This window comes from Hyperolius riggenbachi, chromosome 1 (assembly GCF_040937935.1).
Source record: "Hyperolius riggenbachi isolate aHypRig1 chromosome 1, aHypRig1.pri, whole genome shotgun sequence".
Taxonomy (NCBI): Eukaryota; Metazoa; Chordata; class Amphibia; order Anura; family Hyperoliidae; genus Hyperolius; species Hyperolius riggenbachi.
This window is the reverse complement of record NC_090646.1, coordinates 556800047-556944225: the sequence shown is the minus strand read 5'-3', so window position 1 is coordinate 556944225 and position 144179 is coordinate 556800047. Positions and strand designations below refer to the sequence as shown.

At 44.1% G+C, this 144179-nt stretch overlaps 1 long non-coding RNA gene across 1 annotated transcript; it reads left to right on the top strand.

Annotated features, from left to right (window-relative positions):
- Positions 1 to 65082: 65082 nt before the first annotated feature.
- On the top strand, positions 65083 to 139975 carry LOC137557373 (uncharacterized). The gene is made up of 2 exons (XR_011029560.1): positions 65083 to 65123; positions 139675 to 139975. It is a non-coding gene; the product is annotated as an uncharacterized lncRNA (long non-coding RNA).
- The last annotated feature ends 4204 nt before the right edge of the window (positions 139976 to 144179 follow it).

Here is a 144179-nt window from a genome sequence, read left to right as displayed (position 1 = left end):
AGCCCTGCTCGGTAAGTCTCAATTAACAGCTGTGGAGCAGGTCAGCGGTGAGGCAGGAAGCTGTGTGCATGAGTCAGGATTTCCTGTCCAGTGCATCCCTTTAAATGTACTGTAGCCACCAGGGGGAGCTCTTTTGTATAAGAGTATTTAGATATACACATCTATACACATCTAAAAAGATGCAGAAATGCCTTATAAAATGTCTCCTTCCTCTGCTCTGCCAGAGTGAAGTCCCATCAGCCAGGGTTTCGGACCAAAGTAGGAGAGAAGCAGGGCTGTATGGCTCTCACTATTGGCTGCCTGGCTCTCCCTATTGGCTGTCTACTACATCTGTCAATGTTACCACATGGAGAGTAGAGTTATCGGCTGGTCCGAGCCAGAGGTAAATACTGAACACTTTTGCTTGATTTACCGAATGTTTTAATCTTTGTGAATTGCAATTTACTGACATTTTTTTAGGTATTTACTGCAAAAGTCAGTAATTTTAAGTGCAGTAATAGGCTTAGTGAATTGACCTTTGGCAAGGTGATCGATAAAATCAGCTGTTTTCTGCATTACTAAATGTGGTATTGAGGCCATTGTTTTCTACAAACTGGCCCATATGCAATTAACCTTTTCACCTAGGAGATAATTTTTGTTTTCTTTTTAAACTAAATTTTCAACATTTTACAATTGAAAAAGTACACAAATGTTGGTGAAAAAATACTATTACATTTATTTTAAGTATTTTCTTGCTTGCTGGTGGCTTAAAAGGCATTTTAGGACACATAGTGAAAATATTACCTAAGAGAAAACCCAGGAGAAAAACTGAATTGCATATAGACCACTGTCTTTTAATAGCAAGCATGTATATTTCAGTGAATGTCTGCTTTCAAAACCTTGTGACCGAATTTATAGACAAGTTAAAAATAAAAGGGAAGAAATTGAGAGCCCAATATAGTGTAGTATATCAGATATGGTTGAAGATATGCAAAAGTGAGATGGGTATACTCACAACCATAGGTTACCACTCAGGCAACCACTGTATAGGCAGGTGAGGAGTATGAACCTGTCCCCACTCAGGATTAAAAAGTCACTCTCTGTAGATCGAAGCAAAAGGGGGTAAGTCACCCCTCCACCTAGGGTGGACTCAGTGTTGCAATAATAGAACAGAGGCGCCAGCAGGATAAAATTAAATAAAAGTATTAAAATGAATTGCTCTGAGGAAGTGGAGGACTTACTTCCATAAACCAGACACTAAGGACTGTAAATTTGTACACAAAACACATTTATTGATATTACCCCAATAGTGCAACGCGTTTCGTAGGCACAGGCCCACTTCTTCAGGCAATAAGATGGGGAAAAAAGACACTGTAGGTAAAAGACAAAGGCATTGCTATAAATATTGATAAAAAAGGCTTAAAAAATAAGACATAATACAACCTTTAAATCCAAGTAGTTAAAGAGCTGGAATGGGTATTATAAAGTAAAAGTAACGTGAAAAAATAGGGACTATCAATGATGCTACATATATAGATAAGTACTGTAGTAGTATGAAATGGTGAGATGCTAAAAATGAATGGAATGGGGCAGTAAATAAGGCAGTGGGGATGAGGGAAGTGCTGTGTGTGTGAATGGTTAGGGAGAAGATCCTATGTTATGAGTATAGTATGCCAAAACCATAAGTGCAGGAACAGTATGAGGGGTAAAGGCAATAACATATAAAAAAATGTGGTACAAGTAAAAAGAACTTACCAGCAATTCAAGTATAGCAAGTGAAGCGCCTCTGTGCCAGTGTGAGGTCGCTTGTTGCTTTAAATAGGCTGGTAGAAATAAGCCTGGCCAATGTGAGTGCTGGCTCGGTTTGGGTGGGCGGGGCCGGTTGTTAGAGCAACCACGTGGGTGGCCGATCTGCCACCGCCAGCTGTCCTGCTATAGTTGGTGCGGCGAAAAAGGCGCACTAATGAGAGGGACAGATGGTGCATGCACCAAATTCAGACTAATAGGTGGTTGGTGGGCATGGACGGCTATGGTGCACAAAACAAGGCGCACTACGTGAGATACAAACGGCGTGTGCGCTGCATTAGGACCAATGGAATTGTGGGTGGGTGTGGACAGAAAAAGCTGTTGAAAGCGGCGCACCGTCATGCAACGTCATGTAGAAGGGGTATGACTTCTAGACCACCATCTACAAACCCATGTTCAATCCCTCCCCTCTTTTCTAAAAGACTCCCAACGGCTCATACTCCTTCTACGTGACGTCGCATGGCGACTATGTCTGGCTGACATGCGACGTAACTGCCCTGTATACTAACATCCCCCACTCATTTGGTCTCTGTGCATTGCAACACTTTCTAGCTTCCAGTCCCTCCATGTCACCCATACAACAAGCCTTCCTGCTACAATGTGCAGAGTTTATTTTACATAACAATATCTTCACGATAGAGTCTATCAACAGATCAGCGGGACAGCAATGGGGAGTGTATTTGCCCCATCCTATGCAAATCTGACAATGGGCTATCTCAAACTAACAAAATGATCCACGGACCACTGTTTTTCTGACAACATAATATTCTACAAGCGATATATTGATGACCTCATTTTTATTTGGAAGGGCAATATTTCCATCATTCCACAATTTGTCAATTATTTGAACTCCAACCCAGCAGGACTATAATTCCCATATCACCATCATATCTCCACCATAACATTTCTCAATCTCACACTGTACATTGAATCCAATCAGATCAAAACCCAAACTTACTTTAAACCAGTAGATGCCAACAACTACATACATTTTAATAGTTTTCATCATCACCCCTGGACACACCATACAGCCAGTTTAGAAGGAGCCATAGAAATGTTACCGACTCATCCCAATTTGACATTCAATCCAACATCCTCACAAAAATTTTTTCCGACCGCCAATACCCCAAAAAAGTGATCAAAAATGCCAGATTTAGAGCAAAACATCCCACCCCTCCCACTACCGACATTAAACCATCAAAATCTACACGTCTACCCAGATTCATCACTCGATACAACGCTCAACATTCACTCATCCGTAATATCCTAAGAAACAGGTGGGAGATTTTAATGCAGGACCCCTTTCTATGACCTATACTACCCAAAGTACCCTCCATCACATACAGAAGAGCACCTAATCTCCGAAACATTCTTGCGCCCAGCAAATTGCGTCCAATCAAACATGACCAACCTACCACCACACAACCACAGGAGCCTGGCTGCTTTCTGTGTAAAAGCACCCGCTGTACAGCATGTCAGTTCATCAATACCTATTCATCATTCATCTCAACCATCACCAATTGCAATTTCCCTATAAAAAAGCGCCTCACCTGCGAATCTAAATATGTCATCTACCTCATCTCATGTCCATGCCGGCTGCAGTACGTGGGGAGGACCACTCAATTAGCCAGTAGCAGGATTGGACAACACAAGAGAAACATCATAAAGAAATTTCCCCTCCACAGCGTATCAAGACACCCACCACAATAATAATCCACAACTATTTAAGATCCCACTGATTGACTCAGTGGATGAAAAAGTGCCAAATGCATTTGAACATCTCAAAAAATACGACATGTTTTGGATCCAAACCTTAAAAACCCTCGCTCCAGAGGGTTTAAATGAAATACAAAAAAAATCCACTAACTTCCTTTTTTACAGTTTTTCTTTTATCTTGATCGCTCTCTTTTAACCTTTATGTATGATGTCCAAGTATAATTTATACCTATATGTATGATTCACCAATTATGTGTTATTTTTATAATTTTTATAATTGTTATACTTCCATGTTTCAGTCTTATTCACCATTTTAACAATATTAGATTCTGTATACAACCTTTGCCCATTATTGTCTGTTATGTATAAGTAATGCCTATGGATTGTGTTTTAATAATGACAATGTTGTGACCTCTTTAGCCACTAGAGGGCAGCAAAACACTCCTATGTACACTATAATGAACAATAGATATTTATTTGATCTACTATATATACACAACAGATGAATTTTTGCTCTTTTTTGTTTTCACTATTTTTATTACTATCCTTAGGTCAGAAACTCGGCTACATACTGTATCATATACACTTGGATCACCCTTTGGATCTATTAACTTTTCACCTTTTTATACCCATTGTCCTACTGCGCAAGCAGCAGGCGCTGCATGTAAAGTAGAGATGTCGTGAACGGTTCGCCTGCGAACGGTTCCAGGCGAACTTTGGGGTTTTCGTTCACCTGCATCAGGCGAACTTTTGCGGAAGTTCGATTCGCCCCATAATGCTCTATTGAGCAAAACTTTGACCATCCATATCACTGTCAGCAGACACATTATTGCCAAACACACTGGTCTCACTGCTGTAAGCCCGCCCACCCTCCCTCCTCCAAGCAAGGTCCTTATACCATTTGACTCAGTTGTCTGCCTACACTAATTAGTTATGGGACAGCTGCTACAGAGATTTTAATTAGCCTCCTGTGGGTCTCCTCCCACCTCCCTTCTACCCTTCTACCCATTCCCTCCTCCTTCCTACCGGAGGGAGGAGGGTCTCATCTGCCAGGGAATTATCCTATTTCAAAAACCAGTATACATCATACCATGGCTGGGAATCGAACCCAGATCTCACTGTGTGGTGGGCAAGCACACTAACCACTGTACCACTACAGTAGTAACTGAAGCTGGCCTAAAATTTCGAATCTCAGCTCTGTCTGTTCAGTAAGCCAGCACCTATTCAGTGGGAGACCTTAGGCAAGTCTTCCTAACACTGCTACTGCCTATAGAGCATGCCCTAGTGGCTGCAGCTCTGGTGCTTTGAGTCCGTGAGGAGAAAAGTGTGATATAAATGTTATTTGTCTTGTCTACTTTTTCTCTTGTATTGAGCATAAATGGTAAATTTTAGGCCAGCTTCAGTTACTACTGTAGTGGTACAGTGGTTAGTGTGCTTGCCCACCACACAGTGAGACCCAGGTTCAAATCCCAGCCAATGTGAGTTGGCTTTTATGCTACAAATCCTTAAAGGGAACCTAAATGGAGAAGGATATGGATTTTTCCTTTTAAAATAATACCAGTTGCCTGAATCGCCTGCTGATCCTGTGTCTCTAATACTTTTAGCCACAACCCCTGAACAAGCATGCAGAGCAGGTGCTCTGACTGAAGTCAGACTGGTTTAGCTGCATGCTTGTTTCAGGGTGTGATTCAGCCACTATTGCAGTCACAAAGATCAGCTGGACTGTCAGGCAACTGGTATTGTTTACAGGAAACATCCATATCACTCTCAGTTAAGGTTCCCTTTAAGCAACCTAATGTTTCTATTGCATTGAGCATAAATGGTAAATTTTAGGCCAGCTTCAGTTACTACTGTAGTGGTACCGTGGTTAGTGTGCTTGCCAACCACACAGTGAGATCTGGGTTCGATTCCCAGCCATGGTATGAGCTATACTGGTTTTTGAAATAGGATAATTCCCTGGCAGATGAGACCCTCCTCCCTCCGGGAGAAGGGTAGAAGGGAGGAGGGAGGTGGGAGGAGGGAGGTGACCCACAAGAGGCTAATTAAAATCTCCCTAGCACAGTGCGTAGCAGCTGTCCCATAACTAATTAGTGTAGGCAGACAACTGAGTCAAATGGTATAAGGACCTTGCTTGGAGGAGGGAGGGTCCTCCAGCAGTGATGTGTATTTCACTCAATCAGGTGTGCCTCCAGGTATTAGAGCTCTTGAAACATGTTTTCTATCATTTTTAAAATTTTCAAAGTTCGCCTCCTCATTGAAGTCTATTGCGGTTCGTGAACTTTTTCGCGAACCGAACCTTTTTGCGGAGGTTCGCAAACAGGGTTCGCGAACCTAAAATCGGAGGTTCGCGACATCTCTAATGGAAAGCTCCATGCTAGATTACGTCACCAGGCATGCGCACACCGTCTTATCTTGGCGGTGCGCCGGTTTCAGCGCCGCTTTCAATGGCTTTTGCTGTCCACGCCCACCCACAATTCGATTGGTCCTAATGCGGCACACGCGCCATCTGTATCTCACCTAGTGCGCCTTGTTCAGCGCACCATAGCCGTCCACGCCCACCAAACACCTCTTTGTCTGAATTTGGCGCATGTGCCGTCTGTCCCTCTCATTAGTGTGCCTTTTTCGGCGTACCAACTATAGCAGGACAGCTGGCGGCGGCTGATTGGCCACTCGCGTGGTTGTCCTAACAACCGGCCCCGCCCACCCAAACTGAGCCAGTGCTCACATTGGCCAGGCTTATTTCTACCAGCCTATTTAAAGCAACATGTGACCTCACACTGGCACAGAGGCGCTTCACTTGCTATACTTGAATTGCTGGTAAGTTCTTTTTACTTGTACCACTTTTTTTATATGTTATTGCCTTTACCCCTCATACTGTTCCTGCACTAATGGTTTTGGTGTACTATACTCATAACATAGGATCTTCTCCCTAACCATTCACACACACAGCACTTCCCTCATCCCCACTGCCTTATTTACTGCCCCATTCCATTCATTTTTAGCATCTCACCATTTCATACTACTACAGTACTTATCTATATATGTAGCATCATTGATAGTCCCTATTTTTTCACGTTACTTTTACTATATAATGCCCATTCCACCTTATACTGTACTAAGCTCTTTCACTACTTGGGTTTAAAGGTTGTATTATGTCTTATTTGTGCAGCCTTTTTTATCAATATTTATAGCAATGCCTTTGTCTTTTACCTACAGTGTATGTTTTCCCCATCTTATTACCTGAAGAAGTGGGCCTGTGCCTACGAAACGCGTTGCACTATTGGGGTAATATCAATAAATGTGTTTTGTTTACACATTACAGTCCTTAGTGTCTGGTTTATGGAAGTAAGTCCACCACTTCCTCCGAGCAACTTATTTTAATACTTTTATTTAATTTTATCCTGCTTGCGCCTCTGTTCTATTATTTATAGACAAATTATTTCACTTTCCCATGCACAGTTCCATACCTTGTTTTATTACAAGTTTCTCTAAGTGTGTTTACTCACACACTAAGGACAGTGATATTCATGTATGTGCATGAGTACTTGAGAGAGTCAAAGGATTAGTTTGACCAGGTAATACTTTTCTAAAGCTCTAATTTGTTGGTCTCGATCATGTGCCAAAGCAGGAGGCATTATCCCCATTTTAGGGTCATTAGGATTCTCTTCACTGTTTCTTTAACCTTCATATCAGTATGATTATTTCTGGATTTTAGGGTCCAAAAGCGGTGCAATTATTTCATGAGCTTTTAGACCCTAAAGCAGGAAAAATCATACTGCAGTGAGATCTGCAGCAGCCCAGCACATTACTCACCTCTCTGGGATCAAGCGCTGCAATTCTGCCTCCATCCTTTGTGTGGTGCTGTAGCCCAATAATGAATTTGCCACGACAACAAACGGCAATATCACCAGAGGGGTCGAGGGCATTTGAGGACTGAAAGGAGATGGCTGCCAGCATCTAGATCCGGGGTAGTGATGGGCGAACACCTGGATGTTCGGGTTCGGGAAAGTTCGCCGAACATGGCCGAGATGTTCGGCATGTTCGGGCCGAACCCCGAACTTTCCGAACATCCAGCTTTTGGGGGCCCTATGGGGTCGCAGGCATAAGGGGGGAGCATGCCCCGATCGCGGGGGGGGTCGGAAATTCCCCCCACCCCCTCCGCTAGCGCTCCCCCCTCTGCCCGCTTCCCCATAACAAAGTTTCAAGAAGTACCTGCTGTGTCCGGTGGTAGTGTGGGTGGCTGGCAGTGGGCGGCACTATGCAGTGACTGAATGAGGAGGAGGAGTCCGGAGAGTGACGCGTTGAGGGAGGCCGGGCAGCGGGCGGTTCCGCCCGCTGCCCGGCCTCCCTCAACGCGTCACTCTCCGGACTCCTCCTCCTCATTCAGTCACTGCATAGTGCCGCCCACTGCCAGCCACCCACACTACCACCGGACACAGCAGGTACTTCTTGAAACTTTGTTATGGGGAAGCGGGCAGAGGGGGGAGCGCTAGCGGAGGGGGTGGGGGGAATTTCCGACCCCCCCCGCGATCGGGGCATGCTCCCCCCTTATGCCTGCGACCCCATAGGGGGGCCGTATTCGGCCGAACAGGGCCCTGTTCGGCCGAACAGGGGCCCTGTTCGGCCCTGTTCGGCGGCCATTAGAAGTTCGGGGCGAACCCGAACTTAAAAGGCCGAACACCATCAGGTGTTCGGCCGAACGCGAACATCACCCGAACAGGGTGATGTTCTGCAGAACCCGAACAGTGGCGAACACTGTTCGCCCAACACTAATCCGGGGGAGGGGAGTTAGAAACACTGACATGCTGTGCTGTCTCCCCATATCTCCCAGCAGCTACTCCAAGTCAGGCTCGGGATTAACTCTCATGGCTTTTTTTTTCCACCCCGAGCCTGACTTACCGCCAAGGAGGTTAATTTAGTTAACACGTCATTCTGCTTTTTCACATCTCTAGTTTTAAAGAAAACATTCAATACAGTACAGATCTCAGTGACCTAATTTTACAAACACCTTTTCATTTTCTAGCACATACACTTGTCGTTTTATTTTCTACCACATACACTTGTAGTTTTATGGATTTTTAAAATGGGGGAAAATATGTTATACCATGGATATAATGAAGAAATCTTTTTTCTGGATGCCGATCTACGAAGATAATTGCTGCGAACAGGATAATCACAAACCTCAAAGGAAGTCATTGTCTTGGCACTTATGCTACAAAAGCTACTTTTTAATTTTTGTCCTCACCACTTATTTTACATAATGCTCATGCACAACAGTTCACCAATGAAACTGTCTCCTGCAGAAGAAGTATTTGTAAACTCAGCTGACACATTAATGCTCTAGATTTAAAGCCTACTTAAAGATAGTACAAAAGCTCAGACACAGATCATTTGCAAGACAGTCAAGGGATATGCTTTAATATGTGCTTAACATAATGCCTTTTTTCAATAATGCAAAATAAGCAAGTGAAAGCCATATTAATGCTAGTGTTGGGCGAACAGTGTTCGCCACTGTTCGGGTTCTGCAGAACATCACCCTGTTCGGGTGATGTTCGAGTTCGGCCGAACACCTGACGGTGCTCGGCCAAACCGTTCGGCCATATGGCCGAACTAAGAGCGCATGGCCGAACGTTCCCCGAACGTTCGGCTAGCGCTGTGATTGGCCGAACGGGTCACGTGGTTCGGACCCGAACGCGCTCTGATTGGCCGAACTGTCACGTGGTTCGGGTAAATAAATACCCGAACCACGTCATATCTCCGCCATTTGTCTGTGGGTTTAGCTTTGGGTAGGCAGGCAGGGTAGTTCGCGCTCCAGCCACGCTAGCCAGGGTCCCCCCCAGTCATTGTGTGTCGCTGCTGGGAATAGTAGTACACCGCTCGCTCAGCATTCTGTTTACTGCCACTCTGTGTACCTCGCTCAGCCACACTATATAGCATTCTGTTTACTGCCACTCTGTGTCTGCTGGGAATAGTAGTACACCGCTTGCACAGCCACACTATATAGCATTCTGTTTACTGCCACTCTGTGTACCTCGCTCAGCCACACTATATAGCATTCTGTTTACTGCCACTCTGTGTCTGCTGGGAATAGTGGTACACCGCTCGCTCAGCCACACTATATAGCATTCTGTTCACTGTTCTGTGTCTGCTTGGAATAGTGGTACACCGCTCGTTCAGCCACACTATATAGCATTCTGTGTACTGTTCTGTGTCTGCTGGGAACAGTAGTACACCGCTCGTTCAGCCACACTATATAGCATTCTGTGTACTGTTCTGTGTCTGCTGGGAACAGTAGTACACCGCTCGCTCAGCCACACTATATAGCATTCTGTTCACTGTTCTGTGTCTGCTGGGAATAGTGGTACACCGCTCGCTCAGCCACACTATATAGCATTCTGTTCACTGTTCTGTGTCTGCTGGGAATAGTGGTACACCGCTCGCTCAGCCACACTATATAGCATTCTGTTCACTGTTCTGTGTCTGCTGGGAATAGTGGTACACCGCTCGCTCAGCCACACTATATAGCATTCTGTTCACTGTTCTGTGTCTGCTGGGAATAGTGGTACACCGCTCGCTCAGCCACACTATATAGCATTCTGTTTACTGTTCTGTGTCTGCTGGGAATAGTGGTACACCGCTCGCTCAGCCACACTATATAGCATTCTGTTCACTGTTCTGTGTCTGCTGGGAATAGTGGTACACCGCTCGCTCAGCCACACTATATAGCATTCTGTTCACTGTTCTGTGTCTGCTGGGAACAGTAGTACACCGCTCGTTCAGCCACACTATATAGCATTCTGTGTACTGTTCTGTGTCTGCTGGGAACAGTAGTACACCGCTCGTTCAGCCACACTATATAGCATTCTGTGTACTGTTCTGTGTCTGCTGGGAACAGTAGTACACCGCTCGTTCAGCCACACTATATAGCATTCTGTTCACTGTTCTGTGTCTGCTGGGAATAGTGGTACACCGCTCGCTCAGCCACACTATATAGCATTCTGTTCACTGTTCTGTGTCTGCTGGGAATAGTGGTACACCGCTCACCCGTCACTGTATAGCATTGTGCTCTGTGTCGCTGCTGGGAATAGTGGTACTGTATAGCATTTCTGTACTGCCACTGTACTGCTGCCAGTCAGCGTGTACTGTAAGGATAAGTGAAATGAGGAAGAAATCCGGTGAAAGAGGGAGGGGCAAGGGAAGAGGTGTTTCCCCTGACGGTTCACGTACAGGCCACAGGGGAGCACCCAAGAAAACCCACTCAATACCACCCATGTTGTCCAGGACAACAACCCTCACAAATCCAAAAGAACAGGACCAGATAATTACTTGGATGACCTCTCAAGCGTCCAGCAGTGGGTTAAGCAGCACCAGCACATCACGCACGAGGTCCGAGTCCTCAGCCAGTTACAAGGAGCCAGTGGGCACAAAGCTGACACAACCGGCAGCGACACCACGCACACAACTGCCAGATAACCAGTCCGATGAATTACCTCAGGACACAATGGGGTATTCGCAGGAGCTATTCCCAGCCCAACAAACTTCCACCTTTCAAAGGTCAATGGAGGAACAGCCAGAAATGTTGTGCCTGGATTCACAACCGTTAACTGTGGGAAATGTACCGCGCACTGAAATACGAGGCGAGTCCGAAGAGGACTCGGAAACCCAAATCCCAGAGCAATTTGGGCAGGAGGGGTTGCAATTGCAGGAGGTCGGCCGACAAGATCTGGAAGACGACGTTGGAGTGTGCTGCGCAGAGGTTGTTGTGGGGAGCTCTACTCCACGGCGGTGGCCCACAATGACATATGACGAGTTTGAGGAGATGGAAGAGGAGGGTATGGACAATGTGGACAGAGACCCAGATTTTGTTTGTGAACGAGAACATCGCCGTCGTAGCAGCAGCACAGATGAGTCTGTTGAAGAACACACTGCTGCACGAGTTCGCCTTGTGCCACAAGGTAGGCGGCGCGCAATTTCAGGCACCACAAGCGTGGAAGTTCAAGTGAGAGGCAAAAGAGGAGCAAACAGAAATCGCCAGCAAGGAGGCAGGTGCTCCAAAGTCTGGGCTTTCTTTGAAGACTGCACTGAGGATGTTACCATGGCGATTTGCAAGGTGTGCAAGACCCGCCTGAGCAGGGGGAAAAATATTAACAACCTCTCCACCACCAGCATGAGCCGTCACATGCTATCCAAACATCCCACTCTTTGGGCAAACGCGTCAGGACAGGGTACCAGAAACAACACTGCCTCCCTTGGGTTCACCAGACCCGCCTCAGCAGCAGCAGTAGCCCAGCCATTGCGTGGTTCACAACATTCACAAACATCAGACGACGCTGACACTGTCACTTTCCGGAGTAGTGCTCTTGAGGTCTCCCAGTGTTCATCAAACACAACAACCAACAGCCCTTCCGTGTGCAGCGCTACGGTTCAGTTGTCTGTGTCGGAGATGTTTGAGCGCAAGAGGAAATTGCCAGCAAATGACCCCCGGGCCGTGGCAGTAACAGCCAGCATAGCCAAGCTTCTGGCCTGCGAAATGCTGCCATATCGATTGGTGGAGACAAACAGCTTCAAGGGCATGATGTCAGTGGCCATCCCACGTTACGTGGTTCCCAGCCGCTACCACTTTGCACGCTCTGCAGTGCCTGAGTTGCATGAGCACGTGGTCAGCAAAATAACCCGAAGCTTGAAGAATGCCGTTGCCTGCAAGGTTCACCTCACCACTGACACCTGGACGAGTGCGTTCGGCCAGGGTCGATACATCTCCCTTACCGCGCACTGGGTGAACCTTGTGGAGCCTGGCAGCGATTCCTCACCTGCTACGGCACGGGTGTTGCCCACGCCACAAACAGCTGCACCGCCGTCCCTCCCACTGGATAACAGCAGCACCTACCTCTCTGACTCCTTCTCCTCCAACGCATCTCAAAGCTGTACCTCATCCGGAAACGCTAACCCAGCAGCAGTAGGATCGTGGAAGCAGTGCAGCACAGCTGTTGGCATGCGTCAGCAAGCGTTGCTGAAGCTAATCTGCCTTGGGGATAAGCAGCACACAGGGGAGGAAATTTGGAGGGGAATAAAGGAACAGACGGATTTGTGGCTGGCACCGCTGGACCTGAAACCGGGCATGGTTGTGTGTGATAATGGGAGTAATCTCATTCGCGCTTTAAGGTTGGCTAAGCTGACACACATCCCTTGCCTGGCGCACGTGATGAACCTAGTAGTTCAGCGGTTCCTGAGGACATACCCAGGCGTGCCCGATCTGCTGTTGAAGGTGCGTCGAGTGTCCAAACATTGTAGAAATTCCAGTACTGCTTCGGGGGCACTCGCCAAGATGCAGGAGCGCTTCAATCTCCCCCACCATCGCTTGCTGTGTGATGTCCCTACGCGCTGGAATTCTACGCTGCACATGCTAGCCCGCTTTTGCGAGCAGAAGAGTGCAGTGGTCCAGTACATGACGGCGCAGTACCGAGGCGCATCCGGCCAGCTGCCAAGCTTCTGTGGATCCGATTGGGCCAACATGTTGGACCTCTGCCAAGTCCTCCAAAATTTTGAGCAATCCACGTTGCTTGTGAGCAGTGACAACTCTTCAGTCAGCATTACCATACCACTGCTGTGTTTACTGAAGAGGTCGATGTTAAAAATCAAGGAAACAGCTGTCATGATGCAACTGGGGGAATCTGAAGGAGAAAACGATCAGCGTGATGGTACCAACATCAGGCCATCCGCCTCAGGGAACGCTGGCCCCAGCAGCTATGACGAAGAAGAGGAGGAGGAACAGCTGGAGTTGGAGCAGGAATTTCATGCCACCACTGACGAGGGCCAGAGCGGTGCACGTTGGACTTCCACAATTCAACGCGAATGGTCAGCAGAAGCAGACCAGGAGGAAGGTGACGACTATGATGCATCACAACAACTATCACAACGCTCACAAGAGGATGATGAGGATTCTGGTAGGACTCTGGCACACATGGCTCAATTCATGCTAGACTGCATTGAACGTGACCCACGCATTGTGCGCATTCTGGACAACACCAATTACTGGGTTTATACCCTTCTGGATCCACGGTACAAACACAATGTTCCAAAACTGCTTGAAGAAAGAGTCAGACAGGTCAAAATGGAAGAATACCAGCAGGCCCTTGTGGAGACTTTAGAGAGGAGATTGACATCCTCCCCCTCCTCTAGCCAGTTGTACGCAGACAGACTGACTTCCGCAAACCCAGGACGACCAGGAGGGCAGCAAACAACGCAAGCCGCAGCTAGTACCCAAAAGGGAATGGTATCGGCAGTGTCCTTGGAGTGGGAAAATTTTCTGACACCCATGCAGCCGCAGCCCACTGAACAGCAAGCGTGCAGATCCACCTCCAACACCGATCGCCTGGAGAAGATGGTCAAGGACTACATGTCAGATGGCGTAGCTGTGTCGAACCATCCATCTGCACCCTTCAACTATTGGGTATCGAAGCTAGACACCTGGCACGAACTGGCAATGTACGCAATAGAGGTGCTGGCTTGCCCGGCAGCCAGCGTTATGTCGGAACGCTGTTTCAGTGCTGCCGGAGGCATCGTCACAGATCGGCGTATCCGCCTCTCTACAGACAATGCAGACCGTCTGACTCAAATTAAAATGAATCAATCCTGGATTGGAAATGACTACGCAACACTCCAGGACCCCAACCAAGTAACATGACCAATGAACATCTGGGATGGTGTTGCGTTTCCGGGCCCTGTTTATTGAACCTCTCATCTGTATTACATTTATGACTGCATGGCGGCAAAAAGCATTGCTGCTATATCCGCACGCTTTTTGTCCACATGCAAGGCCTGGGTTGTTGTGTCTCACAAAGCGTGGCCTTCTCCTCCTGCGCCTGCTCCTGTTCCATCACGTCTGCTGCTGCTGGGTTAGCGTTGCCGCGTGGTCCCTGTTTATTGAACCACTTATCTTTATTACATTTATGACTGCATGGCGGTACAAAGCATGCTATCCGCACGCTTCTTGCCCTCATGCAAGGCCTGGGTTGTTGTGTCTCACAAAGCGTGGCCTTCTCCTCCTGCGCCTCCTCCTGTTCCATCACGTCTGCTGCTGCTGGGTTAGCGTTGCCGCGTGGTCCCTGTTTATTGAACCACTTATCTTTATTACATTTATGACTGCATGGCCGTACAAAGCCTGCTATCCGCACGCTTCTTGCCCTCATGCAAGGCCTGGGTTGTTGTGTCTCACAAAGCGTGGCCTTCTCCTCCTGCGCCTGCTCCTGTTCCATCACGTCTGCTGCTGCTGGGTTAGCGTTGCCGCGTGGTCCCTGTTTATTGAACCACTTATCTTTATTACATTTATGACTGCATGGCGGTACAAAGCCTGCTATCCGCACGCTTCTTGCCCTCATGCAAGGCCTGGGTTGTTGTGTCTCACAAAGCGTGGCCTTCTCCTCCTGCGCCTGCTCCTGTTCCATCACGTCTGCTGCTGCTGGGTTAGCGTTGCCGCGTGGTCCCTGTTTATTGAACCACTTATCTTTATTACATTTATGACTGCATGGCGGTACAAAGCCTGCTATCCGCACGCTTCTTGCCCTCATGCAAGGCCGGGGTTGTTGTGTCTCACAAAGCGTGGCCTTCTTCTCCTCCTGCGCCACCCTCCTCCTGTTCCATCACGTGTGCTGCTGCTGGGTTAGCGTTACCGGTCCCTTTTCCTGGAACCTCTTATATGTATTACATTTATGACTGCATGCCGACAAAAAACATGTTACCTGTGCAAAGAAAACAGACATTTCCCGCATTTAAAAGACAGTTTTCCCTTTGAAACTTTAAAATCGATTTTCTCAAAAACTATAAGCTCTTTTTGCTAATTTTTTTTTCCTCTTGTACCCACTCCCAAGGTGCACATACCCTGCAAATTTGGGGTATGTAGCATGTAAGGAGGCTTTACAAACCACAAAAGTTCGGGTCCCCATTGACTTCCATTATGTTCGGAGTTCGGGTCGAACACCCGAACATCGCGGCCATGTTCGGCCTGTTCGGCCCGAACCCGAACATCTAGATGTTCGCCCAACACTAATTAATGCTTTTGGGGAAATCACAGGAATTTGCTGTGTTGTAAATTTGCATATGAGCTTTTATTGTTCCCAACCTTATGTCTTTTGATGATAATATGCTCTAGAAATTCAAAGCATATTATTGTCATTTAAAGGGCAGGCTTCACCGCAGAACCAACAAGATTTTCAACGACCATGCCAGTTATATACAGGTGATGCAATACTAAGGTACATATTTATATATTGTGTACTGTATGCATCATATTAGTTTTGTTGATGCAAAAAATAAGTTTAGGATTATTTATAGAAAGATTAAAGAGTATTCAAATATTTTATGGAGAAATCCGTCCAGAACAACTATAAACATTTTAAACATCACTGCGGCAATCTTATCATTGTCTGTAGTTTTCTATGTTTCTTGAAAGATAGTAGGTAATTGACCAGTGATGAGCAAAAATCCAAAAATTCTTTTTGCCAAATTTTCGCCTAATTTCTTTTCAACAGGCGAATTTTCGATCAAATCCTTTCATGTTAATTTTCGCCTAATGTACGTTATTTCCGCGTTAAATTCGTAGTTCATCGCGTACTTATTTCCGCATAGTCATAGTGCCACTATGCGATGCTTCGCCCGCTATGCGTAGTTGACATATGTATTTTGAACTCAACTACGCGTGCGGTAACTGCGTCTATACGCATGTATTAGCGGATTATTGCAGACATTTTTCCGCATGAGGGCATAAGCGCCCGCATGCAGTGACGTTTCTTGTGGATTATTGTGGACATTTTTCCACATAAGGGCATAAGCGTCCGCATCCAGCGAAATTTCGTGCGGATTATTGCGGACATTTTTCCACATAAGAGAATACGCGTCCGCATACAGCCAAGTTTCTTCAATTTTTCGATGCTGGTCGAAAACGCGAATATTTCTGAAGATTTTCGCAAAAATTCGCCGAAGTCGAAAACGGCATTTTTGATGCGAAAATGACTTGGGCGAAAATTCGCAAGCAACACTGTTATTGACTTAAAGTGGCACTGTAGTGACAAATGGTATAATACAGTAAATTATTCAGGATACCCATTTTTGTAGTAATTTTTCTGGTTTCAGCATCAGAAACACTTCCTATATCAATATATTATAGTTTCAGTATTAGACACTTTGGAATCATTGGAATTGAATAGAAAATATTATTTATCTTAATTTATGTACACGGGGACATTTTAATATGCATTTCCTATTTAGTGGTTCACCTAGTTTCTACCTTCTTTGTTTCATACAATCTCCCTGCTAAAGAGAAACTGTGTGGAAAATAACATAATTAATAAAATTGCTTATTTTTTATATTACTTTAAAAATGATGTAATCAGTAATTGTCCATTGTAAAACCTTTACTAACCCTGATTTACATTCTGAAATTTTATTATCACAGGTGGTAACATCCTAAGTGCTTTCAGGTGCATCATTGCAGAATGTCTGTTTACTCTTTGTTCTGATGCCAGTAGAAACAATACCTGGTCTCTTGTAGACTGTTGTTAGAGCCTGGGATCGCAGGCTGAAGATACTGTTTTTCCTTGTCGGGCTACTACCATATTTCTGATACTTCTACTCATTGGTATTAATATTCTTATTAATTGCTTTTTGGTATGCCTGTACCTTTATATTTCCTATTTTCAATAAAATAGGTGTTACCCCCCACCCCACCCCAAAAAAAAGAAACAATACCTGGTCTCCCAGAATGCTTTGGGAGGAGAATTCCACATAGCTGAACAGCCTAGACTGTGGAAGAGCGGGGCTACATACCAATATACAGCAATATATAGATATGGGGATTGTTTCTGATGCTTAAACCAAGATAATTAACATCAAAGTTGGTATCCTGCATAACTTACTACATTCTACTATATGTCACTATGGTGCCTCTTTCATTATTATTCCTAGCATCCCATTTAATATTTGAAAGGAAAAAAATCCCTATTATCCCTAAAACCTCTGCAAGGTGAGATAGTTGATGAGTTTTTACTAGTTAAAGAGAAACCGTAACCAAGAATTGAACTTCATCCCAAGAAATCTATTCCTTTTCTCAAATGGATCATCAGGGGTCTCTGTATGGCTGACTTTATGGTAAAACCCCACCCACAAATAATGTCAGTGCCTCACAGCACTGAGGTACTGACATCACACTGTGGGAGCCTTGTTGCATTGTGGGAAATAACAGCTGTTTACAACTGCCAAAAAAGCAAGCAGCGTCTTTTTCTAGTGACATCACCTGCCAGCAGTAAAAATGTCACCATGTGATAAATGTCAGAATGTAAATCAGGGAGAGGAAAGGTTTTACATTGGGCAAACACAGACTATCATTTATATATAATTATTGTAAAAATTAAGCATGTTTGTATTACATTATTTTCACTGGAGTTCCTCTTTAAGCTAATTTACTGAAGGAATGGTGCTGCTTAATAATAATAAACAAGTCATCAATATTTGATAATGCACCAAAGACTTGATGTGTGGTGGGGGAGCAGACATGCATGGATAATTAGGGATGTCATTACAAAAGAAAAATGGCAGTGTACTGTCTAGATTCAATTGAGTTGGGGATGACGTGGTTATATTGATCAAGGGTTTCCATAGCATGCAGTGTGTGATCACAATAGACTTTATGACAGGAGTAAATAAAAGCAGTTATTGGAAATGTTAATGGAGCATGTTGGTGCTGAATGTATGTTAAATAGAACATAGTGTAGTGGTGGTATTCACATGCAATGCTCTTTCAGGAATACAAAACAGTTCAGTACTTTGTAATGCCTGTTTGAAATACCCTGCTTGTTAACTTAAGATATAAATAAATGCTTGTTTTTCACTTCAACAGCTTAGGAATGGAGCTGTCGTAAACTAAAAGCTTCGTTTTTACTCTACAGTGTAATTTTAAATTAAACATACATGTAAACACATACATATGAAGTATGTTTCTTCCACAGTAAAGTGAGCTATGAATTACTTTTCTACTATGTTGCTGTCTCTTACAGTAGTTAGTAGAAATCTGACAGAACTGATGGGTTTTGACTAGTCCATCTCTTCATGGGGGATTCTCAGTATTTAATTTATTCTTTACAAAATCACTTTTTGGGAAAGGTTTATACAAAGATGCCCTGCTCCCCCATACCTGTGTACACTATGTTGATGTCTCTTACAGTAGTTAGTAGAAATCTGACAGAACTGATGGGTTTTGACTAGTCCATCTCTTCATGGGGGATTCTCAGTATGTCATTTATTCTTTACAAAAGCACTTTTTGGGAAAGGTTTATACAAAGATGCCCTGATCCCCCATACCTGTTTGCACAGTATTCTGGCAGTTGGTCTGAGCAATTGCCATTCACTAAATGCTTTTAAAAATAAGGCAAACCCTAAGAATCCTCCACAAGGAGATGGACTAGTCCAAAACTAGTCAGTTCTGTCAGATTTCTACACCAAAATTTAAAGCAATATAGAAGAAAAGTAATGTATAGCAAAAAGTACTCTGGAAGAAATGCACATTTTATATATGCAATGCATTTTCATGTATTTTTAATTTTTCCATTTTTCATGATAGTGGTCCTTTAAATAAATAAACAGAAATTGGAGATTTAAAAAGCAGACCCATTTCCTAAAGCAAGGGCAAAACGAGGCACAATAGTTTCTCCAATGAGGACATAGGCAGTGCACATGTTCAAAAAGAGGCTCAAACCCTTCCCTACGCTATGTAGTTTAAAAGAGAATAAAACATTAACAGGTAACTGTTGTTCCAATTTATACTACTGATACAGACTAAAAGCAGATATGAATAAGTGAAAAATAATGAGATTGCCATTGGCCACTGAGCAAAGCAGCTGATGCCATCTGGCTCCATATGATTAAACTTTTTAAGTTTTTGCACAAGAGATGTTTTTTCAGTTTACTCTTAATAAAAAATCAACTCCAGAAAGCAAAAGAATCTTTGAGCTTATAAGGTATTTTCTAATGGTAAAACTCAGAAGCAACATTTACAGAGTTAAATCTAGGCTGATAGCACGTACTCTTCTCCCCACCCAAAGTCACTCCTTTGGCCTGCCACAGCTATTCCTAATAATGGACACCAGTCCTCATTGCTACCGCCCTGTGTACCTCTAAGGCAGTTAGTCACTAGACCTGAGTGTGGTCATATTACAAGATCAGCTTTTAAAAATGTATATATGGAAGTAAGAGATATTGGCCTCAATTCACTAAGCTTATCTCCTGTCTTTAATAAGGTTTCTAGAGTCATCACCATGGTGATAAGGCATGCAGTATTTAAGAAACATTTTACCTCAGGCAAACCTAAAGTTAACTCTTCTGTCTTTAAAGGTGCGGCGTTCCAGCGACAGTAGTGTGTGTGTACAGTCAGGCAGACTGATAAGGCTGTTTCACTGAGCAGATCGTTCAGAAACAGCCTTATCAGTCTGCCGACAGTGCGTACACACGTGATACTGTCGGCCCAACGGGAAGGCCGGTGGACCCATCGTTGCGTGCGGTAGTGAACGTGTACGCACCTTAAGTTAAGGTGAGATCTCTAAAGTTAACTCTTCAATCCTTAAAATAACCCCAGAATACAGTATACTTGAAGGGGCACAGTTTCACCCGGAATCAATCACAGCTACTATCACTATGATTCCAAAACCTAACACTGACCATTCAAAATGGTCCAACTTCCACCATATTTCGTTACTAAATACCGATATCAAGATCTTGGCAAAAGTTTTAGCTACTCATCTCAACTCTACAATTACTTCAATCATAAATAAAGACCAGGTAGGCTTTATGCCACACAGACAGGCAAGTGACGGTGTCAGGCGTATTCTACACTTGATACACCATGCACATGTTTCCCGACTCCCATCTATGCTCCTTTCATTGGACATTACCAAAGCATTTGATTCAGTTTCATGGTCATATCTTATGATCGCACTTCGGGCTTGGGGTTTTGGCACTAATCTAGTAAGTTGGATCAAGGCACTTTATTCATGCCCTCTAGCTTCAGTGGCCTATAATGGGTTTAGATCTCCCCCCTTTCCCATTTCACGAGGCACACGGCAAGGTTGCCCTCTTTCCCCTCTATTATTTGCACTATTGATAAAGCCTCTTGCTATTAAGATTAGGAATTGCCCAGAAATTCATGGTGTACCATTGGGGGAGAAAATGCATAAGGTAGGCTTATTTGCTGATGATCTAATAGTCTGCATTTCACGACCAACAGAATCTATTCTTGCCCTGAATAAGATCCTGAAGCAATTTGGTAGAGTATCGGGACTCAACGTGAATCCGGCAAAATCAAAGGCATTAAATATTTCCCTTTCAGCCCAACTAATGCAGGCACTACAAGATGCTTTTGAGTTTGACTGGGATTCTCACAAATTGTTGTATCTTGGCATCTATCTCACCAACTCTTATGACACACTTTATCAACATAATTTCCCCTCTCTTGCAAAAGAACTAGTGGATCTGATGGAGTGCTGGAAGAGGTACTCAATCTCTTGGTTAGGCAGGATAGTGGCCATCAAAATGACTCTTCTTCCTAAACTATATGCTTTCAGATTATTGCCTATTCCCCTCCCCTCTTCGTTCCTTGAATCTCTCCAGCGGAAGATAAATAGTTTTATCTGGGGAGCTCAGAAACCGAGATTTAAAAAACTCTATCTTTACCGTCTGAGGGCTGATGGGGGGATGGGAGTACCCAATATCATCCACTATTATAAAGCAGCACAACTGGCCATCCTGGCAAACTGGCATCTAGAAAATGATAGGCCTACTTGGGTAGACATGGAGGACCAGCTTATTTCACCTATCAATATCAAAAACCTCCTGTGGCTCACTCCAGTACATCGTACTTAAATTAGTGACCCCATTATAAAACACTATCTTCAGGTGTATGTAGGTAGAAAAAAACAAAGTCTTGTAAAAGTAATACCTTTTAATGGCTAACTGATAAAGTTAAATAATGCAAGCTTTCTGGGATCTAGTCCCCTTCTTCAGGCATATTTCTAGATGTTAGCTGTAGTAAAACACTGATGCAGGGAAGCTGCATGAAGATGGCAGTTGTACTGGTTGCTGTTTAGCAGTTAGATGTCAGGTGATCAGCAGGCTGGAGCCAGTGAGCTTATGCAAGCAAACATGAAATCTAGCAGGTTTCTGAAGATAGTGAAGCCAAGTCAATCATGTTACATAAGGAGTCATGAATCCCATTCCACAATTTAAACCTTCTGTTAATGTCTTGAACATTTTCATAAATTTGTACTCAGAAATCTTTCTTGCTTGTTCATTTTTGAAGTTACCCTTAAGAATAAATACTTTTAGATCTTGCATGCTGTGTCCTGGTTCGCAGAAGTGTTGGCCCACTGGTGTGTCCATTTTACCCTCATTAATTTTAAAGCGGTGATGGTTTATTCTTGTGCGCAGTTTTTGTCCTGTTTCTCCTATATAGATACCTCTTGAGGGGCATTTCATGCAGCGTATCATGTATACAACATTGGATGATTCACAGGAAAATTGGTCTGATATTTGATGATATTTCTGTGAGTTTGGTATTTGTATTTGGCTTGTGCACAAGATATAAGGGCAGGTCTCACACCTTGCGTTATTACAGGGTAATGTGCCTGGAGTTTCTGGTGTAGATTAGTGTTGGGCGAACATCTAGATGTTCGGGTTCGGGCCGAACAGGCCGAACATGGCCGCGATGTTCGGGTGTTCGACCCGAACTCCGAACATAATGGAAGTCAATGGGGACCCGAACTTTTGTGGTTTGTAAAGCCTCCTTACATGCTACATACCCCAAATTTACAGGGTATGTGCACCTTGGGAGTGGGTACAAGAGGAAAAAAAAATTTAGCAAAAAGAGCTTATAGTTTTTGAGAAAATCGATTTTAAAGTTTCAAAGGGAAAACTGTCTTTTAAATGCGGGAAATGTCTGTTTTCTTTGCACAGGTAACATGCTTTTTGTCGGCATGCAGTCATAAATGTAATACATATAAGAGGTTCCAGGAAAAGGGACCGGTAATGCTAACCCAGCAGCAGCACACGTGATGGAACAGGAGGAGGGTGGCGCAGGAGGAGAAGGCCACGCTTTGAGACACAACAACCCAGGCCTTGCATGAGGACAAGAAGCGTGCGGATAGCATGCTTTGTACCACCATGCAGTCATAAATGTAATAAAGATAAGTGGTTCAATAAACAGGGACCACGCGGCAACGCTAACCCAGCAGCAGCACACGTGATGGAACAGGAGGAGGCGCAGGAGGAGAAGGCCACGCTTTGTGAGACACAACAACCCAGGCCTTGCATGAGGACAAAAAGCGTGCGGATAGCATGCTTTGTACCGCCATGTAGTCATAAATGTAATAAAGATAAGAGGTTCAATAAACAGGGACCACGCGGCAACGCTAACCCAGCAGCAGCAGCAGCAGCAGCACACGTGATGGAACAGGAGGAGGCGCAGGAGGAGAAGGCCACGCTTTGTGAGACACAACAACCCAGGCCTTGCATGAGGACAAAAAGCGTGCGGATAGCATGCTTTGTACCGCCATGTAGTCATAAATGTAATAAAGATAAGAGGTTCCATAAACAGGGACCGGCAACGGTAACCCAGCAGCAGCAGCAGCAGCAGCAGCACACGTGATGGAACAGGAGGAGGCGCAGGAGGAGAAGGCCACGCTTTGTGAGACACAACAACCCAGGCCTTGCATGAGGACAAAAAGCGTGCGGATAGCATGCTTTGTACCGCCATGTAGTCATAAATGTAATAAAGATAAGAGGTTCCATAAACAGGGACCGGCAACGGTAACCCAGCAGCAGCAGCAGCAGCAGCAGCAGCAGCACACGTGATGGAACAGGAGGAGGCGCAGGAGGAGAAGGCCACGCTTTGTGAGACACAACAACCAAGGCCTTGCATGAGGACAAAAAGCGTGCGGATATAGCAGCAATGCTTTTTGCCGCCATGCAGTCATAAATGTAATACAGATGAGAGGTTCAATAAACAGGGACCGGAAACGCTAAACCATCCCAGATGTTCATCGGTCATGTTACTTGGTTGGGGTCCAGGAGTGTTGCGTAGTCGTTTCCAATCCAGGATTGATTCATTTTAATTTGAGTCAGACGGTCTGCATTTTCTGTGGAGAGGCGGATACGCCGATCTGTGATGATGCCTCCGGCAGCACTGAAACAGCGTTCCGACATAACGCTGGCTGCCGGGCAAGCCAGCACCTCTATTGCGTACATTGCCAGTTCGTGCCAGGTGTCTAGCTTCATGCCCGGTTTCAGGTCCAGCGGTGCCAGCCACAAATCCGTCTGTTCCTTTATTCCCCTCCAAATTTCCTCCCCTGTGTGCTGCTTATCCCCAAGGCAGATCAGCTTCAGCAACGCTTGCTGACGCATGCCAACAGCTGTGCTGCACTGCTTCCACGATCCTACTGCTGCTGGTGCTGGGTTAGCATTTCCGGATGAGGTACAGCTTTGAGATGCGTTGGAGGAGAAGGAGTCAGAGAGGTAGGTGCTGCTGTTGTTATCCAGCTGTTTGCGGCGTGGGCAACACCCGCGCCGTAGCAGGTGAGGAATCGCTGCCAGGCTCCACAAGGTTCACCCAGTGCGCGGTAAGGGAGATGTATCAACCCTGGCCGAACGCACTCGTCCAGGTGTCAGTGGTGAGGTGAACCTTGCAGGCAACGGCATTCTTCAAGCTTCGGGTTATTTAGCTGACCACGTGCTCATGCAACTCAGGCACTGCAGAGCGCGCAAAGTGGTAGCGGCTGGGAACAACGTAACGTGGGATGGCCACTGACATCATGCCCTTGAAGCTGTTTGTCTCCACCACTCGATATGGCAGCATTTCGCAGGCCAGAAGCTTGGCTATGCTGGCTGGCTGTTACTGCCACGGCCCGGGGGTCATTTGCTGGCAATTTCCTCTTGTGCTCAAACATCTCAGAGACAGACAACTCAACCGTAGCGCTGCACACCGAAGGGCTGTTGGTTGTTGTGTTTGATGAACACTGGGAGACCTCAAGAGCACTAGTCCGGAAAGTGACAGTGTCAGCATCGTCTGATGTTTGTGAATGTTGTGAACCACGCAATGGCTGGGCTACTGCTGCTGCTGAGGCGGGTCTGGTGGTGAGTCTGGTGAACCCAAGGGAGGCAGTGTTGCTGGTGGTACCCTGTCCTGCCGCGTTTGCCCACAGAGTGGGATGTTTGGATAGAATGTGGCGGCTCATGCTGGTGGTGGAGAGGTTGTTAATACTTTTCCCCCTGCTCAGGCGGGTCTTGCACACCTTGCAAATCGCCATGGTAACATCCTCAGTGCAGTCTTCAAAGAAAGCCCAGACTTTAACTGGCTGAGGACTCGGACCTCGTGCGTGATGTGCTGGTGCTGCTTAACCCACTGCTGGACGCTTGAGAGGTCATCCAAGTAATTATCTGGTCCTGTTCTTTTGGATCTGTGAGGGTTGTTGTCCTGGACAACATGGGCAGTATTGAGTGGGTTTTCTTGGGTGCTCCCCTGTGGCCTGTACGTGAACCGTCAGGGGAAACACCTCTTCCCTTGCCCCTCCCTCTTTCACCGGATTTCTTCCTCATTTCACTTATCCTTAAAGTACACGCTGACTGGCAGCAGTACAGTGGCAGTACAGAAATGCTATACAGTGGTGGGTGAGCGGTGTACCACTATTGTCAGCAGTGACACAGAGCACAATGCTATACAGTGGCGGGTGAGCGGTGTACTACTGTTCCCAGCAGACACAGAGTGGAAGTAAACACAATGCTATATAGTGTGGCTGAGCCGTGTACACAGAGTGGCATTAAACACAATGCTATATAGTCTGCTATATAGTCACCCCGAACAGGGTGATGTTCTGCAGAACCCGAACAGTGGCAAACACTGTTCGCCCAACACTACTGGGAGGGAACGCAGATTTTAGTACCTAAACACACGATACAACATGTTTTCCGGGGTCGGACTCTGAGGCACATACAGATGGTCCCGATCATCATCCTCATCATACAACTCTTCTCCTGAGTCTGACCCACCCACCACCTCTGCCACCCCAACATCCCCAGACACAGACCCCTCATCGTCCTCAACATTAACTTGGGATGCTGGCCTGAGCCAGACCTCCTCCTCCACATCAGGCCCCATCATCTCCTCAATGGCAGCCCTCATTAATCGCTCTGGCGACGGACTGATGGACACAACGTTCTCCTCCGGGGAGGGCTGCTGCTGACCACTGGCTGCTGGGGTGGATGTTATAGCTTGCGTGGGGCGTTGGCTGTTGCTGTTGTTGGGAGTGCTGCTCACAGCGGAGGTCTCTGGGGAACTCATGTTGAGCTCATATAGTGGTTGACGGTGAGTGGAGTATTACTGATCCCAGCAATATACACACTGACTGGCAGAGTACGCAATGCTATATAGTGTGGCTGAGCGGTGTACACAGAGTGGCAGTAAACACAATGCTATATAGTCTGGCTGAGCGAGCGGTGTACTACTGTTCCCAGCAGAATCAGAGTGGCAGTAAACAATGGTATATAGTCTGGCTGAGCGGTGTACACAGAGTGTCAGTAAACAATGGTATATAGTCTGGCTGAGCGGTGTACACAGAGTGTCAGTAAACAATGGTATATAGTCTGGCTGAGCGGTGTACACAGAGTGGCAGTAAACACAATGCTATATACTCTGGCTGAGCGAGCGGTGTACTACTGTTCCCAGCAGACACAGAACAGTGAACAGAATGCTATATAGTGTGGCTGAGCGAGCGGTGTACCACTATTCCCAGCAGACACAGAACAGTGAACAGAATGCTATATAGTGTGGCTGAGCGGGCGGTGTACCACTATTCCCAGCAGACACAGAACAGTGAACAGAATGCTATATAGTGTGGATGAGCGAGCGGTGTACCACTATTCCCAGCAGACACAGAACAGTAAACAGAATGCTATATAGTGTGGCTGAGCGAGCGGTGTACCACTATTCCCAGCAGACACAGAACAGTGAACAGAATGCTATATAGTGTGGCTGAGCGAGCGGTGTACCACTATTCCCAGCAGACACAGAACAGTGCACAGAATGCTATATAGTGTGGCTGAGCGAGCGGTGTACCACTATTCCCAGCAGACACAGAACAGTAAACAGAATGCTATATAGTGTGGCTGAGCGAGCGGTGTACCACTATTCCCAGCAGACACAGAACAGTAAACAGAATGCTATATAGTGTGGCTGAGCGAGCGGTGTACCACTATTCCAAGCAGACACAGAACAGTGAACAGAATGCTATATAGTGTGGCTGAGCGAGCGGTGTACCACTATTCCCAGCAGACACAGAGTGGCAGTAAACAGAATGCTATATAGTGTGGCTGAGCGAGGTACACAGAGTGGCAGTAAACAGAATGCTATATAGTGTGGCTGAGCAAGCGGTGTACTACTATTCCCAGCAGACACAGAGTGGCAGTAAACAGAATGCTATATAGTGTGGCTGAGCGAGGTACACAGAGTGGCAGTAAACAGAATGCTATATAGTGTGGCTGAGCAAGCGGTGTACTACTGTTCCCAGCAGTGACACAATGACAGGGGGGACCCTGGCTAGCGTGGCTGGAGCGCGAACTACCCTGCCTGCCTACCCAAAGCTAAACCCACAGACAAATGGCGGAGATATGACGTGGTTCGGGTATTTATTTACCCGAACCACGTGACCGTTCGGCCAATCAGAGCGCGTTCGGGTCCGAACCACGTGACCCGTTCGGCCAATCACAGCGCTAGCCGAACGTTCGGGGAACGTTCGGCCATGCGCTCTTAGTTCGGCCATATGGCCGAACGGTTTGGCCGAGCACCGTCAGGTGTTCGGCCGAACTCGAACATCACCCGAACAGGGTGATGTTCTGCAGAACCCGAACAGTGGCGAACACTGTTCGCCCAACACTAGTGTAGATAATGCACTTCTGATAATCATTTGTCTCAAATTGGGAGGTTGTCTGAAAGCAAGCATTGGTAAATCAGGAAAAACTTCTTTCAGGCGTTTGTCTTTATGAAGTATCGGTTGCAGGGCTTTCGATATCTTCCTCAGTGTCTTTAATCTTGGGTTGTAGGTGACCACTATTGGGACTCTGCTGTTTTCAGTCTTTGGGGTGTATTTCAATAGTTCCTCTCTAGATTTTAAAGATTTGATCATCAACGATTCGTGGATGATATCCCTGATCTATGAATATATTACGTAGTGACATAAGTTGTCTGTCTCTGTCCTCTGAAACAGAACATATTCGGTTATATCTCAGAGCCTGGCTGTAAACAATAGATTTTTTGGTGTGTTCCGGGTGGAAACTATTCCACTTGAGGTAAATATGCCGGTCAGTTGGTTTACGGTAGATGGATGTTTCTAAAAATCTATCTTGTATGTAAATTGTAGTATCCAGGAAACTGACATGGGAGGATGAAAAGTTGAGCGTTAACTTGATGTTCTTGTGGTATTCTGAGAAGTTTTTGTGGAATTTGATTAATTCTTCCTGTGATGCTGTCCAAATTAATAGGATATCGTCTATAAATCTGAAGTAAGCCCATGGTTTAATTTCACACGTTGAAAGGAGGTTTTCCTCCAATCTGGCCATAAATAAATTTGCATACTGGGGTGACATTCTACTTCCCATAGCACTGCCCATTGTCTGTAGATATACATCATTCCCAAATGAAAAATAGTTATGAGTTAGTATATATTTGATAAGTTGTAGTGTGGGCTCTGTTGGTAGATCATTCAACTGAAGGAAATGTTGGCAAGCTGCAATACCGTCCTCGTGTGGAATGTTGGTATAAAGGGATTCAACATCCATTGTAGCCAGGATAGCACCCTCTGGGATTGGACCCATGGCAGTCAATTTGTTAAGAAGGTCAGTGGTGTCCTGGATGTAGCTGGCTGTATTCCTTACCATGGGTTTAAGGATGTTTTCTACCTAGCCAGATATCTTTTCTGTTAGTGTCCCCAAACCAGAGATGATAGGTCGACCTGGGTTTCCTTCTTTGTGTATTTTTGGTAAGATATAGAAGGTGCCTATTTTCGGATTATCTGGTATTAATGTAAGTATGTTAGTTGATACTGAGGAAAGATCATTAAGCATATTCTTCAATTCCCTTGAGTATTGTAGCGTGGGGTTTGTTTCTAGTCTTTTGTAGTAGGTGTTGTTGGAGAGCTGTCTGTTTGTTGTGAGAGCTGACACCACTGACCTTCTTAACAAATTGACTGCCATGGGTCCAATCCCAGAGGGTGCTATCCTGGCTACAATGGATGTTGAATCCCTTTATACCAACATTCCACACGAGGACGGTATTGCAGCTTGCCAACATTTCCTTCAGTTGAATGATCTACCAACAGAGCCCACACTACAACTTATCAAATATATACTAACTCATAACTATTTTTCATTTGGGAATGATGTATATCTACAGACAATGGGCAGTGCTATGGGAAGTAGAATGTCACCCCAGTATGCAAATTTATTTATGGCCAGATTGGAGGAAAACCTCCTTTCAACGTGTGAAATTAAACCATGGGCTTACTTCAGATTTATAGACGATATCCTATTAATTTGGACAGCATCACAGGAAGAATTAATCAAATTCCACAAAAACTTCTCAGAATACCACAAGAACATCAAGTTAACGCTCAACTTTTCATCCTCCCATGTCAGTTTCCTGGATACTACAATTTACATACAAGATAGATTTTTAGAAACATCCATCTACCGTAAACCAACTGACCGGCATATTTACCTCAAGTGGAATAGTTTCCACCCGGAACACACCAAAAAATCTATTGTTTACAGCCAGGGTCTGAGATATAACCGAATATGTTCTGTTTCAGAGGACAGAGACAGACAACTTATGTCACTACGTAATATATTCATAGATCAGGGATATCATCCACGAATCGTTGATGATCAAATACACAGAGCAACTTTAAAATCTAGAGAGGAACTATTGAAATACACCCCAAAGACTGAAAACAACAGAGTCCCAATAGTGGTCACCTACAACCCAAGATTAAAGACACTGAGGAAGATATTGAAAGCCCTGCAACCGATACTTCATAAAGACAAACGCCTGAAAGAAGTTTTTCCTGATTTACCAATGCTTGCTTTCAGACAACCTCCCAATTTGAGACAAATGATTATCAGAAGTGCATTATCTACACCAGAAACTCCAGGCACATTACCCTGTAATAACGCAAGGTGTGAGACCTGCCCTTATATCTTGTGCACAAGCCAAATACAAATACCAAACTCACAGAAATATCATCAAATATCAGACCAATTTTCCTGTGAATCATCCAATGTTGTATATGTTACGGCCAGAACCCGAAGTGTGGCCACTTCTAGTTCTGGCCGGCCACTTCGGGTTCTGGCCGGCCAATATGCGAAGTGGCCGCAGCGCTGCGGCCAATGTGAGAAATGGAATGTTTACAGCCGTCTCGCCCGGCCAAATTGATGACAAACTTGCTTAATTTTAATGAAATGTAGCCGGCGGCAATGTCATAGAATAGATGAAGCCGCCGGCTTTCGCGCACTGCCTCTCCCCGATCCCCCCCTCCCTCCTCTCGCCGCCGCCTCCCATTACAATACGTAGCAGCCGGGCGGGGACATGCAGCCGGAGAGTCGTTCGTCGCAGCAGGGGCAGCAGAGCGGGGGAGGCTGCAGACATCGCTTCTGCCAGCACCCCGCTCTGCAGGAACGGCAGGATTCCCCTGCCGCGACGAACGACTCTCCGGCTGCATGTCCCCGCCCGGCTGCTATGTATTGTAATGGGAGGCGGGGAGAGGAGGGAGGGTGGATCGGGGAGAGGCAGTGCGCGAAAGCCGGCGGCTTCATCTATGACATTGCCGCCGGCTACATTTCATTACAATTAAGCATCATCAATTTGGCCGCGGCGAGACGGCGTCAACAAAACATTTCTCACATTGGCCGCAGCGCTGCGGCCACTTCGCGCATTGGCCGGCCAGAACCCGAAGTGGCCGGCCAGAACTAGAAGTGGCCACACTTCGGGTTCTGGCCGTAACATATACATGATACGCTGCATGAAATGCCCCTCAAGAGGTATCTATATAGGAGAAACAGGACAAAAACTGCGCACAAGAATGAACCATCACCGCTTTAAAATTAATGAGGGTAAAATGGACACACCAGTGGGCCAACACTTCTGCGAACCAGGACACAGCATGCAAGATCTAAAAGTATTTATTCTTAAGGGTAACTTCAAAAATGAACAAGCAAGAAAGATTTCTGAGTACAAATTTATGAAAATGTTCAAGACATTAACAGAAGGTTTAAATTGTGGAATGGGATTCATGACTCCTTATGTAACATGATTGACTTGGCTTCACTATCTTCAGAAACCTGCTAGATTTCATGTTTGCTTGCATAAGCTCACTGGCTCCAGCCTGCTGATCACCTGACATCTAACTGCTAAACAGCAACCAGTACAACTGCCATCTTCATGCAGCTTCCCTGCATCAGTGTTTTACTACAGCTAACATCTAGAAATATGCCTGAAGAAGGGGACTAGATCCCAGAAAGCTTGCATTATTTAACTTTATCAGTTAGCCATTAAAAGGTATTACTTTTACAAGACTTTGTTTTTTTCTACCTACATATATTGTTTGGCTAACACGGTACAGAAACATTTTTACTACTATCTTCAGGTGTGGGATAGCTGCAAGTACTCTGGTCGACTAATGTCTGCCCATAGGCCACTTCTTTCCTTTTTGGGTAACCCCTCTTTCCCTGCAGCTTTAAAATCTTCTGCCCCATACCATTGGTGGGTTTCAGCTAAACTCTACAGGATCCAAGACTTTGTTACCAATACAGGCATCAAGTCCTTAGGCCACCTTCATGAAAAGCTCGCCCTTCCGCCCTCTGAGTGGTTCCGTTATATGCAAATTACTCATTTTGTGAAACAACACATCGCAAATGCGGAATCCCTTACAAGCAGGACCTTTTTTGAAAATATTTGTGATACTAACCCACATGCATCTGGGGTAATTTCATTTATATATAGGGAGCTCACTCTCACACACTCTCAAAACAAACCGGACTACATACTTAAATGGGAAAGAGAATTGGGATTACAAGTCGACTATACTGATATGTGTGATATTTGGGAAAACATCCCTAAGACGTCAATAAATGCTGATCTGGTTGAGATAAATTATAAACTACTGTTTAGATGGTACCTAGTTCCCCAGAGGGTGGCCAAGTATAATAGAAAATGCTCGGGAGATTGTTTCAGGGGATGTAGAAGGACAGGTTCTTTTGCTCACATATGGTGGAATTGTAAAAAAGTACGTAGGCTATGGATTAGGGTCTGTACGTGGGCATCATCTTTAATCAATGCCCCAGTCTCGCGGAACCCTCTCTATGTCCTATTAGGCTGCCCCTATCCTAACCTATCTCCTACTCAAAATACTCTCATTAATTTTATCTTTACTGTAACTAAGATCAAAATAGCGGAAGCTTGGAACACCCGATCTCTTTCATTTGAAGCGGTCAAAAACAGGCTAGGCAATATTCTGTTCTTTGAGAAATTGAGGGCCCGAATGATTGACAATATGAAAAAGTTCCACAAAATCTGGGATCCATTAATAACCTACTTATTAAACCCTGAGCAAATAGCGACGGTATGTGATCAATGACCTTGCCATGGCTCCTCCTAATAGGCAACAATTACTTGTACAAGGAGGATTAGCTTAGACATCCCTCGTCCCCGGAACCTCTACAACTTTTCTATGTCTCATTCCTTTCTCTTCTCTAACCCTACTTTCCTATATCGCCAAACTTCACTTTGTACCTCGCTTTAGCTGCTGAATCCCCCTTTATCTTAAATCATACTGTGAAGTTATGAATGCCAGATCTTCATACCAAGATAATATAATGACCGTTAAATTAAAACAAGTCATTTTTTCTTAGTTTATAGTCTATACTTATTACTGCAGTTAGTACCCAACTGATTTGATCTATGCTTATGCTAATCAGTTAGCAAAACCTGACTTCGCTGGAGGACAGGTTTCACGGCCAAAGGTACTGGACAAGATACAGTTGGTTGGTCCCCATCTGACCCCATCAAGGTTAGTGACGGATGTCGGACTACCCTTCACGTTAGCATTCCAGAAATTTTTCCTGATTATACCTGGGAATTATTGTTTAATTTTTCAGTTATGTATAATAATATGATAAACAGTGTCATATGATACTTGAGTTAAAATAGAATTAGCATTGAACGACTGTATTGCATCTGCTTCTTTCTGTAAATGCAATGTCATGTTGGAAAATTGTTCTTTCTTCTTCAAAAATTCTTCTTCAATAAAAATGATTGAAAATAAAATAACTCCAAAATTCTAAAGTTAAAGACAGGCTTTGAATTAACTTAACTACAGAGGAGGTAACTTAAGGAATGAAGAGATAAGATAACTATCTCACTGTGTGGAGGTAAGTTATCTCTTGCCTTATTATCTCCAGCATGATCTTAGTGAATTGAGGCCATTGACAGCAGTGGGAACATTGATCTTGTGGCTAATGGTCTTCCCTATTTTGGGATGTTGGCTGCACTAACCAGTGGCACTTTTTTCCTGTTGATTGAGAATTGTATTAGGAATCCATACTGGTTTTTTTCCCAGAGCTCAAATTTATATTGCAAGAGCAGTTTTATAGAAGATGTTCATGGTGACTTTCATTTTGGTTGTCCTTTCCTGTTTGCTAATAATATCTTGAATTCTGAATATGTGTTCACGAACAAGGTGCTTTGAAATATTATCAATTACAGGTGCTTATGCAAAGGAGAAAAAACAAAAGGCTGTGCTTAATATGACATGCCATTTTAATGACCTTCGGTGTCAATGATCACATTTACATATATACTATAAACTTTGCCAAAGTCATTGCATGCACATGTCTTGTTAAATATCACTTCATATTTTATTCTTATTGAATATTTACTACATGACAATGTCAACTTAAAATGCTAAACTACACACTTACTAATCCTCTGGGGCTGAATAAATGTCAGGCTAAAATGTTTTGCTCTTCATGAACTAAAGGATAGTAAGCAATCTTTGGTGCAAGTAAACTAAAAGTATAGTTAGCTACTATACATAAACTTGAAATAAATGGGCTATATGTGGCAAGGTGTCATTTGACTATGCATTAAGACCAAGTTATTACATAATTTTAAAGCGCAACCTATATTAAAAATAAGCTACATATGTTTGTTTTTATCTATACATTTTTCAAAATATTTTTATTAAAGCATATTTGCAATATTATACAACAGGAGTAGATAACAGCACTTCCAAATGCAGGATGCACCCTAATTGACAAGCTGCATAGATGTGCAGAGCCCATACATGGGCAGATTACACAACTTGCTTCAAAACAGATGCAACAAATGGAGGACGTTATCTTCTAATAAACAGTTTGTCCAGTACTAGACTCTACCACCACATTGAGGGGTCCTCACGCTTCTGTGAGCTTTTTACATATGGGCTCTGCACATCTATGCAGCCTGGTCAAATTGGGTGCAGCCTGCATTTGGAAGTGCTGCCATCTCCTCCTGTTGTACAAAAATGTAAGTCTACTTATAGCTAGTTGCATTCATGTGTATCATGAATCATTTTTTGAAAAAAAAAATCTTTTCTTTGATGGTTCTACCAATTATTGGTGATTTTGCGTTGGAATACAGGAGATGGTTTTTTGTAGTGGAGACATTAGCCATTGTGAAAGAAATGGGAGTGAATGGGAAAAAGTACATTAGTGCAGAGTGGGTGTTCTTCCTCTCGTTTTTGCATGCTTTGTGGTGGATATATTGCCCCTTGAAAGGTAGTAATTGGAATAATTGTGTGAGAAGTGAAATGGGGTGTAATCTAAAATATGTCCACAAGATGGCACTAGAAGCTATGTATAATGGAAAAAGATTTTTCAATGAAACTATCGTTTGAAAAAATCCTGGTAAAAAGGTGGTGTTCTACAAAAAACGGCCACATGATGTCACTGAGGAGACTGCTGAGGGAATACCACATGACCAGGGGAAAAAATTTAGATATAAGGAAGTGCAGCACAGACGTTAGCATGCAGCATGTTCAGATGAAGGCCCAAGATGGCGGGGGCCGAAATGCATTAACAGCCGCTGCAGGCATGCATTCTGGATCTCTACAAGCGACTCCCATGTGGCAGCACATGGATGACTAGCAGGGGTCTGTGATGAGGAAGCCTGCTCTGTGAGGACAGTTTGCATCTAGGCTGGAGAAAGCCGCTGCGTGTACATCGCTTACAAGGTGGTCATCCATTGTTTATACTGCCGCAACCAGTGCTATAATCAGGAAAGGAACTGTACGCTGAAGGTGCATGGCACTGAAGTACTGGATTGCACGTGGTAGACTTGCTTGAGAGGTTGGATCGCAAAATAGGTTGTATGCCTTTATTCTATTTTTAATGAGCATTATATGAAACTACCAGCAGTTAAATGCATAATAAATGGCTGATGGGACTTGCTATACATGGATCTTGTGCTCAATAGCATTTTTAGGAAGCTATGGATCATTTTTTGCAAGAGGTCACATGTACATGGACTTTTGAGTCTCTGGACTGATTAGTGCACTATTGTGTTTTTTCTGGCCAGTAAAATTTTTTGAATCTAGTGATCACTAGCTCAGCACCTTATTCCTATGAAGGGACTTTTTGATTCATGTTGGGGGCAAGTGTGACTGTGATGTATGGTGTTTCTTTATTGCTCAATTTAAGGCACATGGAAGTTTACCCTTAATTGTTTTGGTTTTTTTTCCTCAATTTAATCACAATTTGTAGCTTATTAGTGCAATAAAAATTATCTTTTTGAGTGCAGCTATACTGGTTTGGGGTCCATTTTGTCTCGATGTGTATCAGTTTGCAATCAATTGTAGGTGTATGTATTTAACCACTTCTCTATGACAGGTTTTTTACCCCTTATGTTATGATTAACCACTTGGCAACCTCTGCCACGCTTATCTACGCCCCTTTAAAATTTGCAGGGGTGTAGATAAGCGACTCCTGTTTATTTCCCCGCTGTGCGCGATCGTGTGCACGCGCATGTGCATATGCGTCGGGCACCCGCTGATCAGTGTTGGCTGATGTGAATATGGGTTCACAAAGCCAATCAAAGTGCTTGCAAGTTTGAATGAGCACTGCCAAAGCCAATGGCAGTGCAGTGCTCATTCATTCAGAATGTGTATAAACACTGTATCAGTCACTATGCTGTTACAGTTACTGAGATAACTCGTGAGAGGATCTCAGATAACTAACACAGCATTAGTGACTGATCAGCATCAGTGAGTTTATTTATTTATTTTTTAAAATAAATTATACCCCCATTAAGCCCATTAACCCTTGCCTCCCTGAAATGTGAAAATTGCTGTGGTTTTTAGGTGAAAAACCATGTGGTTGAGAAGTGGTTAAGGGCCATTCTCGCCCAAAACATGTCAGCCGTCCGGCTGTGCTGGTTTTACCTGGTGCAATAAAGATTTATATTTTTTACATCTCACTGTGGACATCGTGTGGAGTCCTCCCTCTCTTCTGTCTGCTGTTTGGGTTCGAGTTGCGTTTGGGTATAGCGATAATATTTTATTTGGAAATACAAGTGTATATTTCCGCTCAGTCTTTTTATACTTTACTTTACAAATAATTACAAATAATTACAAGCCTTTATTTGCAAAAGCAACCGTAATACAACATGACATGCATATTTAAAAAAATATCCTTAAGGTAACTATTATGTAGTTTTTTTTTAAATGTTGTAATGTATTCATTTATTTATTTTTACAAGTTTTATTTTGGTAACTATGGTATAGAGGTAGAAAGGGGTTAAAAAATAATACATATTTATTAAATTTTTGAAAGTAAAAGTATCTTAAGGTGTATTTGGGTGCATTTTACTTTTTGGCCACAAGATGGCACTACACTTAGTTTGCCATCTGCTGTTAACAGAAGATATGAACTAATGTGTGTTTCCTTTCCGTTATGAATGAGAGCTCCGTCTCACTGCTGCAAGCTATCATTCATCACAGGCACAGTGATCAGGGTTAAGAACAGCTGTTTCTCTTACCCCGATCATGGAAGGATGGGGATACGGCAATTGCGAATGGAAACAGTGCAGTGATTGGAAATGGTGGCGGTATGTAAACAATGTGTATATATACACCCTGGATCTGCAAGTGAAATACACAGGCGCGTATATACATATATGTACCATGTATCTGCAACTGGTTAAGCCTCTGGGGGGCGTTGCACACCTGTGTTGGTAATCATTTCAATTGCAGCCTGAATAGGAGCGCTGCAAATTCCTTTGCTATATTTGCAATATTACAAATAAATGTTTCATATTACTTTCTGATGCTCCACCCCTGGTTAGCAAGTTTTATATCTAGAATACAATCATGTCTTTCTACTGTATAGTGGAGATTGGTAAAAAATTGGTCTCTATTCAGTTGTGCCGAGTGGTGCAGAGCGATCTGAGAATCTGCAGCAGGCTGCAGATTCTTGCACAGCTGCATGCACACGCCATCTCCTCCAACACACTTCCGTATCCCAATGCGGAAGTGACGCGATTGGGAACGGAATGATGCGTAGCCGCATCGGGTTCCATTCGCAAATGGAAAAGGGCCCTAAAAGAGGAATAAAGAAAAATGCTTTTTAAGCTTTCAAAACTTGGCAGTCTAAACAAAATGTTCAGCAGGAGTTACCGAAAATACACACTATTACACTATTTTTATTTATGCACAAAAAATTAATAAATAAAATTAAAAAGTAAATAAAACTTTTTCTTTTAAAGTATGCACAAAATACACAGATAATGGTAAAACATCAAACTTAGAGGGATTAGATGCAAGGTCCACTTTATTTTTTATAGTGAATGTCCAAAAAATTCAAAATTGGAACTGTCAGCACATAAACAAGATGTGATTAGAGATGGCCTGAAAGGTTCGCCGGCGAACGGTTCCCGGTGAACTTCGGTGGTTCGCTGTTGCGGAGAACTGCAAATTTTTCCGGAAGTTCGATTTGCCCCCATAGTGCATCATTAGGGTCAACTTTGACCCTCTACTTTACAGTCAGCAGGCACATTGTAGCCAATGAGGCTACACTCCCTCCTGGAGCCCCACCAACCCCCCCTTATAAAAGGCAGGCATGGTCAGGCATTGTACTCACTCGTGTGCCTGCAGTAATTAGAGAAGGGAGAGCTGTGGTGCAGAGACCAATAGGGAAAGCTCAGTTAGGCTCTTGTAGGCTTCTTAGCTTGCTCCTTGCTAATTCATATTGCTAAAAAAGCACCCCTCAACAGCTCTTTTGAGAGCTAATCTTGTTCTTGTGATTTTGTGTGTGTGTGTGTGTGTGTGTGTGCCACTGCCAGGTCCAGCACATTCAGTGACTACCTGTGTGTGTGAAAGGTGCACATTGTAATACCCATCACGGCATATACCTTCCTGTTGTTCACTTCAGTGCACCCACCTATCTACGTGAGCACACGCAGTGTCACTGTGCCTGTCCGGTACCTGTCTGTGTGTGACAGGTGTACATTGTAATACCCATCACTGCATATACACCTGTTGTTCACTTCAGTGCACCCACCTACCTAAGTGAGTGCACGCAGTGATATATTCAATACCACCAGTCACTGTACCTGTTCACAGTACGTGTGTGACAGGTCCACATTTGTAATACCCATCACTGCATATACCTACCTGTTGTTCACAGTGCACCCACCTACCTACGTGAGCGCACGCAGTGTCACTGTTTCTGAATCAGAGCAGGAGGAGGAAGATATGTCACGCTTCCCTGCGGAAGCTGAGAAAGATGAGGTGTTCTGTGTTAAATAGTCAACTACATTCTGACAATATTGGGCTTTGATGGCATGTGCCTTCTTCTGAACACTGTACTTTGGTCGAGGGCCGCATGAAATCATGACAGCATGATTCTGATTCTGAAATGCATAATACATGGCTGATAGGACTTGCTATACATGGATCTTGTGCTCAATAGCATTTTTAGGAAGCTATGGATCATTTTTTGCAAGAGGTCACATGTACATGGACTTTTGAGTCTCTGGACTGATTAGTGCACTAGTGTGCTTTTTCTGGCCAGTAAAATTTTTTGAATCTAGTGATCACTAGCTCAACACCTTATTCCTATGAAGGGACTTTTTGATTCATGTTGGGGGCAAGTGTGACTGTGATGTATGGTGTTTCTTTATTGCTCAATTTAAGGCACATGGAAGTTTACCCTTAATTGTTTTGGTTTTTTTTTCTCAATTTAATCACAATTTGTAGCTTATTAGTGCAATAAAAATTATCTTTTTGAGTGCAGCTATACTGGTTTGGGGTCCATTTTGTCTCGATGTGTATCAGTTTGCAATCAATTGTAGGTGTATGTATTTAACCACTTCTCTATGACAGGTTTTTTACCCCTTATGTTATGATTAACCACTTGGCAACCTCTGCCACGCTTATCTACGCCCCTTTAAAATTCGCCTGAGTCACAGGGGTGTAGATAAGCGACTCCTGTTTATTTCCTCGCTGTGAGCGATCGTGTGCACGCGCATGTGCATATGCGTCGGGCACCCGCTGATCAGTGACTGGCTGATGTGAATATGGGTTCACAAAGCCAATCAAAGTGCTTGCAAGTTTGAATGAGCACTGCCAAAGCCAATGGCAGTGCAGTGCTCATTCATTCAGAATGTGTATAAACACTGTATCAGTCACTATGCTGTTACAGTTACTGAGATAACTCGTGAGAGGATCTCAGATAACTGACACAGCATTAGTGACTGATCAGCATCAGTAAGTTTATTTATTTATTTTTTTAAATAAATTATACCCCCATTAAGCCCATTAACCCTTGCCTCCCTGAAATGTGAAAATTGCTGTGGTTTTTAGGTGAAAAACCATGTGGTTGAGAAGTGGTTAAGGGCCATTCTCGCCCAAAACATGTCAGCCGTCCGGCTGTGCTGGTTGTACCTGGTGCAATAAAGATTTATATTTTTTACATCTCACTGTGGACATCGTGTGGAGTCCTCCCTCTCTTCTGTCTGCTGTTTGGGTTCGAGTTGCCCGACTCCTGCACTCGGTGGGTGGAGGTGAGCGGAGGTCACCACATTTTCCCTTTCAAGACCAAACCAATTTTCACATTATGCTCTTCCCATTCATTCACCAATAACTTTATTGCTACTTATCACATTAAAACAATATATATATTATTTTTTGAGGGACATACTAGGCTTTCTTTGGGCAGTACTTTTTGCTAAGAATTATTTTATTTTTTATGCATTTTACAAGGAAGAATAAAAATTGCAAAAATTCATTATTTCTCAGCTTCCAGCCATTGTAGTTTAAAAATAGAATGTGCTATTGTAGATAAAACAGGCATATTTTATTTGCCCATATGTCCTGGTTATTACAATGTTTAAATTGTGTCCCTAGTACAATGTATAGCGATAATATTTTATTTGGAAATACAAGTGTATATTTCCGCTCAGTGTCTTTTTATACTTTACAAATAATTACAAGCCTTTATTTGCAAAAGCAACCGCAATACAACATGACATGCATATTTTAAAAAATATCCCTAAGGTAACTATTTATGTAGTTTTTTTAAATGTTGTAATGTATTCATTTATTTATTTTTACAAGTTTTATTTTGGTAACTATGGTATAGGGGTAGAAAGGGGTTAAAAAATAATACATATTTATTAAATTTTTGAAAGTAATACATCAACACCAATACCCTACTTGACCCCCTACAGTCTGGATTCCGACCTGTGCACTTAACTGAAACAGCCCTCGCCAAGGTGGTCAACGACCTTACCCTTGCCAAGGCCAAAGGCAGTTATTCCATCCTGCTCCTCCTTGACCTCTCTGCAGCATTTGACACTGTTGACCACTCCCTCCTCCTCCAATCACTACAGTCCATGGGCATCCATGGGCTTGCCTTGGCCTGGATCTCCTCCTACCTATCCAATCGCTCCTTCACCACTTTCTTCAATGGCTCCTCCTCAACTCCTGCCCCCCTTTCAGTTGGGGTCCCCCAGGGCTCTGTTCTAGGCCCCCTTCTTTTCTCCATATACACTTCCTCAATTGGCAAGCTTATCTCCTCCCTGGGCTTCAATTACCACCTTTATGCAGATGACACTCAGATTTACCTCCATACCCCCGATCTCTCAGCCACCACCATAAACAAGGTCTCCTCGTGTCTCTCAGCAATTTCCTCCTGGATGTCAGCTAGGTTCCTAAAGCTTAACCTAGACAAAACTGAGCTCCTGATCTTTCCACCCCATGCTGCTGCACCCATCCCAGGTTTCCACCTCACAATCGACAACACAACCATTCTCCCTACCTCCCAGGCCCGCTGCCTGGGTGTCACCTTGGACTCTGACCTCTCCTTCATCCCACACATCCAAAACATTACAAGAGCCTGCAATTTCCACCTCCGTAATATCTCCAAGATCCGCCCATTCTTAACCCCGGACACGACCAAACTGCTCATCCATGCCCTCATCATCTCCCGCCTTGATTACTGTAACTCACTCCTTTCTGGCCTCCCCCTGAAATGCACTGCCCCCCTTCAATCAGTGATGAACGCGGCTGCAAGACTCATCCATTCTTCGCACCGCTCTGCATCCACATCTCCCCTTTGTGAATCCCTGCACTGGCTCCCTATCCGTCTCAGGATAATTTTCAAGATTCTATGCCTGGCGTATAAATCTGTGCACAAAACATGCCCTACCTACATCTCGGAGCTTGTTCACAAGTATACACCAGGTCGCCCCCTCCGTTCCTCCAACGACCTTCGCCTCACCACCCCGCGCATTTCACACTCCCATGCCCGCCTGCAGGATTTCTCAAGAGCTGCCCCCACCCTCTGGAATGCCCTTCCACCACCCATCAGACTTGCTCCCTCTTTCAACACATTCAAGCAAGCCCTCAAAACCCACCTCTTTATGATGGCCTACCCACCTCCTACCACACAGTAACTCTCTAAGGAATATTTAACAGCCCCCCCTAGTGTTTCCACCCCTCCCTTTAGATTGTAAGCCTCTGGCAGGGTCCTCCACTCCCTAGTGTAATCTACAGGATCATGTGCTCCTGTCCTATGAACTCACCGTACTTCTAACGGAATACCTTGGGGTGTCTTCTTTCAAAAATGGGGTCATTTGTGGGGTTCCTATACTGCCCTGGCATTTTAGGGGCCCTAAACCATGAGGAGTAGTCTTAAAACCAAATGTCGCAAAATGACCTGTGAAATCCTAAAGGTACTCATTGGACTTTGGGCCCCTTAGCGCAGTTAGGGTGCAAAAAAGTGCCACACATGTGGTATCGCCGTACTCAGGAGAAGTAGTACAATGTGTTTTGGGGTGTATTTTTACACATGCCCACGCTGGGTGGGAGAAATATCTCTGTAAATGGACAATTGTGTGTAAAAAAAATCAAAAAATTGTCATTTACAGAGGAATTTCCCCCACCCAGCATGGGTATGTGTAAAAATACACCCCAAACCACATTGTACTACTTCTCCCGAGTACGGCGATACCACATGTGTGGCACTTTTTTGCACCCTAACTGCGCTAAGGGGCCCAGAGTCCAATGAGTACCTTTAGGCTTTACAGGGGTGCTCAAAATTTAGCACCCCACCCACTTGCCAGGACAGTTAACAAACCCCACAAATGACCCCATTTTGGAAAGAATACACAACAAGGTATTCCATGAGGGGAATGGTGAGGTCATTGAAAATTTTATTTTTTGTCACAAGTTAACGGAAAATGACACTTTGTTAAAAAAAAATAAAAAAAAAAATCTGCTAACTTGTGACAAAAACTAAAATCTTTTATGAACTCACCGTGCACCTCACATAATACTTTAGGGTGTCCTCTTTCCAAAATGGGGTCATTTGTGAAGTCTGTCCTGGCATTTTAGGGTCTCTGCAATCATTACATGTATGGCCAGTATTAGGAGTTTCTGCTATACTCCTTATATTGGGTATACAAGTAATGCACTCTGGGCTGAAAGGAAAAATGAACGGCAAACATACCTTGCTCCCCATCAATGGCAGATCTTCCTCCACATCAATGGCAGTGATAACCTCAGGAGAGAGACACCCCGTGCCACCCTGCACTCAGGGTGAGCCACCAACTTATGTGACTGGGCCTCAGAACTTTAGTATACAGCATTATGCCTGTAGGATACAGCAATATGCCTGCCAATAGAGATGACTCTGTGTGGCATTAAAGCATCATCATCGGCCCAAATCACATATAAACCGGGGGTGTCCACACTCAAGGGAAATTCAAACATGCCTTCTTATATCGCCAACCCAGGACAGATCAGCAATATCAAGCATGGAAACCGATCCTTCTTCCAACTTTTATGCTTACCCGTTTGGTTTTCAAGCTTACCTCTCCTCTCCCTGCGACAATGTGCAAAAGACCACTGAGTGTGTGCCTACTCCTGTGTCTGGAGTTCCCTAGGTTCTAATAGTGTACCTGCTCGTGGTACCTCTCAAAACACTCCCTTATGCATAGGCCAGGCTGGTCAGGACATTTGGGACAAAAATAAACGGTGTCAGTCCTTCTTCCAGCCCTGCTGCAGACACGACAACGTTTTCTTCGGATGCGCTGACCAGGGGCACACAGAAGCTGATAGGCGTAATGACTTCCATGCAGTTGGCTATTTGCATTTGGGGGGGGGGGGCTGGCACCTCCTGGATACAGGATGTCCAGAATGATCTGTTCCTGAAATTGAAGGAGAGGTCCAGTTCTCCCAGCCTTACTGTAGAGAACAAAGTTGTTGTAAACTGCCAATTGAATCAGATAAAAAGACACTTTCTTATACCAGCGTCTTGTTTTCCGGGTAACTAAGTAGGGAGCTAACCTCTGGTCATTGAAGTCCACCCCTCCCATGTTGACATTATATTCGTGGATGACAAGGGGCTTTTCAATGACCGCAGTTGCCCGTTGAATTTGGACTGTCGTGTCTGTGTGAATGGTGGACAGAAAGTAAACGTCCCTCCATTTCACCGCGAGCAGGTCTTCAGTACGCTCTGCCCCGTTCAAGTCTGGTGGTAACGAGCCGTTGGGGGAAGCTCTGGCGACTAGGCCGCGCAGTGCCACAGCATCGGATTCCTTCTAACTTTAAGTGCTGAAAGAGGGCCACACTTGTGTAATAATTGTCCACAAAAAGATGGTACCCCTTCTGGAACAAGGGTGACACCAAGTCCCACACAACCTTTCCACTGCTCCCCAGGTAGTCAGGGCATCCGATCGGCTCCAATTTTGAGTCTTTTCCTTCATAGACCCTAAAACGACATGTATAGCCTGTGGCCCTTTCACAGAGCTTATACAGTTTCACCCCATACCGTAAAGCGTAAGAGGGACTCGTCTACGCAGATGTTCTGTTCAGGGATATAAGCATCTGCAAATGTTGAGGACAGGTGGTCTATGAGGGGCCGAATTTTGTGGAGCAGGGTGGCCCTTTTCATGACAGGTTTCGTTGTCGTTGAAGTGCAGGAAGCGCAGGATGGACTCAGATCGTGTCCTGGACATGGCAGCAGGGTACAAGGGAACATGATGTACTGGGTTCGTAGACCAATACGACCGCAATACATTCTGTTTCATTAGTCCCAAGTGAAGGATAAGGGCCAAAAAGATTTTAATGTCGGAAACTTGGACTGGTTTCCACCGGAAAGGCTGGGCATAGCTGCTCTCTGGGTGCTCGTGATGAATTGTGTGGCTTTACGGTTGGTCTCAACCACAATTAAGTCCAAGAGAACCTGGGTGATGAAAAGCTGCAAAAAGTCTAGGGCCGTTCCTAGATGAGCTGTTGCCACCTGGACTCCAGACTGGGCGGTGAAAGGGGGCACTACGGGTGCGGCGGAATCAGGGGATTGCCAATCTGGATGTGCCAGCACCTCTGGGAGTCTATGGGTACTACGGGCCCGTCTTCTTCTTGGTGGCTGCGACGGGGGTACTACTGCACTTGCCACCGTACCAGTTTCAACGTCCATGCTGGCGCTCACCACTTCACCAGGGTCTACGGAAGTACTGGTACCAAGTCCAGGAGATGCTGCGCTGCTGGTGCCTGCCTCACCAAGAAAACTATCATCAGCGCTAGCACCACCCTGCTGCCCTTGAGGCGGATCCTGCGCCACCTGCGGTCTAACGACATGGGGTCTGGTACGCCTGGCTCTAGCCGGGACCAAAGCCTCGTCTTCACTTTCGGTCAGAGAACCACTGCTTTCCACAGGTTCAAATTTGGACCCGGATTATTCGACGGATGAGTCTTCCCAAAAGAACTCATCCGACTGGTCCATGTACCCGTATACCTCCTCATCGGAAATCCCCCTTTTTGCCATTGTGGATTGCTAAATTTACAATCGCAGCACAATTGAATACAATCACAGCACAGTCAAATACAATGCACTCGGATGGTGATTAGGGGGGGGGGGGTCTGAGGGCGATTTGAGGGGGTGGGGGGTTGATCAGGAGCCCGCACGGGGCAGACTGAGTCCTGATCTGATGAGGGGCAGACACAGGGGGTTACTGATCGCAGATCAGTTAGTGATTGCTGGGGAGGACAGATGTAAACAAAGAGCAGGGGATGTAATCAGGAAGGGGGTCTGAGGGCAATCAAGGGTCTGGGCAGGTGATCGGTTACCCCCGCGGGGCAGGTAGGGTCTGCTCTGATGGGTGGGGATGCTGAGGGGTGATGGACGGGTGATAGACAGGTGATCAGAGGGGGATCAGAGGGGGATCAGGGGGTAAGGTAGCTGTATACAGATGTATACAGTATACAGGGGGGTAGTCTGGGATGGGGTCTGGGGGTGATCTAAAGGTAGGGGGGGGGATCAGGGGTGACTAGGAGGCAGTTAGGGACCTAAACTAAGGGACAGCGTTGCTAGTTAGTGGCAGGTGGGGGGGTGGGGGTTTTATAGGGGTGCAAGGGTGCTGGGCAGGGGTCTGCTGGGGTGATCAGGGGGGGTATGAAGGCTGGGGTGGGAGATCAGGGACTCTGTGGCCAAAAAAAAGCAGTGTGCTGTGGATACTCACAAGTGCTTCCTCCTCGCTGGTGGTCTCTGGAACAATGAGACCACGAGGCGAGGAGGAAGCACGTATAAGGCACTTTGTTTACCTAACAAAGTGCCTTATACTACCTGATTGGCGTATTCTGCGGATTCCTCCGCTCGCCGGCGCTGCTAAGTGGCCGGCGAGCGGAGACTAAATGCTGGGCTTCCGATCCCCGGTGCAGGATCGCGTCACGGATGACGCGATCGCTCCGTCCATGCCCCTACAAGGACCGCCGCCTCTGTGGGTGAGCTGGTCCTTTCGAGCTCCACTTCCCGGCCGCCCCTATGCGTTAGGCGGTCGGGAAGTGGTTAAGCACTTTCTTGCTATGTGGTGGCTAAAGGCATGTCATTAATACGGTTAGACTGTTGGCTGAATGAAGTGGACTACTCGTACTTATAAAATTCCTAGGAATCTCCCTTACACATCAAACTAAATAAGTTACTCTGCAGGTAGGGATGCTCGGAAATGTCAATTTCCGATTCCGCAGAAATTCTGATTTCCGCCAATGCTGGTTGCCGATTTGCGATCGGTTTCCGATTTTCGAGTTTGGATTTCCGAGTAGTTTTTTTTGGGTCACTTTTTGCCTTCTCTGATTGGCCAAATACTTCCAAGATGTTTTTGCATTCTCTGATTGGTCCATTGATTTCGAGTTTTGTAAATGGCCTAAAATTACCAAATTGCAGTAATGCAGTATTTCTGCAGAAATCCAATTTCCGAATTCCGATTTCCGAGTTCCGGATTGGAAATTTGGAAATTTCAATTTTGCGAAATCCGAATGAGTATCCCTATCTGCAGGAGTGATGGAACATTTTCACAAACAGGAAGACATGTCCAGTTGAAGCTGCTTTAAAATTTTCTTGGACATACGGTGAATTAAAGAAATAGAAAATGTATTCCTTGCCCAGTATAACATAATAAGGAAAGGATTTAACCAAATTCAAGAAGATATAAGGAAAATATATGCATACAGTAAGCGGTGTCATAGGGACAATATACATAAGCTCAATAACCCCATTAACAATGCATCTGAAATCACAATAAACTAGCAAGCCCATCTACAAAATATTACATCATGTCATGATTTGCTATTAGACATCCATAAATATGTAAATTCTGTTAGCAATCACTATAAATAGCATTCTTTAATAAGCTGTAAATTATACAAATGTACAAGAGGGAATATCACTCACATATTCAGTTATCATTTTGGAATTTGTAGGTTATTAGCTAAAAAAAACAAGATGCCAGTTGGCCTGATTTGGTTCACAATACCATGAAAAAATATTCATGCACTGCTTTGGTAACTTCTAGTGATGAGCACAAATTATGCCTATGCGTAATTACGCATCGTAGTACGCAATTACACATCGTAATCGTAATGCGAAATTTTGGGGGAATAGCGTAATCAATTCCGTAGTTAATTGTTCCCATTCGTAATTACACATGAATTTACACATAATTTACGTGTAATTTAATGCCGAATTTGGCAGTGAATAGCAAAGCCCCCATACATGCTATTGCTACCAAAATTGCTACATGTGTTAAGAAGAAAAGTAGATTTAAGTTACAAAAAGAATTGATCAAAAAGACCTTGTATTTTTGAGAAAATCAATTTTTAAAAATACAAAAAAATGGTTTTCAAACTTATTTTTCTGGGTTTATTTTTCTTTGCATTTTTAAAATCAATTTTCTCAAAAACGACAAGGTCTTTTTGAATTTTTTTGTATTTGTACTTAATATTATCCTTAACATATGTAAGGACAAAGTCAAAGTCAATTTTGGTAGCAATAGCATATATGGGGGCTTTGCTGTTCACGTGAATTACGCGTACATTCATGTGTAATTACGAATGATTAAACAAAGTCAATTGAATTAAGATTTTGTAATTATGTGTATGCGTAATAGTGAAAATTTATTTCGCGCAATCGTAATTACCAGATTAAGATCATCACTAGTAACTTAATAGACTACCACAGCATACAATAAGAAATTAAGTTCAAAAGCATTCAAGCTGTATTGCTGATAATATAAATATGATTACTGTTTTGCTAAAATATGGGGTATTGTTCTTTTGCCTCAAGTATTAAAGTGGTATTGTCACCATTAAAATCAAATTTCAACAGCAACTGATCTGAGTGAGTTAAGTTATAGTTAAGTTATAAAGATGCTAATCCTGCACTCAAAATTTTTAAAACTTTTTCTGCTGTTATGATTTGGAGTTATCACATACTTTAGGAGCACTGGCCCTTTAATAGTCAGTGCCAAACAGTTGCATGCTGGGGTTATTTTTATCTATATTATAGTCCTCCTCTTCCATTTATTTCCCTGCGTAGCAGCTTATCTGAAACATGATCCCCTGCTCACTTGTGCTTACAAGCAAGGCTGAAGCAACTCTGCGATTGGAGGAGAAAAGAAAAAGTTAAGGGCAGACATGACATCAGAATTTAGCCTCAAGCTGTGGGCAAAAGACATGGTTCCCACCAGGAACATAATTCTCTTCATTTACTATATAAAATTCACTGAAATCAAAACGTGGACAGTACAATACATGTATTATGTAAGTAGATCAAGTATTTATCTACTTATATATGTGTTTTTTCCTTGGCATAGTATGGCTGATCCTCCTGCTTTAAGGAGTTCTACCGAAATTCACTATGATGCTGAACAATTCCCCAGTATGGGAGGATTCAGGTCAAGCGTCCTTGAATGCTTGCAATATGCATAGCACACTATTTTCTTTTGGTGCACCATTGCTTCTTTTTAAGCTAGCTGATAATTACATTCCTGCTTATTTAGCCACAGTATTTTTAAACAGTATTTTTAAATCCATTCCACAACACTATTTTCACATTAGTTTCAAATTTGCCTGATTTTTTTGTAAACACTGTGTCGTTGTATGCTTATCTTCATCAAATGAACAAATTAAATACCTTTTGCATATGTTAAATGATGTTAAATGGAGTTTTCCCTCTTTTCACTTATGGCTGAAAATATTGTGATCACTCACTCATTTTGTTTATTTATAAAGAATGAAAAGGAAATAACTCATTTTTTTTCTTTTATTTGACAATCATTGCTTACTTTTATTTTCTGAAACGTATCAGTCAATGTTCATGCTGAGAAAATAATGTGAATTTTATTTTAGCTGAAATTGAATTGAAAAAGGCTCACTTTAAAGATGGCTGGCATTCTAAGCTTTCATTTGTATACCCATACATAAACACACGCATGCTGAAAATTTAATTAAAATAACTGAAATGAAACTAGAGATAATTTGTTTTTTAAATAGACTGCCACATGCTACATTTACATAAAATCCATTAGTTAGCATTAAATACAAATTAGCTGCTGATATGAATTAAATCACTTATAAATACCCTAGAATAGGTTGAAAACTCACATTTAATTTATATATAAACAGGATCACAATGCTGCTAACATATAATATATATATATATATATATATATATATATATATATATATATATATATATATATATATATATATATATATATATATACTGTATATATACAGCACACTGAAGTTTCAGCACACCTGGGGCCATATGCAATTCACTTTTTCTTCTGAGTTTTCTCCTAGGTGATATTTTTAAACTTGTCAATAAAATGCCTTTTAAATCACCAAGCATGCAAAAGAATACTAAAAATAATTCTTATAGTACTTTTCCATCTACTTTTTGGTACTTTTGCTATTGCAAAGTGACGAAAAGTTATTCTAAATTGAAGATGAAAAATTATCACCTAGGAGAAAACGCAGGTGAAAAAGTGAATTGCATATAGCCCCTACTCTTTAATCAAAGTATCAAACAAAGGAGTAATGCAGTGACATTTTGGGCAATCCCTGTCCTTTGTGAAGCTGTCAGAGATTTACAATCAGATGTTTAATGGTACTCCCATTAAAAATGCAGTGTTAAAATGCAAATTTGTAACAACAAGCGTAAACATGATCACCATCTTAGAGAGGAATAATTTACGAAATAAAGAAAAAAACAAACAAAAACAAAAAAAGTATCCGTAGTGTACTAATATCCTGTAGTGTAATGTGTAATTTACTTTGTTAATTGAACAAGTGTGTGTGTGCGTGCGTGCGTGCGTGTGTGCGTGCGTGCGTGCGTGTGTGAGTGTGTGTGTGTGTGTGTGTGTGTGTAAAACTAGAGACTCCATTGGAAGTACAAAAAAATCTGTTTTTGTAAAAGTTTTTTTCCTCCAGTACGCTAATGTATATTTCCTACATAAAAAAACAGAAAATAAGGAAAGTAAGGAAAGGAGTAAATCTACCCAGCTTGCTAATGACACTGAATGACTGGCAGCTGAGATTATAGAGACTAGATCAAATATCTATTCTGTACACCTGGATTTCAAATATTTGAAATTATATCATCTACATAAACATGTTAGTACTTACACAGCATAGGTGTTTTTTTCAGACACATAACTGTTTATTCGCGTCTATTTGAAAAGGGCTCCTGGAAAAAAAGGGCTCCTGGTGTAGCCCATGTATACCAAATTTGGCTACAAAAAGGGTGCCTGGTGTAGCACATATGCCAACTTTGGCTACAAAGGGCACATGGTGTAGCCCATATATGCCAACTTTGGCTAGAAAGGGCACCTGGTGTAGCCCATTTGCCAACTTCAGCTACAAAGGGCACATGGTGTAGCCCATATATGCCAACTTTGGCTACAAAGGGCGCCTGGTGTGGCCCATATATGCCAAATTCAGCTACAAAGGGCACCTGGTGTAGCCAAAAAAGCTAGTTTTAGTTGATTTAAAAGGATGCTGCTATAGGCAAAATGTGTTGGGCTATAAAAGGGCTCTAGATATAGCTAAGAAAAGTGATTATTATGACCTAACTGCTCCCTACTCTCACACAGAACCCTTCCCTGATGGTGCCTAACCCTAACCCTCTAGCTGGTGCCTAACCCTAAGACCCCCCCATTTGGTGCCTAACCCTAAGACTCCCCAGGTGAAAGTTGGCTGCATGAAAGCCCACTAGAAGGCGCTCCTGTAGCGTACTTCCGATCGTCTCCGGCGATCAAAATTAACAAGGAAGGTCGCAATGAGCAGTCTTCCTTGTTTTGCTTACCTCGTCACCATAGCGACGAGCGAAGTGACGTCATGGAGGTCAGCCGACGTCCTGACGTCAACCGCCTCCGATCCAGCCCTTAGCGCTGGCCGGAACTGATTGGTCCGGCGGCGCAGGGCTCGGCGGCTGGGGGGGACCCTCTTTTGCCTCTGCTCGCAGCGGATCGCCGCAGAGCGGCGGCGATCAGGTAGCACACGCGGCTGGCAAAGTGCCGGCTGCGTGTGCTGCTTTTTATTTGATAAAAATCGTCCCAGCAGGGCCTGAGCGGTGACCTCCGGCGGTAATGGACGTAACAATGCGTCCATACCGCTAAGGAGGTTAAACACCCCCCTCCCCCCGAGGTGGTGCCTAACCCTAAGACTCCCTTGGTGGTGCCTAACCCTAAGACTCCCCTGGTGGTGCCTAACCCTAAGACCACCCAGGTGGTTCCTAACCCTAAGACCCCCCCCCCCCCCCCCGCTTGTGATGCCTAATCCTAACCTCCCCTCCACCCTCGAATCAAAAATCTCAGCTATAAAAGGGTGCCCTTTTGTAGCAGAATCAAAAAACTTGTAGCCCAAAACCTTGTAGCTGAATAAAAAATATGGGCTACAAAGGGGCACCCTACTGTAGCTGAAAACCTTGTAGCCAAATAGAAATAGGGGCTACAAAGGGGTGCCCTTTTGTAGTCGAAAACCTTGTAGCCGAATAAAAAATATGAGCTGCAAAGGGGTGCCCTACTGTAGCTGAATAAAAATATGAGCTACAAAAGGGCGCCCGCTTGTAGCCTATATCAAAACTCGGGAGCCCTTTTCACCACCTTGTAGCCCATAATTGCAGAAATAACATTGATGTCTATGGAGGAGCCCTTTTCATACAAGCAGCTCAGGAGCCCTTTTCAACGGATCCTGATTATTCTTAGTGCCACATATTTTTCTGTAGAATGCAATGCAATATAGTATTTGCTGTTTTTTTTCCTTCCTTTTTTTTGTCTCACAGTAAAACTCAGTGTATTGTATTATTAGTCAAAAAGGTGGGATCTGGTCATCTTCTCTCATAGCATTGCTATACACCTTTGCCTAAGGTATCCTGATTTTATATTTATTACCCATACTTTTTCTGTTTTAAACGTTATAAATCACATACTGCATGCCTTCAGGATTATATAACCTTTTTAATGCCTTTGGAGGAAAAAAAGCAATGTTATCAAGGGTTATATCATTCCAAAATATTTGTTTAAAGCACTATAGGGACAGCGTATTCCAGCTGGCATAAACTACTCGTAGAAAGCAATTGAGCATTTAAAGCAAGACATACCAGGGTAAGATGTCTTTATAACAGCATGAGCAATATGCATTCACTGCAGGAGAACCCAGATATTTTCGGTTAGGAATTCCAATGAAGTAAATCAATCCACTTACATAAGGTACATACATACTTAATAGATGCACCACTGAGCAGTTTAGTTACAGAAAAAAAAATCTATTGTTTTGGGTGGGCCTAAACATGTTATTCAAGACTTTCAAGAAAGATAACTATAATTTTGCAGACTATAATTTATTTCTTTGTTTTCTAAATGAATGGGCAAGGACAATACAGAAAATAAAATAAAAGACACTTTTATTAGGTTTAACATTTGATCATATTTATTCAAAAGTAACTTGAAAGTGTAATTCTACTTTAACCCTTTCCCACCCCTGGACTCCAAAGCTCTTGTAATACGTTCAACATGTTGCAAAAACATTGCATTAGTGGCACTTGCTAGCATGTGTGCGTGGTCCAATGCACACACATTTTCTAAAGTTATGCAGTTGTAATTACCGTATACACTCGACTATAAGTCTAGAAATGTAGTACTGATTCACTAAATAAAAGTATAGGGGTCAACTTATACATGAGTCACAAGCAATAGTATTAGTGACATTCCTATTTGCAGCAATGTACCCAAGAAAACACAGGTCTGAAAGGAAAGGCCTGGCCACAGCAATTAACAAGGAAAGGGACGGGGATAAAAACTGGGCTACAGTAAGTGGAGGTGAATAATTGCTACACTCAAGGGCCAGGAGGAGTTATTGGCTGCAGTTAAGGAACAGGAGGGGTTAATGGCTTCAATACTGTATGCAGTGCAGTCATTAACCACTCTACCTTGGTCCTCTCTGAATGCAATACCTGTTGACAACCTTAAAAATGCCAGTGCACTTCTCCTGCAGGTACAACACTCCACCAAATGATGTTAAAGAAGGCACTCCACAGGCTTCTAAAGTGTTTGTTTACTGAGCAAGCATGACACACTTCGTGTACATTTTTCAAAAGAAGGTCCATCTTTATTGGAGCATTCATTTGTGCAACACTAATTCAACCAGCTAACATGCTTGATACCCCACTGGGACTATTAAGAAGGAGCTATAATGAAGTACCAATATAGCCGGGCACATGTTAGCTGGCTGAATTTCTGATGTGCAATTTATTGCTCTAATAAAGATAGAATATTGTACAGACAAACATTTTCTTTTTCTTTCTTTTTCTTTTTTCTTTCTTTCTTTCTTTCTTTCTTTCTTTCTTTCTTTCTTTCTTTCTTTCTTTCTTTCTTTCTTTCTTTCTTTCTTTCTTTCTTCTGTTTTTTTATTTCTTGTTGTATTTAAGTAACTTTGGTCTTGTGATATATTGAAGAATTTTTTTTTTCTTTCCACCATTTGTCCCATCTAATTTCAAGCTGTAGGTTTCAGCTTGGGCACCTTAAAGAGGCACCATAATGACATATGGTAGAATGTAATATACTATTCAGGATACCTACCTTTATGTTTATTATCCTAGTTTCAGCATCAGAAAATCCTCCTATGTCTGTATATTGCTGTAAATTGGTATGTAGTCCCACCCCCCAGTGACTTTTAGCCTAGGCTATTTAGTTAAGCAGTCTTGTACCCCAGAGCATTCTGGGAGACCAGGTGTCATTTCTACTCATTTCACAACACACAACAAAGAAATATTCTGCAGTGATAAACCTCGCCAGAAGTAAAGCTGTTGCCGCCTGTAATCAACTTTATTATTCCAGATAACAACAACAACAATTTGAGACCATACAGGGACTCTTTGTCAATGTATCAAGCTCCAAGGTAATTACCTAAAAAAACATAAAAAAGGATACACTCTAGAAACCATACAAGATAATCCATGAAGAAACAACGCAGTGCTGAGGTTGCACTCACCTACAGTGGGAAAGAAGTGATCATTACTCAATTAGGCTGTGTGTCACAAATTATGGATGTGACCCAGAGGCGGGGTACTGGAGCATCGGTGAGTGGCTGTGCGGGCACAGGACATCTGCGGGGGACCGTTCAAAGCTTTCCCCCTCCCCCTACAGTAGTCCTTTAAGTATCAGCATAAGGGAATACAATATCCATCCAAGTTTTACTGTAATCGCAATAGTGCCACGGTAATTAAAAACATGCATCACCTAAACTCTAAATTGTAAGCATATCTGATAATGATAAATAAGAAGAAAATTTAAATATGTTGCATAACCCCTAGAATACACCTACAACAAGTACCGAAAAAAGATGGTTAGGAGCACCATTCATGAAAAAGAGACCATATTTTAGCACAAACAGAGAAAGGCTCAAATTATATTTGTGTAAAAGTGTGTACATTTTATTCATATTGCCAGGAAGAGAAGCAGATAGCAATAAAGTTGACTTGTAATATGCTTGCTATGCTGACTATTCTACTTTGGTGCATAAAAGGTAGCTCAGGCCGGTATGCAGCAATGTCACATCAAAGTTCACAATGTTCTGTGCACTGTGGGTGCAGCAATTGGATCAAAACCTGCTTGCTTTGTCAATTACCTTAAAAAGCAGAAAAAAATGATTTGCATACTGATTTTTAGACATTATTTAAAAGACATGTCATTTTAATGCTTCACAGTTGTAATAAAAGAAAACTGTTCTGTATGTAGAGTAAAATAAATAATAAATACAAAAAATGAATTGTAGGAAGCCTCTGCATTCTGCCTGTGACTGGTGTGTTTGCCTACACTTTGCTTTGGCTTGCATATAAACCTTAGCTTAGTGATTCTTACTTTTTTTTATTTTTACTCACTGCGCTGGTCCTCCTCTGTGTCCCACTGGCCACCCAAATAGTGCAGCAACCCGGTGGTGGGTATTCTCTTCTGCACCTGCACAGGGACTTGTTCCCACGCGTCCATGTCATCTTGTGCATACTGCACCCTCGCAGTAGTAGTGCGCAGGTGCAGTACGCGCCAGATGATGTAGACGCGTAAGCACGAGTACCCATGCAGGCGCAGAAGAGACGACCCATCCCCGATCATTATGGGCGGCCCGAAGGACACCGAGGAGGACCAGGGCAGTGGTGAGGGACTGAAACAGCTGCTAGGGGCTGGAAGAAGCCCCAGGTGACTAAAAATAGATTATAATTGTTCACCTCGGGAGTTCTTCAACCACTTTACCCCCGCCCGTACAAATTTCTCCGTCCCTTTTTCCATCCTTTAACCCCCAGGGACGGAGAAATCCGTACTTTCCGCGCTCCCGCCGCTGCCCGAGCTCCCGCTCGCTGTAGCGCACACTCCCGCTCGTAAACACGTCGCCCGCCGCTCGCCCGGAGATCAATGAACAGGAAAATCCATTCCCGTTCGTTGATCTAAGCCCCGCAATGATCCGCTGCTTTTCCGCTAAGCAGCGCGATCATTGTGAAAAAAAAAACATACCCAACCTCCTAGTACTTCCTTCCGGACGCTTGGAGGTCGCATTAAACAAAAAGTTACTGTTGCCATCTTGTGGCCAAATAGTAAAACTACACTCTAAATCATTTTTCACATACACATTAATTCCTGATACACAAAAAAATAACTCATTACCTCCCACACTCCCCATTTTTTTTCTTTTGTAATTAAAAAAAAATAAAAAATTTACAATTAAAAAAAAAACGTAAATAGTTAGTTACCTTAGGGACTGAACTTTTAAAATTTTTATGTCAGGAGGGTACAACACTGTTACTTTATAAACTATGGGCTTGTAATTAGGGATGGATGCAAAACTGAAAAAATGCACCTTTATTTCCAAATAAAATATTGGCGCCAAACATTGTGATAGGGACATAATTTAAACGGTTTTATAACCAGGAAAAATGGGCAAATACATTTCATGGGTTTTAAAAAAACGTAAATAGTTAGTTACCTTAGGGACTGAACTTTTAAAATTTTTATGTCAGGAGGGTACAACACTGTTACTTTATAAACTATGGGCTTGTAATTAGGGATGGATGCAAAACTGAAAAAATGCACCTTTATTTCCAAATAAAATATTGGCGCCAAACATTGTGATAGGGACATAATTTAAACGGTTTTATAACCAGGAAAAATGGGCAAATACATTTCATGGGTTTTAATTACAGTAGCATGCATTATTTAAAAACTATAATGGCCGAAAACTGAAAAATAATTAATTTTTTCCCACATTTTTCCTATTTTCCCATTAAAACATATTTTGAATAAAATAATTCTTGGCATAATGTCCCACCTAAAGAAAGCCTAATTGGTGGCAGAAAAAACAAGATATAGTTTATTTCATTGTGATAAGTAATGATAAAGTTATAGACGAATGAATGGAAGGAGCGCTGAAAGGTGAAAAGTGCTCAAGGGGTAAAACCCCTCAGTGGTGAAGTGGTTAAAGAGGATCTGTCAGCCATACTATCTCAGGAAAAAAAACTAATATATAAGTAGATAAATACTTGCTCTACTTACATAACATATGTATTGCACTGTCCACGTTATGATTTCTGTGAATTTTATAAAGGAAAAGTAGAGAATCCTATTCTAGACTGTTTCCATATTTACTGTGGCTATTTTGAAGCCAGTCGTGATGTAATATCCACCCTTAGTCTCCTCTGCCTGATTTGCCCGTCCTTCACTATAGACAGTGCATTGTTTCAGCCTGAGAAATTTTGGCCAATCAGAGAGGAACAGAGGTGTGGGAGGGGAAAACAGGAGGGAAAGAGGCTTCAGCCATTCAGGCTGCATTAGTTAAGTCTGAGGGGAAGTAGAGAAGCAAAAAAAGACAACCCAGCATGTCCTGCAACTTCTCTTTTGTGTACCAAATTTTCTGTGTACTAAATAAGAGTCATGTAAACTGGGGAATGATAATTTATCAACCAGAAAAGGAATAGTGATTTTAACTTTTGCATCGCCTGATTAGCATCCTTATTACTTGTTTACCAGATAAAAATAAAGAATTGATTTTTGATTTAATGCCCGACAGTTACTCTTTAATACAGTGTGACATATCATATTGTGACATATCGCCCCTGTAAAAATGGCTTTTTATAAATCAGTGAATGTGTGTGAAACTTTCACATCTAAAGATACCAGATTTGTTTTTTGTCCAAACTTGTTTTTTTTAAAAATAAAATATATTAAAAAAGTTAATGTCATAAATGTATTTCATACAAATATAATGCAATATAGAAAATAAAAAAGGCTATTGCTGTACAAAATTGTTTTGGGTTTATATACTTGCCCTTACTTACAAGCTCATTCAAGCCTGATTTTTTTTAAAGCACTGTACTTCCCCTGATTCCTTGTTTACTTTATATTCCTCTTGTATCTAGTATGCAGAACTTTCATTTCATGCCCTTACTCCCCTTTGCTGTGTGTGTCTATATTTACTAATATTATCTAGTGAGTTTTACAATCTTCTTCTCTGTGCAGATTTAACATAAAACATGCATGTAAAACTAGTACAAAAGTGGAGCAAGTTCTTAGAGCAGCCAGTCTCTATAACCTGTGCATCTGGTAGGCTTTGAACCATTTTTTCTTTAATTTTCCTTGCATTGGTTTTGATTAATATGCCTGAATGCGTTCTGATAAACAAACAAAAAGAAATTCCAGTTTTAGTTGTTTGATGGAACAGTTCCTCTTCAGAGCACACTTTAAAGGTTGGCTTTAAAAGATGTCTGCAGGGTCAGTGTAAAGGTGAGCCACTGTCTGTCAGCACTGTAGTCAAACCATGGTAACATGATTAGTAATTGTGCTCCTTCAGGGTGTAACTTCTGGGGGTTACAATGCTGCAGTGGCGTTCCTACCATAGGGCGGCATGGGGCGCCCCGCACCGGGTGTCGGGCGCCCCAGGGGGTGTCATCAAGGCCCCCCACAGAGGCCTGTGCCGGCCGGACAGGAGGGGGGAAGCAACCCGGAAAGGAGGGGTGGCGGGGAAAGCGGCGGGGAGGGGGGCCGGACCCCCCACCTCCCTCACCTGGGTCCCCTCCTTCTGGCGCTTCCCCCTCCTAATTAGCAGCAGCTTGATGAGCGGGCAGGAGCGGGCGGAGAAGACTTACTCACCTACTTCCTGCGTTCCAGGCGATGGCAAATAGCGTCATCGTCACGTGACGCTGGTCTCCACCTTCTCCACCGCCCACTGTGCTTCCTGATTTGCGGAAGCACAGTGAGCGACAGAGAGACCAGCGTCACGTGAGGATGACGTTATGCGCCATCGCCTGGAGCAGGTGAGTAAGTCCTCCCCGCCCGCTTCGCTAAGCTGCTGGCTGCTGCTAATTAGGAGGGGGAAGCGCCGGAAGGAGGGGACCCCGCCACCCCACCTTCCAAGCTTCCCTCATACCGGGGGCCACTATGCTACACTGGGGGCCACTATGCTACACTGGGGGCCACTATGCTACACTGGGGGCCACTATGCTACACTGGGGGCCACTATGCTACACTGGGGGCCACTATGCTACACTGGGGGCCACTATGCTACACTGGGGGCCACTATGCTACACTGGGGGCCACTATGCTACACTGGGGGCCACTATGCTACACTGGGGGCCACTATGCTACACTGGGGGCACCTATGCTACACTGGGGGCACCTATGCTACACTGGGGGCCACTATGCTACACTGGGGGCACCTATGCTACACTGGGGGCCACTATGCTACACTGGGGGCCACTATGCTACACTGGGGGCCACTATGCTACACTGGGGGCCACTATGCTACACTGGGGGCACCTATGCTACACTGGGGCCACTATGCTACACTATGCTACACTGTGGCCACTATGCTACACTGGGGCCACTATGCTACACTAAACTATACTGGGGCCACTATGCTATACTGGGGCAACTATACTAGCTATACTGGGGCAGTGGCGGTGCCAGGGGGGTGGTTTGGGTTCTGAAGCACCCCCTAATATTGTCCAAGCACCCCCAGCGTGAACTGATTTTCGGCGTCTAATAGACGCTGTGTCAGTTCACTGACAGCAGCAGCCCGCAGCTCCAACAGCGGCAGAGCAGGGCTACAGTAAAATGGAGTCCGAAGCCCTGCTCTGGAGACTGAGTCTGCAATGCAGGGCTTCGGGCGCCATTTTCCCGTAGCCCTGCTCTCAGCGCCGGAGTTTCAGTTGCTGGCTGCAGAGGATCGTGAGAGCTGCGCGCCGGACGGAGGCCGGGACAGGAGGTCTGCTGCTGCTTCAGGTGAGTAAATTTTTATTTAATTTATATTAGCAGGTGTATCGACTGTTCTGGCCAGGTCTGCTACATGATTGAAGTGTTTTCTGGCCAGGTTGGCCACATGATTGCATATATTTTCTGGGCAAATCTGCCGACATGATTGCATATATTTTCTGGGCAAATCTGCCGACATGATTGCATATATTTTCTGGGCAAATCTGCCGACATGATTGCATGTATTTTCTGGGCAAATCTGCCGACATGATTGCATGTATTTTCTGGGCAAATCTGCCGACATGATTGCATGTATTTTCTGGGCAAATCTGCCGACATGATTGCATGTATTTTCTGGGCAAATCTGCCGACATGATTGCATGTATTTTCTGGGCAAATCTGCCGACATGATTGCATGTATTTTCTGGGCAAATCTGCCGACATGATTGAACGTGTTTTTTGGGCAAATCTGCCGACATGATTGAACGTGTTTTTTGGGCAAATCTGCTGACATGATTGAACTATTTTCTGGTCAAATCTGTTCACATTATGTGTATTTTCTTGAGAAAACCTGAACAATTATGTGAATTTTCTGGGGAAAGGCCCACTGTCTTTGTGTTGCACTTTTAAGGGGAACCCGAGGTGAGAATAATATTGGGCTGCAATATTTATCTCCTTTTAAGCAATACCAGCTGCCTGGCTGCTGTGCTGGTCCTCTGCATCTAATTCTTTAAACCATAGACCCTGAATAAGCATGCAGCAGGTCAGGGGTTTCTGACAATATTGTCAGAACTGACAAGATTAGCTGCATGCTTGTTTCTGGTGTAATTCAGTTCACTACTGCAGCCAAATAGATCAGCAGGGCTGCCTATTGTTTAAAAGGAAATGAATATGGCAGCCTCCATATCACTCTTATCCCGGGTTCACTTTAAATTAGTTAGCTCTGCCCTCACCTGGTCATGGCCACGCCCATTTTTCGCCGCGGCGCTTATAACCGCACCCATTTTTTGTTAGCTATACTGGTGCCACTATACTATACTATACTAAGGACAACTTTAGGGGGGGAGCGAGCCTACACCTGGCATTACCCGCCGTGTCACGTTTAGCATGCCACATTTGCTGTTTTTTTTTTTTAATGGGGGGGGGGGGGGGTGTCTTTTTAATACCCAGCACCGGGTGTCAAATGCCCTAGGTACGCCACTGCAATGCTGTGTACACTCGGCCCCAGGGAAATGCTCTCTAACCACCTTCACAAAAGGTCCAGAAAATGGCAGTACAGATGTTTCTCATTGACTATTTCAGGTACGGAAATTTCACTGCATAAGGTAATAATTTATATAATTGAATGAAGAGACACACTGTAAAATTTTAATCAAAAACATTTTTTATTTTCGTGGATTTTTACTTTAGACAAAGACAAGACAAATAACATTTATAATGTGCTTTTCTCCTGGTGGACTCAAAGCGCTTGAGCTGCAGCCACTAGGGTGCACTCAGTAGTCAGTGGCAGTGTCATGGAGTTATTTGCCTTGCTCCCAGGTAATGCTGCACTATGACTATGTTACCCAACAGTATAGAAGCCTGGTTCTTAATGTTATTATATCAGAGAAGCTCAGCTACTGCTGAATATTGCCTATACACAAGGAAGTCAGCTATGTTTCGTCAGCTATGGATAATGGAATCAGAAAGGCATTCAGCACTAGCATCCTGATCAGAGCAGGGACAAGGTCCTCCAGCACCCAAGGCTGAGACACCAAAGTGCGCCCCTCCATCCTTCCCACCCCAGCTGTCACACACTGATTGCTATATTAGACTAAGAGGGCCACAGGGCCCACAACCTCCCCAACACCTTAATATCTAGTTATCTGGCTTGCAGTCACTGCTATGTATCCCCTTTTCTTATTTCTTTCTGCTTCATACACAATTAGGAATGACATCTGAATGAATTGTGCGCCCCCTCCTACACTGCGCCCTGAGGCTGGAGCCTCTCCAGCCTATGCCTCGGCCCGGCCCTGATCCTGATGTCTAAATAACAAGTTAATCTATCTATGAACATTTTTCTGTGATATCTTTTTGTAATATTTAATGTGATATATTGGTATTAGCTAGGAATGATCAGAACTGCTGATTTCCGATTCTGTGGAAATACTGAGTTAAGTCTAAGTTTTCTTTCCAGTCAGTCAGTAGTTAGGACCGACCAGTAGTGTTGGTTGAACACCTGGATGTTCGGGTTTGCGAACGTTCTCCGAACATGGCCGCGATGTTCGAGTGTTCGCGCCGAACTCCGAACATAATGGAAGTCAATGGGGACCCGAACTTTCGTGCTTTGTAAAGCTTCCTTACATGCTACATACCCCAAATTTGCAGGGTATGTGCACCTTGGGAGTGGGTACAAGAGGAAAAAAAATATTTGAAAAAGAGCTTATAGTTTTTGAGAAAATTGATTGTAAGGTTTCAAAGGAAAAAATGTCTTTTAAATGCGGAAAATGTAATTTTTCTTTGCACAGGTAACATGCTATACAGTGGTGGGTGAGCGGTGTACTACTATTCCCAGCAGCGACACAGAGCACAATGCTATACAGTGGCGGGTGAGCGGTGCACTACTGTTCCCAGCAGAGACACAGAGTGGCAGTAAACACAATGCTATACAGTGGTGGATGAGTGGTGTACACAGAGTGGCAGTAAACACAATACTATATAGTGTGGGTGAGCGGTGTACTACTGTTCCCAGCAGCGACACAATGACTGGGGGGACCCTGGCTAGCCTGGCTGGAGAGAGAACTACCCTGCCTGCCTACCCAAAGCTAAACCCACAAACAAATGGCGGAGAAATGACGTGGATCAGGTATTTATTTACCTGAACCACGTGACCCGTTTGGCCAATCAGAGCGCGTTCGGGTCCGAACCACGTGACCCGTTCGGCCAATCACAGCGCTAGCCGAACGTTCGGGGAACGTTCGGCCATGCACTTTTAGTTCGGCCATATGGCCGAACGGTTTGGCTGAACACCATCAGGTGTTCGGTCGAACTCGAACATCACAGGGTGATGTTCTGCAGAACCCGAACACTGTTCGCCCAACACTACCGACCAGTCATTTTTTCTTTTCAAAAAGACCTTATAATTTTTGGGAAATAGTTTTTAAGCTCTGTAAAATGACATTTCGCTGTAGTACAGTAATATTCAGAGTCCCCAGTCTTGTATACATTTAATGTTATTATTTTTAAAGAAAACGGACAGTGTGGGATCCCCTTTCCAAGCTTCTTTAGCCACTGGCATACCGGGTTTTTGGGCCTGATCTGTTTGAGGCTTCTCTGTGCACACACTGAACCAGGAGTGTAACTAGAAATCACTGAGCTCCCTGAAAAACTTTGGATGGGGCCCCTCCAGCTGCCGTTGCTGGAGAGGGGCGCACTAATGGTAGCCTGAGATGGGGGAGTCGGGCCCCACTCCCCACAGCTGTTTGTACCTAATGCTCCCCCTTCCTGCACTGCGCCCCCCTTGCCCCTAAAAATGGCCCTAGAGGGACTCAGAGCCAGGGGCCCCCTCTCAGGCATCTTTCCCCTAAGGGCCCTGCTGTGGCTGCATCTCTTGCAGGGGCTATTGTTCTGCTCCTGCACTGAACTATACCTGTTCACATGGTCCATTATATGAGGGGCTCTGGAAGAAAGGTGTGGAAAAGGATTTCCCTCTCACACAAAGCTCTTTTCCATGTCAAGAACAAAGGGCTCTAGCCTACCTCTATGCTTGAAAGCTGGGAGTTAACCACTTAAAGGAAAGGTTCAGGGAGGGTGGGCAAAAAATAAAAATCAAATTCCACTTACCTGGGGCTTCCTCCAGCCCGTGGCAGGCAGGAGGTGCCCTCGCCGCCGCTCCGCAGGCTCCCGGTGGTCTCCGGTGGCGCGCCCGACCTGGCCAGGCCGGCTGCCAGGTCGGGCTCTTCTGCGCTCCAAGGCCCGGAACTTCTGCATCCCACGCCGGCGCTCTGACGTCATCGGACGTCCTCCGTGCTCTACTGCGCATGCGCAGTAGTTCTGCGCATGCGCAGTAGAGCCCGGAGGACGTCCCTGAACCTTCCCTTTAAGCCTACCTGGACTAGTATTTTTGTCCAGATAGGCACAGCTAAAGGCAACGTGGAAGAGAATTCTCATCCAGTTTGCAAACAGCGGTACCTGCAGGGTGGGCCCTGGTGGTTTTCTGTTTTGCTGATTGGAGAAGAGAAAGAAAGCTTCTGTGAACCAACCGCAATGCCTGTGATAAAAGGACATAACCCTGATCGGAGGTCATGTCCATATACAACCTGTAACATTTTTTTTAACTTCATTAATGTTAAAACACTGCCTTGTAAACCGAGGAATGTTTATCGCCATCTATTGGCAAAAAAAAGTGAAATTACCCTGCACAGATTTTGCATAAAAAAACCTGTAAATACCCACATGACATACATATAAAGAAAAATAAGTCCCTAAAGCAACTATTAATGGATTTTTGTTGTTGTTTTTTTTTTTTTTTTTTTAATATTTTAAATTGTTGACTTGGTAACTGGGGGAGGGGGCTTTGAAAGTGATTTAATTATATTAATTTTAGCAGATAAAGGCAATCGATGGGACACACAGGTCTGCTGCCTGCGTAAGTGCAGAAAATACACATTTTTTCATATTACGCTGTCTGCAAATTTCACATGACAAGTGCCACAGTTAAAAAAAATCTCAAAATATGTTACTTGTCTTGTTCCTGTTAAAATGATACCCTACATGCCATATTTCAGCACTAGTTGTGAATGTGGCATACAATTATCGCCTGCTTGTGCATTTGAAACGATTAAATCTGATCACTATGGTGCACAGTTTGGGGATCCCAGTGCTGTACAGTGTTGGGTCTTAAAACTGTCACCATAGTGATTGTGTCTGATCGCTACCGGCAGCAGCTATTACATGTGTCCACTGACCTTAAAGCTAAGTATAAGTGACACAAGCGGTTAATTAGTTAGGTAGGAGTTAATATTTTACTTAGAGGGAGAGAAACACTTTATTATTTAAGGGTGACACTGTTTTTTTTATTGTTGAACTTTTTTTTTCTTGTTTTTATGAATAATTGCTGCTATTAGCAGCACTTGTTCACTGTTAAATGAATGCACTAGTGTGCACAAGCATGTCAGGCATGACGGGAATGGTGGGAACATGCATGTGTACATCAGGGAGCTCACGAGTGCGCGGTAGCAATTTAACTGCAGAACATGAACAACACAACACATCCTGGATTGCACAGGAGGGCAAATTAGGACATGAAATACATGTCCTTAAATCTAAAGATGTAATATTTGTAACTCCTTGATCACGGGCAATGCATTCTTCCATCCACACACTGGACGTAAGTATGACATCAAGGACTATGTCAACTGTGATACTGATCACGTGGTCTATGTCCTGAAATGCCCATGTGGGATGGTGTATGTGGGTAAAACCACAGGCCCATTCAAAAAACGTTTTCAGCGCCATCGCAGCGACATTCGAATCATGTACCGTGCGATTGAGAAAGGTGAGACCCCCGACTCCACAAAGCCGGTCGCCCTGCATTTTACAGAGCACAAGCATCAGGTTCATTCATTGAGGGGTATGGTGATTGAGTGGGTCCAGGCACCCAGAAGGGGTGGGGATCGTAAGCACCTGCTTTTACAAAGGAAAGCCTTTTGGATTTATACGCTAAATACAGTGGCCCCCTCAGGTTTAAACAGTCATAATGGTCTAGCGTGTTTTCTACCTGTGAGATAATTCTTGTGACAATGTATGCTGTACTGTACATAGATTACCATCATGTAATATTTACATGGTATTGTTTTTTATGTTTTTTATAGGATCTTTTCCTGCTCTTTTCTGGGGACTCTTGGGCTGTTTATCACGGTGTCACACTATAATCTTCTTTCCTCCTTGGTGGTCTGTAAGTAGTAGGATATTCTCCCCTTTCACTGAGGGGTTCTAACTTATGTTTATCTGTCATAGGATGATGATCCAGTGTGTTGGGCTATGCAGTATTTCATGGTCTGGGATATCTGTTATTGGCAGGGGTCACACAGTGATGTGTATAAAGTGATGTGCTGGCAGGGACGCGTGCAGCACGGATACGAGGTACTTGTGACATGTGTCACAGGGCTATACAAGGTTTAGGTCCATCTTGTATGCTATGGTTGCGTAGCAACCTATCTAAGATGAGTACGAGGTTGTGCGCCTAGACTAGGAGGCGCACGTGAGGTTTACGCACTGTTGGTGGGCGTGGCATGAGACGAGGGATGTCCCTCGCCTCTACGTCACGCTGACACGAATCGTAACCACGCAGTGGTTGGGGGCGGGATTGTCGCCGCCGCCTGGCCAGTTGTGGACATGTACTCCACGTTGGAGCCTATAGCGGCACGGTCCACACGGCGATGGGCGTGAACCATACGGACGGAGCTTGTTCAGTCATATTGACTGATGCCCGCCATGGACAACCGTCCAGGGCTAGTGCATCACGGGAGAGGCGGGAATCCGCCCTAGCAACATTGCTGTGGTGGACCCTTGTCAGATGAGAGAATCCTGTACAAGCCATTAAAGAATAATCTGCGCATATCACCAGGTATCATAGTTCACAGGTTGATTATACAACAGGAATTATGGGAGTGTTGCTTGGTGCATTATTGTGTTGATATTATAGCAACATGTGCTGTGTTTACATATGTAAATTGTGACAGATTTGAACTTGTGAGGGGAGGGGTTTGCATCTCATTAACTGCTTATAAGGCGAATGGGTTATTATCAAATTGTCACCATTCTGTTTGTGCTGCCTTGACAAAGGGGACCCCACGGGGCCCCGAAATGAATCGTCGGTCTTTTGAATGGAACTTTGTCACAATGTTTGAATAAAAATTGGATGTTTATTCTTCGAGTGTGCGGACCTCCTGGATTCTTCTGCTTGACTTACATGGGTCCCAGCACCTCAACAGTGGTGTGCAATCTTCTTTTGATTTGCTTAAATCTAAAGAGGTTAATAATGTCTAACTTTTTAACTATCTATTCAAATAGACAGGCATCAGAAATGACCCCCTGTACCTATATACCTGTTAAGGTGTTGAATATCTGAAGGTCTCTCCTTACTATTAAAGGGAACTCCTATATTTCATCAAAAGCCCCCCCATGACCTATTCCCCCAGATATAGAGTGATTTACCCCCACCTCTAAAGCATAGAGTTGAGGAAGAGTCCCTTGTCCTTAAAATGAAAAAAGAGGTTTTGCGGAAAGGGGGGGGGGACTTTGCTGCTCCTCTCTTGCAGAGCCCCGTATTTCATGGACCATGTGGGCTGGTATAGCACAGGATGCAGAGCCTTACATGGGCAATGAACTAAACATTGATAAACAAAATATTATTCATCAGGGGCTTTTTTTAAACTTTTTTTTTTTTACAATAATACAATAAAATGATACAATAACTTTTCTATAGCGCTCAGGGACGGATTTGTACTTTTCAGTACCCTAGGCACCACTTTCTGCAACCGCCCCTCCCAAGTCTAAATAGAGCTTGCACATGTGAAGTTTTAAACAGGCTGGAGTATTCAGTAAAAGGGCAGCACCCATTATGCAATTTTTTTTCAGCGACTTTTCCAATGATCTGTGATTTTTGATCAACAAGTGAACGTTTCCACATCCTTGCGACACGGGTTTAAACGTTACACAAACAGCATTTGGCAATGCACGATGATAATGACCGTCCTGAAGGATCAGATGGTTAAGATCCCCAAGGACTCCCACACAAAGTACCACAATTGTTTGACCTCCAGACCATATGAGGATGATTGACAGTGGTGCTCCCGCAGTAAAGGCTAACCTGGAAAGGTTGGCCTCTAAGCCAGAGGGGATCCAAGGACACTGAAGCTGCGGCGAGGAACATAGCGGTATGTAGTTCTCATTTGTATTAGCTGTTCGGATGCTCCACTCTGGCACACTCCCTCCATCAGAACTGTGCCCTCTTCTGTACCTAGTGCATCCACTGTCATCCCCCCCCCCCCCCGGAATATCAGTGTGACCCCGGGAAAAAAGGGACAGTATTAGTGTGACCCCGCTAAAAAGGGACAGTATTAGGGCACGCTAAGGGACTAAAAGGGACAGTATTAGGGCACACTAAGGGACTAAAAGGGACAGTTTTCTCCCAAGAAAAACCTAGTGTGCCTTCCAGTGTTTTCAAATGCCCTGCAAAATAACAAAGCTACAATGCATCTTGCCTGCTGACATCACAGTAACTTGCTTGTCCCCTGGAATCATTTAGCCTGCACCCTCCTCACAGCTGACAGGCTGCTCTCCTGTGTGTGCCGTGTTATAAGTTTGAACCAGAGCAGCTCCCATCCCAAAGGAATGTCACTCGTGACAGCGTTTATTCTCACCAACAGGCATGCAACGTTTACATTGTCACGAGTGACATTCCTTTGGGATGGGAGCTGCTCTGGTTCAAACTTATAACTCAGCACACACAGGAGAGCAGCCTGTCAGCTGTGAGGAGGGTGCAGGCTAAATGATTCCTGGGGACAAGCAAGTTACTGTGAAGCTGTAGTTCAGTTAACCCCTCCCCCCCAATAGTCCTCCCTGTCTCACCACTTCTCTCGAGGTACGGAGTCGTCCTCTTGATGTGCAGTGCGCACATTTACACCAGACTCCAGTCCGTGGACGTGCTACCTGAGGAGGCGTGCCAGAAGACAAAAGGGGATGGGGATTGTAGCCCAATTAGACAGAAAGGCTGCTGGACTACCGAAACTGTACTAAACTGAGGAGTGGGATTAACTCATGGGAAATGCCCGCCCCCAGATTAGATTGGTTAATCAGCCATGCACTGAGCCAGTTTACTTTTTCACAGACACACCCAAAACAATTACGAATTTCACGGACACATACATTTAAAAGTATAGTTACTGACAATCCGTAAATTTCCTGAGTATGAGAGACATCCAAGCAGCAGCAAGACGTCCCTGCGCAGACAGGTTATTATAGAACAGTTCATCTCCTGTCAGCTGCAATGCCGCCCCAGCTCAAGCCCCGCCCTAGTCCGGGCCTATTCAGCCTGCCCACAAATCCGGCCCTGATAGCGCTTTTCTCCCATAGGACTCAAAGCGCTTAGCCTCTATCAGATTCAGTAATTGGTAGTGGGATAAAGTGTTTACAGATTTCTGTGAATACACATTTTAAAGTACAAATTTAAAAGCACAAACATACTGTAGATATAGATTTAAAAAAAGGATATAACTATATATGTCATAATCAAGAGGAATACATTAATTCAGTAAATTCTCTAATAACAAAACTAATTACTAAACCATGGAGAAAATTAAAACAGAAGCTATTTTCATTGTGTTTAAAGTGTTTTCATGTAAGATCAAAATGACTTGGTTTATTTCATGGTGCCTTTATCATGCTGTATCTGTGCCCTACCTTGTCTGTCCTAGAAATTTTCAAAGTGACCTAATTCAGCTTATTAGTCTTCTAGCATTGTCTAAACTGATTCACAACATTTCTAAGAAAATAATAGCATCTCTTTCCTTCACCTTTGTTTCCTTTGCAATTCATTCTGAGCTTGTACAACGTATGGCTTCCTTGTTGGCAGAGGAGTAACAATTTATTGCAGCAATGTTAAATATTTTCTTCATTGTGATTCCACAAATATATAAACTCTACAGGTCTGAGATGCTGTGTATATTTTTGTAATTATGTATGTGGAAGGCTGTTTATTTAAAAAGTAACAAGATGTAGAGCTTCGGAGCAGCATGGACATAGCTAAACAAACATAACAGTTGAAAGCAGTTGGCAGTTGCGTAAGCATGTGAACAACATGATTAAATATGACCATGTATGTTGCTATATTTGCCCTTTATTCTGTACAAGGATGCTATATTTTCTGCAAAGAAAATGACACAAAGACATTCATAGGAAAATGTATCCTTGATGTTTAACTTTTATATTGTGCAGGGATGATTTTTTTTATGTGTTTTCCATAAGCACAGAAAAATATATCTACCATCTTTAATGTAATGAGCAAGTAGAATGCGCAGCAGTATTTTATTTCTCAGTATATTCATACAGAGATATGGTAAATTATTTTGTTTCAAAACCTATTTATGCACCTATCTAAGAAATGTTTTATTTTTATTTTATTTGCCAACATCAGTTCACATTGTATTCCTTCAGGTGAGTGTAAAATCTCCATCAGCTTGTTCTTCATGTTAAGGTTCCAGTTTGCATCAATTATTGTATTATTATTTATTTATTGTATTTATAAAGCGCCAACATATTACGCAGAGATATATAAATATCAATGTTTACATTAACTTGTATTTTAGAACAGTTAACTATTTTTTGGTCTTAATCCTCTTAGATATAGATATACAGTATATACCTACACAGAGGAATGGACAGATTTTCACACACACATACACATTCCTGAGGCCCACCCCCTGTCCCAAAATGTATCTCACCCACTTTCTTCTTTATTCTCATTCACTTTCCCACCAAGGTCAGTTTAAAGAGAACCTGAAATGAAAATTAAAAGTCGAAATAAACATGCACATGTCATACTTACCTTCTGTGTAGTCTACTCATCAATCTCTTTCTCCTCTCCTGCATTCTGTTTGACCACAGTGATCGATGGAATTTTTTGTCCTCCATTTTGAAAATGGCTTTTACTCCATAACAGCTTCCTGGTCAGCACACTGTTAAACTGTAATACAGCCCACGTGAGCCATAGGGAAACATGGACATTACCTTGCACATTCAGTTATAACTGGCAGCAGCTGATATATAACTGACAGCAACTGGAATATTTCAGTTCTGACAAAATATTGTCAGAACTGGATGGGATCACTGTAAGAAGAAAATGGTGAGCTTCTGAGAGGAACTGATGGTGAGGTAAGTATGTAATATTCATTTGCAGCTACATCATGTGTTTATTTTAAATAATTTTACTCAGTTCAGATTCCCTTTAAAGCTGTATAGTCAGTTCCTTTAATTTTTGTAGGTATCTCTTGCTTATTAACCACTTGCCGACCGCCCACAGCCCATGGGCGGCGGCAAAGTTGATGCCTTAAGGACCGCAATACGCCTTAGGGCGTTGCGTCCTTTTCCTATGCCGGGGGAGCGATCGCGTCATTGATGACGCGCGCTTCCCCCGGCAACTGGCTCCGCCCACCCGCCGTAACATCCCGCCGGCCATACGGAAGCGCCGGCGGGATGTTAACCCCGCGATCGCCGCTACAAAGTGTATAATACACTTTGTAATGTATACAAAGTGTATTATACAGGCTGCCTCCTGCCCTGGTGGTCCCAGTGTCGGAGGGACCACCAGGGCAGGCTGCAGCCACCCTAGTCTGCACCCAAACACACTGATCTGCCCCCCCCCGCCCACTGATCGCCCACAGCACCCCTCAGACCCCCCCCCCCCTGCCCACCCCCCAGACCCCTGTTTGCACCCAATCACCCCCCTAATAACCCATCAATCACTCCCTGTCACTATCTATCAACGCTATTTTTTTTTATCTCCCCCCTGCCCCCTCCTGATCACCCCCCCACCCCTCAGATTCTCCCCAGGACCCCCCCCAGACCCCCCCCCCCTGTGTACTGTATGCATGTATCCCCCCTGATAACCTGTCAATCACCTGTCAATCACCCATCAATCACCCATCAATCACCCATCAATCACCCCCTGTCACTGCCACCCAACAATCAGCCCCTAACCTGCCCCTTGCGGGCAATCTGATCACCCACCCACACCAATAGATCGCCCGCAGATCCGACATCAGATCACCTCCCAAATCCATTGTTTACATCTATTCTCTCCTCTAAACACCCACTAATTACCCATCAATCACCCATCAATCACCCCCTATCACCACCTGTCACTTTTACCTATCAGATCAGACCCTAATCTGCCCCTTGCGGGCACCCAATCACCCGCCAACACGCTCAGATTGCCCTCTGACCCCCCCTTATCAATTCGCCAGTGCATTAATTACATCTGTTCTTCCCTGTAATAACCCACTGATCACCTGTCAATCACCTGCCAATCACTTATCACCCATCAATCACCCCCTGTCACCCCCTGTCACTGCCACCCATCAATCAGCCCCTAACCTGCCCCTTGCGGGCAATCTGATCACCCACCCACACCAATAGATCGCCCGCAGATCCGACATCAGATCACCTCCCAAATCCATTGTTTACATCTATTCTCTCCTCTAAACACCCACTAATTACCCATCAATCACCCCCTATCACCACCTGTCACTGTTACCTATCAGATCAGACCCTAATCTGCCCCTTGCGGGCACCCAATCACCCGCCCACACGCTCAGATTGCCCTCAGACCCCCCCTCCCCCCCTTATCAATTCGCCAGTGCATAAATTACATCTGGTCTTCCCTGTAATAATCCACTGATCACCTGTCAATCACCTGCCAATCACCTATCACCCATCAATCACCCCCTGTCACCCCCTGTCACTGCCACCCATCAATCAGCCCCTAACCTGCCCCTTGCGGGCAATTTGATCACCCACCCACACCAATAGATCGCCCGCAGATCCGACATCAGATCACCTCCCAAATCCATTGTTTACATCTATTCTCTCCTCTAAACACCCACTAATTACCCATCAATCACCCCCTGTCACTGCTACCCATCAGATTAGACCCTAATCTGCCCCTTGCGGGCACCCAATCACCCGCCAACACGCTCAGATTGCCCTCTGACCCCCCCTTATCAATTTGCCAGTGCATTAATTACATCTGTTCTTCCCTGTAATAACCCACTGATCACCTGTCAATCACCTGCCAATCACCTATCACCCATCAATCACCCCCTGTCACCCCCTGTCACTGCCACCCATCAATCATCCCCTAACCTGCCCCTTGCGGGCAATCTGATCACCCACCCACACCATCCGATCGCCTGCAGACCCGCAGTCAGATCACCTCCCAAGTGCATTGCATCTGTTCTCTCCTCTAAACACCCACTAATTACCCATCAATCACCCCCTGTCACTGCTACCCATCAGATTAGACCCCCATCTGCCCCTAGGGCACCCAATCACCCGCCCACACCCTCAGACCCCAGCCCTGATCACCTCGCCATTGCATTACTTGCATCTATTCCCCCCACTAATCACACCTTGAGACACCCATCAATCACCTCCTGTCACTACCTGTCACCCCCTAGCACACCTACCCATCAGATCAGGCCCTAATTTGCCCCGTGTGGGCTCCTGATCACTCGGCCAAACCCTCAGATCCCCCTCAGACCCCCTTCTGATCACCTCCCCAGTGCATTGAGTGCATCTATTTTCCCCTCTAATCACCCCCTGAGACACCCATCAATCACCTCCTGTCACCCCCCTAGCACTCCTATCCATCAGATCAGGCCCAATACAACCTGTCATCTAAAAGGCCACCCTGCTTATGACCGGTTCCACAAAATTCGGCCCCTAATAGACCACCTGTCATCAAAATTTGCAGATGCTTATACCCCTGAACAGTCATTTTGAGACATTTGGTTTCCAGACTACTCACGGTTTTGGGCCCGTAAAATGCCAGGGCGGTATAGGAACCCCACAAGTGACCCCATTTTAGAAAAAAGACACCCCAAGGTATTCTGTTAGGTGTATGACGAGTTCATAGAAGATTTTATTTTTTGTCAAAAGTTAGCGGAAATTGATTTTTATTGGTTTTTTTTTCACAAAGTGTCATTTTTCACTAACTTGTGACTAAAAATAAAATCTTCGATGACCTCGCCATACACCTAATGGAATACCTTGGGGTGTCTTCTTTCTAAAATGGGGTCACTTGTGGGGTTCCTATACTGCCCTGGCATTTTAGGGGCCCTAAACCGTGAGGAGTAGTCTAGAAAACAAATGCCTCAAAATGACCTGTGAATAGGACGTTGGGCCCCTTAGCGAACCTAGGCTGCAAAAAAAGTGTCACACATGTGGTATCGCCGTACTCAGGAGAAGTAGTATAATGTGTTTTGGGGTGTATTTTTACACATACCCATACTGGGTGGGAGAAATCTCTCTGTAAATGGACAATTGTGTGTAAAAAAAATCAAACAATTGTCATGTACAGAGATATTTCTACCACCCAGCATGGGTATGTGTAAAAATACACCACAAAACACATTATACTACTTCTCCTGAGTACGGCGGTACCACATGTGTGGCACTTTTTTACACCCTAAGTGCGCTAAGGGGCCCAAAGTCCAATGAGTACCTTTAGGATTTCACAGGTCATTTTGCGACATTTAGTTTCAAGACTACTCCTCGCGGTTTAGGGCCCCTAAAATGCCAGGGCAGTATAGGAACCCCAAAAATGACCCCATTCTAGAAAGGAGACACCCAAAGGTATTCCGTTAGGAGTATGGTGAGTTCATAGAAGATTTTATTTTTTGTCACAAGTTAGCGGAATATGACACTTTGTGAAGAAAAACAATAGAAATCAATTTCCGCTAACTTGTGGCAAAAAATAAAATCTTCTATGAACTCACCATACTCCTAACGGAATACCTTGGGGTGTCTTCTTTGTAAAATGGGGTCATTAGTGGGGTTCCTATACTGCCCTGGCATTTTAGGGGCCCTAAACCGTGAGGAGTAGTCTTGAAACAAAAATGACCTGTGAAATCCTAAAGGTACTCATTGGACTTTGGGCCCTTTAGCGCAGTTAGGGTGCAAAAAAGTGCCACACATGTGGTATTGCCGTACTCGGGAGAAGTAGTATAATGTGTTTTGGGGTGTATTTTTACACATACCCATGCTGGGTGGGAGAAATACCTCTGTAAATGACAATCTTTTGATTTTTTTACACACAATTGTCCATTTACAGAGTTATTTCTCCCACCCAGCATGGGTATGTGTAAAAATACACCCCAAAACACATTGTACTACTTCTCCCGAGTATGGCGATACCACATGTGTGGCACTTTTTTGCACCCTAACTGCGCTAAAGGGCCCAAAGTCCAATGAGTACCTTTAGGATTTCACAGGTCATTTTGAGAAATTTCGTTTCAAGACTACTCCTCACGGTTTAGGGCCCCTTAAATGCCAGGGCAGTATAGGAACCCCACAAATGACCCCATTTTAGAAAGAAGACACCCCAAGGTATTCCGTTAGTAGTATGGCGAGTTCATAGAAGATTTTATTTTTTGTCACAAGGTAGCGGAAATTGATTTTAATTGTGTTTTTTCACAAAGTGTCATTTTCCGCTAACTTTTGACAAAAAATAAAATCTTCTATGAACTCACCATACTCCTAACGGAATACCTTGGGGTGTCTTCTTTCTAAAATGGGGTCATTTGTGGGGTTCCTATACTGCCCTGGCATTTTAGGGGCCCTAAACCGTGAGGAGTAGTCTTGAAACGAAATTTCTCAAAATGACCTGTGAAATCCTAAAGGTACTCATTGGACTTTGGGCCCTTTAGCGCAGTTAGGGTGCAAAAAAGTGCCACACATATGGTATCGCTGTACTCAGGAGAAGTAGTATAATGTGTTTTGTGGTGTATTTTTACACATACCCATGCTGAGTGGGAGAAAGATCTCTGTAAATGGACAATTGTGTGTAAAAAAAATTAACAAATTGTCATTTACAGAGATATTTCTCCCACCCAGCATGGGTATGTGTAAAAATACACCCCAAAACACATTATACTACTTCTCCTGAGTACGGCAATACCACATGTGTGGCACTTTTTTGCAGCCTAACTGCGCTAAGGGGTCCAAAGTCCAATGAGCACCTTTAGGCTTTACAGGGGTGCTTACAATTTAGCACCCCCCAAAATGTCAGGACAGTAAACACACCCCACAAATGACCCCATTTTGGAAAGTAGACCCTTCAAGGTATTCAGAGAGGGGCATGGTGAGTCCGTGGCAGATTTCATTTTTTTTGTCGCAAGTTAGAAGAAATGGAAACTTTTTTTTTTTTTTTTTTCCTCACAAAGTGTCATTTTCCGCTTACTTGTGACAAAAAATAATATCTTCTATGAACTCACTATGCCTCTCAGTGAATACTTTGGGATGTCTTCTTTCCAAAATGGGGTCATTTGGGGGGTATTTATACTATCCTGGAATTCTAGCCCCTCATGAAACATGACAGGGGGTCAGAAAAGTCAGAGATGCTTGAAAATGGGAAAATTCACTTTTTGCACCATAGTTTGTAAACGCTATAACTTTTACCCAAACCAATAAATATACACTGAATGGTTTTTTTTTTTAACAAAAACATGTTTGTCCACATTTTTCGCGCTGCATGTATGCAGAAATTTTACTTTATTTGAAAACTGTCAGCACAGAAAGTTAAAAAAATCATTTTTTTGCCAAAATTCATGTCTTTTCTGATGAATATAATAAAAAGTAAAAATCGCAGGAGCAATCAAATAGCAGCAAAAGAAAGCTTTATTAGTGACAAGAAAAGGAGCCAAAATTCATTTAGGTGGTAGGTTGTATGAGCGAGCAATAAACCGTGAAAGCTGCAGTGGTCTGAATGGAAAAAAAGTGGCCGGTCCTTAAGGGGTAGAAAGCCCTAGGTCCTCAAGTGGTTAACTGGCTACCCTTAGGGTTAATAACAAAGTATTGTGTTCCTGTTATTTTCAGCCCAGAAATGCGTATCATTGCAAATTTCTCTATTACATTTTGAAACTTTTTGTGACCTAAATTTTCAACATTTCAAATATTTGAATTAGATGTGCCATGTTGCCAATGACTCCACTTCGCAGTCACACCATCCTTCCTGGCAGGCCTGATGGCCAATCCTCAAATAGGCCTGAAACATGTGGTACTGAACATTTATCTATGACATGTTAAACATTTTGGAAATCTTCAAAATTTTAAATTTCAGAAATGTCATATCAACTGGTGTTAGTGGTGTACAATATTGTAATTGCATCAACTGTATGAGAAGACTTGAATATCAGACATTGTATATTACAATGTTACATTTTTAGTAATTTTTAAATTTGTATGCATCATGCATATAATTTGTCAGAATCCAATTCAAAAAGGGCCAAATCACATACTGGGTACTGAAGACGGTGCAGGATAACTGTCCCTGTAGCCAGGGCAGGCATGAGACTGTAACTGGCCATTTTTTGTGAATACAATTGTGAATACATTACAGGGTTTTTTTTATGAAGAAAGAACACAACTTTACTGAAAAAACAATGTTTGCAAAGTTTCCACTAAGGCAATATACAGCGGAAGTCAGCTGAACTCAGCTTCTATTTACATGGAGACTAGTGTAATCTGAAAATGTCAACATCAGTTATCTTAACCCTTTGATGTGTCAAACAATAATCTCTGCAGGTATTATGCTGAATCACTATTTAAATTTCAGCCTCTGTATCAGATAGAGGCTAGATAAATTAGGCTATTAACTGCCCAATAAATATTTGAATTTCAGCCTCTGTATGAGACAGAGGCCAGAAGTAAGTGGCATGTACCAGGATCATAATTTGCAGTACACAGGCCCTTGTGTTTGGGTGGGTGAAGGCAATGAATTAGTGAACTTTTCTTTGTAAGTACACTTATCCTTTAGGGTACAAAAGGAAAGCTGAGCTTTGCACAACTTCAATAGGTTTGGTCTAGAGAAAAGCAAAATTCACTACAGTAGGCAACTTTTATGAAGAAAAAGAAGAATTATGAAGAAAAAAAAACACTTTCCATCCTTGCTAATGCAAGAATTAATTTCCGGATTAAAGTATAATTATATATTAATTATATGTGTAGATATTGTTAGTTGTAAAGAAATTAATTTAGCCTTTTAAAAATGAATTTTTCACTAATCAATGAGATAAAGCACTTCACAGCTAAACTACCCTTGCTAAGAAGATTCTACTCCTATGCGCAAATGCATTTTGTATGAACAAATTAGATCATAGCCTATACCATAAAATAAATGAACTACTCAATTTTAAACCTAGTATGAAACAACGAAATTTGTAATTGACAAACAAAGCAATAAATTCACCAGAACCTGCAATATTTTTTGCCATTTTCTTCGATGGATTTACAGCTCTGATGGTGGACAGGGAAAGGGCCTGGGCTTTGTAGAGCATTTTAGCCAGATTGTCAGATAAAGAACGTTGATGTAGATTGCTGCTCTGTGGATAACATTAGTCATTACATAGATATTAATATACTCCGCGGATGCAGGCTTCACATAACACAAAATCTGTTTTCCATGAACATTGTCAGCAGTGTGATTATCTAATTAGAATGACATTCGTTTAGCTATTTCATCTATTTTTCATGCTTAAAAAAATTAAAGCGGGATTAAACGCTGACATAATATTTAATAAAAACATGTTTTCTTACTATTTATAACCCATACAGTTATCATATTTGCTTTTATGCACACATATTATTGTCCATTTACAAATGGCACGTTCCCAAAGTACAGTTTATCTGCTCTGAAAGCTGCCATTGTATTTTACTGCATAGCCACTGTATTTATATATTATAATGTGTCCAGTGATCACTTCTTAGCTCTCTATACTTCTACTATGTGTTCAGTCAGTTTCAGCATGCTACTGCTGTATACTAATTGTAGCTGACAAATGAATGTAAATAAAAGATAATATTATTAGGAAGCCTTTCCTAAAAGATGAAAGTGCTGTGTTTAAAGTGGACCCAAATTAAAAATACAAGATTTCAGAAATAAAATCTATTTTCTAAATTATAATAATAAATAGCAGCCTTTTTTCAGCTGCATGATGACAAATGTAAAATATTTTACATTTATTGGAGAAACCCTTCCTTCCTTTCATTTTGCCGGGAAATAATCAAACTGGTGGAGTAGGAGGTGTCCAGCAAAGGAGGAATTGCTAATGGCTGCCACCTGTATAACCCTAGTTATGCAAAGAGGAGGGTGAAAAGCATGCACTGAAATGCTCATAGGCTTGAAGGAGTGTTTATTTATCTTTGTATGTGTCAGAGTGGTGCAACTAAATATTTTGAATTAAAAAAATGTTTGGTTTGGGTCCGCTTTAACAGTTTAAATGCTGTTCTGCTAATATTTTTTGTGCTAGTATATGTTTGATGCTTCAAATAATCTTTAATACCAATTTAATACAAAAGAATATAATATATGCAACAACCTTTTTTTTCCATACAATTAAGACCTGAAGCCCAAGTATAGTAAGATTGTTTTGTGGATACAAAAGTAGTATTGCTATGCTTATGATATTACAAATCAAAAGGAACCACAATGCTGAGCAGTAAAGGGCACACTTAAAGGACTGTAGGGGCACACTTGAAAGTCAACCGAAATTCTAAAAGTCACATTTATTTCTAGCAGTTACTAGCAAATAGAAATACAAATACTTTTTTCACCTTTTTCATAACTTATGTGAAGGAAATATGATTCATTATTATTATATAGTATTTATATAGCACCAACATCGTATGCAGCGCTGTACAGTGTATATTTTCTTGTCACTTAACTGACCTTCCGAGGTGCTCACAATCTAACCCCTACCTTAGTCATATGTCTATGTATATATCATGTAGTATAGTGTAGTGTAGCAGTCTAGGGCCAATTTAGAGGGAAGCCAATTCACTTATATGCATGGTTTTGGGATGTGGGAGGAAACCGGAGTGTCCAGAGGAAACCCACACAGACACGGGAAGAACATACAAACTCTGTGCAAATGAAGCCCAGGCTGGGATTCACACCGGGGATCCATCACTATGCCACTGTATTACTCAAATATAACATGTATAGAGCAGTTTTCACTGTGGGCATTACTATGGAAGACTGTACCATGCAGAGATAGGACCCATTTCAAGCACAGTCAGCATACAGAAACAATCCTTACTGTCTGTAATCCTCTGACTGATATTTCTTCTGAACATCAGGAAGCAGAGACACAGGATACAGAGCTCAGAGCTGTCGCTATGCAGTGCGTAATGAAACTTATTGTGCCCCGATCCTGTGTCTCTGCTCTTACTGTTCTAAAAGGAATCCCGAAGTTAGGGGGATATGGAGGCTGCCATATTTGTTTCCTTTTCAACAATAATAGTTGCCTTGCATCCTGATAATCTCTTTGGCTAGAGTAGTGTCTGAATCACACACCTAGAATGAGCATGCAGCTAATCCAGTCACAATTCAGTCATAAACATCTGATTTACTAGCTCGTTCATGGTCTTTTTGAAAAAAGATACCACACATTTGGTGATATGGCACATTTGGTGATTCTAGCATGTTTGGGAGCTTTGCTATTAACCACTGAAGTTAGCGGTATTCGTCATTGCAATTTCACACCAAAATCTTCTAGGGAATTTGCAGAAATGTTAAAGGCACATTCTAACACAAAATATGCGTCAGTACACCAAAAAAGTTTTGAAAGCTAAAATGGGAAAGTTTGCAGCAAATTCAAGTTCAGAAATTTTGCATGCTCATCCCTCAAAGACATTGGCCTCAATTCATCAACACTTAGCACATTTGTTAACAACAGTTTGGTAAAATACCGAATTTGTTAACTTCATTTCAGGATTCATCAAAGTTATCTACAGCTGTTAGCAAACATTCGGTAACGATTCGGTAACGATTCGCTAAAACGGAATAAAGTGCAATTCATGAAAAAGAAAGTGGGCGTGGTTTAGCGTTACATTTAGGATTAGTTATCTCCTTCACTGCTCTGTCGTTATTCCTGTCAGATCATTGCTGACAGAGAAGATGGAGCCATTTGAAGTGGTTATGTATCAGCTGAGAGTGATTCAAAGGCGCAGAAGGGCAAGAATAAGGTCTGCAACCATATAAATTTGTAAGAGAATAGATTTATTTGCTATAACACGACATCTGCAATCTGCATTTCTCTTGAATCATCTTGTAAGAGAACACAGGCAGTGTCAGGGTTAACTAATTTGCTAGCTGCACTATAATTTTTTAGAAAAGGCTCCTATCAAATTGTGGGATTGTCCCAACCACTTTCAGAATCCTGGTCCAGGTGTAAAGCCCTATTCAGAATGTTGCTACGTGGTGCTCAAAGGACTGCCTTTTACCCACAATTCCATGGGAATCTTATGGCCTTGTGTTAAAGTACCACTGTAAAATGGAAATATCGACACGTTACCGAATGGTTACCAAATTGTTATCGAATTCACACCGAATGAGGAAAAACCTTGATGAATACAACTAGAAATCGCTAAACTTCGAATTCTGTAATTTAACAAACTGGAAAAAGTTATCTCAAAGAGAATGATGAATCGAGGCCATTATCCGGTTATCAAGGTGGTATGAAGGTGGAACAAGAACAGTAGGTTTGGCCTATAACCTGGTCAGTCTGCACAATTACATCACTTGGTTTGGGAGATAAATAAACAGTTCTCTCTTTAATCTAGTGTAAATCACAGTTAAGTGTATGTTGATTAGAGCAAAATAGACACATGCACTTCTTCAGACTTTTGTAGATCTATAAGTGAAGTGTCTAATTAGATTCCATTTAAAGTAAAAACAAATGTACAAACATGAGAGCATATGTATGATTTTGACTGCGTTAGGAATAATGTATTGATGAAGTATACTTTGTTGCACTTCAGTGATTCCATCATCATCATTTAATAAACTCTATAGGTAGCAGAACAGAAATTAAGCAGAGGAAAATTGCTAGGTCCGTAGTGAAATTGACTACATTAATTACAATTACATACTGAATTACTGCACAGTTCATTAATTCATGCTGAACATGAAACATTTGCTAGCTCACAAATGCCTTGCTATCCTGTAATAGTTTGTTTACCTTTATGCCAACTCTGAAATACAGCATTTTCTTTGATATGGGCCAGTGTTCACCTTGTTGTTTTATTGATCAAAAGGGTTTGTTTCATTTTACAAGTGATCTATAATAGCAACCAGAATTAATGACCGAACATGTAGCAGCAGTGCCATCTTGCTGTCCTCTTCTTCAAATGTTAATGCTAGTTCACTTAATAAAATCAGATGCTGTAATAAATACCTTAAATGCATTCCGAATTCAAATGTGGGATTTAAATGTGCAGGCCCACCGAAATCGTTCATTTAAATTCATCTCAAGGTGAGACCTGAATACATTATTTCAGTCTGAAATTCAAAATATATTAAAATTTTAAACTGCAATAATTTCACATGTGCAGCATGCTCTTTTTAAGCTGACAAAAGGCCACTAATAGACTGCAAGTTATTTCAGGGACTGCGAGGAGTGGGAGTAGATAGGATACAGCAGAGGTATAACATTTTCACTGCACTTCGGTACAACAGATATTTAGTTGTGATTTATCAGAAAGCCAAGTTAGAGTAGTGTATAACAAACAAACGACAATCAATCAGAGGGAATTTGGACAAAATACATTTGAGTTTTTCAGTGCTTATTATTATAAACTAGAGCAGTTAACAGCCTATGTTTTTAGTTATACATTCATTTTTGGTGTGATAAAAGTGCCAAGATTATTTTGGATTTGTCATGTTACCTCTAGAGAGCTAAGACTTAGATTATGTTTACACTATACACATTGCGTTCTTGAAAAGAGGATTGCAACCCAACAGTGTTGAAAAGTCAAATCACACAAATACAATGGGACATATACAGTAAAGCATACAATACATCAGGGGTGTAACAATTGCCTGGAAGCAGGGGAGGGGGTGGAAGTGGGAGCCGGGAGGCAGTCCTGCAGAGCAGCTGTGTCACGAAGTGTTACATATTACCTGCTCCTGGTCCTCTTCAGTCCACTCACTACCTAACGGGGGTCCCTGCTGTCACTCACTACCTAACGGGGGTCCCTGCTGTCACTCACTACCTAACGGGGGTCCCTGCTGTCACTCAGTAACTAATGGGGGTCCCTGCTGTCACTCACTACCTAACGGGGGTCCCTGCTGTCACTCACTACTTAACGGGGGTCCCTGCTGTCACTCACTACCTAACGGGGGTCCCTGCTGTCACTCAGTAACTAATGGGGGTCCCTGCTGTCACTCACTACCTAACGGGGGTCCTTGCTGTCACTCACTACCTAACGGGGGTCCCTGCTGTCACTCACTACCTAACGGGTCCCTGCTGTCACTCACTATCTAAACTGGGGTCCCTGCTTTCACTCACTATTTAACTAGGGGTCCCTGCTGTCACTCACTATTTAACTGGGGTCCCTGCTGTCACTCACTGCCTAACGGGGGTCCCTGCTGTCACTCACTAACGGGGGTCCCTGCTGTCACTCACTACGTAACGGGGGTCCCTGCTGTCACTCACTATCTAAACAGGGGTCCCTGCTGTCACTCACTATTTAACTGGAGGTCCCTGCTGTCACTCACTATTTAACTGGGGGTCCCTGCTGTCACTCACTAACGGGGGTCCCTGCTTTCACTCACTACCTAACGGGGGTCCCTACTGTCACTCACTATTTAACTGGGGGTCCCTGCTGTCACTCACTATTTAACTGAGGGTCACTGCTGTCACTCACTAATGGGGGTCCCTGCTGTCACTCACTACCCAACTGGGGGTCCCTGCTGTCACTTACTACCCAACTGGGGGTCCCTGCTGTCACTCACTACCCAACTGGGGGTCCCTGTCACTCACTACCTAACTGGGGGGTCCCTGTCACTACCTAACTGGGGGGTGCCTGTCACTGACTACACTGGGGGGCTCCAGTCACTACCTAAACTATCCAGGCAAGCCAGCCCAGCATCACCACCAGCCAACCAGCCCAGAATCACTATCAAAAAGGCCACAGCATCACCACCAGTCAGGCCAGCATTTACTTCAACCAGCCAAGCACAGCCCAGCATCACTGCCAGCCAACCCAGCCACAACATCGGCCACAGCATCACCGCCAGCCAGGCCACAGCATCACTGCCAGGCCTTTCAGCTCACACATCATTCCCAATCCAGCCAAAAACAGTATTGCCAGGTACAGCAGCCAGTAGAGGAGAATTCAGAAGCCAGGTGAGAGGTGTCTACCATATTAAGGGGGCATTCTGCCTATTTATGTGAAATGCTGTCTATTTATGTGCCTCATGACTGCTGAATTTGTCTTGTTGGGGGCCTCATGATTGCTGAATTTGTCTTGTTGAGGGCCTCAAGATGGCTGAATTTGTCTTGTTGGGTGCCTCATAATTTGTTGGGGGCCTCATGATTGCTGAATTTGTCTTGTTGGGGGCCTCACGCTTGCTGACTTTGTCTTGTTGGGGGCCTCATGATTGCTGAATTTGTCTTGTTGGGGGCCTCATGATTTCTGAATTTGTCTTGATAGGGGCCTCATGATTACTGAATTTGTCTTGTTGAGGGTCACATGATTGCTAACTGCGAGACTATGGAAACAAAATGAATCATCATCATATGAGACAATAGCATTAAACCTACTTTTTTAGCTTTTTAAACAGAAAATAAAACTGGGAGGTTCTAAAAAAATGAATATATTTTTTCAGGAGTAGGATGGATGAAATTGTTTATCTTTTCAGTTTTTCAACTTGGATTTTCCATAATGTTCATGTATGTGTTAAAACGTTTGTATAGTATTTAGTTTAAATTGCTGTTGCCACTTTGCGATAGATAAGTGACTTGTGGGTTGCAGTTTGGGCCTCCAAAAAGTTCGCCACCACTGTCCTAATCTAATGTATGATTGGCCCCACCCATGGCCACGCCCACTCACTGCATGGTCACACCCATTTTTGCCACGGCACGCTGCGCGCACCGCACATAGCCCCTACCTAGTGCCCCCAGGTGCCACTGATCTCTAAGGACCCTAGGAACGCCCCTGATGCAGTATATCCTCCTGCTTCAGCTCAGTTCACTTGGATGTGATGATAGATAATGCATTGATTAATTCCATCAACAACTGCTGTTTGTTCAAGGCAATCATAGGCATATAATCTCAGAGCCTATTAGATCAAATGGCAGAAAGTGCTAATGTTGTTAGTAACATGGCAGGATGGCAAAGCCACAAAATGCAAAAGTACTTCATAGCAAGCAAGCAAAGGAAGCCGACACTGTATGCGTTGGTTAATAGCAGCTGCATAAGTTCACATATTAATGAAGCTTTGTCATAAAGTACCGATCCGTTGGTGTCCAGCTCCCAGGGATCCTGCATGGTATGTCAACCAAACGAATCCACTCTTCACCATGTGTAGCAAGAGGGCAATGGTCTCAGCCAGGGCAAGTGAAGGAGTCCATGGGCAGTCCAGACCAGGAGGGAGTGGGTGAGAGGCATCGGGGCAGTGATCACACACACGCCAGGCACACCACGCTAGCCCATGACATCTTTCACCGGACACTTCCGGTTTCCTCAGGTGGGTGTGGTTCAAGCATTCAGCATCCTGTGACTCTACTGCACACTATTTGGCGGTGCCCAGCCAATCGCGGCGCGCCGCATCCACCCGCCCCAAGTCCAGCCCCCACCAAAGGAGGGTCAGGGGAGACCCACGTTACCATCCCGACTATGACGGAGGAGGGCGGGCGCGGCGCCTGCACGCAACCAGAAAAGGAAGCAGCCACACCAGAGTCAGCAAAAGGATCGTCCGGGCGTCCCCGGAGGTGGCGCCCGGAACACCCCCTGCCCCACCCCCACCACCGCAACACCCAACGAGGAGAGAGGTCAGTTAGACTTCATTCAGAGGGTGCCGAGATGGAGGGGGGGGTGGGTCCAGTGCCTGGGGATGGCCAGCACGATCAACACATAAAATCTCAATAGGTCAAACAAGAAAGGTGCAGAACTGCGCACATATAAACTACTTCTATTATTAGGGCTATAGATAAGATCCCTGCATATTCCTATGCTCTCCATTTTAGGGAGAGAAAAGAATGATAGTGATGATAATCAATAAACCTACATTTTACCATCACAGTGCGACCATAAACAAAACTGGATAAACCAGGTATGGTTGTCCTATAAAAAATACAAATCAACTCATCAACATTGAAGGGTTTTCAGTGGTGGAATATCACACCGGCACCCCTCCAGTATAAATTCACAGGTAAAAAGGAACCCCCCAGACCCCCAAACACACAGGGAGCCCAACCACCTACAGGGGTAGAAAAGAGCTAATAACTAATAGACTCATTGAGACCCGGTGGGTCTGTTGCACGCAAATCAAATATCCATTTCTGTTCTTTCTGTAGTAAAAGTTGGTCAAAATTGCCACCTCTAATTGTTTTGTGAATGCGGTCTAGGCCAATAAACCGCAGTTTATCATGACTGCATCCCTGTTTGGCCCTAAAGTGTTTCGCTACCTGAGTGGGAACTCCAGAGACACTTTTAGTCACTATACTATTAATATGTTGGGACATCCGCGTCCTCAATTCATTCGTAGTTTTCTCCACGTAGAAAGCTCCACACAGGCATGTCAAAAGATATACCACCAAAATGGTGGCACAGTTGACAAAGTGATTGAGTTCCCAGGTCCTGCCATTCGGCAGCGAGACAGTTTTACCAACACTAATGTAACGGCACATTGCACAGCCTCCACAGCTGTACGTGCCGTTGAACTTACAGTGTTTAGGGGGGCCATCCTGACCCTGAAAATGACTCCTAACCAATCTGTCACGAATAGAAGGTAGGCTATCTGTGGTGAACTAGAGACCACCCCATTTAGTCTGGGGTCATTTGTAAGGATGTGCCAATGACGTCTGAGGATGTCTTCAACGCGGTTACTTTGTGCGCAAAATTGTGTACAGAATCGCGGGAATGGAGATTCAGTCCTTTGAATATTTCCAACACTCAAAAGTTTGCTACGATCGCTGACTTGAGCTCTATGAAACGTCTGTTTCAATGGCTTATCTGAATAGCCACGCGTTTGGAACCTCCTCCGAAGATCATTGGCCTGATCCCGGAAATCTACATCCCTTGAACAGTTGCGTTTGACTCACAAGTACTGCCCGACCGGAATTCCTCGGACAGTATGTCTGGGATGGAAGCTATCCGCTCGCAGAAGGGAGTTTGTTGAAGTTTCTTTACGATAAAGGGTTGTATAAATACAGCCTTGTTCATCTAAATTAATTTTTATATCTAAAAATGGCAATGTTTGTATATCCCACTGTAGAGTGAAACGCAAATTATAATCATTTCTGTTTAATAATTCAACGAACTCGCCGAGTGCGACCGGACCCCCCGACCACAGAACGAAGATGTCGTCTATGTATCTGTGCCACGTAAGAATGTGGCACAGGTACATAGAGGTCCTCGCTTGAAAAAACTTTAACTTCCCACCCCCCAAGGTACAGGTTGGCGTAGGAGGGGGAACACGTGGTCTCCATCGCTGCACCCTGCACCTGGAGGTAGTGAGAACCCTCAAACACAAAATTATTATTATTGCGCAACAGAAACTCCAATAGGGAAAGGAGGAGGATGTTATGCGGCACGTTCTGCATCCCTAACTCACTAAAAAATGTCCCCGACAGTTTCAATGCCAAGATCATGTGGAATGCTTGAATACAGGGTCTCTACATCGAGGGCCGCGAGCAAGGTTCCTGCCGGAACCTGTATGTCCTCCAACATACTTAGCAGGTGCAAAGTATCTCTTGTATATGACAGGAGAGACTTGACATGTGGTTGCAGATGCCGATCTATATAAATACTTATCTTTTCTGTAAGTGACCCTCTCCCTGAGACGATAGGACGTCCCGGTGGTCTATTTAAACGTTTATGCACTTTTGGAAGGGCGTAAAATGTAAGGGTAATTGGGTCTGCAACCTTCATGTATTCCCCAATGTCAGTGTCAATCACATCACGCTCAACAGTGCCATCAATGATTGCAAATAATTCACTTTTACAGCGCGCGGCCCTCGATGCAGAGACCCTGGTATAACATCTTCTGTCATCCAGGATGTCCATACACATGTCTCGATAAGAGGAGGTGGTCATTACGACCACATTCCCTCCCTTATCAGAAGGTTTTATTATCCACTTCTGTTGTTTACCTAATTCCTCTAGAGCTGTTGTTTCTTCAATGCTCAAATTATGTTGCCGCACAACATCCCCCTCCAACGTCAACAAGTCTCTTTCAACCACTGTGATAAACGTCCTCAGGTTAGGATATAGAGAGAATGGAGGAAAATTTCTTGATCGATTATGCCCCTGCAATACATAGGAGTATGCTTCACTGCAACTGTAATCAAATGTTGCCTGGTAATTGCACAACATGCTGCATGTTATAGCAATGGAATTTGCCACACCACTGATGCATAGGTGTGAACCTTCCACAGTAATATAAATACAATTTGTTACAATGTGGATATTATAGATGGGCCGAATTATTTGCCTGGCGAATGTTTTGCGGCGAGCAAAGGTTGTTCGCGTTCACCCCCTTAGGCGATTACATTGCGCGTTTGACCCACCCGCCATACATCATTGAGCTAAAATTGGACCCCTTACCACACAGTCAGCAGGCATATGGCAGTCAATCAGCTATCCCTCCCACCCAGACATCCCCCCCCCCCCCTCCACTTATCATAAAGTCAGCAGCACAGAAGCCATTTTGCAGTCTGCGTTTGGCTTCTGGGCAAGGCAGATGAGGGACTGTGTGTTTGACAGGGAGAGAGTTAGGTAGTCCTGTGTTCTCTTAGCTCAGTGCAGATTCATGTTGCTACCACATTGTCCTGAACAGCTAAGGCCTTCTTAGGGCTGATACATTGTTTTTCTCGCTATTGTATTGCTCTTCTGTGGTCAGTGCACAAGTTGTTGGAGACAGGTCTGTTGGTCCTAGTAGTGCACCGACCATAACCCAATAATCCTTCACACCACTACTGGCTTCTAGTATCTACTACTGGCTCCTGTATAAGACTTCAGTGCTGTTGGAGACAGGTCTGCTGTTCCTAGTAGTGCACTGACCATAACCCATTAATCCTTTAAACCACTAATGGCATCTAGTATCCACTACTGGCCCATGTATAAGACCTCAGTGCTGTTGGAGACAGGTCTGTTGGTCCTAGAAGTGCACTGACCATAACCAAATAATTCTTCACACCACTACTGGCATTTAGTATCCATATATTTTTTGGTCATTTAACTGTCATTGAACTACCTCAGCCTGACCATAGAGGCTGGAAAACCACGATCGCCTGCACTCCCACAATTGTGTGCTCAAACATGGCAGCCACTACACACCACTACATAAAGATTGCTGCCGAGAGGACTAACATTTAAGTCCTGGATGTGTGAAGTAGTGAAAACAAAGAAATGCTCACTTGGCATAATCACTAAAAGTCTTTGCGTTTGTGCAAACTGCCGTGCGTTAAATGTGATGTTTCATCTGCTTAACCCTTACACTACCTGATGGTCGTGTACACATGCCGGATGTTGTAAAGTACTTTATTCAGCCAATTTAAGACTGTAATGTGATTCTGGCCTTCAGAGATTGACAAACTGTGTAGACTATGTAATTTTTGGTTGGACTTTGCCATGGATCCCCTTCTGGGCATGCCACAGTCCAGGTGTTAGACCCCTTGAAACAACTTTTCCATCAGTTTTGTGGCCAGAAACAGTTCCTGTAGGTTTTGGAATTCACCTGTTCCTTGAAGTCAATGGAAATTCGCCAGATTTGCCTATTTGTGAACTTTTGCGGAAATTCGCGTTTGCCGTTCTCTAATCTTAAATTTGATGTTCGGCCCATCTCTAGCGGCTATACTGTCCTTTGCAACAGAACACAATGGATGCCGAAGGAAAGTACCATTAGTAAATAGGTTATCCATAACCCCAACATAATCCTTAATTTATATCTAAATGGTTAGAAAAAGCAATTCTATCTACTACTGAAAGCACCTTATAAAACTGTATTTCTCTTACTAAATTTCAAGTTTCAAGCTCAGTAGAGCTCTTATCAAATATCCTTGTGTGCTGTGCAAAAAATGGGTGGAACTAGGCAGTGGCGTAACTAAGGAGTTTGGGGCCCCAGTGTGAGTTTTATATTGACCCCCAAACACTCTATTGATATGGAGCCCCAAAACCTACTAAGGAAGGACAGCTGCAGTGTCAGGGTGGTAATCAATGCAAGGAAACAGTTTGGTAAGGATTACCACTCTGCAATTCCCATATAGAGGTGTTCATTCTCAGAATAGCACTATGACATAATGACTATGACATAATGAAAAAGAAAAATGAGAATGTTTATTATATTTACAGTTGTTCTCCACATTTACAACTAGTACACAGTCTAGCGAACATCTTTCAGAACTTCCTAAGTTCCACTTTCCTTTTAAAGCACCCTGAGCAGTGATTTAAAAATGAACCTTCCCATAAGGAAGGTTCATAATGTTGTGTGCCTCTGGGGGTGCAAAGGTTGGGGGAGCACCATTACTTACCTATGGGGTGTTGATCCTTTGGCTCCTGGACCGAATGAGATTCTTGATCTTTGCAAGCTGATAGCAGTTTCTGCCGGCATTTGTAGTTCCTGGTTGGGGTCACATAACAATAACATTAACAATAACATTTCTATAGCGTTTTCTCACATAGGACTCTAAGGCTCTCTCAGATTCAGTAATTGATAGTAGGATGAAGTATTCACACAACTAAATGATATTTCTACAAATGCCAAACTGAACAGGTGGGCTTTCAGTCTGGATTTAAACACATCCAGAGACGGAGCTGTCCTGAACTGCTATGGTAAGGAGTTCATGGTATGTTTGGATATGAACAGGGCCATTGCTGGGCTGATTGCAACAAGCACCCAATCCACAGCCAACACCGCACTAAGATTGTTTGTAATCAAATGTTGGAATCCACTAATAAACCGTATCTTGCTATTATAAAGAAGGTGCCAGGATTGTTTTCCTCTATGAACATTTGAGAAATATGTGTGACCATTAAACAGAAAACAATATTGATTGCCTATCCATGAAGGTTAATCAAATACTAAATAGCGAGAAGAATTACCTACCATAGCATTATTCAGTAGTCAATAATGATCATCCAGGAGTTCTATACCTATAAATTGAGTAGGGCTGTGCTCCTTAATTTTTTTTTATAAACCTAAATATCAACGGCTTACACTTTCAGTCACTATAATTAGGGATGGTCAGAAATGCCCATTTCCGATTCTGCTGAAATTCTGATTTCCTTTTTCCAATTTCTGTTTTCCGATTTTCCGTTTTCCAATTTCCCAATTTTTGATTTCTGTTTTTCCGATTTCCGGTTTACCATTTCTCCAATTTTCCAATTTCCGAGGAGTATTTTATTTGTCATTTTTTTTGCATGAGAGGATGCAAAAAAAGGACAAAAAATCGGAATCTTGTGATTGATCTTAGATTACCACGGTAATCCGATTTTTGCAGAAAAGAAAATTTGCATTCTCCAATTTGTCCAATGCTACAGGTATCTATGATTGGGCTAAAATTGCCAAGTTGCATTACCAATCAGATTCCGATTGGAAATGACAAATTCTGATCAGAAATGTAGAGATTTCAATTCCCTGGAATCGGAATGAGCATACCTAACTATAACTATGAGCTGCTCCAACACTATAGAACTCTCTACCTCCACCCATTAGGGCAGCCCCTTCCTTCAACATCTTCAAGAAGGCCCTCAAAACTCCCCTTTTCAATCTGGCCTACCACCCATCACAAGTGCTCTAAACCCACAGCTGAACTCTGGTCCCCTACCTTTTGTGTCCTTACCTCTCCCTCTAGATTGTAAGCCTGTGGGCAGGGTCCTCCTCCTTTTGTGTCCTACCTGATCATGCACCTCCATTACTGTGAACCTATGCTAGGCATCTGAGTGAACCTAACTTGCCTAATCTCCATGCTCCTATCCAGTGACTGACTAAGCATTACCTTGTACTCCTAGTGTGCTGCCTGATCTGGTCTTTCTAGTATTCATGTATGGTCATGTATTTGCTGTATGTCACCCCTAAATATTGTCTGTAACCTAAACTAATGTTAAGCGCTGCGTAATGTGTTGGCGCTTTATAATTACAATAAATAATAATAATGGCTATTGCACCAGCAATGTAAATGGCTTGATGTACATGTTAAAAAGCATAAGTGAGAATAGTCCAATAATGTAAAACTGACACGTTGCAATCAAATATTAAAAAGCATTAACACCCTGTGTTCTTAACCTTTTTCTTGTGGATAGGGCAATAACAAGCAGGCCTGTAGTGTGTTACAAATCCCATTTACCATGGATTGATAAGTCCTAAATCCCTATCAATCATCTCCCTTCCACTAATACTTTAATTGTAAAAGGGATTTTGTGTCTTTGGAGCTGGAGAGATAACATTCTCATCAGTACAATCAGATACGGGCAATCTTAAATAAAATAATTGCCGCTGTTTAAGCCTGTGTACAACTGTTGTGACCAAAACATTTAACAGTCATTCTGGTTTAAGTGGTAGTGTAGAAGCACTTGTCTTTATATGTCAACCGTGTGGGTGTTGACTGCATTTAGTGTAAATTAATTTGTCAACAACACTTCCTTTCTGTTGTCTGTAAGGTTCCCATAATAAAATATACCTTGTGCTGTTTGTGTGTCATTAGCAAGATATGTACTAATCCATCACAATCAATGTGGCAGCTGAGAAACCGACATACTAACAAGTTGTCAAGTTCACTTTAATTACATGTAATATCTCACAGCGAAGATGACTTTCAGGGCTCACTCTGACAGACTGTTGGCAAGAGAATTGATCCAGGAGTGTATTCATGAAGACATGCTACAGATGGACAAGTGTTAAATAACTGATAAACTAACTAGATAAGATATATGACATTATTTTTTTTTTTACTGTACTGAGTTATGATGTGGTCGTCTTGACTGAAGCTTCTTCTACTATTATCATATTTGTGCAGACAGCATGATCAGCTGATAAGACAACCTAAAAAGACAATTCAATCAGTTTTCATGTTTTCAATCATTCTTGTAGTGTTACACATTGTGAGATGTACATCCCACATATAACATATAAGGTAGAAAGATGACTCCAGTAATCCAAGATAATCCAATAATCTCCAAAAAATCAGTAGCTTTTCATATTTTATTTATTTATTTTTTGTTTATCTTTTGTGGACCCAGACATTAAAAGTATCTATTTTTAAACTAATTAATATTAGAGTGCACACCAAGAGCGCTTCTAAATGCTTTTTAAAATGCCAGCGCTTTCAGCGCTTGGCTAATGTTTCTCTATGGGATGGATCACACCAGAGTGATGTGATTTTTCCCAAGATGCAAACGTGGGCCCTGCAGCATTTCTGAGGCGATTCAGCCTCAATGTTAAGTACGGGAAAACTGGAAAATAGCTCTAGAACAGAGCGATTTTCCAAGTGTTTTTGTTACAAAACCAGTACACTTGCAGCTCTGCTGCACATAAAAAAATGCTACACAAAAGAGATCCAAAATCGCTAGGTCTAAATAGAAAATCGCTAGGCATATGCCTATAATCACTTAGAAACATCACTTTTAAAAGCACTGAGCTATTGCAATTATGCTAGCACTTTTAGGTGAGCTTCTACAGATGAACAGATTTTTGGTTTTGAGGGGTAGAATTATCCCCTCTCGATCTCCTCCACGCTGCCAGAATGATGAAAAGAGCCAGCAGGATCTCCCAAGACATCTCCCACCCGGGAAGCCACTTCTTTGAGCCCCTCCAATCGGGCCACCGCTTCAGAGTAGTCCGCTCCAGAACCACGAGGCATAGAAACAACTTTTTTCCCCAGGCAGTCCTAATCCTGAACACTCCCCCCCGAACACTCCACCCACCTGGTCCCCTCAAGCTTAGCCCATGCACAACGCAGTTCTCCAGTCGCCAACACTGACTCTAGCCCCCGCCTGTAACTATGCACTCTGCACCAATGTTATGCTGATATACCTGTTAATGCATGTATTTATGTATGTATGTCTTATGTCTTTTTGCTCTCCGCCATTGCCATGTGTACCACAACCAATTCTGGGGGCGCCAACAGCGTACTCGGCGAATAAAAGCGATTCTATCTAAACAGTCCTCCACTAAAAGTACTCAGAATTCCTGTGCTTGACTAGCAGGGATGATTTTTGGTAAAATGAGAATCTTGGCAAAAATGAATACGGGGCCCTTACATTTTCATACTGCACTAGTAAACTACTGCACTACTCTACAGTTCCTGACTTGTGAGGCCCCTAAGGAGCTTGGTGCCCAGGGCAATAGATCAGTTTGATTCTCTGGAAGCATCAGTCCTATTTACTTGAGAGGGCTATACAGTAAATACACAATTTATACTTTTTATAGGAGATAAATATTCTATTAAAACTTAACTTTTAAAACGTAATTTAACCACTTTGTCCTCCTTGACGTATAAAAACGTCAAGGAGGACAGGCGCGCTCCCGCGGCCGATCGCGCGCGTGCACGCGCACTCCCGGCCGCGGATTCGGTAACCCAGGAATCAATGTATCGGGCTATGGTGCCCGATCACTGATTCCTCTCCCCCGCTGAAAAAGCGACAGCTTCTCTACGCTTTTTCTGAAGCTATGTCCCTCTAAGCGTACATTGTACGCTTAGAGTGATGTCATGTAAACAAACTCGAGGTTGCCATCTTGTGGCCAAAGAGTCAAACTACATCTAAAGTAAAAAAAAAATTACACTACACAAATTTTTCCCTAAATAAAACACTATTTCCTCCCCCCCCTCCCAAAAATACCCACATCAAATGTTTAATAAAAAAAAAAAAACATTACAATTAAAAAAAACAACACATAAATATTTACCTAAGGGTCTAAACTATTTAAATATCTATGTAAAGATGAAATATTTCTATATTTTTTTTTTATAAGCTTGTAAATAGTGATGGATGCAAAACGGGAAAAATGCTCTTTTATTTCCAAATAAAATATTGTCGCGATACATTGTGATAGGGACATAATTTAAACGGTGAAATAACCGTGACAAATGGGCAATTACAATACGTGGGTTTTAATTATGGAGGCATGTATTATTTTAAAACTATAATGGCTGAAAACTGAGAAATAATGAATTGTTTCCGTTTTTTTCTTATTCTTACTGTCAAAATGCATTTACAGTAAGGTAGCTCTTAGTGAAAATGACTGAGAGCTTAAGTGGTTAAGAACAGGTCTGTACTGCTTATAATAGTCACTGCTGCCTGGTAACTGCTTGCTGAGCACACAGTTCAACAGTCCATGGAAAAGAGGCCTAAAGGTGATCATCCAGAATCTTATCTATTCTTATAGATCCACAGCAATAGTAGATCTAAACTATTCACAGTGTCAGAGCCAGTAAATAGAGCATTGCGGTGCGTGGTGAAGTGGCATGCTGTACATTATAATGGATAAACGGGAGTGCTTTTGTAAAAAATAGATATAGCTGAGGATCCCTCATGAGGAGATAGGCTAGTCCAGGCATGGGCAAACTCGGCCCTCCAGCTGTTACAGAACTACAAGTCCCACAATGCGTTGCAGGAGTCTGACAGCCACAGTCATGACTCATAAAGGCAAATGCATTGTGGGACTTGTAGTTCTGTAACAGCTGGAGGGCCGAGTTTGCCCATGCCTGGGCTAGTCCAAAACCTGTAAGATCTATCAGCTTTTTACTACCTACCTGTCTGTTTCTCATAGTAGTTGTCCACACTACTATTTTACTACCCATATATCCCAGAATATTGGAGCTGAGCCGTGCATTGGGATCATAAAGGCTGCAAAAACTTGTGGAATCTTCTGAACCTAGTATTGGAGCGCAGGGGCTTTTTGCGGACTGCTTATAATAATGTCTAACACGAGAGGAGCGATCGATAGGTCCACAGTATCGCCAGGGTGTTTTTCCCTTTAAATCCCTCTTTCTATGAATCCATTTTTTCTAAACAGAACACCACCCTCCGTCTAGCCCACTAGGGTTTCAGCATTCCTTGGGCAGCCTTTGAAAGTACGTCCCACTCCCCAAGTACTTCAGAAGATTAGTGTATTAATAAAGTACAGACGTTTCAGCCATCCCTATTCACTGCTAACAAAAAATGATAGAATTAAAGAGAAAATCCGACCAAGAATTGAACTTTATCCCAATCAGTAGCTGATACCCCCTTTTACATGAGAAATCTATTCCTTTTCACAAACAGATCATCAGGGGGTGCTGTATCACTGATATTGTGGTGAAACCCCTCCCACAAGAAACTCTGAGGACCGTGGTGCTCCTGGCAGTTTCCTGTCTGAGAACATTGTTGCATTGTGAGAAATAGCTGTTTACAGCTGTTTCCAACTGACAAAAAACCATGCAGCAGCTACATCACCTGCCAACAGTAAAAATGTCACCATGTGATAAATGCCAGAATGTAAATCAGGGATTTAAAAGATATTACAATGGGCAAACACTGACTAAATCATTTATACATAATTATTGTAAAAATGAAGCACTTTTTTATTACATTATTTTCACTGGAGTTCCTCTTTAAGTTCACCTGTTATTCATTTTGTGAATTGGCAGGTGCAACCTCTGAGCATTTACTGTGAAATTAAGGCAGGTCAGAGGGGAGGAGGCATTGTTAGATAATGAGGTGTGAGAACCAGCATGCTCAGAAGTCGCTTATCAGCACATTGATGGCAGTTTGAATAGGAAGTGGAAATTGCATGGCAGCAACATTCAGTGAGAGGGAGGAGAGTGCTCAAAAGCAATAGGACGTCCATTAACTTTGAAACTTAATTTTCTTTTCTTTTTCATTTTCTTTTTTTCGGACTCAGCTCAAGTTTTGCCCAGCCCATTTTCTGACCAGTGTTATTCTGAAGCATCTGTAAAAATCACTTGAAATGGAGCAGGAATATTCATCAATTTCCCTGAGGAAGATCTGGTCCTCGCTCAAAACTAGTTGGTGATTAGAGATGACCCGAACGGTTCGCCGGCAAACGGTTTCCGGCCAACTGCGGTGGTTCGCGATCGCGGAGAACCACATACTTTTCCGGAAGTTTGGTTTGCCCCCATAGTCCATTATGAGGGTCAATTTTGACCCTCTACATCACAGTCAGCAGGCACATTGTAGCCAATCAGTAGAGATGGCCTGAACACTCCCTCTTGCAGTCCCACCACCCCTTATAAAAGGCAGGCAGCGTCAGGCTTTAAACTCACTCGTGTGCCTGCAGTAATTAGAGAAGGGAGAGCTGCTGTGCAGAGAGAGCTATAGGGAAAGGTTAGTTAGGCTCTTGTAGGCTTCTTAGCTTGCTCCTTGCTGATTCTTATTGCTAAAAAAGCACCCCTCAACAGCTCTTTTGAGAGCTAATCTTGTTCACAGTGTGCCTACCCACCTACGTGAATGCATGCAGTGTCACTGTGCCTGTCCAGTACCTGTCTGTGTGTGACAGGTGCACATTGTAATACCCATCTCTGCATATACCGGTACCTACCTGTTGTTCACTTCAGTGCACCCACCTACCTACGTGAGCGCACACAGTGTCACTGTGCCTGTCCGGTACCTGTCTGTGTGTGACAGGTGCACATTATATTTCCCATCACTGCATATACCTACCTGTAGATCACAGTGCACCCACTTACCTACGTGAGTGCTCGCAATGTCACTGTGCCTGTCTGGTACCTGTCTGTGTGTGACAGGCGCACATTGTAATACCCATCACTATATATAACTACCTGTTGTTCACTTCAGTGCACCCAATTTCCTAGGTGAGCGCACGCAATGTGATATTTAATACCACCAGCCACTGTACCTTTTCATGGTACGTGTGTGTGACAGGTGCACATTTGTAATACCCATCACTGCATATACCTACCTGTTGTGTACAGTGCACCCGCCTACCTACGTGAGTGCACGCAGTGTAATGTACCACTCGGTGCATACCTGTTAACTGCACTTGTGTGACTGCACATTGTATTAGTCAAGTCAGTGCATATCTTTCACTTCATCCCCCCCCCCCCCATATGGAAAAACGGACAAAAAGAGGCAGAGGTAGAGGCAGACCCAGAGGAAGACCACCTGGCAGGTCTGTGCGAGGTTGTGCTGATGTGATTTTGTGCGGCCCTGGACCAAAGTACAGTGCTCAAAAGAAGGCACGTCCCATCAACTCCCAAGATTGTCAGGACGTGGTTGACTATTTAACACAGAACATCTCATCTTCCGCAGCCACTAGCGCTACTACAAGCACCACATCTGCTGCATTTGACAGTTCGCAGGCGTTATTTGGTGGGAAAATTACTGATGCACAGCCATTATTGTTACAACCAGATGAAGGCGCTAAGGAGAGGAGGAGGATGATAAAGTACCTGCTGTTTGTGCAGTTTTGGAGGTGTCTGAGGCAAGCAAAGCTGGGCAGGATGATTATGATGATGACAATGATATGGATGCCACGTATGTTCCCAATAGAGGAGATGAACAGGGGGTCAGTTCAGAGGGGGAGTCAGAGAGGAGTAGGAGGAGACAAGTTGCTGAAAGAAGCAGGGGGAGCTCATCATCAGAAACCGCTGGTGGCAGTGTCCGGCGCCATGTATTGCCACCTATGGACAGCCAGCCAACATGCCCTTCAATGTCAGCTGCTGATGTCACCATAGTGCTATCACCCCAGGGGGGCTCAGCGGTTTGGAATTTTTTTAATGTGTCTGCCGTAGATCAGAGCAATACCATCTGTTCTCTCTGCCTCCAAAAATTGAGCTGTGGAAAGGCCAACACCCCAGTAGGGACAACTGCCTTACGAAGGCACATGCAGAAAAGGCACAAACTGCAATGGGAAGATCACCTGAGGAAAAGCAGCACACAAAAGAAAAGCCACCCTCCTTCTCCTCTTCCTCCTTCAGGTGCAGCATCTTCAGCTGCTTTCTCCCTTGCACCTTCACAGCCACCCTCCTTTACTCCACCTCTGACCTTGAGCGGTTCCTGCTCCTCTGCCCACAGCAGCCAGGTGTCTGTGAAGGAAATCTTTGAGTGGAAGAAGACAATTTCTGCCAGTCACCCCCTTGCCCGGTGTCTGACAGCTGGCTTGGCAGAACTGTTAGCTCGCCAGCTGTTACCATCCAGCTGGTGGACTTTGAGGCCTTCCATAAATTTGTGGCCATTGGGACACCGCAGGCCGCAATTATTATTCCAAAAAAGGCGATACCCAAACTGTACCGTGAAGTTGAGAGGCAAGTGGTGTCATCTCTGGCACACAGCGTTGGGTCAAGGGTCCACCTGACCATGGATGCCTGGTCTGCCAAGCACGGTCAGGGCAGGTACATTACTTACACAGCCCATTGGGTCAACCTGGTGACCGATGGCAAGCAGGGAGTACGTGGCTGTGCAGCGGACCAACTTGTGACACCTCCACGGCTTGCAGGCAGGCCTCCTGCCACCTCCTCTCCTCCTGCTACATCCTCTTCGCTGTCGTCGTCCTCCTCCTCCTTGGCTGAGTGGCAGTGCAACTCTACTGGTGCTGCGATCTCCTCTCCAGCTACACAGCCCCAGCTCCCCAGGGCCTATGCTGCATGCCAGGTATGACGGTGTCACGCCATCTTAGACATATCTTCCCGTAAACTGGAGAGTCCCACTGGAGCAGCTCTCCTGGCTGCTCTTAACAAACAGGTGGATCAGTGGCTGACCACGCACCAACTGCAAATCGGCAATGTGGTGTGTGACAACGGCAGCAATCTCATTTCCGCTTTGAATTTGGGAAAGCTGACACATGTACCCTGCATGGCACATGTGCTGAATCTAGTCATTCAAAGATTTGTGTCAAAGTACCCAGGCTTAGAGGACGTCCTGAAGTAGTCCAGGAAGTTGTGTGGGCATTTCAGGCAGTCTTACACGGCCATGGCACGCTTTGCCGATATTCAGTGGAGAAACAAGTTGCCTGTGAGATGCCTGATTTGCGATAGCCAGACTTGCTGGAATTGGACCCTCCTTATGTTCTCTCGCCTGCTAGAACAGGATAAATCCGTCACCCAGTACAACTACAACTACAGTAGAAGAAAACATTTTGGGGAGATGGGGATGTTCTGGCCCAACAACTGGACACTCATGCGAAATGCATGCAGGCTCATGTGGCTGTTTGAGGAGGTGACCAACCTGGTGAGTCGCAGTGAAGGCACCATCAGTGACTTGATACATTACGCTTCCTTCCTGGAGCGTGCCATGTGTAGAGTGGTGGAACAAGCTGTGGAGGAGCGTGAACAGGAACAGTCATGGGAGGAAGTGTTGTGGGATAAATTCTCATCAGAACCAGATGTTTCTTAAACACCTGCGGCAGCACAGAGGGGGGAGGAGGAGGAAGAGTCATGTGGGGAAGAGGAGTCAGACTCGGATGATGAGGAAGGTGTTTCTTTGGAGGAGGAGGAGGAGGCGGCGGCAGAAGAACAACCAAAGCAGGCGTCACAGGGGGCTTGTGCTGCTCAACTTTCCCGTGGTATTGTTTGTGGATGGGGGGTGGGGAGGAGGACTTACCTGACGTCACTGAGGAAGAGCAAGTGGAGATGGGTAGTACGTCTGCATCCAACTTTGTGCAGATGGCTTCTTTCATGCTGTCCAGCCTGTTGAGGGACCCCCGTATAAAAAAACTCAAGGGGAATGACAATTACTGGGTGACCACACTACTAGACCCTCGGTATAGGCACAAAGTGGCAGACATGTTTCCAAATCACCAGAAGGCAGAAAGGATGCAGCACTTGCAGAACAAGCTAGCAACTATGCTTTACAATGCGTTTAAGGGTGATGTCACAGCACAACGCAATAAAGGTACCACTGCCAGTAATCCTTCTCCCATGTCTACGCAGGCAAGGACAGGACGCTCCAGCGATCTCATGCTAATGTCGGACATGCGGACATTCTTTAGTCCAACGAGGCCTTAGCCCTTCCGGATCCACCCTCCACCAACGCCTGGACCGGCAGGTAGCGGAACTACCTGTACCTGTACTACCTGGCCTTAAGTGTGGATGTAGACACTGTGAGCAGCGATGAACCCTTGGACTACTGGGTGCGCAGGCTTGACCTGTGGCCAGAGCTGTCCCAATTTGCCATCCAACTTCTGTCTTGCCCTGCCTCAAGCGTCCTGTCAGAAAGGACCTTCAGCGCAGCTGGAGGCATTGTCACTGAGAAGAGAAGTCGCCTAAGTCACAAAAGTGTTCAGTACCTCACCTTTATCAAAATGAATGAGGCAAAGATCCCAGAGGGCTACTGCCCGCCCCAAGACTAAGTCAGTCCCCACACACAGCATCTCTGCCTGCACGCCGTGTGACTGCCTGCCCCAAGACTAAGTCGCTCCCCACACAGCACCTCTGCCTGCAGGCTACTTGACTGCCTTCTCCGCCACTACCAACAGGGTCCAGGACTCCAGGTGGATTCCTGAATTTTTAAGGAAGCTGCTAGCAGCAGCCGCTATACTAATTTTACAGGTGCGTGTACATGCCTGCCTAATTTTTCTGGGGGGGGGGGGGGGGGGGGGGGGTTACATCGAAGATAATAAGGTCGTTGCTTCATTGTGGACAGACCAAATCTGATCAGCTGGACAGTCACTGTTGTTCTGTCATTGAGCTACCTCAGCCCGGCGACCATATGGGCTTGAAAGCTGCCACGGCCTGCACTCTTGCCATGGTGCTCACCAGTCCAGCACGGCTGTCACTACACAAACAGCTGTTTGCGGTGTGTTACAAAGTGAGTTTGGTGTGTCAGTGTGAAGCAGTACTCTAATTACACTCCCTGATTGATGTATACACATGCAAGATGTTCTAAAGCAATTTAGCATGCAATGTGATTTCTGCCCTTAAAATGCTGCTTTGCGTCAAATCCAGATTTTTTCCCCGGGACTTTTGGCGTCTAGCCCAAGCCTCCATGCAAAAACTCAGATGTTAGACCCCTTAAAACATCTTTTCCATCACTTTTGTGGCCAGCATAAGTGTTTCTAGTTTTTAAATTTCACCTCCCCATTGAAGTCTATTGCGGTTTGCGGAAGTTTGCGCGAACCAAACTTTTGCGGAAGTTCGCAAACCCGGTTCGCAAACCGAAAATCGAAGGTTCGGGCCATCTCTATTGGTGATGGCATTTTAGAATTGATCTATGATTTTAAATAGTTTAAGTTTTAACACACATGACTGATCTTCACACAGGGATGAAAAGGACTATCCACTAGAGGATGTTCAGGTGATATGCAATGTAGAAAGAAAACATTCTGTAAGTAGAATAGGAGTGGGGGATTGGCAGTCTGATTAAGGTTGTTTTTTACACAAAGAGAAGTGTTTGGGACATTTTGACCCTACCAGGCTTCCATAGCTGGAAATAGTCAATGGTGGATAGGTGAGCTTTCAAAAGGCATCCGCAGCTGCAGACAGGTTGTGGAGTGTCATGTGACATACTGATTCAGGAAGCACTACAGAGTGAGGAGGATCTGCAGCACAGAAACAGCAACACACCAGCCTGTTACAAGCCTGAAAAAACTGGTAAAAGCTTGATTATACTCATGCATACTGCATATACTGTGGATGTCTTGGTGTGTGTGTGTGTGTGTGGGAGGGGGGGGGGGCAGTTGGCTGTGTGTAGTTTCCTAGTGGGGGAGGGCATGGGAGTTCCAGGAAAAGCCATTCAAACAATGCAGCAATGGAGAGGTTAAGGTCTACTTTGGTTATTATACTTGTTTTCATAACATGGTTCGATGTATCATTTCTGTACCTGCCATCTAATATGAAAAACTATTCTCTAAAGGCACCTGCAATTTTTAGCTGATCACGGCAAGCGATTAAAATAATTATTTTGTTTTACATGCACCAACAGGGATTTTAGACTTTTAGACAATTAAATATCTCGTGATTTTAATCACTAGTTAATTCCTTAATGATTTGAATTAAACATGGTTCCAAGAATCAGGTTAGTGATATCCGGTGTTTGAGCACTTAAAACATCCATGTAATGATTCAGTCAAATTCCTCTGGGATGATTGGAAACTCTTGCTTGTAGCTAGATGTTTACATTCAATCAATTTAAAAAAAAGGAAGATTCAAATGTCAAGGAACTTTTTGCTTTTACATAAAAAAAAAAACCTTCAGACTTTTCTTCCTTCTATATCAATATAACTTAATATGCAAATGCGCTGTTTATGCATAAAACTCTATGTAGTACATCACTGATTAATATACTAATAAATTCTGCATTTATAACTATGTACCATTTACAGTAAGAACACAAAATTAAAATTGTTGATTCATTTCTACTATTTTGACTAATGTTCCTAATATCTTTACATAATAAGTAAACAAAACCTTTCATCTAACATATTTAAAATGTCGTAGAAAGGCATTTGATAGTAGTGTGAATTATAAAATGTGATTTATTTTATAAATTTTCCAGTCAATTATGTAGACATACTTAAATACTTTTACTGCTATATTTTTATACTGAACCTTGCCAGATTATAGCAAATTGACACAATCTTGATAGTTCACGAGAATACAAATGTCATTTGCAGTTTGCTCACTGTGTATGTCCACAGCATATAGCCAAGTGTTGGAGTTTTGCTTTTATGCAATAAATGCATAAACATGAGCAGGGCCTTTTCTGAACTGCTGTCCATACTGCTCAGTGGATTAAAGGAAAGGTTCAGGGAGGGTGGGTAAAAAATAAAAATCAATTTCCACTTACCTGGGGCTTCCTCCAGCCCGTGGCAGGCAGGAGGTGCCCTCGCCGCCGCTCCGCAGGCTCCCGGTGGTCTCCGGTAGCCGACCCGACCTGGCCAGGCCGGCTGCCAGGTCGGGCTCTTCTGCGCTCCAAGGCCCGGAACTTCTGCGTCCCACGCCGGCGCTCTGACGTCATCGGACGTCCTCCGGGCTCTACTGCGCAGGCGCAGTAGTTCTGCGCATGCGCAGTAGAGCCCGGAGGATGTCCCATGACGTCAGAGCGCCGGCGTGGGACGCAGAAGTTCCGGGCCTTGGAGCGCAGAAGAGCCCGACCTGGCAGCTGGCCTGGCCAGGTCGGGTCGGCCACCGGAGACCACCGGGAGCCTGCGGAGCAGCGGCGAGGGCACCTCCTGCCTGCCACGGGCTGGAGGAAGCCCCAGGTAAATGGAAATTGATTTTTATTTTTTACCCACCCTCCCTGAACCTTCCCTTTAAGGATCAAATTTAACATTACAGTAGTAAATGATCTAGGTAGGTTTAATTTATAAAGGGATGCTTTAGAGAAGCTTTGTAGATCCTCTAAAATATGTGGGAGCGAGTTTTCAGGTTTTGTTATCAATAGGGCTACATCATCTGCAAACATGCTGATTAATTGTTCAGTGCCATTAATGTTAACTTCCATGATCAGAGGGTTAGCACGGATCTTTTGAGCTATGGTTTCCATTATTAAAACAAAAATGATAAATGGTGATAAGGGGCATCCCTGACGGGTTCCATTAGAAATATTAAAAGCTTTAGAGATGAATCCTGCATCATTCACCCGGGTGGAGGGAGCAGTATATAGAGCCATAATGGCTGAGATTATTGTCCCCGTGAACCCAAATTTAGTCAGAGTGGCTTCAAGAAACTTCCAGTGAACTCTGTTGAACGCCTTCTCCGCATCTAGCGTTAATAATAGTGAAGACGTCCGACAGAGCTCTATGTGTTTTAAACTTGTCACCATACGTCTAGTTGCATCAGATGCTTGACGTCCCTTTGTGAATCCGACCTAATCATGGTTTAATAAAAGTGGAGTATACTGCATTAATCTTGTGGCCAGTACTTTAGTGTATAGTTTCACATCGGTATTTAATAATGAAATTGGCCTATAGTTGGATGTGGAGCTCGGGTCTTTCCCTGGCTTGGGTAACACTGTTATAGTAGCCTCAAGGTACTCTGCTGGCAAATTCATTGAAGAGTTTACAATGCATCGTAGACAATGTTGAGTTCAGAGTCAGGAAGAATTCATTGCAAAAGCCATCCGGGCCTGGGGCCTTATTACGTTTTAAAGTAGTTATAGCTGAGTTTATTTCTTTAATGCTAAATGGGGTGTTTAATTGATCTACTTGTAGATGGGCCAGTCTAGGAAGATCTATAGAGTCTAAAAAAGCTGTTAGTTAGTTTTATCTGTGGGTTGTACTGTATGAGAGTCATCTTTTAGATTATACAGGCTTGCATAGTATTCACAAGAAAAGGTCTGTGATTTGTTTCGGGTTGGAGATTGTTTGGTTCATTGGTAGGATGTATTAATAAGTGTATTTTAGCTTTAACCTGCTTCTGCTTTATGAGTTTTGCCAAGTACGACCCAGCCTTGTTATTTTGCGAATAGAAATTAAGTTTGGATTTTTGCAATACATATTTGTATCTAGATTGTAATATGGCTGATATTTCTTGCCTCGGATAAAAAAGTTCCCTTTCTAGTTGATAGGAGGGATTTTGTTTATGAAGTTCTTCCCGACTCCGAACCTGTTTTAACAGGGACTCATAATTATTATTTCTCTCTCTCTTAATCTTGGCACCTTGTCTGATTAATATGCCTCTTGTATAGGCTTTCAATGTTGACCATATAGTAGTGTTTTCCATACCAGGGGTGCTGTTCCTTTCAATAAAATCTTGTATTTCTGTATTTAACTTGCCAAGAAAGGATTTGTCTATTAACCATGCGGAATTGAGTCTCCACATAAAAGGTTTAGGAATGGAAATTTTGTCATCAATTAGATCTAGCTAGGTTTAAAGAAAATGAGTATCCATCACTAATACTGTGTGCAGGCTAGGACATGCAGATTGTTTTACCATGTTTTTAATTATTTACAGTTCACCCCTAATGAAGCCTCTAAAGCTTACAAGTTCACTCTCTTTAGCAATTTGGTAGCAGTCAGCACATTTTATACAGTTAGAAATATGTTAATATAAGTTAAGCTTTGCATGTGGTTGTTCTTGATCATTTCAGGTGACAGTATATATCTAGCTATCATAAAGAGATGCTTCTTTAATATCAGCTAAACTGGGCATAGCAATAGCCATAGGGGCCCAGGTGATAGTTAATGTATTCACCATCAACTTTCTATTGTTTCTTGCTTGCTTTCTTTCTTGCTTGTTCAGGGTTTATGGCAAAAAGTATTAGAGGCAGAAGATCAGCAGGATAGTCAGGCAACTAATATTGCTTAATAGAGATGGCCCGAACCTCCGATTTTCGGTTCGAACTTCCGCAAAAGTTCGGTTTGCGCAAACTTCCACGAACCGCAATAGACTTCAATGGGGAGGCAAACTTTGAAAACTAGAAACACTTATGCTGGCCACAAAAGTGATGGAAAAGATGTTTCAAGGGGTCCAACATCTGAGTTTTTGCAAGGATGAGTGGGATAGATGCCAAAAGTCCCGGGGAAAAATCTGGATTTGACGCAAAGCAGTGTTTTAAAGGCAGAAATCACATTGAATGCTAAATTGCAGGCCTAAAGTGCTTTAACATCATGCATGTGTATACATCAATCAGGGAGTGAAATTAGAGTATTGCTTTTCACACTGACATACCAAACTCACTGTGTAACACACCGCAAACAGCTGTTTGTGTAGTGACGGCCGTGCTGGACTGGTGCGCACCATGACGAGCGTGCAGGTGATGGCAGCTTTCCAGCCCACATGGTCGCTGGGCTGAGGTAGCTGAATGACAGAACAGTGACTGTCCAGCTGATCAAATTTGGTCTGTCCACAATGAAGCAAAGACCATATTTTTGTGGCTGTGCCCTCCCCCCCGACACACACTTATAGCCGTCGGTCATTGCTTCATTGTGATATGCAGGCCCCTTCACCCTTACAAAGTAATGATCACAAAGGAGAATTGGCACATGTACATGCCCTTTGTTTTGTTGTTGCAGCTGAAGTGACAGAAAAATTAGGCAGGCATGTACACGCACCAGAAAAATTATTATAGCGGCCTTACAAATTCAGGAATCCACCTGGAGTCCTGGACCCTGTTGGTGGTGGTGGAGCAGGCAGTCAACTGGCCTGTGGGCAGAAATGCTGTGTGGGGAGCAACTTAGTCTTGGGGCAGGCAGTCACACGCCGTGCAGACAGAGATGCTGTGTGTGGGGACTGACTTAGTCTTCACAGACCAGGCATCCGTGGTCAGATGGACCCTTGACCCAACGCTGTGTGCCAGAGATGTCACCACTTGCCTTTCAACATCACAATACAGTTTAGGTATCACCTTTTTTGAGAAAAAATTGCGGCCTGGTATCTTCCACTGTGGTGTGGGGATTTGCTTTTGTGTGCTGCTTTTCCTCAGGTGTTCATCCCATTGCAGTTTGTGCTTTGTAATCATGTGCCTCCGTAAGGTAGTTGTCCATACACAGATCTTGGTCTTTCCACGGCTCAATTTTTTGGTGGCAGAGAGTACAGATGGCATTGTTTTCATCTGAGGCAGACACACAAAAAAATTTCCACACCGCTGAGCCCAGGGGTGATGGCACTTTGGTGGTGGTGGCCAACTGAGTGTTAAGTGGGGTGCCAGAATCAGAGCAGGAGGAGGAAGATATGTCACACCTCCGTGCAGAAGCTGAGAAAGATGAGGTGTTCTGTGTTAAATAGTCAACTACATTCTGACAATATTGGGGGTTGATAGCACGTGCCTTCTTCTGAACACTGTACTTTGGTCGAGGGCCGCACGAAATCACGATAGCGCGACCTCGAACAGACCTGCCAGGTGGCCTGCCTCTGCTTTTTGTTTTGTCCATATTGAGGGGGATGAAGTGAAAGGTATGCACTGACTTGACTAATACAATGTGCAGTCATACAGGTGCAGTTAACAGGTATGCACGGAGTGGTATATCACACTGCGTGCACTCATGTAGGTAGGTGGGTGCACTGAACACAACAGGTAGGTATATGCAGTGATGGGTATTACAAATGTGCACCTTTCACACACACGTACCGTGAACAGGTAGAGTGACTGGTGGTATTAAATATCACACTGCGTGCGCTCACGTAGGTAGGTGGGTGCACTGAAGTGAACAACAGGTAGGTATATGTAGTGATGGGTATTACAATGTGCACCTGTCACACACAGACAGATACCAGATAGGCACAGTGACACTGCATGCACTCACGTAGGTAAGTGGGTGCACTGAGAGCAACAGGTAGGTATATGCAGTGATGGGTATTAAAATGTGTACCTGTCACACACAGACAGGTACCGGACAGGCACAGTGACACTGCGTGCGCTCACGTAGGTGGGTGGGTGCACTGTGAACAACAGGTAGGTATATGCAGTGATGGGTATTACTATGTGCACCTGTCAGACACACGGGTAGTCATGACGTCATGCGCAGTCCCGATCCTCCCCATAGCAAAGTCGGGAGCTGATTGGGAGGCTGCGCCGTCGCGGGATCCCTGGAGGGTATGTATTGCGGAGGTGATCAGCGGCGATCAGAGGGGACCGGAGCCATTTGGGGGGCATACTTAGCTAGCGAAGTGCTAGTTGAAAGGTATAATTAACATTTTATGTGCAAAAATCCTCCCGGGGCCATGCGGTCCCTTGCGGCTGCTAGCCCGACACTGTGTCGGGCATACCACCCGGGAGGTTAAGAAGTGAGAGGTCATGAAAGAGGATATAGCAGACAAGCAATGAGGAAGCAGTGAGGAAGCAGTGAGGAGGGAGTTAAGGTCTGCGGCCGAGAGGTACAGTCGTGTATCATCTGCATATAATTGGTATTAAAAGCCAAATTAGTTGATTAAGTTACCAAGGCCATGCGTGTAGATGCAAAAGAGGAGGGGACCAAGAACAGAGCCTTGAGGTACCGTGAGAGATTTGGAGAAGAGGTTTAATCTGAGTAAGAGACTGTGAAAAACCTTCCAGAGAGATAGGACAATATCCAGGAAAGTGCAGGGGGCCTTTATGCCTATATATTAAAGTATCAGTAGGAGTAAAGTGTGGTCAACACACAGCATCAAATGCTGATAACAGATCAAGAAGGATGAATATAGAATAATGGCCTTTGGATTTAGCTGTAATAAGATCATTGGCCTCTTTAGTAAGAGCTGTTTCTGTGGAGTGGTTCGGGTGACAAATCAAGCCAGACTAATCAAGCAGGGAGTAAGCAGATAAATAATGGCTTAGTTCAGCATGTTTTTGGCATTCTTTTAATCTAGATGCAAATGGGGGAAGAGACTAGAGAAAAAATCTGGATCCTAAGAACAGTTAGTGAAATGAGATTTGGAGAATAGAAAGGAGAGAAAATGTTCAGAGAGTGAAGAGAAGGCAGATAGAGAGCAATCGATGAGAGGGGTTGAGACAAAATGTTATTATTATTTAGTATTTATATAGCGCCTACATCTTACGCAGCGCTGTACAGAGTATATTGTACTGTCACTAACTGTCCCTTAAAGGAGCTCACAATATAATCCCTCCCATAGTCATATGTCGATGTATGTATCGTGTAGTGTATGTATCGTAGTCTAGGGCCAATTTGTAGAGGAGAATTCAATTAACTTATCAGTATGAGTTTGGGATGTGGGAGAAAACTGGAGTGCTCGGAGGGAACCCACGTAGACACAGGAAGAACATACAAACTCCATGCAGATGTTGACCTGACTAGGATTCAAACCAGGGACCCAGTGTTGCAAGGTGAGAGCGCTAACTACTAGGCCACCGTGCTTTGCAATTTTGTCAGTGAAGCCTGTTGCAAATTCTTCAGTTGCTAAGCATGGAGAAGGAGAAGGAGGGGGTGGACCGAGAAGGTTATTAAAACAAAAGGGCTGAACTAGCTCTTTGGATTATGGGAGAACACGAGGGAGGAAACATATAACTATGAGTATGTTTTGCAGAAGAGAGAGCATTTCTAAAGTTGTTTAATGCTTTTTGTATGAAGTCCTTATTTGTGTTGTTTTTTCTCCAATGCTATTTAGCTACTCTAGAGCACCTTTTCAGATGTTAAGAAGGTTTGCTCAGCCAGGGATGATGACTGACACGATGAGGGAAGATTGGTGCGTAGGCATCCATGACTTGTGATGACTGTGATTGAGCTGTGGTAGTGTGTAGCTGCTGAGTCTGAGTCAGTTAAGGAAGATGTGAGGAGTAGAGATGGCCCGAACGGTTCGCCGGTGAACGATTTGCCCCCATAGTACATCATTAGGGTCAACTTTGACCCTCTACATCACAGTCAGCAGGCACATTGTAGCCAATCAGTAGAGATGGCCTGAACCTCCGATTTTGGTTCGCCCGAACTTTCGTGAACCACCATAGACTTCAATGGAGAGGCGAACTTAAAAATTTAGAAAAAATTATGCTGGCTTGAAAAATGATGGAAAAGATGTTTCAAGGGGTCTAATACCTGAAGGGAGACATGGTTGAGTGGAATAGACATCAAAAGTACCAGAAACAAATCTGGATTTGACACAAAGCAGTGTTTTAAGGTCAAAAATCTCATTGAATGTTCAATTGCCGGCCTACACTGCTTTACAACATCAGGAAGAGTAATCCCTTCCTCCTCCTCCGCAGGAGGAGGGTCTTGTCTTCCTGGGAATTGTAGGAGGAGGGTCTTGTCTTCCAAGGAATTGTAGGATTTCAAAAGCCAGCTTACATACCTTGGCCGGGAATTGAACCCATGTCTAGTGCTTGGTAGGCATCTCTCTTCACCACTATACCACCACCAACACTATATGCTGAAGCCAGCATAGCATGTACCATTATGATATATCCAAGAGAAAAATGAGCTTGCTTAGGGATTTGTAGGATTTCAAAAGCCAACTCACATGGGGAGGGTGCAGCTGCATTGGGGGAGAAGATGGTTAAACGGTTGGAGGAGATTTTAAACTAGGATCTGGGGGGAGGCGGGAGGATAAAGTCTCAATACGTAGACAAGATAAGGTAAAAAGACAGTGGGAACCTAACATTATGGGGGGGGGGGGGTGGAGAGGAGGGGGGGGACAGTGTAAAGGTTAAGGAGGTTGGTAAAAATTCAAGTAGCCCATTTCATGTAAACAAAATTGGTAAATGTGGTGGTAAAAATATAAAGTGCAATTTTAACCAATGCTCGGAGCCTTGCAAATAAAATAGACGAACTAGAGTTCATTCTGAATGACAAAGGCTATGACATTGTGGGAATAACCGAGACATGGATGGATGAAAGCCATGACTGGATAGCTAATTTAAAAGGATACAATGTGTTTAGGAAGGATAGAACAGGGAAAAAAGGTGGAGGGGTTTGTCTCTTTGTTAAGAATTATTTTACAGCTGTCCTCAACGATGAGATGGAGGAAGATTGCGAAGATGTGGAGTCCGTTTGGGTAAATATTCATGGTGGAAATAAAAGTTGCCAATTGCTTATTGGGGTATGCTACAGGCCACCTCTTATTAATGAAGCTGCAGAACTGCGATTACTACAGCAGATTGAAAAAGCTGCACGTAAAAATGAGGTCATAATTATGGGCGACTTCAACTTTCCAGACATTGACTGGAGTATTGAGGCTACTCATTCTGGTAAAAGCAGCAGATTTCTGGCAGCACTACAGGACAATTACTTGACTCAAATGGTAACGGAACCAACTAGGGGAAATGCGTTACTGGATCTGATCATTTCTAATAGACCAGATAATCTATCAAATGTGCAGGTTTAAGAACATTTGGGAAATAGTGATCACAACATGGTAACGTTTGATCTGGTGACTGATAGGCCACGGGGCAGCGGGACCACTAAAACTATGAATTTTAGAAAAGCAAAGTTCAATCAAATTAGGCAGGCACTAAGTTTGGTGAACTGGGATAATGTACTACAAGGGGAAGACACTGAAGGGAAATGGCAAGCTTCTAAACTTATACTAAATCAATATTGTAGTATGTATATCCCATATGGAAACAAAATATCTAGGAATAAAAAAAGGCCTCTATGGATTAATAGAAAGCTTAAGGATAAAATGAAGAGGAAAAAGAATGCCTATACGGTCTTAAAACAGGAGGGGACCGAGGCTGCACTAAGCAATTATAAGGAGTGCAATAAAAATTGTAAAAAAGAAATTAGGCAGGCAAAGATTGAAGCTGAAAATCAAATCGCTAGGGATATCAAATCTAACCCAAAAAAGTTTTACAAGTACATTAACTCTAAAAAAAGAAAGGTTGACTGTATAGGACTCCTAAAGAATGAGGGTGGGAACTCAGTGGTGGATGACCAAGGTAAGGCAGAGTTATTAAAGAGACACTGAAGTGAAAAAAAAATATGATATAGTGAATTGGTTGTATACTATGAATAATTACTAGAAAATTAGCAGCAAAGAAAATATTCTCATACTTTTATTTTCAGGTATATAGTGTTTTTTCTAACCTTGCATCATTCTATAATATGTGCACATTACACAACACTCAGCATTCAAAATGAGTCTTTCAGAGCAGTCTGTGAAGTAATGACCTCTCCTCTAGCAGAGCAAAAGTAAATAGTCCAGGAACAGTTGAAATAATAAAAGTCAGATAACAACCCTCTCCATGACTAACTTAGTTGGAGAGCTTAATGGCTTGTTTGCATAAAGATAACAACTGGAGTTTCTCAACTCTTCCTGTACTGGAAACAATTACACTGATGTATCTGATCTTAATGTTTTAATTCTTAGCTGTGCTACACATACAAATCATAAAATCATACATTTTTTTTCGCTTCAGTGTCTCTTTAAATGCTTTCTTTGCTTCTGTCTTCACAAAAGAAACAGCACTGTTGAAAATTACAAAGGCAGAAGAGTCTCAATCTTCTAACTGTAATACTAAATACTTAACGCAGGAAGAAGTGAAGGCAAGACTAAATAAATTAAAAATAGACAATGCACCTGGCCCGGATGGCACGCATCCCCGGGTCCTAAGGGAATTAAGTTCAGTTATAGATAAACCCCTTTATCTTATCTTTTGTGACTCTCTTTCAACTGGCAGAGTCCCAGTGGATTGGCGTACAGCCCATGTTTTCCCATTATTTAAGAAGGACAAAAAATCAGATCCATGAAATTATAGACCTGTAAGCTTAACATCAGCTGTATGCAAACTATTTGAGGGGTTACTAAGAGATACTATACATGACTTCATACTAGAAAATAATCTTATTTCTGAGCATCAACATGGGTTTACTAAAGACAGGCCCTGTTTGACTAACATGCTCAGCTTTTATGAGGTAGTGAATGCTAATATGGATATTTGGAATGCTGTAGATGTGATATACTTGGACTTTGCAAAGGCCTTTGACACTGTTCCCCACAAAAGTCTGGTGAAAAAGTTGAGGATGCAAGGACTGGGGAAGAGTCTGTTTGCATGGATAGGGAACTGGCTAATGGACAGAAAACAAAGAGTTGTGGTCAATGGATCGTACTCAAAATGGGAGACTGTTAGCAGTGGGGTACCACAGGGGTCTGTTCTGGGTCCAGTGCTCTTCAATTTATTTATTAATGACCCAGTAGATGCAGTAGTGAGCAATGTTGCTATTTTTGCAGATGATACAAAATTGTGCAGAATCGTCAACTCTCAGGAAGATAGTGTCATATTGCAACAGGATCTGGATAGGATGGCTATATGGGCACATACATGGCAGATGAAATTCAATGTTGAAAAATGTAAATTCATGCATTTTGGACATATTAATGGTCTAGCACCATACAAAATAAATGGGATACAGTTGGGGACATCAAACTTGGAGAAGGATTTAGGAGTACTCATCGACAACAAGTTAAATAATCGTACTCAATGCCAAGCAGCTGCAGCTAAAGCTAACAAAATTTTGGGATGCATTAAAAGGGAAATAAAAACTCGAGATGCTAGCATAATATTGCCCCTGTTTAACTCTCTAGTAAGGTCACATCTGGAATATGGAATTCAGTTCTGGGCACCACATTACAAAAAAGATATTGCAGTTTTAGAGCAGGTGCAGAGACGAGCAACAAAATTGATACGTGGGATGGAAGGTCTCACTTACCAAGAAAGGTTAGATAAACTGTGTTTATTTAGTCTAGAGAAAATACACCTTAGATGGGATCTAATTAACATGTATAAATACATCAGAGGGCAATATAATAGCTTGGCGGATGAGCTTTTTGTCCCTAGACCTTCTCAAAGGACTAGAGGACATGATCTGCGCATGGAGGAAAAACGTTTTAGCCATTTATTTAGGAAAGGGTTCTTTACAGTAAAAGTGATTAAGATGTGGAATGCATTGCCACAGGAAGTTGTTATGGCAAACTCTATACCTGCATTTAAAGGGGGCTTAGATGCTTTTCTTTGCGTTGAAAGACATCTATGGCTACAATCACTAGGTAATGCCTAATGATGTTGATCCAGGGATTTTATCTGATTGCCATCTGGAGTCGGGAAGGAATTTTTCCCTTTTGGGGCTAATTGGAGCATGCCTTGTAAGGGTTTTTTCGCCTTCCTCTGGATCAACAGGGATATGTGAGGGAGCAGGCTGGTGTTGTACTTTATACTGGTTGAACTCGATGGACGTATGTCTTTTTTCAACCACAATAACTATGTAACTATGTAACATACATTGGCCAGGAATCGAACCCAGGCCTACCGCGTGGTAGGCTGTTATCCTAACCATTATACCACCAACACAACACACTACAATGCTACATGCTGAAGCCAGCCTAGCATGTACCATTATGATATATCCAAGAGAAAAATGAGCTTGCTTAGGGATTTGTAGGATTTCAAAAGCCAACTCACATACATTGGCCAGGAATCAAACCCAGGCCTACCGCATGTCACTGTTGTTCTATCATTGAGCTACCACAGCCCGGTGAACATATGGGCTTGAAAACCGCCATGGCCTGCACTCTCGCCATGGTGCGCACCAGTCCAGCACGGCCGTCACTACACAAACAACTGTTTGCGGTGCGTAACACAGTGAGTTTGGTGTGTCAGTGTGAAGCAGTACTTTAATTACACTCCCTGATTGATGTATACACATGCAAGATGTTTTAAAGCACTTTAGGCCTGCAATTTAGCATGCAATGTGATTTCTGTCCTTAAAACGCTGCTTTGCGTCAAATCCACATTTTTCCAAGGGACTTTTGGTGTCTATCCCACTCATCCATACAAAAACTCAGATGTTAGACCCCTTGAAACATCTTTTCCATCACTTTTGTGGCCAGCATAAATGTTTCTAGTCTTCAAAGTTCGCCTCCCCATTGAAGTCTATTGCGGTTCGCAAAAGTTTGCAATTTCGCGAACGTTTGCGGAGGTTCGCAAACCCGGTTCACGAACCTAAAATCGGAGGTTCGGGCCACCTCTAGTGAGGAGAAGTGCCAGGGCATCAGAGGCAGTTTGCATGTCTAGGTTGCAGTAGTTTCTGCATATATGTGAACGTGCTTGTGCCAACAAAGTAGAAAAAGAGAAGGGAAAGAGAAAAGTTTAATAAGTTATGATCAGAGAGTGGAAGGGTAGCATTAGAAAAACCAATGATAGAACAGAGATGAATGAATATGAACGTATGGCCATCAGTGTGAGTTGGAGCACTGTACCACTGGGACAAGCCATAGGAGGATGTAAGTGACAGAAGTCTGGCGAGGAAATAATTATTGGTGTCAACAGGGATGTTAAAACCACCCATGATGATGGTAGGGATTTCAGAGGACAGTAACTAGAGGAGCCATGCAGAGTAGTGATCTAATAAAAACAGTAGCAGGGCCAGGAGGGTGGTAGATAACTGCAATTAGGAGTTTAGAGGGAGAGTATAATTAAATTGCATTGACTTTAAGGATGGGAGAGAAAGAAAGAGAAATAATAGGAGAGAACAGCTTAACCACCCTGGCGGTATTGACGAGCTCAGCTCGTCCAGGAAAAACTTGCTGAAAGCGGTATTGACGAGCTGAGCTCGTCAATACCGCCAGGGAGATTTCTTGCTTCTCTTCCCCGCCGGCTGCACTTTTCCCTCATCAGAGGGATTCCCCAGGATGGCTGGATGCCTGTCAGCACGCTGTGGGTAGCGATCTGTGCTACCCACAGCATACAGAACTAGCATCCAGCCACCCTGGGAATCCCTGTGCAGCCGGCGGGGCAGAGGATGTGTGGGGCTGTGTAGGGATTCCCCTTCTTTGCCGGCGGGTGGCTGGTGCGGGGATCCTCTCTGTGCGGGGGGCCGGGGGGGATCCCCGTACTGTGCATGCGGTGACCCTTTTGTGTGTGCGGGGGGGCGGGTATCCCCTTCTATGGGGCTGGTCTTGGCCGGTCGGGGACACCCCCTTCTGTGTGTGGGGGGGGGGGGGGGGTCCCCTTCTATGTGGGCTGTGGGTGGCCTCTCCCTCCTCTTCCCCCATCCTTCCCTCTCTGTCCCCCGTGTCCCCCCCCCCCATCCCGTGTCTCCCCCGTCAGAAGCCCTGCTTTACTCACCTGAGGGCTTTCTCCTGCGCCGGCCGCGATAGACACCCTCCTCCTCCATCGCCGAAGTCCCGGTCTGTGTAATTACAGTACGCGGCTTGGTGACGTCACCGAGCCGCGTACTGTAATTACAGAGAACACAAGACTTCGCGATGGAGGAGGAGGCGCGCCGCTTCCGCCGCAGGAGAAAGCCCTCAGGTGAGTAGATCAGGGCTTCTGACAGGGGGGAGACACGGGATGGGGGGGGGCACGGGGGACAGGGAGGGAGGGATGGGGGAAGAGGAGGGAGAGGCCACCCACAGCCCGCATAGATGGGGACACCCACCTTCCTCCCACCACAGAAGGGGGTGTCCCCGACCGACCACGGTTAGCCACCATAGAAGGGGATACCCCCCCGCACACACAGAAGGGCCACCTGCATGCACAGTATGGGGATTCCCCCCCCCTCCCACAGAGGGGATCCCCGCCGGCCACTACCAGCCAGCACAGAAGGGGAGCCCCCCTACAGAAGGGACACCCGGCCACAGCAATGGGGGGGGGGGCAGAGGCACCCGCAAACCTGGCTCCCTATACATATGACTCCCTAGACCTGGCTGCACATCTGTCTCCTATACACCTGGCAAACATCTTGCTCCCTATATACCTGCCAAACATCTTGCTCCCTATATACCTGCCAAACATCTGGCTAACTATTCCTGGCTAATACATCTGACTAACTATACCTGGCTGCACATCTGGCTAACTACACCTGGCTGCACATCTGGCTAACTATACCTGGCTGCACATCTGGCTAACTACACCTGGCTGCACATCTGGCTAACTACACCTGGCTGCACATCTGGCTAACTACACCTGGCTGCACATCTGGCTAACTACACCTGGCTGCACATCTGGCTAACTACACCTGGCTGCACATCTGGCTAATACATCTGAGTCTTATACTCACCATTGGAATGCTGATCCCTCGTCGCGTACCACTGATAGCTTCCCCATTGCCTTCTTTCATGTCCCTTGGCGGATTTTGCTTCTCCCTTGGCGATCACATGTCCCCCATCGATCGGCGTTAATGGCACCAGTGTCACACAGCATCATCAAAATCTCACAGCAAACACTTGTTTTTAATTGAATTCAATACAATAACCTGTATTGAATTCAATATAAAAAAAAATGATTGCAAAAAAAAAATTGGTTGAAAATTATTGGAAATTAATTGAACCACTTTTTGCACGGAAATCCTGGGGAAATAGAACGCCAGGGTGGCTACAGGAGTATCTATCAGAGAGGAGAATGCCCACACCACCACCATGTTTATCCTTGCTTTTAGGAGTGTAACTAATGTGGAATCCCCATAAGAGAGGGAGGCAGGTGAGACTGTCAGAAGGAGTCAGACAGGTTTAAGTGACCCCAAAGAAGTTAAAGGCATTAGAAGTAAAAAGATCATGGATAAAGGGGAGTTTGTTGCAAACTGAGCAAGCATTCCAGAGAACAGCAGAGATCAGTATGGAGGAGGGGGATAGGTGGAATATTAATGAGGTTTTGACAGTTGGGATGTGCATGTGATTTGCTGGTAGCAGCGTGATTAGTAGGGAAGAGTGAGGAGGAATGAAGTTGCAGAGAGTACCCATGGTTTGGTAAAATGTTCTCTGCTGCAAGGAGGAAGCAAAGAAACTAAATGAGAGGGTGAGATTCAGATTTATGTTTAGAAATAGCGTGAGACATAAAATGGCGTTGTATGAATAGGAAACTCTCATTAGAAGCAAGCTGTGGGAAGGATAAAAGAGAGGGTGAAATATACAGCATGTTGCTGACAGAAGGAGGATGTAGTGCATGTAGAGATTTGAGAATAGCTGGGGAAGGTAAGCTAATAGTATAAACCAGATACAACATTGTGGAACTAACCTTGTGTCTGATTAGCAGAGTCTCATTTCAGTCCCTTCTGGTTCAATTTTGGTCTAATTCTAGTCAATATCTTTGTACTTAAAAGGACCAATGTATTTTCTGAATTTAAAACGACCTAATAGCTCAGTTATATACTAAAGGCTGCTAGCCTCTAATTGGCATGGCTAAGTGTGGATAACTTCTGATGTGAACTGAAGACTTGGCCTTCAGCAGATTCTTAAACACTTGAGGACCGTGGGCTTTACACCCCTTAAGGACCGGCCACTTTTTTTCCATTCAGACCACTTCAGATTTCACGGTTTATTGCTCGCTCATACAACCTACCACCTAAATGAATATTGGCTCCTTTTCTTGTCACTAATAAAGCTTTCTTTTGGTGCTATTTGATTGCTCCTGCGATTTTTACTTTTTATTATATTCATCAAAAAAGACATGAATTTTGGCAAAAAAATGATTTTTTTTAACTTTCTGTGCTGACATTTTTCAAATAAAGTAAAATTTCTGTATACATGCAGCGCGAAAAATGTGGACAAACATGTTTTTGATTAAAAAAAAAACCCATTCAGTGTATATTTATTGGTTTGGGTAAAAGTTATAGCGTTTACAAACTATGGTGCAAAAAGTGAATTTTCCCATTTTCAAGCATCTATGACTTTTCTGACCCCCTGTCATGTTTCATGAGGGGCTAGAATTCCAGGATAGTATAAATACCCCCCAAATGACCCCATTTTGGAAAGAAGACATCCCAAAGTATTCACTGAGAGGCATAGTGACTTCACAGAAGATATTATTTTTTGTCACAAGTAAGCGGAAAATGACACTTTGTGCCAAAAAAAAAAAAGTTTCCATTTCTTCTAACTTGCGACAAAAAAAAAATGAAATCTGCCACGGACCCACCATGCCCCTCTCTGAATACCTTGAAGTTTCTACTTTCCAAAATGGGGTCATTTGTGGGGTGTGTTTACTGTCCTGACATTTTGGGGGGTGCTAAATTGTAAGCACCCCTGTAAAGCCTAAAGGTGCTCATTGGACTTTGGACCCCTTAGCGCAGTTAGGCTGCAAAAAAGTGCCACACATGTGGTATTGCCGTACTCAGGAGAAGTAGTATGTTGTGTTTTGGGGTGTATTTTTACACATACCCATGCTGGGTGGGAGAAATATCACTGTAAATGACAATTTGTTAATTTTTTTTACACACAATTGTCCATTTACAGAGATCTTTCTCCCACCCAGCATGGGTATGTGTAAAAATACACCCCAAAACACATTATACTACTTCTCCTGAGTACGGCGATACCACATGTGTGGCACTTTTTTGCACCCTAACTGCGCTAAGGGGCCCAAAGTCCAATGAGTACCTTTAGGATTTCACAGGTCATTTTGAGAAATTTCGTTTCAAGACTACTCCTCACGGTTTAGGGCCCCTAAAATGCCAGGGCAGTATAGGAACCCCACAAATGACCCCATTTTAGAAAGAAGACACCCCAAGGTATTCCGTTAGGAGTATGGTGAGTTCATAGAAGATTTTATTTTTTGTCACAAGTTAGCGGAAAATGACACTTTGTGAAAAAACACAATTAAAATCAATTTCCGCTAACTTGTGACAAAAAATAAAATCTTCTATGAACTCGCCATACTACTAACGGAATACCTTGGGGTGTCTTCTTTCTAAAATGGAGTCATTTGTGGGGTTCCTATACTGTCCTGGCATTTTAGGGGCCCTAAACCGTGAGGAGTAGTCTTGAAACAAAACTTCTCAAAATGACCTGTGAAATCCTAAAGGTACTCTTTGGACTTTGGGCCCTTTAGTGCAGTTAGGGTGCAAAAAAGTGCCACACATGTGGTATCGCCGTACTCGGGAGAAGTAGTACAATGTGTTTTGGGGTGTATTTTTACACATACCCATGCTGGGTGGGAGAAATAACTCTGTAAATGGACAATTGTGTGTAAAAAAAATCAAAAGATTGTCATTTACAGAGGTATTTCTCCCACGCAGCATGGGTATGTGTAAAAATACACCCCAAAACACATTATACTACTTCTCCCGAGTACGGCAATACCACATGTGTGGCACTTTTTTGCACCCTAACTGCGCTAAGGGGCCCAAAGTCCAATGAGTACCTTTAGGATTTCACAGGTCATTTTGAGAAATTTTGTTTCAAGACTACTCCTCACGGTTTAGGGCCCTTAAAATGCCAGGGCAGTATAGGAACCCCACAAACGACCCCATTTTAGAAAGAAGACACCCCAAGGTATTCCGTTAGGAGTATGGTGAGTTCATAGAAGATTTTATTTTTTGTCACAAGTTAGCGGAAAATGACACTTTGTGAAAAAAAACAATAAAAATATATTTCCGCTAACTTGTGACAAAAAATAAAATCTTCTATGAACTCGCCGTACTACTAACGGAATACCTTGGGGTGTCTTCTTTCTAAAATTGAGTCATTTGTGGGGTTCCTATACTGTCCTGGCATTTTAGGGGCCCTAAACCGTGAGGAGTAGTCTTGAAACAAAATTTCTCAAAATGACCTGTGAAATCCTAAAGGTACTCATTGGACTTTGGGCCCTTTAGTGCAGTTAGGGTGCAAAAAAGTGCCACACATGTGGTATCGCCATATTTGGGAGAAGTAGTACAATGTGTTTTAGGGTGTATTTTTACACATACCCATGCTGGGTGGGAGAAATAACTCTGTAAATGTACAATTGTGTGTAAAAAAATCAAAAGATTGTCATTTACAGAGGTATTTCTCCCACCCAGCATGGGTATGTGTAAAAATACACTCCAAAACACATTGTACTACTTCTCCCGAGTACGGCGATACCACATGTGTGGCACTTTTTTGCACCCTAACTGCGCTAAGGGGCCCAGAGTCCAATGAGTACCTTTAGGCTTTACAGGCGTGCTCAAAATTTAGCACCCCGCCCACTTGCCAGGACAGTTAACAAACCCCACAAATGACCCCATTTTGGAAAGAATACACAACAAGGTATTCCATGAGGGGAATGGTGAGGTCATTGAAAATTTTATTTTTTGTCACAAGTTAACGGAAAATGACACTTGGTTAAAAAAAAAAAATAATTCTGCTAACTTGTGACAAAAACTAAAATCTTTTATGAACTCACCGTGCACCTCACATAATACTTTAGGGTGTCCACTTTCCAAAATGGGGTCATTTGTGGAGTCTGTCCTGGCATTTAGGGTCTCTGCAATCATTACATGTATGGCCAGTATTAGCAGGGCCGGATTTGTACTTTTCAGTGCCCTAGGCCCCACTTTCTCCAACCGCCCCTTCCAAGTCTAAATAGAGCTTGCACACTAAATGCGATTTTGATTTTTTATTCGATCGGATTTTTGATTCTGATAAAACAAAAAAGTACTGCATTCTGCTACGTATTTAATCTGAATCAAAAATTGGATCGTATTAAAAAAAAAAAAAAAAATCTGAATCGCATGTAGTGTGCAAGAGGCCGAACCATGATTCCTGGAGCAATCACGATTCGGCCCTGCAGCCATTGAATGCGATTGCTCTGAAAATGCTGCATGCAGAGTGATCACAACGCTGCTAGTGAAATCACCTCTATAGAGTTCACAGTTGCAGGGCTTTACCGATCATATAACAACATGTGCAATAATATATTCAGCATTAAAGAGACTCTGAAGGGAGATTAAAAATCGCTTTTTAGCTTATATTCAACAGGGGCATGTTTGCCCCTGCTAAAACACCGCTATCCCGTGGCAAAACGAAGGGTCTTTACCCCCCAAATCCCCCCTGCAAAATCCACAACCTTTCTTGGTCGTGCATTTTGCTGCTCCTGGAGGAGTGAAGGAAGACTGAGAGGGGCGGAGGAGAGGCGGAGATACACGGCTGATAGACGCGCTGAGAGGCAGAGCTGCAGAGCTTAGCTCTGTTTCTACAGGAAGCGCTCCCCGGAGGTAGCAGGGGGGATTTTGGGGGTGAAGACCCCTCGTTTTGCAGCGGGATAGCGGCGTTTTAGCAGGGGCAAACATGCCCATGTAGAATATAAGCTAAAAAGCGATGATTTTTAATCTCGCTTCAGACTCTCTTTAAGCAGTTAACAATCCCAAAATAATCTACCGTAGTTGTGTTGAAAGTTAAAAATACGACAATAAACATTACTTTTACAACAGAGAATACACAGAATTGTTAACACACTTTTATAATACTTTTATAACAAAAGAGAGTTTTCGTACACTCTGAGTCACAAGGCTGGAGTATACAGTAAAAGCGCGCTCCCACTGTGAGATTTTTCTGACGACTATATATTTTTCATGCGAGGAGCGATTGTTTTGGTGATCTCACGACATGGGTACCAAAGCACAATTACTTAAACGACATTTGACAATGTGCAACAATAATGACTGTCACGATGGATCGGATGTTTAAGGTCCCCGATGACTCCCACACAAAGTACGGCAATTGTTTAACCTCCTGCTCACGCATCTGGGTAGGAAGATAGATCGGGGGAACTCGCTAGTCGCTGTGAGGTTACCCGATCCATCTTCAGGTCAGTATTCAGCTTAAAGAGACTAGAAATGAGTCAAGTGGCCATTTTTTTTAGTTGGGACTTCCTCCAGCCCCATAAGCATGGATGTCCCTCGAAGTCCTCCCTCTGTTAAGCCGCAATCTTCCTGTGGGAGGATGGCGAGGGATGCATCCATGCTTATGGGGTTGGAGGAAGCCCCGGGTAAGTAAAAAAACGGCTACATGACTCATCTCTGAGTCGCTTTAAGGCACTTTCACAGTGGTGTGTAGCGATACAGCAGAACAGCTGTTCTGAAATTCAGCTCACCACACTGCAATGCAGTACCTGTGCGGTGGGTGTGCGGCATGGTCAGGGGCGTAGCAATAGGGGTTGCAGAGGTTGCGACCGCATCGGGGCCCTTGGGCCAGAGGGGCCCCAAAGGGCCCTCCCTTAACTGCAGTATTAGTTCTCTATTGGTCCTGTGCTCATAATAATCACTTCTATAGATACTTTGAATAGTGGTAATCATTAACAAACTGCTCCCCATTCCCTTCTAGCACCTCTGACACTGTAGTTGCTATTGGCAGGTTTTGGTGTGCCGTATCAATTGTTATATATAGAGTGCTTGGGGGGCCCCATTGTAAATCTTGCATCGGGGCCCACAGCTCCTTAGCTACGCCACTGGGCATGGTAACAGACTGTATGCCTTTAACAGTTACATTGATGCTGTGCTTTACGGTATGTAATGCGATGCAACATGATGGTAAAGTGTGAAGTCGTTTTACCTATCTATTGCATTGCACTCTGCTGCTAGAGGGAACACAACCCAACTGCTACTGTGAACATAGCCTGGGCTGGAACACTCGAATCCTTTAGTGAACAACTAAACTCTACATGTCAGGCAGATGCTCCATCTCTCACTTCCCTTCCCTCCCCCCACAGCTTTCATATGTGTGTTCTCAGATACACACAGAACGGAATGCAGAGGAGGACAGATACTTTGAAGTACAGTCCCTGCTCTAGATGAGATGCTACAATGAAGAAGGGAAGGAGGGATGGAGCAGGACATTGACAGAATCTTGCTGGTGGGGGAGAAGACTGGCAGACGCTGTCTGTGTAGAATGGCAGCCCTCCAGCAATTAGAACAGCAATAAAGCCAGCAGTGCCCACAGAACCTGGTAGCAGATCAGTTATTCCACCACAGTTACCTGTCAGAGTAGTGACGTCTAATTCTTCCTTATCTTCAAGTCTCCCGCTCTGCTGCTCTCTGCCTCTCCAGTCTCCACCCAGTGTCAGAGGGGAGGGGAGGGGCAGGATGGGTCAGAGCAAACAGCGTGCATGCCATGAGAGAGACTCTCGAGAAGCAGCAGAAGTAGGTCCGTGCACAGACACTGTAGTTAATCATAGAACAGCTGATCTCCTGTCAGCTACAACACCGCCCCAGCTCAAGCCCCGCCCTAGTCCCCGGCCTCTTCGGCCTGCCCACAAATCCGGCCCTGAGTATTAGGAGATTCTGCTATACTCCTTATATTGGGTATACAAGTAATGCACTCTGGGCTGAAAGGAAAAATGAACGGCAAACATACCTTGCTCCACATCAACGGCAGATCTTTCTCCACATCAATGGCAGTGATAACCTCAGGAGAGAGACACCCCGTGCCACCCTGCACTCAGGGTGAGCCACCAACTTATGTGACTGGGCCTCAGAACTTTAGTATACAGCATTATGCCTGTAGGATACAGCAATATGCCTGCCAATAGAGATGACTCTGTGTGGCATTAAAGCATCATCATAGGCCCAAATCACATATAAACCGGGGTGTCCACACTCAAGGGAAATTCAAACATGCCGTCTTATATCGCCAACCCAGGACAAATCAGCAATATCAAGCATGGAAACCGATCCTTCTTCCGACTTTTATGCTTACCCGTTTTTTTGGTTTTCAAGCTCACCTCTCCTCCACCTGGGACAATGTGCGAAAGACCACTGAGTGTGTGCCTACTCCTATGTCTGGAGTTCCCTAGGTTCTAATAGTGTACCTGCTCGTGGTACCTCTCAAAGCACTCCCCTACGCATAGGCCAGGCTGGTCAGGACAGCGGGGACAATAAAAACTGGTGTCATTCCTTCTTCCAGTCCTGCTGCAGACACGACAATGTTTTCTTCGGATGCGTTGACCTGGGGCACACGGAATCTGATAGGCGTAATGCCTACCATGCAGTCGGCTAGTTGCATCTGGGGAATGGGGGGGGGGGGGGGGGGGCCCTGGCACCTCCCGGATACAGGATGTCCAGAATGATCTGTTCCTGAAATTGGAGGAAAGATCCAGTTCTCCCAGCCTTACTGTAGAGAACAAAGCTGTTGTAAACTGCAAATTGAATCAGATAAAAAGACACTTTCTTATACCAGCGTCTTGTTTTCCGGGTAATTAAATAGGACGCTAACCTCTGGTCATTGAAGTCCACCCCTCCCATGTTGACATTATATTCGTGGACGACAAGGGGCTTTTCAATGACCTTAGTTGCCCGTTGAATTTGGACTGTCGTGTCTGTGTGAATGGTGGACAGAAAGTAAACGTCCCTCTTGTCCCTCCATTTCACCGCGAGCAGGTCTTCAATACGCAAGGCCGCCCTCTGCCCCCATTCAAGTCTGGTGGTAATGAGCCGTTGGGGGAAGCCCTGGTGACTAGGCCGCGCAGTGCCACAGCATCGGATTCCTTCTAACTTTAAGTGCTGAAAGAGGGCCACACTTGTGTAATAATTGTCCACAAAAAGATGGTACCCCTTCTGGAACAAGGGTGACACCAAGTCCCTCACAACCTTTTCACTGCTCCCCAGGTAGTCAGGGCATCCGACCGGCTCCAATTTTGAGTCTTTTCCCTCATAGACCCTAAAATGACATGTATAGCCTGTGGCCCTTTCACAGACCTTATACAGTTTCACCCCATACCGGGCGCGCTTGCTTGGGATGTACTGTTTGATGCCAGGCGCCCGGTAAAGCGTCAGAGGGACTCGTCTACGCAGATGTTCTGTTCAGGGATATAAGCATCTGCAAATGTTGATGACAGGTGGTCTATGAGGGGCCGAATTTTGTGGAGCCGGTCATAAGCAGGGTCTCCCCTTTCATGACAGGTTTCGTCGTCGTTGAAGTGCAGGAAGCGCAGGATGGACTCAAATCGTGTCCTGGACATGGCAGCAGGGTACAAGGGAACATGATGTACTGGGTTCGTAGACCAATACGACCGCAATACATTCTGTTTCATTAGTCCCAAGTGAAGGATAAGGGCCAAAAAGATTTTAATGTCGGAAACTTGGACTGGTTTCCACCCGAAAGACTGGGCATACATGCTCTCCGGGTGCTCGGTGATGAATTGTGTGGCTTTACGGTTGGTCTCTCTCAACCACAATTAAGTCCAAGAGAACCTGGGTGATGAACAGCTGCAAAAAGTCTAGGGCCGTTCCTAGATGAGCTGTCGCCACCTGGACTCCAGACTGGGCGGTGAAAGGGGGCACTACGGGTGCGGCGGAATCAGGGGATTGCCAATCTGGTTGTGCCAGCACCTCTGGGAGTCTATGGGTACTACGGGCCCGTTTTCTTCTTGGTGGCTGCGACGGGGATACTACTGCACTTGCCACCGTACCAGTTTCAACTTCCATGCTGACGCTCACCACTTCGCCAGGGTCTACAGAAGTACTGGTACCAAGTCCAGGAGATGCTGCGCTGCTGGTGCCTGCCTCACCAAGAAAACTATCATCAGCGCTAGCACCACCCTGCTGCCCTTGAGGCGGATCCTGCGCCACCTGCGGTCTAACGGCATGGGGTCTGGTACGCCTGGCTCTAGCCGGGACCAAAGCCTCGTCATCACTTTCGGTCAGGGAACCACTGCTTTCTACAGGTTCAAATTCGGACCCGGAAGATTCGACGGATGATTCTTCCCAAAAGAACTCATCCGACTGGTCCATGTACCTGTATACCTCGTCATCGGAAAGCCCCCTTCTTGCCATTGTGGATTGCTAAATTTATGGGGTTTTCCTCCGAGCCTACCCAGAAAAAAAGAGCACCTACCTAGCAAAAAGGGAGTATTTGAGAGGTATTGGGGTTGGTGGGAAGTGGGGTCTCAGAGGCAATCAAACAATCACGGGACAATCAAATACAATTACAGCACAATCGACTCCAATCACAGCACAAGCAAATCTGATGCACTCGGAAGGTGGTGGTTGGAGGTGGTGGGGGGGAGGGTTGGGTTGGGTGTGGTGGGGGGAGGGTGGGGTTGGGTGGGGTGGGGGGAGGGTGGGGTTGGGTGTGGTGGGGGGAGGGTGGGGTTGGGTGTGGTGGGGGGGAGGATGGGGTTGGGTGTGGCGGGAAGTGGGGTCTCAGAGGCAATCAAACAATCACGGGACAATCGAAGCCGATCACGGGACAATCAAAAACAATCGCAGCACAATCGAATACAAGCGCAGCACAATCAAATCTGATGCACTCGGAAGGTGATGGGGGGTGGTGGTGGGGTGGGGGTTGGTGGGAAGTGGGGTCTCAGAGGCAATCAAACAATCACGGGACAATCGAAGCAGATCACGGGACAATCAAATACAATCGCAGCACAATCGAATACAAGCGCAGCACAATCGATACAATCACAGCACAGTCAAATACAATGCACTTGGACGGTGATTAGGGGGGGGGTCTGAGGGTGATTTGAGGGGGTGGGGGGTTGATCAGGAGCCCGCACGGGGCAGACTGAGTCCTGATCTGATGAGAGGCAGACATAGGGGGTTATTGATCGCAGATCAGTTAGTGATTGCTGGGGAGGACAGATGTAAACAAAGAGCAGGGGATGTAATCAGGAGGGGGGTATGAGGGCAATCGAGCGCCTGGGCAGGTGATCGGTTACCCCCGTGGGGCAGTTAGGGTCTGCTCTGATGGGTGGGGGTGCTGAGGGGTGATGGACAGGTGATAGACAGGTGATCAGAGAGGGATCAGAGGGGGATCAGGGGGTAAGGTAGCTGTATACAGATGTATACAGTATACAGGGTGGTAGTCTGGGATTGGGTCTGGGGGTGATCTAAAGGTAGGGGGGGGATCAGGGGTGACTAGGAGGCAGTTAGGAACCTAAACTAAGGGACAGCGTCGCTAGTTAGTGGCAGGTGGGGGGGTGGGGGTTTTATAGGGGTGCAAGGGTGCTGGGCAGGGGTCTGCTGGGGTGATCAGGGGGGGTATGAGGCCTGGGGTGGGTGATCAGGGAGGCTGAGGGCAAAAAAAGCTGTGTGCTGTAGATACTCACAAGTGGTTCCTCCTCGCTGGTGGTCTCTGCAACAATGAGACCACGAGGCGAGGAGGAAGCACGTATACGGCACTTTGTTTACCTAACAAAGTGCCTTATACATCCTGATTGGCCAGAATTACGGATTCCTCCGCTCGCCGGTGCTGCTAAGTGGCCGGCGAGCAGAGGCAAAATGCCAGGCTTCCGAACCCCGGCGGAGGATCGCGTCACGGATGACGCGATCGCTCCGCCCATGCCCCTACAAGGACCGCTGCCATTTGTCTATACGGCGGTCCTTGCGGGGTCCACTTCCCGGCCGCCATTTGTCAATACGGCGGTCGGGAAGTGGTTAAAGGAGACTGACTGATCTCTGGTAAACCAACAGAGGATGCAGCTGGGTGGCCAATAGGCAGTGGAGCCAAATTAGCATAGTGCCAAAATATGAACCAGTTGACAAGAGATCAGGGATTGACAAAGATTATACAGAGACAGCAAACCTAGATGAAGTGGAAATGCAAAGTATAGCAGCACATCATACAATTCACAAAAAGATTTAATGCGGATTAAATTGTGAAGCAGATCACGGAAGTGAGCAGACCATACCATTCACGGCAAGACTGAATGCCAATAAAATTGTAAAGCGATTGTGGAAGTGAGAAGATCACACCTGTAAGACAAAAGGATGATGTAAGTCCAGAGTGTAATATTTGGTGTAGTTGCCCTTGGTTACTGACTTCAGTGCTCACATGACCCCATTACATTTTTGATCAGAATTGACATTCACACAGCTGTAGCAGATTGATGTGTAGACCATGGATGCTCTAACAGTTTAAGGGAATGTATTGACTTCAATCACAAATTCAAAGTGTTCACGCCATCAGCACTCTTCCTTGCAGCAGCAAAGCAAGAATATGAATATCGTTGCAGATCTTGGTTTAGGCAGTGTTGTAATCAGAAGTCAGCACTGCCAAACTGAACTACATTCCATCAGAATTAGGCTAAACTAGGCTACACAAAGTAACATAAAGCAAAGAGAGAAAGTAGCAGTAGGAATGTGAAAGTTAAGGGTTAACTAGTCACATCCCACTGTAGGTGGGCCATGGATGTGTTATGGATGTCCATCATCACATTAGGAGCTTTCTGTTGGCTTCCATGATTGAGAAATCAACAGCACACACATTACACAGAAACAGAAACTCCAAGCTATAATTGGAGTTCTTCCGTTCTTTCCTGGAAACAGTGTTTTGTTTCCAGAAAACACTACACTGTTTATTCTGCTAGGGCCTGGTAGTGCCTGGCCATCTGTACATTTAGAGTAAGTACAAGTAACTGACCTTCTACAAATCATGATGTACCAGTGCTTTATTGGAATTATGTTCTTTAGAATCTGTCTTAAGAGAGAACTGTGAATATAGTCTTCTGCTCAAACAGTGGTTCTTAAAGTGAATGATGGTTTTATGTTGCAAGAATTGCACAGATTCTTACACAGAGAAGTAGATAGAAGCATGATGAAGCAGCAGTCCGGTCTAATTCTGTTTGATATCTTTGTACTTAAAAGTACCAATGTACTTTATAGGCCGATACATCATCATCCAAAGTCTAAATTGACTGAATTGCACAGTTATATACTAAAGGCTGCTAGCGCTAGCCTCTGATTACCATAGCTGAGGCCCTTTGGTACCAACCGGGAAGTGCTTCTCTGCCCCAGGTCTATTTGTGCAGGGGACATTTTGGAGCTCTAGAATCTGCAGATTTACCTGAATCTGTCCAATAATCAACTGTGAGCCAACCATTGTCAGTGGTTCCTATATCATTCATAACCATGATAACAAAATAGCCACTTGAGTCATGGCAAGTACATAATGTAAGGGAATACCACCAAGGGCCATGCACCTTTATTTTCTATTATTATGATTTTTATTTCTATAGCACCAACATCTCCCGTAACACTGTACATAGTGCAAAACAAATATTGGGGAACAATGTTTATATATCTATACAGGAGATGTTCAAGACACTGTACGATCATGACATCCAGCAATACAAAAACAACAACAAATAACATTTGTAAAGCGATTTTTTTTCCCGTAGGATTCAAAGTGCATAAGTATGGCTCAGACCAATAATTGGTTGATTGGTAAATTTCGGTACAGAGGAAGAACTGCATAAGTCCAGAAATGCCAGGCTAAACAGGTGGCTTTCCAGTCTGGATTTGAATACCTCCAGGGACGAGGCTGTCTTTAATGGGTGCGGTAGGGAGTTTAAAAGGGTAGGGGCAGCATCACAGAAACCTCTGGCTCCAAAGGTTTTAAGATGCACTCTGGGACTGACCAAGTTTATGGAACCTGCTGATCTGAGGTTGTGAGAGGTGTGGTGCAGTGCAAGCAAGTCCTTCATGTTTTCAGGGCCCAAATTGTGCAGGGAATTGAATGTCAACAGTCCAATCTTGAAGAGTATTTTCCATTTTACAAGTACCCAGTGCAGTGAACGAAGAATCAATGTAATGTGACAGTGGAGAGGCTGGTTAGTTAGCAATCTGGCAGCAGCATTCTGCACTAATGGCAGGCAGTACAGGTCCTTGTTTGGGATGCCTACATAAAGGGCATTGCAGTAATCCCGCCGTGATGTGATGAAGGCATGAACTGGGGTTGGAAGATCATCTGGGGGAATCAAATGTTTAATTTTTGCAATGTTCTTCAGAAAAAAGTAGGAAAATTTGACTACAGCCGAGATTTGGTTTCTGAAGCTCAACTACCCATCGATTAGCACACCAAGGTGCAGAGACGAGCAACAAAATTGATACGTGGGATGGAAGGTCTCACTTACCAAGTCTATTTAGTCTAGAGAAAAGACGCCTTAGAGGGGATTTAATTAACATGTATAAATACATCAGAGGGCAATATAAAAGCTTGGCGGATGAGCTTTTTGTCCCTAGGCCTTCTCAAAGGACTAGAGGACATGATCTGCGCATGGAGGAAAAAGGTTTTAGTCATTTATTTAGGAAAGGGTTCTTTACAGTAGAGTGATTAAGATGTGGAATGCATTGCCACAGGAAGTAGTTATGGCAAACTCTATACCTGGATTTAAAGGGGGCTTAGATGCTTTCCTTGCGTTGAAAGACATCCACGGCTACAATTACTAGGTAATGCCTAATGATGTTGATCCAGGGATTTTATCTGATTGCCATCTGGAGTCGGGAAGGAATTTTTTTCCCTTTTGGGGCTAATTGGACCATGCCTTGTAAGGGTTTTTCACCTTCCTCTGGATCAACAGGGATATGTGAGGGAGTAGGCTGGTGTTGGTGTTGTACTTTGTTCTCTATTTGAACTCGATGGACATATGTCTTTTTTCAACCCAAATAACTATGTAACTATGTAACGTTGCGCACAATGGTATAGTTGTGTGTCATTGGCATAGCAGTGGTACATCAGGCCATGTTGTTGGATAATTGTACCAAGTTGTAGCATGTAGCATGAACAAATAGATACATAGTTGATGTGTGGTTTAAGATATCGCTAAAATTGAGACACATTGATACAATAAATTACTACAAAATAAGAATCAGTAGGATGAGGTCCCTGCCCTTGCAAGCTTACAATCTAGAGCCTCCATTGTAACCTACAACAAATTATAGGCTTATCTGAAAAGGTGTGGTTTGAGAGTATTTTTGTCGGTTTCCAGGTTCGGAGAAAGACAGACAGGCTGTGGGAGAGAGTTCCAGAGGAGAGTGAACACTCATAAGAAGTCCTGGAATTCTGTGATACAAAAAAAGAAGTCCTAGATGTGGGAGTGAGAGGAGGTGCAAATGCAGTCCACGAACCTCAGGGATATGCAGCAATATAATGTGGGGAGTCCTGATTAGGCAAAGAGGTCCATCATTCCTCTATAAACAGTCCACATCAACAATAATGCCATCCAGAGCTCGACCCCAAAACAACGGATATATATCCAGATGGTATTTATTCCATACTGTGGAGGTACAACATAGCAATAGCACAACGTTTCGGGCAAAGGCCCTTTCTCAAGTGCTTACACTTCTGTTACCTGATCTTACAACATATAGACTTGATAAAACACGCCACACCCAACAATTGAGCGGCAGGCTCATGCTTAGAACATAATTAACCCTTGCAAGGGAAGAAAGCCTGAAACTTTATGCTATTGCTATCTGTACCTCCGCAGTATGGAATAAATAAATACCATTTGTATATATATCCGTTGTTTTGGGGTTGAGTTCTGGAGGGCATTATTGTTGAAGTGAGAGGAGGTGACCAAGCTAGAGGATAAAAGGGTTTCCTGGGAGATGGGTAGGTTTGGGCCAGGATGGTATTTGGAGATTAATAAGGATATGTATGGATGTGACAACTTGTGTAGAGCTTTGTTTGACAGTGTGAGGATTTAAAACTGGATCATTTGGGTAATTGGTAACCAGTAGAGAGATTGGCAGACAGGGGCTGCCTCAGAGGAACAGGAGGAGAGGTGGATGAGATGGGCAGCAGTGTTTAGTAAGGACTGGAGAGCCTCCAGTCTGCTTTTTGGTAGACCACAGAGTAAGGTGTTAAAGAGGAGCTGTGAGCCATACTATCTCAGAAAAAAAACACATATATAAGTACATAAATACTTGCTCTACTTACATAGCATATATATTGCACTGTCCACATTTTGAATTTAGTGATTTTTCTATAGTAAAAAAAATAGAAAATCCTTCTGAGGATTTTGCATTTTGACTCTATCTTGAAGCCAATCCTGACATCATTTCCTCCCTTACTCTGTCTGTGTATGCCCTCCTACCAGTCCTCATTCAGACAATCCCACCCAGCTCTGCATTATAAAGTGCATAGCCATTGTGTGACTCTGCAGATTCTCAGCATGAAAATATTGGCCAATCAGAGAGGAACAGAGGAGTAGGAGGGGAAAAAGTGAGGGAAAGAGGCTTCAGCCAATTTCCCCTCAGTTATGTCTGAGGGGAAAGTAAAGAAGAAAGGAAGAAAACCCAGCATGCCCTGCAACATCCTTTGTCCAACAGATGTACCAAATAAGAGCCAGGGAAACTGGGGAATGATCTTTTATGGAGAGGGAAGGTAAGAGTGATGTTTGTCTTTTGGATTGCCAGCTTAGTCAATCTTATCACTTGTTACTTGTTTACCAGATATTACTTGTTTACCAGATAAAAACAAATACTTGATTTTTGTTTCTCTCCTTCTCTCTCTCTCTGTATTATTATTATTATTTAGTATTTATATAGCGCAGACATCTTCCGCAGCGCTGTACATAGTATAGAGTCTTGTCACTAACTGTCCCTCAAAGGAGCTCACAATCTAATCCCTACCAGAGTCCTATGTCTATGTATGCATCGTGTAGTGTATGTATTGTAGTCTAGGATGAATTTTAGGGGTGAGCCAATTAACTTATCTGTATGTTTTTGGGATGTGGGAGGAAACCGGAGTTCCCAGAGGAAATCCACGCAGACACGGGTCTGCAGGTAGTGCCCTGGCTGGGATTTGAACCGGGGACCCAGCGCTACAAGCAGGGCCGGATTTGTACTTTTTACCGCCCTAGGCCTGCTGTCACCACCGCCACCCCCCCCCCCCCCCACACACACACACACAGACACACATATCAATATATGAACTCAAAACACAATATTACTCCGCCCCACCTCAACAGAAAACATAGATCCATATTCTAGCACTGGGTCCCTCTCTGGTCAAATAAGTTTTGACCAGAGAGGGACCCAAAAGGGCAAGCGCAAGTTAGGTCCGTGCATGCCTAGTAGAACTAAAGAACTAAGGCACTTAGATTTTTTTTTCTCCATGAACAAGCACTTTATTTTACTGGACATGTAAGGACCTTACTTGCCCATGGCAAGTACAATTACAGTCACACTTACGCACTGAATAAACCTATTAAACCAGAGAGTGATACAGTATTGGAACTGTGGGTGGGGGGGTAGGAGTAGTAACTGAAGAGGTGGTCAGTGGGAGGAGGGATCAGCAAGGTTGGGGTGAGGAAAGAGAAGATAAAGGGGGGCAGCCAGAACTGAGGTAAGATTTAAGGGAATAGCCAGGGCCAGCGTTTCCATAGCGGCAAACTGAAAACCACTCCCTGCATGCCTCCCTCTATAGAGACACTACAGCTCAGCTGCTAGCATGCTCCTATCCCTCCACAGAGGCAGTACAGCTCCCAGTATGCTCCTCCCCTTCCAGAGGCACTGCAGTTTCCAACATGCCCCTCCATCACCATATAGCACTGGGTTGACCACCAGGGCCCCAGAGCTGGCTGCTGGGTTACCCATTGTGAACAGTGGTCCCTTGAGATCCCTGTAGAGTATTTACAGTGGAGCGCAATCCCTCCATCTGTGTGCGTCATCCTTATAGGCGCCTCATCGACTGGCGGCACGTACATACTCATGTGCCGCTTGGTTACAGTGATGAGGTGCCTGTGAGTATAATGCACAGTGGAGCATTCCAGACAGGTAAGTGCGGAGTGCTGGGAATACTCTGCAGAAGTTCTGGGGGGTCACTTATCACTTTGGGGAAGACCAGGGGGGTTCGTGGAGTGGCATGCTTGAAACTGAAGTGCCTTTATAATTGTGGGCTAGGCTTGCTGGGAGCTATTTTGCCTTTAAAGAGGAGGAGGGGCATCCTGGGAGTAGTAGTGCCTCTATGGAGGAGGGGGGAGGGACCTTCTTGCTGGGAGCTATATTGCCTCTATAGAGGGGAAGGAGCATGCTGGGAGTAGTAGTGCCTCTGTGGAGGGGACAAAAGGACCACCTAATGCTGCTTCTGGGGGGGAGGGGTGTAGTAAAAAACATGCAGTAACCACACTAACTCACAAGAATGACGTTGCAGCAGAAGTAATCCACAGTCAGGAAACAGATCATCCAGTTTCCTACATCGTGGTGTGAGACTAGTGATGGGCGAACACCTGGATGTTTGGGTTCGGGCCGAACAAGCCGAACATGGGCCAGATGTTCGGCATGTTCGGCCCGAACCCCGAACTCAATGCAAGTCAATGGGGACTCGAACATGCCGCAATACGGCCCCCCTATGGGGTCGCAGGCATAAGGGGGGAGCATGCCCCGATCGCGGGGGGGGGTCGGAAATTCCCCCCACCCCCTCCGCTAGCGCTCCCCCCTCTGCCCGCTTCCCCATAAAAAAGTTGGCGTAAAGTTAAATATTACCGGTGGTGGCTGCTGCAGTGGCTGGCTGGAAGTGGTGTGAGTGAGGACTAGGAGGAGGAGTCCGAGTATGACGCGTTGAGGCCAGGCAGCGGGCGGTTCAGCGGTAGTACCCTTGAGGTACTTCCGCCCTTTCTCTGACCTCACGTCCTCTACGTGATGACGCATACGATGGTACGCGTGACGCGTACCCTCGTATGCATCATCACGTAGAGGACGTGAGGTCAGAGAAAGGGCGGAAGTACCACAAGGGTACTACCGCTGAACTGCCCGCTGCCTGGCCTCAACGCGTCATACTCGGACTCCTCCTCCTCATTCACACCACTGCCAGCCAGCCACTGCAGCAGCCACCACCGGTAATATTTAACTTTACGCCAACTTTTTTATGGGGAAGCGGGTAGAGGGGGGAGCGCTAGCGGAGGGGGTGGGGGGAATTTCCGACCCCCCCCCCCGCGATCTGGGCATGCTCCCCCCTTATGTCTGCGACCCCATAGGGGGGCGGTATTTGGCCAAACAGGGCCCTGTTCGGCCCTGTTCGGCTGGGCATTTAGTAGTTCGGGCAAACCCGAACGGTTTGGCCGAACACCATCAGGTGTTCGGCCGAACTCGAACATCACCCGAACAGGGGGATGTTCTGCAGAACCCGAACAGTGGTGAACACTGTTCGCCCAACACTATGTGAGACCTCTCCTCTGTACACTGGGGAAGGCTGCACAGAGTGCCTTGCTTCTCCACGTGTGAGCTCAGTCCCGCTCAGCTGATCACTCTCTCCCTCCCCCGCACTTTGCTGTCGGGACTCGGAGGAGAGAGATGGATGGGACAAATAGCTGCCTGCTGTGGTCCTCCAGATTTGTGCATGGAGGTCTCACTCTGACTCTGACTGTGCCCTGAGGCAAGTTGCTGATCTCTGTGTAAGTCCCAGCAGCATAGCGCGAGAGCTCCTTACACGCTGCAGACACTGTTCCTGGGCTCCCATTAGCTGATCGGTTACTTTGCTCTGGACTCCTCTGTAGCTGCCTGCACACAGACACACACACGCACGCACGCAAGGGTGCAGCGTGCAAAGCGGGCGGCTGCGGACGGAGAGAAAAGCAGACCTCTGTCCCATTGTGGGGATTGGAAATGTCGCATTCAGCTCCCCACCCGCCCCAAACATTGTTCCGCCCTAGGAACTGGCCTAGGTCGCCTGCCCCTAAATCTGGCCCTGGCTACAAGGCGAGAGCGCTAATCACTATGCCACCGTGCCGTCTGTATATATATATATATATATATATATATATATATATATATATATATACATACATATATATATATATATATATATATATATATATATATATACATATATACACAAGTATATTGCAATACCCCCCCCCAAAAAAAAAAATATATATATTGGCTGGCAATTTTTCTGACATTAGGTCGTTAGGGATTTCTGGGCTTTTAATATAACTTCTTATACTATATATGACCGCGTGCAGTAAACTTTTAGAATTGTTTTTATATTTAACCTTTTAAGACTCTCCTCTTGTTCCTTTTTATGTATAAGATGATTTTTTCATATACAGTTAAAATACGCCTACATATATTTTCAAAATTATTTCATAATTTATATTTCCTATGTTCATTTATTCAAAAAAAATTCTTCAATTTCCAATTAAAATATATTTCATTTGACAATTACAGTAAGCACTACTCTTGTGGCAGATATTTATTTTCCCTAAGGGAGAAACAAAAATTTTAGTTATGCATTACAAGCCCAGGAAAGTCTCCTTAGCATTCTAAGTGGCCACTAACCACTTGCAGGTTTATTACGTGACAGCCATCCATCACTTTTCCTGTGCACATTTTCCCTATGGATATATTTGGAGCCAAGTCACAGTATATGAAAGTTCATTACCCAAAAATGCAACCCATAGTTTACCATTTATATATCAATATGGAAAATTACAACGTTCAGTACAAGAAATAGTGCTAAAACAAAATAAAAAGGTACATTTTAAAATGTATTGTATTTGAATAATTAGCCATTTATTTAGGACAATGTGATTGTGTGGCATATTAAAATATAGTCGTTCAAATCATTGTTTTGAATTGAAGCTTTTAATTATTCATTTTACATTACTGTGAATAAGAAACATCACATTACAATGAACACTGACATGAAAGAGAAAGCCAGTGATTTTCTTAATTTTTTGCTATAGTAAAACCAAATCCAGCAGAAACATGTCTGTAATTTTTTTTTGAGCTTACAAAGACATTATTCAACAATATAAAAGCCCATTAACCATACTAATCAACCCAACTATTAGCTTCATTAGTCAAAACAATACCTAAAATCTGATATTTTCTTATTTTCTCTAGCAGACTGCAGGTTACCAATGATATATATATATATCTCGAAACAAGGCACCCAAACGGGTTAATAGTGTTTACATAAAATAAGTGTGAATGCATACAGATAATATATAATGAATAATATGGTGATGCTGCACATATATACATGTAAAAAATGGCAAATTCAAACATGAAATGCCAAATGACACAGCAAGCAACATAAACCTAACTAAATAACTACGGTAGCTCAAAGAAAACTTAACTGGTTTAGATGACCCAGAGACCTTCAGACTACTCTCCTAGTAGTGCTGCTGTCAGAGCCAGGACAAGGTCCTCCAGCTCCCAAGGCTGAGACACCAAAGTGCGCCCCTCCATCCCTCCTACCCCAGCCGGGACACACTGATTGCTATTGGACTAGGAGGCTCCCCAGGGCCCCCCAACACCCTAATGTCTAGTTATCTGGCCTGAAACACCAACACTGCAATGTATCCCCTTTTCTTATTTCTCTCTGCTTCAAACACAATCGGGGAATGATAACTGAGTGAGTTGTGCACCCATTCCTACACTGCGCCCTGAGGCTGGAGCCTCTCTCTCCTCTGCCTTGGCCCAGCCCTGGCTGCTGTAGGCCGTTGTGTTGATCCTCTGTGTTTGTGGGAATTGAATATGAATTCTTTCAGTGTAGTGTAGTGCTGCTGCAGATGGCTGTTTTGTGTCAAAACAGATAGTGTAGGAAACAAAACTAAGGGGATTGAACATTTACATTTTCACTACTACTATGTGTGTTTAGTGAACATTTATTTTTCAAGCAAAATACAGTATTTCAGCTTTTTTTTAGTATGTTCAATACAGGGTTTTTTTTGTCACAGATTATAGAATTGCAGTAGACTTATACTGTATTTTACAGACAAGTACAGAATTCATATGTTTAGGAACATTCCGTGTTCTATTAAAACTAGTGTTTTCAAATATTTTCTGAACATTTTGTCAAAGTAATATAGCATTCTGAGTGACATATTGGGTGTGGTACAGACAAATACAGTATTTGCGTGTTTATTCAATGTTCTATTAAGAAAACTGCATTTTTACTATATTTAAAACTGTATTTATTAAAGTAATACAGAATTTTAACTGTATATAGAATTCTTGTTGTGCAGGTATACACTTAACATAGTATTGTGCCAATGTCTAACACACTTAAATATTAGTGTGATGACACCTCCCTGGCGTTCTGATTAATTGCGGCGCACGGCCGCGGGAAGTTTTTTAGAGTTTTTTTTAACATGTAGCTAGCCTAGCGCTAGCAACATAGCGCTAGTTACATGCTTCCACCATCCCTTCGCTTTCCCACCCACCCCTCAGATCGCCGCCAGTGCAAATACCCAACAGGAAATCCCTTTCTGAACGAAATTTCCTGTATGGGCTTCCCCCGTCACCATGGCGATGATCGGAATGACGGCATTGACGTCATTGACGTCATGACGTCAGTGGGAGTCCCGATCCACCCCATAGCGCAGCCTGGCAGTGATTGGGCAGGCTGCACAAGGGGTCTGCGGGGGGGGGGCTCTTTCACGGCGGGTAGCGGTGGATCGGCGGCGAGCAGCGGTGATCGGAACAAACACACAGCTAGCAAAGTGCTAGCTGTGTGTTTGAAAAAAAAATTATGCAAATCGGCCCACCAGGGCCTGAGCAATCCACCGCGGCGTTACTGGAAGAGCTGAGCTGGTCCGTAACACCCAGGAAGAGGATATTTTCCTTAACCATCACCTCTTCCTCATCCTACTCTTCAATCTCGTCCTTCTGTTCCGAGGATACTCTTCCATTGTCCTCACTACCAACTCTGAGCCAATGATGCACAACTTAAGTTAAATGGTTTCATGCTGTCATGAAACGTGTGTGCTTCCGCAGCTATAGCCAGACTCTTAGGAAATTTTAAGGGTTGTGCAGCTCCAGGATGAATAGTTTCTGACCTCCGAAAACCTCCAGCCAGGCAAGATTGTGTGTGATAATGACACAAAATGCTGGCAGCCCTGCATCTTGGGAAACGTACACACATACCTTGCCTAGCACTTGGCATGAACCTCATAGTGCAATGTCTTCTAACCATATATCCGGTTATCCAGCTACTATAGGAAAAGATACATTAAGTGTCTGCTCCCTCTCAACAGTCACAGCTTGTCAGGTTTGCAATGTCCTACACACTTAAAGAGAACCCGAGGTGGGTTTGAAGAATATTATCTGCATACAGAGCCTGGATCTGCCTATACAGCCCAGCCTCTGTTGCTATCCCAACCCCCCCTAAGGTCCCCCTGCACTCTGCAATCCCTCATAAATCACAGCCACTCTGCTGACAAACAGCTTGTCAGAGCTTGCTGTGTTTATCTCTATAGTGTCAGTCTGCTGCTCTCCCCGCCTCCTGCAGAACTCCAGTCCCCGCCTGCATCCCGTTCCTCCCTGTTGATTGGAGGGAAGGGATGGGGGCAGGAACCGGTGCTATGCAGGAGGCGGGGGAGCAGCTGAGACTGACACTACAGATGTGTAAACAGCCTCACAGCATGGCTGTGATTTATGAGGGATTGCAGAGTGCAGGGGGACCTTAGTGGGGTTTGGGATAGCAACAGAGGCTGGGCTGTATAGGCAGATCCAGCCTCTGTATGCAGATAACATTCTTTAAACACACCTCAGGTTCTCTTTAAAGGACAGTTGAAGGAAGAAGGATATGGAGGGAGGTTTCCTTATTTATTTTCTTTTACTCTGTGTCTAATGCTTTTAGCCATAGACAATGAACAAGCATACAGATCAGATGTTTGACTCAAGTGTGAATGGATTTACTGCATATTTTTTCAGGTGTGTGACCCAGACACTACTGATGCATGAAAAATCAGCAGGATGCCAGGCAACTGGTATGGTTTAAAAAGAAATGGAAGCATATCCCTGTCACTTCAGGTGTCCTTTATCCTTGTTATATTGTAGCTGTTGTGTCAGCAACAGAAAGCAGTAACTGGGTACATGGTGGAGGTTGGGGTGGATGAAATTGTCAGAGGAGTTGGTGTACTTCTTTCATGTGGTGTAGCTAAACATACAAAATGTTTGTGCCATTGTAGGGCTTTTTGATGAAGTGACTAAAATGATCAGTGAGAATCAGGCAGTCATCAGTGACACTTTTCCATTTGTCTTCCTGTTGGAACAGGTGCTGACAATGTCTACTGATAGGGAGGAGGAGGAAGAGATTACATTTTCCCTATATATCTTTCAATGCCACAGAAGATGGTCCTTTGTCTGAGAAAGAGAGAGACAAGAAGCCCAGACTTGCTAATGGAGGAATATAACATTGAGCATTGGAGGCTGTAGGTCAAAAAGAAGAGGAAGATCAGGAAGAAACCACAGGACCCACAGGAACCTAGGTCCTGGTCTGTAGGCACTTTGTAACAAGAGTGCCTTCATGTTGGAATGTTTTTAAGGACTCTCACATAAAACACATCAAAACTTAATTATGGTTATTGGATTGAGACACTACTCCATACATGCTATACAGCAGTGGTGTAGCAATGGGGATAGCCGCCATAGCGTTGCTACGGGGCCCCACGGCAGCCCTACGTCACAGGGGGCCCGCAGCTACCTGTCCTGAGAGCAGTGGCGTAGCAATGGGGATAGCCGCCATAGCGTTGCTACGGGGCCCCACGGCAGCCCTACGTCACAGGGGGCCCGCAGCTACCTGTCCTGAGAGGTCTTTTTTTAATTTATTCATTTATTTATTTATTTTTCGCCGGCCGGGCCCCCCCTCCCTCACCCTCACCTCGGCGGCGCAGCCCCCCCGCCTCACCTTGGGTCCCCCCTCAGCGGCGAAAGAGCGGCATACACAGGAAGCTCCGGTGGGGTAAACAGCCACTAGAGGTTCAGCTGCCTCCGGGCTACTGTGTCCCCACTGTATTGCTGCTCGCACCGCTTCTATTGCGAGCAGCAATACAGTGGGGACACAGTAGCCCGGAGGCAGCTGAACCTCTAGCGGCTGTTTACCCCGCCGGCCGGAGCTTCCTGTGTATGCCGCTCTCTCGCCGCTAAGGGGGGACCCGAGGTGAGGGGGGGGGGGCGGCCGGCGGGCGGGCGAAAATAAAAATAAAACAAAAAAAAAAGTCCTCTCAGGACAGGTAGCTGCGGGCCCCCTGTGACGTAGGGCTGCCATGGGGCCATCTCTAGCCGCTGATGGAAGGAGGGGGGACCCCAGGTGAGGCAGGGGGGATAAGGGTCGGGCCCCTACCCCACTAACTACTCAGCTACCTCCCCTCCCACCCGGCTACCTAACTGCCCACCCTGCCACCTAACTGAGGCTACCTAACTTCCCACCCTGCCACCTAACTGAGGCTACCTAACTGCCCACCCTCCCACCCGGCTACCTAACTGCCCACCCGGCTACCTAACTGCCCACCCAGCTACCTAGCTGCCCACTTGGCTACCTATCTGCCACCCAGCTACCTAACTGCCCGCCCGGCTACCTAACTGCCCACCCAGCTACCTAACTGCCTACCCTGCCACCCAGCTACCTATCTGCCTACCCTGCTACCTATCTGCCTACCCTGCCACCCAGCTACCTAACTGCCCACCCAGCTACCTATCTGCCTACCCTGCCACCCAGCTACCTAACTGCCCACCCTGCCACCTAACTGAGGCTACCTAACTGCCCACCCTGCCACCTAACTGAGGCTACCTAAATGCCCACCCGGCTACCTAACTGCCCACCCAGCTACCTAGCTGCCCACCTGGCTACCTATCTGCCACCCAGCTACCTAACTGCCTGCCCGGCTACCTAACTGCCCACCCAGCTACCTAACTGCCTACCCCACCACCCAGCTACCTATCTGCCTACCCTGCTACCTATCTGCCTACCCTGCCACCCAGCTACCTAACTGCCCACCCAGCTACCTATCTGCCTACCCTGCCACCCAGCTACCTAACTGCCCACCCAGCTACCTATCTGCCTACCCTGCCACCCAGCTACCTAACTGCCCACCCGGCTACCTAACTGCCCACCCTGCCATCCGGCTACCTAACTTCCCACCCGGCTACCTAACTGCGCACCCTTCTACCTAACTTCCCACCCAGCTACCTAACTGCCCACCCGTCTACCTATTTGCCTACCCTCCCACCCAGCTACCTAACTGCCTACCCAGTGCAGTGCCTGCACCGCAAATAGTGTGCCAGCCTGCCCAACCACCCTCCCTCCAGGTAATTAATGTTAGCCCACTATAGACCTAACTACATATACTGCATTTTGTGGGGAAATCTGGCGACAATCTGATTGCATTTTGTGGGGAAATTTGGCGACAATCTGATTGCATTTTGTGGGGAAATTTGGCGACAATCTGATTGCAATTTGTGGGGAAATCTGCCAACAATCTGGATGCATTTTGTGGGGAAATCTGCCGACAATCTGGTTGCATATTGTGGGGAAATCTGGCGACAATCTGGTAGCATATTGTGTGGAAATCTGCCGACAATCTGGTTGCATTTTGTTGGGAAATCTGCCAACAATCTGGTTGCATATTGTAGGGAAATCTGCAGACAATCTGGTTGCATATTGTAGGGAAATCTGCTGACAATCTGGTTGCATTTTGTGGGGAAATCAGATTTCCCCACAAAATGTTTGGGTGGGAGGTCCGAGGTCCGTGGGGTTGGAAGGTCGTGGGGGGGGGGGGGGGGGAGGGCCCATAATTTTTTTTTGCTATGGGGCCCAGTCATTTCTAGCTACGCCCCTGCTATACAGCCAAGATGAGGGAGGGAAGAACTGTTTCATATCAGGTCCTGTAAATACAAAAGGTATCACTTTAATTTAAATTCCTATGTAAAATGAGGGTAGAATTTCCCTCTTGTAGTGCGATCCAGTGACTGGTCCACACAGGTGCAGCTGTAAATATTCCACTAAAGTAGCAGAAAGAGACAAATAAAACAGTGCTACAATACCCATTAACAAACAAACCAGCATATCCCTGAGCGTTGACGTACTAGCCGAAGAGTGGACAACTGCTCAGAAAGATGGTAACCACTTACAACTCAGCAGGCAACTGGTGGACACCCTGAGCCTGGTTCCCAGCTCAGAGCAGGTCAAACACTTACATTGGCTTGATTTGTAACTGAACAGCCCACCAAACCAAGTGAAACCTTTCCACACGGTTATGCAGCCAGTATTGCACACGCAGTGAGCACAGTTTTCGTTGTCTCTTTCTATAGCTTTACTTTCTGTTTATTGATAGCATTCTCCTCTGACACCATCACAATGAATTAAAGATGGTGTCATTGGACCAGTCTATCGCTATCAAAATCTGCTAAGCAAGAGATTTTTCGTCATGACAGATTATCTGCAATTATCAAGAGAAATATAATCAGTGTTATTTTATAAAAATTGTTTCCCAAATTTAATTTTGCTAAATTGTAAAACAAATAAATAAATTTATTTGTAAACAATGCACACTTGTACAATGCACGCTATAATTAAATAGGACTCTTATCTAGCTAAGTATTAATGCATTACATATTTGAAGATCTTATGTACACTTGTCTAATTCATACAAATCCCCGGTCTTCATAAAATGGCTGGCCTACATCAGTATTTCAAAAGAATTCTAATTTGTCAAAGTATCCCCTTTACTTGTTTTAATAAAGAGAATAAAGTCAAAGGGGTCCATTTCAATAACTTCTCATCATAAAAATTCCATGTGTTATATTGGAATGTGAAACCTTGGAGAGTTGTGCCAACAGCTACAGTGAAACAACTTTCTTTTATGTGAAAATATGTTTATGTGAAGAACAAAACAGACAAGACTATGTAACTACTCCCAATTTTTTCATGGGTTCTTTAATCCTTTATTAATATGCAAATTTTGTTCTCTAGAAAGTTAGCAGCGAATAAGATTTTTTTTTCTTAGACTGCTTCGAAATTGTCTTATTTTCCCAAAAGTCTTTTCTGAATGATTCTAAATGAAACTCTGTTTTTATGCAAATTCCCTAGGTGATTCTGAATGCATTATGTTTCTTTGAAATTATATGAATTTCACAGAGCTTCATTTGTAAAGCATTAAATAATTTATTTATTTTAAACATCCCTTCTAATAGACATGCCCCCTGGAGAGAAGCCTCACTGTAGTGGAGACATTTAAAGAAATTCAACTTGTGCTATAAATACAAGTAAAAACAATATTTATTCAAAAATGTATTTTTCAGTGCTAGGAAAATGTTGTTTATAAAAAGATCTAAAAATCTTTATGTCCATTTAAATCTACAAACAACAGCAATGTAACATAGGTCAACAATCTAATTTTTATGTTGCTGTAGACAAGACACAGAACTTCTACTTCCTATAACAAAAGTGGTATTTATCTTCCTATATGTTTTAAAGTGGAAGTAAACATACACAGATTATTGCATACCTAAAATAAAGGTGCCAGGAAATTTGGGTGCCGAGATATAGCTGATAGCTTAACCACTTCAGTATTTCTGGACGACTATAGTCATCCAGATAAACACTGTTTAAGTCCAACTGGATGCATATATGCACGCAGTGATATAGCAGCTGGTGCACATGCATGCACACGCGACCACCGCTTGTACCTGGTGGCATTTCCATAACGACGATTGGAGAAGGGAACTGAGGGTTCCCCAAACCAATCATAGTGCCTGGAGTGAATGGACATGACTCCAATC